This window comes from Camarhynchus parvulus, chromosome 9 (genome assembly GCF_901933205.1).
Source record: "Camarhynchus parvulus chromosome 9, STF_HiC, whole genome shotgun sequence".
Taxonomy (NCBI): Eukaryota; Metazoa; Chordata; class Aves; order Passeriformes; family Thraupidae; genus Camarhynchus; species Camarhynchus parvulus.
In genome coordinates this window covers 21,013,116-21,150,604 of record NC_044579.1, presented here as the reverse complement: position 1 = coordinate 21,150,604, position 137,489 = coordinate 21,013,116, and the positions used below count along the sequence as shown (strand labels likewise).

General features: G+C 53.5%; 6 protein-coding genes across 9 annotated transcripts; 4 read left to right on the top strand and 2 right to left on the bottom strand.

Annotated features, from left to right (window-relative positions):
• Positions 1-9,689: 9,689 nt before the first annotated feature.
• On the bottom strand, positions 9,690-22,177 carry ETV5 (ETS variant transcription factor 5). The gene is given in 14 exon segments (XM_030954676.1): positions 9,690-11,166; positions 11,309-11,410; positions 12,062-12,231; positions 12,594-12,662; positions 13,051-13,110; positions 13,749-14,008; positions 15,493-15,642; positions 15,644-15,748; positions 15,842-15,971; positions 20,764-20,814; positions 20,918-20,965; positions 21,074-21,161; positions 21,341-21,477; positions 22,047-22,177. Coding segments are annotated over 13 exon segments (1,500 nt in total). The 5' UTR covers positions 21,386-21,477; positions 22,047-22,177; the 3' UTR covers positions 9,690-10,944.
• A 1,854-nt stretch (positions 22,178-24,031) lies between these two features.
• Positions 24,032-55,859, bottom strand: LOC115907060 (diacylglycerol kinase beta-like). 2 transcript variants are annotated; one of them, XM_030954690.1, is made up of 25 exons: positions 55,334-55,859; positions 49,269-49,520; positions 46,883-46,959; positions 45,346-45,511; positions 43,845-44,075; positions 42,524-42,694; positions 41,758-41,807; positions 41,125-41,199; positions 40,901-41,020; positions 39,842-39,959; positions 39,471-39,559; positions 39,014-39,130; positions 38,803-38,901; positions 38,360-38,473; positions 38,203-38,276; positions 37,438-37,512; positions 36,780-36,865; positions 35,847-35,936; positions 34,657-34,817; positions 33,275-33,339; positions 32,350-32,440; positions 29,080-29,281; positions 27,386-27,506; positions 27,236-27,296; positions 24,032-26,646 (listed from the first exon to the last, which is right to left on the bottom strand). In XM_030954690.1, the coding sequence occupies exons 2-25, from the start codon at positions 49,333-49,335 to the stop codon at positions 26,548-26,550; spliced, it is 2,619 nt and encodes an 872-aa protein (XP_030810550.1). In that variant the 5' UTR covers positions 49,336-49,520; positions 55,334-55,859; the 3' UTR covers positions 24,032-26,547. The 2 variants fall into 2 exon arrangements, with proteins under 2 accessions (XP_030810550.1, XP_030810551.1); XM_030954691.1 differs by having other exon boundaries at positions 26,548-26,646; positions 45,415-45,511.
• Positions 55,860-72,248: 16,389 nt separating this feature from the next.
• PTTG1IP (PTTG1 interacting protein) lies at positions 72,249-81,714 on the top strand. The gene is made up of 7 exons (XM_030954443.1): positions 72,249-72,353; positions 74,782-74,834; positions 76,118-76,226; positions 78,815-78,920; positions 79,025-79,090; positions 79,453-79,499; positions 80,944-81,714. The coding sequence occupies exons 1-7, from the start codon at positions 72,275-72,277 to the stop codon at positions 80,985-80,987; spliced, it is 504 nt and encodes a 167-aa protein (XP_030810303.1). The 5' UTR covers positions 72,249-72,274; the 3' UTR covers positions 80,988-81,714.
• Positions 81,715-89,753: 8,039 nt separating this feature from the next.
• LOC115907046 (small ubiquitin-related modifier 3-like) lies at positions 89,754-92,264 on the top strand. The gene is made up of 3 exons (XM_030954672.1): positions 89,754-89,987; positions 91,314-91,385; positions 91,691-92,264. Exons 1-3 carry the CDS (start codon positions 89,754-89,756, stop codon positions 91,751-91,753), a joined length of 369 nt encoding a protein of 122 aa, XP_030810532.1. The 3' UTR covers positions 91,754-92,264.
• Positions 92,265-93,173: 909 nt separating this feature from the next.
• UBE2G2 (ubiquitin conjugating enzyme E2 G2) lies at positions 93,174-112,715 on the top strand. 2 transcript variants are annotated; one of them, XM_030954722.1, is made up of 6 exons: positions 93,174-93,267; positions 98,618-98,653; positions 98,740-98,785; positions 104,022-104,140; positions 107,600-107,740; positions 109,541-112,715. In XM_030954722.1, the coding sequence occupies exons 1-6, from the start codon at positions 93,225-93,227 to the stop codon at positions 109,651-109,653; spliced, it is 498 nt and encodes a 165-aa protein (XP_030810582.1). In that variant the 5' UTR covers positions 93,174-93,224; the 3' UTR covers positions 109,654-112,715. The 2 variants fall into 2 exon arrangements, with proteins under 2 accessions (XP_030810582.1, XP_030810581.1); XM_030954721.1 differs by lacking the exon at positions 93,174-93,267 and having other exon boundaries at positions 98,144-98,653.
• A 9,966-nt stretch (positions 112,716-122,681) lies between these two features.
• On the top strand, positions 122,682-137,269 carry TSPEAR (thrombospondin type laminin G domain and EAR repeats). Of its 2 annotated transcripts, XM_030954493.1 has the most exons (12): positions 122,682-122,973; positions 125,784-126,004; positions 126,077-126,315; positions 127,152-127,242; positions 127,664-127,820; positions 128,505-128,636; positions 131,047-131,279; positions 132,508-132,694; positions 135,028-135,257; positions 135,334-135,521; positions 136,051-136,152; positions 136,369-137,269. In XM_030954493.1, the coding sequence occupies exons 1-12, from the start codon at positions 122,856-122,858 to the stop codon at positions 136,520-136,522; spliced, it is 2,052 nt and encodes a 683-aa protein (XP_030810353.1). In that variant the 5' UTR covers positions 122,682-122,855; the 3' UTR covers positions 136,523-137,269. The 2 variants fall into 2 exon arrangements, with proteins under 2 accessions (XP_030810353.1, XP_030810352.1); XM_030954492.1 differs by lacking the exons at positions 136,051-136,152; positions 136,369-137,269 and having other exon boundaries at positions 135,334-135,820.
• The last annotated feature ends 220 nt before the right edge of the window (positions 137,270-137,489 follow it).

The following is a 137,489-nucleotide window of genomic DNA, read 5'->3' as shown; positions in this document are numbered from 1 at the left end:
AACTGGGAGATTGTCTGAAGGAAGCCAGACATGGGCATGGCCCTCCTTGCCCTGTTACCATTGTAGAGCTGAACATTCCCATCCATGGATGGATGGATGGATGGATGGATGGATGTAGAGCTGAACATTCCCATCCATGGATGGATGGATGGATGGATGGATGTAGAGCTGAACATTCCCATCCGGATGGATGGATGGATGGATGGATGGATGGATGGATGGATGGATGGATGGATGGATGGATGGATGGATGGATGGATGTAGAGCTGAACATTCCCATCCATGGATGGATGGATGGATGGATGGATGTAGAGCTGAACATTCCCATCCCATGACCAGAAACCAAGGGAAGAAGGAAGAGTGGGGCAACCAAGAGACTGGACAGGTGATTTGACACCCTAGACCCAGCCTAGGACAGCACAGTTGGCCTCTGCATTTGCAGGATGTGTCACTCTCAGGGTGACTCTGTAGAGGGAGGCTCTTCCTTCCCCAGAGGCTTGGTGACCACAGTGGTGGCTTTGGGACAGGCTAGCACTGGGACAGGAGCTCCTAGGAGATGTGGGTTAGTGCTGGCCTTGGCAGTGCTGGCCTCTCAGTTGCACTCAATGATCTCAGAGGCCTTTTCCCACCTCAATCATTCCATGATTCCATGATTAATCCCATTTTGCATGGCTGACAGCTCCTGGAAGTGGCCATTGCCAGATCATGAGTAGAGCAGGGTTAACCTGGCCCCTTAAAATGTGCAGTTAAGGGGGCAGCTGTGAGAGCCTGGCGTGATGGAGAGCAGTGGCCTCTCCTGGGGAGGCTCCAGTGCTGATTCCCACAGTCTGGAGCTCCAGGAGGTGGGAAAAATCCCAGGGCTGTGTCCCTGCAGAGCTCTCATGCACGTCACCATCTCAAGGGGCCCCTGGGTCGCAGACAGAGGTGTGTATACACAGCACAGACAAATGGGATTTACAGATTTACAGGCACCAGCTTCCTGGCCTTGCTTTCCAGCAGCAGGAGTGTCAAGAGTGCACAGAGAAGACTGAGAAAAACAGCTCTAAAAGGGGAAAAACATTTGCAAATGTACTCCCGGGAGAACATAAGGAGTAGGTTTAGAAAAAACAACCTGACACCTTCATCTCCTCCTTTAGGAACAGTTCAACCTGCTGAAAATACATTATTTGACTCAAAAACAGTCCGGGAACTTAAACATTACCCCTATCCCTGTAGGTCCAGCCTCTCCCAGCCAGCTCTAATGCCCACAGGCAGCAGCATGATGCTGAGGAGACCCACCACACAGTGGGATGGTCCATTTTTTGCTGAAATGTTTGTAATTAAGAGCTCTGGCTCCCTGATGATGTGTGTCCTATAAAGTACTAAAAATAAAGCCATTAAATAAAGGAGACTGTTGCAACTCCTGAAAAACTAAACAAACCAGGAAAAAAAAAAGGCATTTTAGAAGGAAACAGTTTGGAGTGCCTTTCCAGGCCTGGGATGCTGCTTCTGCAGGTACAAACATGGATTTGTGGATGCAGCTGAAGCCATGGAGTAGAGTTATCCACACAAACTCAAACCCTAAATGAAATCTGGTGTTTGTGCCCTTTGGATGGCAGCCACACTGCTTTCCCTGCCAACACCATGCTCCAGAAAGCAAAGTGGATGCAAGAACATGCTTGTGTCCATTTGTGATAATTCCCACTTCAGCTTCCTGCTTTTCTCTGCCACCACTCAGCCAGCACAGCCTCAAGAGCAGCTGCTGATCCTGCAGCTCTGCCCTCTGCCCAGCCTGCTGGGATACTGGGATACTGGGATGTTGGGATGCTGGGATGTTGGGATATTGAGATATTGGGATGCTGGGATATTGGGATATTGGGATGATGGGATGTTGGGATGCTGGGATATTGAGATATTGGGATATTGAGATGTTGGGATATTGGGATGCTGGGATATTGGGATGCTGGGATGTTGGGATATTGAGATATTGGAATACTAGGATATTGGGATGTTGGGATGTTGGGATATTGAGATATTGGAATGCTGGGATATTGGGATGCTGGGATGCTGGGATATTGGGATGCTGGGATGTTGGGATATTGGGATATTGAGATATTGGAATGCTGGGATATTGGGATATTGGGATGCTGGGATGTTGGGATGTTGGGATGTTGGGAGTTTGGGATGTTGGGATGTTGGGATATTGGGATATTGGGGTGCTGGGATGCTGGGATGTTGGGATATTGGGATACTGGGATACTGGGATGTTGGGAGGTTGGGATACTGGGATGCTGGGATGCTGGGATGTTGGGATGTTGGGATATTGGGAGTTTGGGATGTTGGGATGTTGGGATATTGGGATATTGAGGTGCTGGGATGCTGGGATGTTGGGATATTGGGATACTGGGATACTGGGATGTTGGGATACTGAGGATTGGGATTGGAATGGTTTGGATGGGATGTTGGGATATTGGGATGTTGGGAGGTTGGGATACTGGGATGCTGGGATGTTAGGATATTAGGATGCTGGGATATTGGGATATTGAGATGTTGGGATGCTGGGATGCTGGGATATGGGGGTACTAGAATATTAAGGTGTTGGGATACTGGGATGTTGGGATATTGGGATATTGAGATGTTGGAATATTGAGGTATTGGGATGCTGGGATGCTGGCAGTGGTGTTGCAATGGTAGCAGCCACTGTCCCAGGTTGCTCCAAGCCTCACCCAACCTGGCCTTGGACACTTCCATGGATGGGGCAGCCACAGCTTCTCTGGACAACAGTTGTGCCAGAGCCTCACCATCCTCCTAATATCAAATCTAAACCTGCCTTCTAAATGATCCTGTTCCATGCTGTAATCCATGAAATATCTTCTGAAGACTGTGACAGAGAAGACAAGCAAGGATGCCATGCAATATTTCCTCACGAAGGCAACATAACCAGACACATGTGGCTGCTTGAAGGTGGCAGTGCCAGGTGTCAGATGGCAGCATCTCCAGGACTTTGGGAGGAGATGGATTTCCACCTCTACCCAGCTGCCTGTTTCCTGATGCTTGTACATGTTTGTGTTTTGGAGCTCAAAAATATATGTATATATTTGTCTATATTTGTATATATGTCTATATTTGTATCTCCCCCACAAAAGAAAAGGTTTTTCAAAACAGCCACTGTTCAAAAGCTGCAGGGGTTTGGTGGGGATGGATGGATGGATGGATGGATGGATGGATGGATGGATGGAGGGATGGATGGAGGGATGGATGGATGGATGGATGGATGGATGGATGGATGGATGGATGGATGGATGGATGGATGGATGGATGGATGGATGGATGGATGGATGGATGGATGGATGGATGGACAAGGCTACCCTGACTGGCTGATCTGAAGAAGAGATTTATTTTGCAGGAATTGTGCACACAGTGGTAGCTCCCCAAACAAGCTGCTGGCTTGGTACAAAGCATGGCATCACCAAAATGTTACCACACCACACAGAGCTTCACCCAAAAATGGGGTACAAAGGGCTGGTGGTCTGAAGAGGTGGGAATAATGCAGGAGAATAATGCAGGGGAATAATGCAGGTGGGAATAATGCAGGGGAATAATGCAGGAGAATAATGCAGGTGGGAAAAATTCTCTCTCCAGGCTCTGGAGGGAGGCTGGCAAGCCACCAGGTGCAGGTGGGTTGAAACCCAAAGGGAGGAGCAAGCTGTTCCCTGGTGCCATTCAATTTAGAAAAGCGGCCAGGCTGTGTCTGGCAGAGTGACAAAACTCCTTGTTTCATGACTCATTTCAGGAGAACAGCTTTGGTAAGCAATGATTTTGCACTTCTGTGATTTCAGAGGGTGTAAACTAAAAAAAAAAAACAACAACAAAACAAACAAAAAAACCACAATAAAACACACAAAAAACCCAAAAAACAAACCAAACACAAAAAAACCCATGAGTTGAGCCCTAGTGAGAAGAGGTCAGGGGGCTGAGGGCTTAGCTGTGTGCTCTGAGCCAGGAGCGGGGCACACTGCTGCCCCTGTGCCTCGGGGCACGCCAAGCCAGGCAGAAATGGAAGTGCCTCAGCAAAGCCCAGGCTGGCTCCACAGCAGGCTGGCTGTTGTCAGAGCAGGTGGCTGGGAATGCAGGGCAGGAATTGGGGCTGAGGATGTCTCCTCCCCCTCACCTGCTCTGTGAGTCAGCCCGGTGAGCTCATCCCGGGAGGCAGGAGGGGGCTGCCAGCCTGGCTGGGTGGAAACGCCAGGCTGCCCCGGGAGATGCTGACCTACACCTCTGATGCTGCCTTGGAAATGGGAGCCCAAGTTTCACAGTGCTCAGCAGTGCACTGAGCTGGGGGGGAGCCCTTGTGTGGGGTGCCAAGTGGAGGAGTAGCAAATGTCCCTATTTCCAGCCTTCCCTTTCCTGTTCCTTCAGGCACAACAAAATCAGCGAGGCCAAGGCAGCCAGCATGCCTGTGCAGCACTGGCAGTCTTGTTTTATCCTCCTGGAGGGCTATGAGTGAAGCCATGAGACCTCCACAGTAGGGATCTCATGGGCTTTCAGCATCTCTGCAGCAGCAGGATGGGCACACACTACACAAATTTTCCTCCCACCTCCACTGGGAACATCCCCAGTTTCACCACCTCACTTTTTGGTGCCATGACAAGCATCCAGAGGGATCACTGATACCAAAAGAATGAGAGACTGCCATGCAAAGCCCTGGCACTCTAATTAGTTTTCAAAGAAAGATTGTTTTCTTTCCACTTCCATCTTGAAAGCAGAAATTTTGAAACCCAGGAGAGCACCAGTAGCCCACCCACCGGGTTTTTGCTCTTCACTGCTTCCTCCACACGCTGCTTTTCTTTCTCTGCTGTCTCTGAGCAGCCTAGGAGATGAGCAGGAGCTTTGGAAAGGGTAGCTGAGGCTGCAGCCTGGGCTGCTGCTGCCCTCTCCTGGGTCCAAGGTGGCCAAGAAACCAAGAGATGATTTTCTTCTAAAGAGATCCCTGCAAGCCTGGGTTCATGTCACCCTTGGCAGATCCCCTTTCATCCTTGCAGGGAGCAGCACTGGAGGGTGCCAGGCCCAGGGATGCTGCCCAGGCTGGCACAGGGCTGGCCTGGCTGTGCCATTGGGAGGGCTGGTTTGTTATCAGATCCCTCCAGGAATCCCAGCACAATTTGTGGCAGGACAATGGATGGTCAGCTTGGAGTGCAGGGTTGCAGCTGTGCTGACCCAGCGCTGTGGGAGGTTTCTCACCTCATCTGCTGCCTGTTCTGTCCAGGGTGGTTTTATTTAGATTAAACTAAAAAGCCTTCTAAAGAAGAGGCTATGGCGGATTCCTTGTGCTGCAGACAAGTTCCCAGCCCTGCCCCTGAGCTTGGCTCCACTGACAGCTGGAACTGAACCTCATCTTGCACCTTTTGCTCTGCCTCCCCCAGGCTGACCCTGCCCAGGACCCCTCCTGGCCAGAGGGAGGCACCAGCCAGGTGAGCACCCAGCCCTTCAATGCCAGGGGGATCTCCTCCTTCTGCAACCAAGTGGGGGCACCCTCCTTCCAAAATCTGAGCCTCTGGGGTCCTGTTTCTTGCCTCTCCAAAAAGTGGCCAAGAAATCATAGAAAGATGAAGTGATTTGGGTTGAAAGAGACCTTAAAGACCACCTAGTTCCACCCTCCTGCCATGGGCAGGGACACCTCCCTCTGGTAGGTTGCCTGCCTCAGTATTGCAGGTTCCTCGGGTTCTCCAGACAGAAAATCCTGTGTAGGTGACCCGTGGTTGGGAGTAGTCCATGGGCACCTACAGAACACAGGAATAACAGACAGTTACTGCCACAGTTAATGATAAGAGGATGATGGAGCCTCCCCTGAAGCTCTGAGAGCCTTTAATTCAGCAATTGGCTCATGGTTTCAGGAGCTACTTAAAGACTTATTGCAGTGTTAGTGCCTTGTGAGAGGCTGGGAGCTCGGTGTTGCAGGGCTCTGAGGCTCTGGGGTGTTGGTGGAGCCCCAGCTCCCTTCTCAGTGGAGGACAGGAGGAGGTGGGCTCATGGTCTCCCTCTTCCTGCAGCCTGCCAGGAGTGAGAGGCTTGGAGTCACCAACACAGACCCACATCTCCCAGGAAATCCAGCACAAAGGCGAGAGAAGCCCTGGGAAACAAGCTGTGCCTGAAGCCCTCCCTGCCACAGAGTGTCCAGCCCACGGGTATGAACCACATCTGGACACCAAAACCCCTGCAGATGTGCTGCCACCAAACTCCGTGGTGGCCAGGAGCAGCAGCTGGACACCCACGAGGTGGTGCCAGACCAGCGTGAAGGGAGCTGGGTGTCCTGCACACCCCCAGGTGGAAGTTCCTCACTTTTCCTCACTCACCAGCCCAGATCTTGCTTGCCTGATCTTTTTGGTTGTTGTTTTGTTTTGTTTTGGTGTAGTTATTTTTGGTTTTTCTTCCTCTGGGGTTGACTCATATTGAAGTTGGCACCACACATGGAGCCACTCGTGTTGCTCCAGGTGTTCAAGAGCCAAATCAAGAGCCAAATCACCCACTTATTGAAAACATGGAGTGTTTGAAGAGCTGGACAGGAGAGGTGATGTGATGTGACCTCCCTCCCTGGCAGAGCCAGCTGCCAAGCAGAGGCACGAGGCCACCACCATGGGCCCTGGGACATGGGCCAGGGGGCAGCTGTGCCTCCCTGCCCCTGGTGGGCCCTGCAGCACCTTTGGCCTCGAGTTCTGGCCCTGTCAGCCCTGCCAGAAGAACGAGCTGCGTGGGCAGTAATTCTTCCCCAAAATGCTCTTCCAGGCAGCAATGGAAAACTCTGTCATGGGCTATTAAATATGAAGCCCCTGAGCCACAAATCCTGCCCCAGTCGGAAGTGCCAGACTATTTATACACTCCCATGGAAGAGCCAGAGCAGACCCTTGGCTGTCTCTGTTGCTTTTTGAACATTTTCCAGTCCTGCTATATGCTTCCAAGACAGGGAGAGCAGAAATGCGCTCCATGAATTATGGATGTGTAAAGGCTTGTAATGATCCTCTCCCTTTTACAGGCTCCTCTTTTCCAAATGATTTTTAACCTGTGCCTCTTGGACCATCTGCTAACTCCAAACTCTCATTCCAGGGACGGGAGAACTTGGGGCACATCAGAAAAACCGTGAAAAGAAGAAAACAGGAAAAAACACATTTTTTGTTTGGTTTCCATTTTTTGTTTGGTTTCCATTTTTTGTTTTTGTTTAACCATTCAGTACCAGCTGTCATTTTATTGTTTGCTTACCCAGTGTCACAGATTGTTGATGGGCTCTTTACCACAACCACCACACAGAGGTGGAAGCTGTGAGCTGGAGGATTGAACACCAGCACCAAGGCTTTTCCCAGCCTGAATAGATGAATCCTCAGCAAAATGGTTCTTCATTGTTCACCATCTCTTCTTACTCCTCTTCATCCTCCCTGTGGCTGGGAGGAGTGGGAGGAAGGCAGGAGGCAAATGGTGTGGGAATATGGGAGGAGGGGACCAAGGTGGTCAGTCCTGGGGATGGAGCAGGGGTGGCCTGAGCCATTCCTGGTGCTGGGGGCAGTGGTGGCAGCTGCAGCAGTGCTCCCCATCCCATGGCATGTTGGAGCATGCCCTAAGAGGGCACAGCCCTGTGCCTGGAAGCAGCATCTGATGGGGCAGGAGGTGAGAAGCGAACACACATGCTTCCCTCCCTGCTTCCCCTCCATCTCCCCAGCTCCTGGCAAATGCTGGTCCAGCCCCTGCTCTGCTGGGAGCTCCTGCCCCCGTCCCTAGGAGGCTGCAGGCAGGACACTGAGCAGCTCTGGCTTGTCCCTCAGCCTCAGGGTGGGGACAAGTGGGACCAGGGCAGCTCCATCCCCTCTGCACGGAGCGTGAGGGCAGGGAGGGGTGACACACAGCAGGATCAAATGAGGAGCAAATTCTTGGTGTCCTAAGTGATAGAAGCCAGTGAGGTATCAAACCCTTTGGGGCTTGAACCTTTTTGTCCCACACTGAAAATTGGAACAGAAAAACCCCTCTACCCAACCTCTCCCTTTGGTAAGAGCAGCATGAGAGACACCCTTGGGGCCCCAGCCCTGCCCACAGCAAGATTTCCAGGGACAGGATCAGGGTTGTGGTGCGCCGAGATGCTTGATGAAGGCTTTGAAAGGCTTTGCTTTATCTGCTCATCCTCATCCTCATCCTCACCATGCATAATTGGTCCCAGCTCTTTGCCCCCTGGGCCATCTGCCCGCCGGCCGCGCTGCCGGTGCCCCGAGTTCCCCTGGCTCCATCCTGAGCCCCAGGACTCAGCCTGCTGAAATCCCCACTGGACTGGGATTACCAGGCACTGTCTGCTGCTCAGATCACCTGGGTTTTGCACTCTTGGGCAGAGGAGAGAAATTTGTGGAAAATAAGGATGGAATAGGTTGGGAGTGTAAGATGTCTCCCGAGGCCAAACAGCTGATTTAGCTCCTTGAAGGCTCCATGCCAGAGGAATTGGTTTTGCTGGATGTTTTAGAGCCTGCCTTGCCCTGCCTGGGCTGGGAGACCGCCACACTTCCCCATGCAGCTTAATGCTTCAGGCATGATGGAAGAGCAGCTTAAGGAGCCATTAGCACTGTGGCTGGCAGCCAGCAGGGGATGCAGGGGAGCTGGGGTGGCTGTGTAAAAAGCATCATGGCACACAAGGCCCTTTCATCTCTCCACTGCCACATCTAGGGACGGGCTGTGAAAATAAGCTGGAAGAGAAAACGTGTCAGGGTAGCTCCAGCAGCCCCCTGCACAGGATGGGCTGGGAGCCCGTGGACACCCTGGCTCAGTCCAGCTAAAATTGAGGCCAGTGGCACTGGGAGTTCTGGGGTGTTTGAGTTTTTCTCCAGCCTGTCAGGAGAAATACAAACCCTGCAGCTGAATCAAGTCCTCACAGAACAGCCCTTGTCCTCCACCCACCTCCTTCATCTTTCTGCAAACCCTGAATTTTTCCCAGCCTAGAAATGGAGACAATGGGGGAACCACTGCCAGTAGCTTGTGGAGGGGCTGTCCTGAGAGGTCCCCACCAGCTTTAGCCCTGCTTGACAGGTACTCGGGTTTCCAGGGGAGTGGAGGACTCACTGAGAAACCCTGGGAAGAGGAAATATTAAATTGCACCTACTGGGCAGAAGCCACCCCCATTCCAAATGGATCCTCTCATGGGACGTTGCTGTGAAAGCCACGGTACCATCCACACCCAACAGCAACCAATCCAGAACTGGGGAGAGGGCAGGGGGGCTGTGGAGAGAGCAGCCCTGCTGCCTTGGTCCCAGCTCCAGACACACCATGCTGCAGGCCCCAGGGGCTGGGCTGCAGCCTGGACCACTACAGACCCCATGAGCACATCCAGGGGCTCCTCCCAGCCCCGGCAGCATCCCACGGCGCAGGCAAAGCAGGAGCCCAGGCAGTCAGGGAGGAACAGGAAGCAAGATCCTTTATTGTACACAGTACAGAATGTAATGCAGCTTTGCAGGAGATACATAGCCCTGCTTGAATAAAGATATTTCAAATCAGTCCTCAGATTAACTCCTTCTGCACTGCAGACCTGCCACACCGAGCAAATGGTTAAAAACCTGTCCCCCAAGGTGGGGTTCCCAAAACCAAATGCTCCCCATGGGTACAGGCCACTGCAGCCACCATGGGGAGAGCAACCAAGTCACTGTAGAGTTAATCTTCATACTTCCCAAAAAAAAAAAGAATCAGCCAAAAAAAAAAAAACCAAACAAAAAAACCAAAACCAAACAAAAATTCCAACCAAAGCTAACTAAAGAAGAGAAAAAATTCCTATACAGCATTTACAACAAAACATGTAGCCTGGTGCAGGGGAGGCAGGTATGGATATATAAATGGTGGAGGAGTGTTAAGAGGTGCAGCGAGGGGTGGGGGGAGCTGGAGAGAAGTGGGGTAATGAGGAAGGGGGGTGGGGCACCCCCATCCCTGCCCACCTCAGCCTTGCAGCCCAGCTCCGAGGCCATGCCGAGCAGGGGGAGCGTTGCTGAGCCAGTATTGGGATTCAGGCCTGGCTCCCCTGGGAAAGAGGACTGGAGCAGTGAAATGGAGTGGACCAGATCCTTCGGCAGCCATCCCAGGAAGCCACGGGCATCGAGGGCTCCCCCTGCCACCAGGAAAGCCACTGGGGTGTCCCCAGGGGCTCCAGGGACAGCAGCCGAGCTGCAAAAAATAGCTTTGCCTTAAAATACAAAAAATCTACAAAAATCAGTTTAGAAACCTTTAGTATTTTCCTAAAACATCCCAAAAAAAAAGAAAACAACCAAAGAGGAAGTTAGTGTCAGGGTCTCCTCCCCCAAAATGCAACCCATGGCCCATAGCCAGAGCTGGGGAGGATGGAGGGCACGGAGAGGATGCAGGAGGTTCTATGGGAACAACAGGAGGTTATATGGGGAGGGGGCTCAGGAAGAAGGCAGAAGGCTCCTCGGGGTTGGGGTAGGATGCTGCGCACATCAGCCCCGGGGTGCTGGCCCGGGCGGCCCCCCCGCATCCCTCCTCTCTCTCTGTGCAAATCAAAGCCCTTTCCACCACACAAGGCAGCTACGCGGATTGTGCTCGATGCAAAGCAGATTGTCATGACAATTGGCTCGGCAGCCACGCAGCCCAGCCCTGGGGCACGGCCAGAGCCAGGGCCTGGGGAAGAGACTGCAACTTTAGGCTCCCGGCGCCCCAAGACATCACACTGATGCACGGCAGGAGGTGCCAGCCACGGGCAGTCCTGTGCACTAGCCCTTGGAAAGGAAGGGTGGGAATTCGGCGGCGACACACGTGGGGCGTTTTAAATTCCTCGAATTTGTGTGTGCACCCATGCTGTTTTGTCACTGGGGTTTGGTTTTGTGGTTTGTTTTTTTTTTTTTTTCCCCTCTTATGGACAGCCAAAAATATTCTTTAGAAAACCGCGTTTGCCCCAGGTGCATGCGCTAGTGCCAATGGCTCTGCCAGCCGGCCGAGTCAGTAGGCGAAGCCCTCCGCGTAGGGAAGGCTCCCGCAGGGATCCATCTCCAGGAGGAACGCAGGGCTGTCCTCAAAGTGTGTCAGGGGCACCGTCTCCTCCTCTGGCACCGGGCAGTCCGGCTCTGTCTTCAGGAAAGGGCGCTGGTTGTCGGGATAGGCCATGGAAAAGAGGGCGTCGGGGTCACAGACGAATTTATAGACGTACCGCTCGCCAGCAACCTGCAGGGAGGACAAGGGGGTGAGGGGTGCCCTGAGCATTTCTCTGCCCTGGGGGAGCACCACACACCTCACATCGGACCTAATCCCTGTGCTGCTGCACCCTGGGACAGCAGGGGACGGTCACACCCTGCTGTGGCCTCACCTTCTGCATGATGCCCTTCTCGTAGTAGTAGCGCAGGGAGCGGCTGAGCTTGTCGTAGTTCATGGCTGGTCGGTTCTTCTGGATGCCCCAGCGCCGTGCTACCTACGGGGAGAGAGGGGGCAGCCATCAGGGCTCCAGCCAGGGCTGGAACAGGGATCCTCAGAGGGAATCACAACTGAAATGTGGCTAGAGGCTGGTTTGAGGGGGCTGGGGCAGCTGGAGCGAAGGTGTCACTGTGGTCTGGGAGTGGTTCCCTGCCTGCCATGATAAATGCTCCGGCTGTGACCGCACAGCCACCGCCAGATCAGGGGCCAAATCAAAAGTCATTTCATTAGGCAGAGCCTGCCAAAAAAGCTGCTTCAAAATACCACAATTTCCATGCATGGCGCAAGAGATATTATGGGTAATTACCCACAATGCGCAGCTCGGGGCTGCCTACAGCTGCTCTCAATTACTCCCCAAACAGCTCCTTCCTCTGTGTCACCCTCCTGTGGAGCCGTGTGCTTCCAGCTCAGAGCTGCTGCTGGAAACCCAGGGCAAAGGATGGGAGCAGCTTGGGCAGGAGGGAGCTGTGGCAGAGCAGCAGAACTCAGCAAGGCACAGTACAGAGGCAACAGCAGCACGGCTGGTGGCCACTGCCAGCTTTGGGAGCCAGCACGTGCCACGCCAACAGGCAGTGGAAGGTACTAAAGGAAGGATCCACTCCTGCATCCCCACAGGCACTCCCCAGCTCCAGGGCAGGACCTCTCATACCTCCTCAGGCTCGATCAGCTTGAACTCCATGCCCCGGCCGGTCCAGGCGATGAAGTGGGCGTTGGCAGGGTCATCCAGGAGGGTGACCAGGAACTGCCAGAGCTGCAGGGAGCCACGCCGCTGGTAGGGAGGGCCCTCACGGTACAGGGTGGGCTCCTGCTTCACTTTACCTGCTCACACAAAGAGACACCTGGTTAAACAGCCTGGCTCTGGCCCTCTCCCAGGCTGTGTCACCAGCAGGAGATGTGTACAACAGCACGGGTCATCCCTGTGCTGAGACACCCGAGCAGGATCAGGCCATGGGGTGGGAGAGGTGCTGGGGATGGTGCTGCAGGCAGGTAGGTGTCAGTGACAGAGATGGAGCATGGCAGCGATGCCAAGCTGCCACGTGGGATGATGCTCAGCAGCTCTCAAGAGCACCGTGCCAACACTGCTTGGCTTTATAAGCCAGGCACTGCAGATCCCAGCGCCCCCACATCTTCCTCCATGAGCCCCAGTTCCCCTGCAGGCTCCTCTGGGGCTGGACTCTTACCCTCCAGCCTCTCGGGTACCACGCACGTGTCATCAAAATACAATCGTGTGTCCTTTTCATATGAAAATCCTGTGGGGAAAAGACCCTTCGTGAGCATAGGGCCCCTCCACTACCCTGGCTGGACCCCAAAAAACCTGCCTTGGCTGAATCCAGCTCAGGACGCCATCCACAGCCCTGGGAGCTGACCTATTCCCAGTTTCTTCAGTGGCTGAGTGCTGTGCAGCTCTGCCCCCCTCGCTGCTCCCAAACCCTACTGGCAGCTCTGCATTATCCCAGATTCCATGGCACTGCTGTGCCCTCACAGGGGCTGCTGGCTGCTTTTGGGGATGATGCCAGCACATGTGGCTTTCAGGGGCCCCAGGGGCTCTCATGGGTGTTTTCTGGGTGCCCAGGGAGTGCTGCCTGCCACAAGGGAGGGATGGGGGTCATGACAGGGGACATTTGGGGAGTCACTCACCATCATGGCTGTTGGGGAAGACATTCCCCCGTAGGTATGAGGACTGGCAGTTAGGCACTTCTGAGGGGGAAATGAAATTGCATTAGGGCTGTAAACCCTGTGGGTGCCACCATGGATTTGGCAGCATGTTCTTCTACCCCAAGCATGTCCTGCAGTGAGGTTTGGGAACCTTCCCCCCTCCCCACGCTCCCTGCTCTACTACATCCAACCCTCAACACTGGGGAAAAGAAACCCAGTATGATTTGGGATGGCACTGGAATTTAGACTGGAGCAGCTCAAGTTTTCACAGGCCCTACATGAAGGGAGGCACTGCTGCACCTCCCCTACCATCTGCTTGGCTGTGCCACCCTCCACCCCGAGGTTGGGGTATTTTTAGGTCCTAAGGCGATTAGAGGATTTTTCCGTGATGCTGCTAGGGTCCAGCATCCAGCAACCACAGCTGGCCCTCGGCCAGAGCCAAGGGGGGACCCACCAGGCCCTGTGGGGCACCCCAGCCTGGGGCTACAGCCCTAACCACACCACTGGCATCAGGTGAACTCTTCCTGTATGCCCTGGCTTTGGGAAAGGAGGAAAGAAAGGCAAAGCAGTATCCCAGCACCCCAGGAGCTCCAGGGTGACACAGCACCCACCCCCTGAGGCTCAACCCTACCTCTGATGTCACTGAAGCCCCCCCTGGCTGTCCCCTGGCCCACACCCACCTGAGTCAATGCAGTAGTCCCGGGGCTCCTGCTTGATGCCCATGGGGGGCTGGAAGCTGTGCCCGGGGGGGCCGGGCAGGCCAGGGCCGCCGTGCTCGTAGAGAGGGTCGTGGTACTCCTGCTTGAATCCCTGAGGGGGGCGGGGGGCAGCAGGGCCCAGGGGCTCCGACAGCTGCCGGTGGTACAGGGGGCGGCCGTCCCCAGGGACCCCGGCCTGCGGTGGGAAGGGGTGGCAGGGCTCCGACAGCTGCCTCTGAAACCTGGGGGGAAGGACGTGGCATTACTGAGGAGTGGGAGGCAGCTCCCACCCCTAACCAGAGCTGCCTGACAGCTGGGGTGGCTCCTCAGAAGCACAGGCACCACAGGGTGCTGAGAGGCTGTGCCCCGCTAAGCACTGAGAACCCCAAGATGGAACAGCAGCATAACACAGTAAAGCACTCTGGCCTTCTGGAAAGGAATGAGAAAAGCACCAAGAAACCACCCCCCAGCGCTGGTATCTCTGTAAAGCAGTAAAATCAGTGCCCAGCGAGGGGGGCAGGGGCCGGGGATGCTGAGCAGGGGTGGGCGCTTACGCAAAGCCAAATCCACGGCGCAGCTCCAGCCGGCTGCTAATCCGCCCGCGCAGCTGGGATTAAACCTTGAACTCGGCAGCAGGGAGCACTATTCTGGGCTCCGTGATGCTGCCACCGCTGCTCTGAGAGGTGGCAAAGGGTGAGGGACCATCCCGAGGGGGTGCTGCCACATCCCCTCGTCCTCCTCCGGCACCTTGAAAGGTGATCTTGGATCTCCGTGCCGGCTCCTCTCAGCCGGCCCTGCGCCATTTGCCTTTGTAACCCGAGCCCTCCCAGCTGCCGGGCTGGGATTACTCCATTTCCGAGCCATGTCCCTCTGCCCTTCCTGAATGAAACCCAAGCCCCGTGCTGGCACCGTGCTTCCCAAGGGGTCGCAGCCAGCCCCCTGCACAGCCTGAAGGTCACACGGAGCTTTGCTGGGGAGGGATGCTTGCCTGCTTGGATGGGCACATTCACATTCCAAGGGCTTCCCTGGCCCCACTGCACGGCCTTTGCCAGGCTGCACATCTTGTCCCATGCCCACAGGGGTGACAGGGTGGCTGTCACAGCAAAGGACATGCAGAAGCCACAAGCAGAGCACCCACAGGAGCAAACCCAGGGTGAGGGAAGGGACTGGCAGAGCCTCCAGGGAGGTGGGAGTGATGGGGAGTGAAGCCACAGCCTGGAGAGGAAGGAGGGAACAGGGGTGTCCCACCACAGCCCACAAAATCACGGAGATGCCGTGGGGAGCTCTGGACCACCCCCAGCCTGGGGTGCACAGGGGCAGGACAGAGATGGGCACAGCTCCACAGCCCAACAGGGCTCGGGAGGCAGAGCTGCAGCGGGTGGGAATGGGGAGAGCAGAGCCCTGACTCAGGACCAGCACCTGCTGGAACTGGGGAGGATTCAGGAGTCAGCCTCTGCCTCCCCTGCCCTTCCCAAGAGGGAGGCAAAGGCTCTGCCCAATGCTCGGGGACTGGAAGGAGAAAGATAAATGCTTGTGCCTTTGTCCCCGTGCTGCGGTTGCAGCTGATGGGACAAATGTTGTCGGCTGTGGCCCCATGTGGCAAAACTTGCCACTTCCTACTGGGATCTTGTGGCTCTTTCTCCCTTACACTTCGGGACCACTGAACCACCCCAAGAGCGCCCACCAAGCCCCGGAGCACCCCTGCGGCCGCTGGGGGCTGCCTTACCTGTGCTCTGCGGGGAATTGGTTCTCAGACATCATCTTTGGCATGTGGATGGGCGGGTGCGGTGGCCTCGGCACGGTGAAGGGCGGCTGCTGCCGCTGCTCCTGCAGCGCCTGGGGGCCCGGGGTGGCGCCGTGAGCGGCCCCTGGCCCGGGCGGGGCCCGGCGGGGGCAGCGGCGGCCCGGGCTGCGCGGGGGACACCGGCGTGGCGGGCGGCGTTAATGGCTTGAACCCGGCGGGGGGTTTCCTGTCGTAGGCACTGCCAAGGGAAAAGGACCGGGGGATGATGGTGACACCGAGGGACAGCACCCCCCGAGGGCCCTGCGGGCAGCGGAGTGCCCGGGCTACCTACCAGCAGTTGTAGAGGCACTTGTCCCCATAGCCGGCACACAGAGCCTGCTCGTGGCTGCAGGAGGACAGCTCCGAGGACGGGCTGGGCAGCTCCCGCTTGATCTTGGCCGGAGGTGGGGCGTGCAGGACCACTGCAGGGACACCGAGGAGGACACAGGCTCACCCACAGGGGACAGGGCCATGGGAGCATCACCCCTGCAAGCATCAGCTCTGTGCTTGGGAGCAAGGGGCTGAGTGATGCCCCGGGAGCACTCGGCAGCTGAACGGGGGTGATGCGGCGCCCTGGCAGACCCCAGCACCGGCTGAGACGTGAGCCAGGGTGGGCAGAGCTGGGACAGTCACAGCAGCCCGGGACATTGCTCTCAGAAGGGCTACAGGGGCTGTGAGGCAGCTCAACAACAGCCTTAGATCAGACACGAGCTATCACCAGCCCCTCAGCGAGTGCAGCAGGGCCCAGGCACCACAGGCATGGCTGTGACACCGAACAGGGGGTGACAGACTGGAGCTCCAGGGCCTCACAAACACCAACCCAGTCGCCCTCACAGGGGCATACCCACACCATAAACTTGCCCTCAGAGGGCCAGACCCACTCGCAGAGCTTTTAAGTGGAATCCACCTTCCCCCAGCCCAGGTGGTCCAATGGGATCTAGTCCTGGGGTCCCACATTGTATGAGCTCGAGTGACAAACATCCCATTAAACCCAAATCCTCTCCACCCACTCCCAAGCTCGCTTGCTATATATATAATTATAAACTGAGTAATATACGCTTAAGCTAATTAATTTCTAAAAGCAGGCGCCCTAGGAAAGGGAAAGCGCCTCAGAGCTCTGTACCTAAATAGTGCCTCAGAGGAGAGCCAAGACTAATCGGAAGTGGAGTATTAGCTTCATGTGAAGCCTAAACACAGCCCAGCTACACTGGAGAGGAGCAAATAGCTCCAGGACAACTGTTCACAGCTTGCCAGGTAATTAGCTGCTCCCCTAATTTGTCAAAACCTTTAAAAGAGCTGCTGACTCCCCTTTCTACCCATCCCCCCCTCGGAAAGGCCTCAATACAGCTGGTACCAAGGGCATAAACCCCCCCCTCCACCCGAGAAGGATTTGAAACACAAAGCCCAGCGCTGAGCCAGCACAGCCCCCCGCACGCCTTCCACCCCAGCCGGATTTATCCCACTCCTCCTTCCCCCCTCCCCAGCCAGCTTTTGCCACTCTCAGCACTTCCAGCCCTAAAAGGGGGCCGGCAAGGCAGCAGCAAAGCACAGGCACGCCGTGAGCCATGGGAAAGCAAAGGGGAACTGGCTTTGGAAGGGCTCCAGCTGCCTATCGCGGGCATGGCTCTCCCAAACAGGCTCCGTGTTGTTGGAGCGAGTTGTTTTTCCGCCAGCCGTACAATGGGGTCTGGTTATTCATTGAAGGAAAAAAAAAAAAAGCCTCCAGTCCCCGAGCAGGCACCACCCTCCATTCACAAACACTTCGCAGCGCTCCATTCATGTGGCTGAGGGGAAAAAAAAAAAAAAAAAAAAGAAAGGAAAAATTTCCCCAGAGCTTAGCACTGCCATTCAAAAAAAAAGGGAAATGAGCCTTAAGATCCTAACAGAGACCAGCTGTCCAAGCCGGGGCCCTGTGCAACGTTTGGATTCCTTACACAAACACGGCGGGGCCGGCCGGCGCTGCTCAGCACGACGGGCTCCCGTGCCAAGCTCACGGCCAGGCAGGCTCTGCAGGAGCCTGGGGGGCACTGAGGGGCAGATTTTGGGGGAAGGAGCTGGGTTTGGGTCCCCAGCAGCGAGCAGCCAGCTGGGAGGAGCAGCACCCAGCACCCCACACCTCAAAGGAACAGCGGGCGCACAAAGCGCTTTTACCCTTTCCGGTCCTGCCCTGGGCACTGTAATTAAAAGCTAAAAAAAATACAGAAAAATACTCAGAGGGAGCAGCTCAGCTCTAGAGAGGGCTGGAGCAGATGTGTCAGCAGATGCACACCAAGGCTGAGCCACGGCAGCAGTGAGGACACCCGCGGGTGCCTGGCAGCCCCTCTGGGCTGTTTCAGCCTCGGAGGCCGGGCAAGGCACCAGCCACACGTGCCACAGCTGTGCCCAGCCAGGAGGGCAGGCAGGGGAGGCTCAGGCAAACCCTCCCAGTGCCATGCAAGCCGTGGAACTGGAAATGCCCCTAATGCCAACCACCAGATATCTCCCATGGAAAAGGGTGACACCACAGAGCCGCTCAAGGCCTTGAATTCGCAGTGAATCCCTTGATGGGGGACAGGGCAGGTTATTCCCACCCAGCAGCACGACTGGACCTCCATGAAACTAAGCTCAGAGAGCACTGGTTTCCTCTGAATGAGCCAAGGGAAGGCAACCAAGCCACCACTTCCAGCCCAGGGACACTGGCACCCACTCAAGCTGTCACCTGGGAGCCGAGCTCTGTGCCTGCCCCTCCATCCCCCAGCACTACAGGAGACACCCAAGGTCACACCAGGAGAGGAGTCAGAAATAGAAGCCAGGATCCTGCCTTCCTTTGTTTGAACAACTCTTCCTCACAAACAAACCTCCCTCTTTCATTCTGGTGTGTAAGAAACTCCGTGCCCCGCCCGTGGTTATTGCCACGTGCTGCCTGGGCAGGGAGGCCACAGGTACCCTGGGATAAAAATCACTTCTTGTGGTGCTTGATCTCCTCAGCAGGATCCCATCACCTCCCAGGTACTTAAACAATCAGTGGAGACACAACACTGTATGTACACCCTCAGCCACAGGAGCACACTGCTGGTGAACTCACACCATGCCCAGCCAGGGGTGCAGCATGCTGAGCTCTGTGGGGTCACCACAGCCTCCTGGCTCCCATGGGAGCATCCACCACTTCCCTGGGCAACTGAAAGGCCCTGAATCTGGCCCCTTGCCACTCAGTCCAGGGCACTAAGAACAATGCATCCTTCACCTGGAGCAGCCTTGCTCTCCTTGCAGTGGGATTTCCTCCCCAGCACAGCGACCCACTGCCCTCCATATTACTTTGCTCCCAAGCCCCAGCTTTAATACCCTGTCTGCCAGGGATCTTGGCTATGGAATTGGGAATAGAGAGTGGGCATTAACAGAGCTGCAGGCAGCTATGAGAGGTTAGAAGGTGCTCAGAAGGATTCTGAGCATCTCCAAGACTCCACGTGGCACATTCCCCATTGCAGTGGGGTCCAAACTGAGCCTGCTTTGTCCCTTTTTCCTGCTGTGCCAAGGAAGCTTGGCCCTGGGAATGCAAGATGGGGCACAAGGCTGAGGTTTGCTCAGGATAAGAGAGCAGCACTTTCCTCAGGGAAAAGGAGCCATATAGCTGCAGAAACAGAGTCCACAAACATCCATAGGGACTGAATAGGGATCTGCCTTTCCTCAGAAGCCGAGGGATGCTGAACTCCATTGTGGCTGCCAGCCCAGGAAGGCAGCATGTCCCTGCTAGTGAAAGCTGGGTGCAGACCTCAGCCATCCTTCTCTCCCTTTCTGCATGGCACACAGTTCAAAACTGGAGCTTCTCTGCTCTGCAAACTCTCAATAGTGCAGGGATGCAAGAGCTGGGCTTCCCATTCCCCTCTGCCTCAGTCTGAGACCCTGCAGCAGCAAGAGAGACCTTTGCTTTCTCTCCTCAGGCAAGTTAAAGAAGGTTATTGCTGCAGGGAGTCACGCAGGCAGATCTTTCAAGTGACAAAATTGTTTCAGCACCAGCCCCACAGGCTGAGCAGACCAGAACATTTTAAGAGTCCTGACCAAATAAACGCCTTTTTCTTCTTCTCCTTTTTTTTCCTGCATCACCCAGAAAAGTTTGTCTCTCCTGTCTGAGCTCTTCAGGTTACAAGGAAAAAGAGACTGCCAAAAGGCACTGGAAACAGCTTCAGCTTCAAGAGCCACCCTCCCACGCACACTGCAGTTTCTGCTGCTCCGAGCAAGAGCTGCTGGGCTGTGCTGGGGATGTCAACAGACCCTTGTGCTTCTGACTCCGGGCTTGCCTTTTATCTCAGGGGAGACAGGGGAAAAAAAAACACATTTGAAACTTGGGCTGTCTGGACGGGCTCAATGGCAAGCTTCCCACTCCAAAGTAACCAAAGAGCAATAATTAACAGGGTTTGCTGTTGGAGGAGATACCCCGCTGCATGCTGTGACAGAGCTGGAATGAAAAAATCTGTTCTGACTGCGGGCTAAATTTGATTTCCTTCGAGTTCCCTGGCTGCCTGGCTCGGCAGCAAAACCCAGGCACCGACACCAAGCCACTACTTGCGTTTGCCAGGTAACAACTCCAAACATCCTGAATCCGCCCCCGTTCTCCCCCGGAGCTGCGCGAGCCCCACGCGCCATCCCCGGCCCCTGCCCTCGCCACCAACCCCTCTCTGGCAACACAGCACGGCTCAGAACCGACTCTGGCTCTTATGCAATTCACCAGGGACTGCATTTTCACTGGCCTCCTTTTAAAGAGGCTGCCTTGCCAGTGATTAATGCTGCTTAAAGCAGCTCAAGTTTCACCGCTCGCGCTCGCTCCTGCCAACAGCGCCGGGCCAGGACTCGGAAAAGCTCTAGAAACTGCAGAGATTGTGGCTAACCAAGCAGCCCAACACGGGTTATCTCTTCCACTTGAAAAGGAAAAGGAGGGTTTAGGAGGGAATGCACCTCACTGGGAACAAGCATCACGCCTCAGAGGAGCCCAGAGAGCAGTTCAGAGCTATTTCCATGCATCTGGCCACGGTTTTCCCCATTAACAAAAGGCAGGAGGTTGCACGCTGCATCTCGATGAACCCAAAGCACACGTGCTTTCTCCCAAAAGCCCATGATTTCACGTTTCAGCCCCAGGAACAACTGCTTTCCCAAGGAAGCAACTCCAAACCCAGTGCAAATGTTTGCACAGGCACCCAAACGTCTACCCCCAGAGAACAAAACCCCAGAACAATCACTCACAGTTGTCAGACTGGAAATCTGGGACAAACTGTTCGTCATCGGGGACCTGAGCTAAAAAAAACAAACAAAAAAAGTGGGTTTATGGCGTTTTCAGTTCTCAAAAAGATGCTCGCAGAGAGATTTTACATGGCAAAAGGAGGAGGTGAAGACTTGCCTTCAGCTAGCCAGGCCTCTTGGAGCTGGCTGAGATCCTGGAAGAGCTCTGGAACAGAGTGAAAGACTTATGTGCTCCACAGAAGAATACATAAAACTGCCATTATTTGCAGGATTATTTGTAAAACAGCAGTCTCACGGGGCCAGCCCTGCCTACCTTCCGAGTCATGGGCCAGGTCAGTCTCCAAAAATTTCCTTTTCCTATCGGACCCCGGCCGGCCTCGGCCCTCCTCTGTGCAGGACTTCTGCAAGGAACAGGGCGACAGCTGCCCGTGAGGGTGGCAGCCCCCGAGGCCGGGGGTGCCCCCAAGGACGAGGGGGGCACTCCCAAGGATGAGGAGTGGGTGACCCGAGGATGGGGAAGGGGTGTCCCCAAGGTCGGGGAGGAACTTGTCAACGGGGGGATCAGGGTGGGCAAACTTACCCCGGGGCCCATGAAGGGAACCTGCTGGTCGTAGAAGCCGTCCATGGTGCGGGCAAAGCGGGCAGTGCCCCCGGCCCGCTCAGCATCGACGCCGGCCCGGGAAGGGGGGTCCCGCCCGGGCTCCGGCAGGTGCGCGGCTGGGGGGTGGAGGGGACGGGGAGGGGTCACACCGTGGCCCCTGCCACCCCCGGGGCTGGCTCGGTGCCGCCACGCCTCCCCGGGGAGCCGGCCCGCTCCTGTCGTGGCGGGTCGCAGCCCCCCGGCTCGTGATGTCACCTAATTTCTATAGAAACGGCCGTGACATCACGCGCCGTGGGAGCGGGAGGAGGCAGCGGGGAGGGCCGCGCTTGGCTTGGCTTCGCCTCCCTTCCCTTCCCTTCCCTTCCCTTCCCTTCCCTTCCCTTCCCTTCCCTTCCCTTCCCTTCCCTTCCCTTCCCTTCCCTTCCCTTCCCTTCCCTTCCCTTCCCTTCCCTTCCCCCGCCCCTCACCGCAGCCGGGCTCGTTCCCACGCCACCCCGCGCGCCCCATTCATAAACTCCGCCCCCCCTCCCCTCCCCGCGCTTCTCCCCCGAGCGCGCGCTCGAGCGCCCGCTGGCGCGCGCCCCCCGCCATTCACACCGCGCGGCCCGCGCCATTCATAAACACCGCCCCCGCCCCGGGCCCGGGCCCCGGCCGCGCTGCGCCCCGCCGCCAGGCCCACACCTACCCGGCCGGGGCGCCGCAGCCTCAGCGGCGGCGGGACGAGGCGGGAGCGGGGCCGGGGATGGAGCGGCGCCTCTCGGAGCCCGGGCACCGCGCTGCCGCTCTGCGCCGGCCCGCAGCTCCCGAGCCAGCGGCCTCCGCCGCGCCCCGCCCCGCGCCGCTTGTTTACCCTCCGCGCCGGCCAATGGCGTGCCGCCGCCCTGCCGCCCGCGCCATCTGATTGGCTGCGGGGCCGCCCCGCGCCCGCCCGCGCGCTGCTCCGCCGAGCACCATTGAGAACGGCTGAGTGGGCGGGGGTGGAGGCGACCAATGGGCGAGCGGGTATTTGCCTGGCTCCGCCCCGAACGTTTTTCATTCATAAAAAAATAGAAGGGGGAAAAGACTGACGGGTGGGGCCGGGGCCGCGCAGGATTTAAAGGGGCCGCGGCCCTTTGCAGCAGCGGGGATGGGGGTTCAACGGGCGGCCTGGGGGAGGGAGAACTGGGGGAGGATAACCCCAGGTTCGGGTCCAGGGTGGCGAGGAGAGAAGGAGCGGGTCCGTGCACAACGTGCCCCAGAAGCTGGCACACAGCAAGGCACGCAGATGGCACGGAGCTCAGGCCTCACAGGCCGTGGGGTCCCCTCTGCTTTCTTGGGTTGTGGTTTCACACAAACAAGGCAGCGTCCCTGCGAGCCCAGGGCTAAGCCAAGCCTGAGTACTGATTTTGACAGCCTTGCCCTGCAGCCACGGTTGCCTCTAAAATGGGGCATGGGAAAAATAGTTCCCACCTGCAAGGGCTTTGGAGCCACGGATCCCTCCAAGCAGATCCATGGACACACACTCTTGAAGGACACCAAACGTCCCAGAGGTTTGGGAATGAATTTAGGACACAATGGAGCTGCTGGCTGCCTGCCAGGGCCCCCACTGCAGCATTTCCCTGCTAAGTGCCTCAGTTTCCCCACCTGTAAGAAGGGGGGGAGACCTGCCGTGGGGAGCTGGCAGTGGCTGCTCAGGGACAGGATAAATGGGCTGTGGGGAGGCCTCACATTGCTGTGGAGGGAGACTAGGAAGTTATTGCTGGAGAGGGCAAAAACAAGGTGTTTGGTTACACGGTGCACATCTCAGCTTGGGAAGGAGAGGAACCTTCTGCTCGGATCCTGGGAAGCTGCCCAGCGATTCGGAAGCCTGTCAGTACAGAGATGTCCTGGCCAGCTTGAAATGCTCAGCTCATGGGCTTGTCAGTGTCCTGGGCGAGCTGCCCAGGTGTCTTTGGGCTGCTGGAAGGAGCTGCTCTGGGGATGCTGGGTCACTCATGAGCTCCCAGAGTCCCCCAGGGCCACCTCCACCCCTCGGGATCAGGGCAGGTAGCTCATGTGCCAGCGTGTCCTGGCTGGAATGATGGGGGGGCTGCTTGGGGCAGGAAGCACAGAGGGCACGGGGTGTCCTTGCTGCTCAGAGCCCGTTCCTGGGGGCTCTGCAGGCTCTCACTTCCCCTCTGCACAGAGGCAAGCGATGAAATCACTGCAGGTAAAATTAGCAAGTGACACATGGGAGGGCAGGTGGCAAAACCCAGGCTGGGGAGCACGGGGGGCAGTGGGGATGAGGGGGTCCCTGCAGAGCTGGGGGTACAACAGGGAGCCCAGGGCAGCTGCAGATCTGGGGGCTGCTCAGCACCCCGGGGACACGCAGAGGTGACAGCCATGGGACAGGCGGGTGGGAGCTCACAGGAAGAGCTGAAACCCCTGGAGAGCCAGGGCTGCCAGGGGGGGGATGGTGACCGGTGCCTGCTAAATTTAGCCCCCACTGATGAAAAAAAAAAAAAAGACATTTTTTTTTGCAGGCTCCAAATTTAGCTGGATGCAGCTCACGCTGAGCACCACTCCATCGCTGCTGCACTGCCTGCACCCCTTCAGCCCCGGCTGCCTGCAGTGGGCACCGTCTCTGTGAGTTCCCAGAGGGCCACACCTGGCCAGGAATGACCCCCATGCAGGCCAGGAGCAGCTGAGGAGTTCATGATCATCTTTATTGGAGGCAAGGCCACAGCACCCGGGGCCACACGGCAGGACGCGCGACGGACACCACTCCACGCACCACCACGGGACACACACACACACACACACACACAGGGACTGGGCTGAGCCCCTGGGGCTCCAGCTGGGGCTCCCCAGTGCCCAGGGGCTCCTCTGGGGGTTTGGTTCCACCCCACGCCCTTGGGAGCTGGGCTGAACTGGGAGGCACTGGGGAACGGGGGGGTGAAGGCCTCGGGTGCCCCCCAGCTGCAATGGCTTCATCCTCCCTGCACCAGGGACAGCTGGGATGGAGCCCAGCCCCTGCGGGTCCTGCTGGGCTCGGGACCTTGGCACCACCAGGGTGAGGAGGTGGGGGCTGGCAGGCCTGCTGGGCCATGCCTTTGGCAGTGTGGGAGCAGATGGAGCCCCTGGGGCAGGGATCACCTCCCTGGCCACCGTTGGAGCCTGGCAGAGCGCTGCTGCTGGTGTGTCACTGTGCCACGGCCCAGAGGGGTGGCCCTGGGCTCCCTGTGCCCTGCAGGACGTGGCTGGGTGCTCAGCCCTGGGTTCCAGGCCAAGGGAGCAGGGACAGGCTCAGTGCCCTCCTGCTGCCCCAGCTCTGCCACCACAGACACAGCAAAGCTCAGCAGAGCCCCCAGTGCTGCTCTTTGCCCAGAGCCCAGCAAACTGTGACGGGGGCAAGGGGCAGGGAAACCACAGCTGAGTGCCCCTGCACTGCTGATTCCTCACCTGGGATGAAACCCTGCCCTGAGGGCAGGGAAACAGAACCAAACCTGCTGACCTTGTGTGCTGCCATCCCCCCAGACTGTCACCCTCCTGCTGGCAGAGCTCTGGAGGTGGCTGAGGTGGTTTTGTCACCCTCCCCAAGTGTGGGGCTGTGAGGCACTGCTGCCCTTGGCAAGGGGCTGGGGGATGGAGGCAGCTGGGCTTTGTCTGGCCTTGCTCCATCTGCTTTCACCTGGAAACTCCTAAACAGCTGCCCTGGGGGACAGGGAGGAGGAGGAGGAGGAGAAGAAGGAGAAGGAGAAGAAGGAGAAGAGGGAGAAGAAGGAGAAGAAGGACGAGAAGGAGAAGGAGGTGGAGAAGAAGATGGAGAAGAAGGAGAACAACAGTGGATTGATGCACTGTGGTGACACTGCCTGTGCACAGGTCACCAGCAGGTCCCTCCCAGCCACTCTGGAGCAGTGCTGGCAGCACCCTCTGCCAGGACAATGCTGCTGAAGGGGGACCTGCAGCATCAGCAGGGGCTGAGTGGGCACTGGGAGGACAGGGGGGCTTGTCCCAGCCCTGGAGCAGGGACAGAGTGGGGACAAGCAGGAGTTTTCCTGCTCCCAGCAGTGCAGGAGCCTCCACCAGCCCAAGGGAGCAGGTTTAACTCAGGATGTGGCTGCATCCTGCATGCAGGCCCACTGCTGGAGGCACTGGGTGACTGCTGGCCCCTTCCCATGGGCAGCCTTGCCAGCTCCTGGCCCCTGGGAGTGCATTCAGACCACCACAAACTCCTTGCATCCATCTGCTTTTTGGTCCCTGGAGAGAAACTGCATCCCCTGCTCTGTCCATGCAGGGGTGATGCCACCAAAACCTGCATGTGCACCCCCAGCTGCCACCATCTGTGAGGCTTCTTGGGTTTGGAGAGGGCTGTGGGGAGAGCTGGCCCTACAGAAAGGGAGCTGCAAGCACCTGCCCCACTGCCTGCAGCCCAGGGGCAGCACCAGCCTGGCAGAGCACACTGGGACATGTGTAAAAGGTGCTGGGGACACCTTCAAGGGAGAAGAGTTTCTGGTCTCCAGCCCCCAGGACAGGCTGGCAGGATTTAGGAGAGAGGAAAAGTCCAGCAGAGAAGGAGGTGCTGTCTGTGTCCAATCTGGGCTCCTATAGAGGTGACCCCCAGAGTCCCTTTTTTGTCCAAAGTTTGCTAAATAAATACATAAATATAAACACAAAGCCCAGAGCTGGGGCTGCTTCCCCCAGAATTCCCTTTTTTTTGCCATTTCCCTGTAAAAACACAATCTCCTGCCATCCAGCCCAGGCTTGTCCCTGTGCACTGTCTGTCCCCAGCCTGTCCCACTGGGCTGGCAGCAATGGTTCTTGCATCTCTCTCAGCCTGAGATGGCTCCTCTGGGCTAAAGAAATAAATAATTCCTCCCATTGCATGGACTGGGGGACAAAGCCACTGCACTGAGACATCAAGTGGTCTTCAGGAGGAGGATAAATAAATAAATGGAGCTCAGTGCTGCCTCAGGAGCACATTCACTGGCAGCTTGGCTGGAGGGAATTTAAATAAAGGGGGAAAAAAAATAAAATCCCAGTCCTAGTGCTGCTCCAGCAAATGTGCTCACTGCTCCAGCCTGCCTTCTCCCCCTTCTTCCATCCCAGCTCGAGAGGATGCTCCTGGTGGTCAGGAAGGAGCCCACAAGACCTTCCCAGGATAAATAATTCCCAGGTGGGATGCTGGGATGCTGAGTGCTCCAGGCTGTGGATCCTTGGGTTAGGCTTTAATCCCGAGTTCGGTTCCTCCTCTTCAGGAAGAAGAAGCTGCTCTTCTGGGGGGGCCCCAGCAGCATGGGCACCTGGCTTTTGTGGGTAATTTTCACCTGAAAAGAAGTAGAAAAACCCAGCTCAGTAAGAGGGTCCTGAGCCCTCCCAGGCACCCTCCAGCCCCAGGAGCCTCGGGAGTGACCCCATGAAGGTGGGAGCAGCTCAGCACCGGGGTGAAGAGCTCTGGAATCACATCCAGGTCCTGCTGGGATGGGAAGAGGAAGAGGAGAAATGGTAGGGGACTCTGCTGCAGCTCCCTAGGGAGGAATGCTGCTGTGCCCATCCAGCAGGGAATGGGAGTGACATGAGTGCAGGGCACGGAGTCACAGCTCAGCTCTGGGGCCACCCACCCACCAGCAGCAGCACCAGGCTCCCTCCAAACCCAGCACCAGGCCTCCCTCCAAACCCAGCACCAGCCTCCCTCCAAACCCAGCACCAGGCTCACTCCAAACCCAGCACCAGGCTCCCTCCAAACCCTGCAGCTTTGCCAGGAGGAGCCAAGGCTGTCCCAGCCTGCTGAGCTGCCACCCCTGCCGCCCATCCCACACCCTGCCAGGCCTTGTTGTCCATCCCCATGTCCTACCAGCCCCTTTGTGCCCCATCCCCACCCCCTGGCAGCCCCGCTGCCCCTCGCTGGGCACTCACGGTGCAGGACGGCTGCATCCAGGGCTCCCCATCCACCTGCATGGGCAGCAGCTTGGACGTCCTGCAAGGCACAAAGAAGGGAAGTTGGTGACATAGGGGTCAGGTTTCGGTGACACGGGTGTCAGGTTTCGCTGAGAAGGGGACAAATACCTGATGATGACGGAGGAGCACTGGGCCAGCCTCTTCCCCGCGCTCTTCAGCCCCGTGTAGATCTGCCCCATTTCCATGGCGCCTTCCAGCCCCACCACCTCCAGGAGATGATCGCTGAGGTCTGCAGGACAGAGGGGTCTGAGCTGCCCCCCCATCCCCAGGAATCCCCCTCCTCCTGCCCTCACTGGAAACCTCAGCGTGTCCTGGTGGCACTGAGGGGATTTATCCTGATGGCCTCTGTGTCCTGAGACCACCACGCTGGGTGTTTCCAGCACCGGGCAATGCTGCCGGCCAAAATCTTTGGAGAAAAAGTCTGGAACAGCACCAGGGCCTGCGTGGTGCCAGCCCAGACCCCCAGCAGCCTTGCACTGTTTGTTTGCAGTGGATGAAAGGATGGCACCCCTTGCCTGGCTGCCCTGGGGAGCTGCAGCATTCCCTGGGGGATGGGATGGGGTGGGGTGGGATGGGATGGGATGGGATGGGATGGGATGGGATGGATGGGATGGGGTGGATGGGATGGATGGGGTGGGATGGATGGGATGGGATGGATGGGGTGGGATGGGATGGGATGGGGTGGGATGGATGGGATGGGGTGGGATGGGATGGGGTGGGATGGGATGGGATGGGATGGATGGGGTGGGATGGGATGGGATGGGATGGGATGGGATGGGGTGGGAATGGATGGGATGGGGATGGGATGGGGTGGGATGGGATGGGGTGGGATGGGATGGGGTGGGATGGGATGGGATGGGGTGGGATGGGATGGGATGGGATGGGATGGGGTAGGATGGGATGGGATGGGATGGATGGGGTGGGATGGGATGGGGTGGGATGGATGGGATGCATGGGGTAGGATGGGGTGGGATAGGATCAATGGGATGGATGGGATGGGATGAGGTAGGATCAATGAAACCAGCACATGTGACAGAATGTCTGGTCAAATCCCAGGGGATGACCTCTTCTCAGCTCCTCTGGGCCACCAGCAGGGACACCTGGCCATGGGCACAGCTCTGCCTCAGGGTCCCCTTTCACACCCACCCCTGCGAGCCCTGAGGAATCCTCTGAGCCTCCCACACCCTTTACCCACCCAGCAGTGGGGATGTCCCCAGCCCTGCTGTCCCCTGCAGCCCCTTGGGCACTGCCTTGCCCTGTATCCCACTCCCTGCTGCCACTGGCTCAGGCAGCAGGGCACAGTGGCAGCCAGGGATGTGACACTGCTGTTCTGGGGGGCTGATTCCACCCCAGCCCCAGGCTGTGGGAACTGCTGGGTGGAAAACCCAGGCACTTTGTGGATTTTGCTGCTTTGTACCCCTCTACTCCCCACTGTCAGCACTTTGGGCTGTCCCTGCCCATGGGGGTGGCTCTGGTGGCCTCAGAAATGGCCGGGAGGTGGATTCAGCATGGGTCCTGCTGCTCCCAAACCCCACACCCAGGCTGGCAGTGCTTCTGGAGCCTGGCAAGGTGCTGACAAGAGCCCTTGGTGCCAGCTCTGCTGCTGGGCTCCAGCTCTCCCTCTGCCATACAGTGGAGTCACCCCAAAAGACACAGAGCTGACCCCAAAAGACACAGAGCTGACCCCAAAAGACACAGAGCTGATCAAACCCCTCCAGTGCTGCTGCTGCTCCAGAGCTGGTGGCTGGTGCTGCCCAGTGCCCCTGTGCTGCCCCCACCCTCCCCTGGTGCCCCCCACTCACCCTGCACACAGAATTTCAGCTCCTTGGCGTCGGTGACCACCGTGCCTGGCACCTTCTCTGGCCCCTTCTTGCCCAGCCTGCTGTAGCCACGCTGCTTCTTGGTCTCTCCCCAGAGGTTGGAGCCCCCGTACATGCTGGGGATGTTGAGCACAGCAATGCCCTCCAGGGATGTGGTGCTCAGGTCCAGCAGGGTCCCATCACACTGCCAGGCACACGGGGGGTGTCAGGGGGGAGCTGTGCCCACCACAGGGAGCCCCCTCCTCTCCCTGCCATGGGAATGTGGCTCCCTGAGCACTGAATGACACTGGCAGCTCCAGAGTGGAGATGCAAAGACCTCCCTCACTTTTTCCTAGAGTTATTGCCCTGGACACCCCTTGTGCTGCTCTCCCCTCTGCTTCCACAGGAGTTTCACCACAGGTCCAAAATGGCAGTGTAAAAAAGGAAATTCCTGGGGGAGCACATAAAACCTTGGCTGGACTCGGTGCTATGACCCAAAATGGGAGGCAACACCACCCTGTCACAGACATCTTTTATGGAAAATCCTTTTTCCTCCTGAGAAGTTGAGAGGCCTCAGGAACAAAATGTAACCAATGGTTATCTGCTGCTGTGGAATGCAACAGGTGCATCTGTGATTGGCCCATGTGGTTGTTTCTAATTAATGGCCAATCACAGTCAGCTGGCTCAGACAGAGAGCCACAAGCCTTTGTTATCATTTCTTTTTTTTCTATTCTTAGCCAGCTTTCTGATGAAATCCTTTCTTCTATTCTTTTAGTATAGTTTTAATATAATATACATCATAAAATAATAAATCAAGCCTTCTGAAACATGGAGTCAGATCCTCGTCTCTTCCCTCATCCTCAGACCCCTGTGAGCACGGTCACACCACCCTGACCCTAAAGCAGCTTCCACCCAAGGAGCTCCAGCACCCCGCCTTCCCCCTCTCCTCATCCAAACTGACTCCAAAGGGCTGGAAAATTTGGCTGCTCAAAACGTAGCTCACACCAGTTTGTCTTCAAGAGCCATTTGGAAAAGAGAAATAAGGCTGGAAGGAAATTAGGGGAAGGTGTCAGAGGGAAAAATGTCAGGTTTTGGAGAGCAAAGCACAGCACAGCACACAACTGGCAACCCAGGCTTTGCTGTCATGCAGCAGGGATGAAAATTCCCTGTGAAAGTTAAAATATCCATTGCCTGCAGCTTTCCCACAGAACTGAAAGCACCAGCCATGGAAATGCATTTCTTAACTTCAGCTCTTGTCACGCTCCACAGACATGGATCCCCTTCCTAAACACCTCTGGTGAAAGCAGCCACTTTTCCATCCAGCTTGAATTTCCGTAAAGCATTCCTGTTTTCCTTGAGGCATCTGCTCTTCACCTGCCACTCCGTGCCTCAGCAAATCCCAGCACAGCTTTTTCCTCGCAGTTTGGTGATGCAAAGGCACCCCTGCCCTCACTGCTTGTGCTGAGAGGAACGAAATGGGCTGATAAGCTGCTCCAGTCCTGGGTGTTTTCCTTGAGCAAAGGTCTAGAGCTGATTTTTCACACCCCTTTGGCCAAAGCTGAGGACTCCAACCCCGTGTGTGAGGAGCTGGGTGCTCACACCTCCATGTGTCAGATCTTCCCCTGGTGCTGCAGGATCTTATTTTTAGAAAAGCAAAAAAAGCAAAAAAAAAAGCAGGAATCTTCTGGTTTGGGAGGGAAGAGCTGTCTCTCCAAGGCTTGGAAAGGATGTTAATCCCTGAGTTCTCAATACAATGTAATGATTGTGATTTGTAGGGAGAGAAAAAACCTCAATGCTCTGAGCAGGGGCTAGCAATGGGATGGGATGGGGTGGGATGGATAGGGTGGGGGGGTGGAGTGGGGTGGGGATGGATGGATGGATGGATGGATGGATGGATGGATGGATGGATGGATGGATGGATGGGATGGATGGATGGATGGGATGGGATGGATGGGATGGGATGGGATGGGATGGGATGGGATGGGATGGATGGGGGATGGGATGGATGGGATGGATGGGATGGGATGGATGGATGGGATGGGATGGATGGGATGGGATGGATGGGATGGGATGGGATGGGATGGGATGGGATGGGATGGATGGGATGTGGGATGGATGGGATGGATGGGGTGGGATGGGAGCTGTCTGCCAGGAGTGCAGGATGCTGGGATGCTGCAGCAGGAGCCTGTTCCTGCCCAGAGCTGCGGGCAGGAGTGATTCTGGATTCTCCCTGCAGAGCCCTCCCTGCTCCTGCTCCTGCCAGCGAGCCACAATGGGCCCTTTGAGCTGGGGCAGCTGACGGCAGCGAGGCTGGAAGGAGAAATTTGCAGCTGGGGGAAAAAGCAAATTCATTTCCAGGAGTTGTAGGGGGAAGGAGTGCCAATTTCCAAAACAAAACTGCTATTTCTCTGCGAGGCTGACAGTTGCCTGGGAGCTGGAGGGAGGACAGGCGGCTGCTTTCAACTCCAAACGCTGTGGGATTAACCCTCTCCTGCCCGTGGGCTCGGCTGCTGGGCATGCACACTCGGTGGGGAGCACCCCAAGAAGGAACAGGGGGCACCCCGTGCCCATCTCCAGCAGCACTCAGCTCCACAAACACGGATTTTATCCACCCTGGGACAGTGCAGCATGGATGGGGAAGGGGTGAGATGGTTGTGATGCTGCTCCTGCCCCTTCCCACAAGTTTCCAAGGGTGCAGCTACCCACCCCAGGCTTTGGGAAGGGAACAAACTCCCTGTATAGAAAGAGGCATCCACATCCCTCTGCCCATGGGCACGCTCTGCAGGGCCAGCTCTGCTCTGTGCCCACCACCAGCACCCTGCACCCACCATCTCCTGCAGGTGCTATTTTCTCCCCTCACCCTCCAGCCTAAGTTATAAAAGGGTGGATTATCCAGAGATAAGGAGAGATGGAAGTTTACAGCCCAAATCCCCAGCACAGAGAAGTGACAGCACTCTTAGCAACCACGGGCCCTCCTCCCAGCTCTAATTAAAGGCTGTTTCCATGTCATCCAATGAGGGCTGGGAGCAGCGCAGAATTTACAGGGAGAATGTTCCAGGCATGCTCTCAAATACAGCTGGAAGTGGGGGATACAGGATTATTCTGCTGCCCACAGCTGGCTGGCTTTGCAGCAAGGGCTGTGTGGTGGAATAAGGGGTCCTGCCCTGTCCTTCTGCCACAGTGAGGGGTCAAAGAGCTGAGGGATCCATGGGCAACGGCTCCAAAAAGCCTTTGTGCCATGGCTAGAGCCAGGGACCATGCCAGGAAACCCACCTCAACCTCAACATGGTCATGGAGCTTCTTGCAGGTGGCTGCAAAGGTCTCTGAGGTCCCAAACTCGAAGTACCACAGCTTGTTCTTCATCCTGGGGCACAGAGACATGTCAGGATCCCACCTGGAAGCAGCATCTTACCCCAGCCAGCAGCAGGAGGGGCTGCCAGAGACTGAATGGAGCTGCTGTGATGGGGACATGAGCCATGGATGAGGACACAAGCCATGCTGGAGAGGGATGCTGGCCCTAGGGAGGCGTGTGCTGCACCAGGCTGGGTCTGGGGCTGTCACAGGGTGCCTCTGACACCCATCAGAGGGGGCGAGAACAGGGGTGTGGGTGCTCCCTGGGCATGGGATGAGCTGTCAGAGCACAGGGCACCCTATGGAGGGGATGTCCCACACCCCAGCACCCCACAGAGCAGCCCCTGACCATGGCTCACTCCCTGATCAGCTGCTGAGCCAGGCTTGGAGGGGCAGCTGGGAGACCTGTAACCCAGAAGGAGCTGAATTTGAGGGCAGAGCCAGACATTTTGGTCCACTGAGGCATTTCTAAACCTGGCATGGGGATCACCAGCCACAGCTGCTGCTGCCACCACCCCATTTCCTGAGCACAGCAGGAACGAGCTGCGACCTGCTGCCTGCCCTGCCCTCCCTGCCCGGCCTGCTCCTGCCTGTCCTGGCATTCCACACGGATTATAAAGCATGAATGAGCCTAACTGGGGGTGTGGCTGAGTTTCAGCAGCCTGCCACACCGCACAGGGCTTGAAGGAGCATCCCAAACCCCCACCTAGCCTGGTGCCTGCCCCCTCAGGCTGGACAAACACCAAACCCTCCTGGCATGGTGCATGGGGTGCTGGGACCCCCCTGCAGTGTCAGGGGGTCCCCTCACACCCCCCCAGCTCTCAGGGGGCCCTTGGGGAGCCCTCACCTGCTGTTGAATTTCTCGGGGTGCTTTTCTCTCATGATGTGGAAGCGGTGGGCGATGGAGGCGTCCTGTGGGGAGCACAGAGACATCAGAGGCACAGAACCAGAGCCAGAACCCACTCCCTGTGCCCCCTGGGCGTGAGCCAGGGCAGGGCTGCTCAGCTCTTCATGCTGGTCCCTGTGGCACAATGACATGGTGTCACTGAAGATGACATTGATGGCCCAAGGTGATGGAGGGACCCCCAGCCAAAGCTTGTTAGCTGGGACATAATTAGTGCACTTGGCCTCCTTCCCTCAGCACTGCATGCAGGGGATGATGAGAGGGGAGGAAAGGTGCAGTGGGGCTCAGGGGACAGCCCAAGGCCCTGCATGCACCCTGCCAGCTCCCCTGGCAGGATGGCAGCTGCCCTGAAACTCATCCCAACCTCTCCTTGTGCACAGTGGGGTGTTTAAGCCCTGTCACCAAATGCCATTAGCAGGAGCCAGTGTGAGCCCAGGAGCACCCTGCACTGCTGCAGGTGAGTGACCCCTGCCATGGTGGCAGCCCTGGCACAGGACAAAAGTGCTGCAAGCCCCTGGGAAGAGAAGGGCTTTCCCCAAAACACTCCTGCTCTCAGCACTGACCCCCATGGCACAGGGCTGTCACCCTCCCCAGGCTCCCCAACCTCTCTAGGTCAGGAAAATGTGGGGGAACACAGGTCCAAACACCAAAGCAGGGCTTTGCTGATGTCTTGGCAGGTGAGGTGTCCTTGTCTTTGGCACCCCAAACTCCCCTGAACCCTCTTGAAGCTCCTTTCACACGAATTCTTACAACATTCCTGCTGGGAAGACAGAGATCCCACGCCTGCTTATGTGTCTTGGTGCTGCCTTTACAAATGACAATAAAGCCAGAATAAAAACCCCAAACCAGGATGTCATGGACATATTTTCTGAAAAATCCTTTCATTAGGATCTTTTCTCCTGAGAAGCTGGGAAGCTTCAGCTTCTCCATGTTTTGCTGCTTTGGAATGTGATTTGGAGAATTGGTTACCCAGCATGTGAAATTGTTTTTACTTGATGACCAATGACAGCCACCTGTGTCGAGGCTGTGAGCAGTCACAAGATTTTATTATCATTCTTCTCTTTATTATTATTCTTCTCTTTTCTAGCCTTGTGATGAAATACTTTCTTCTATTCTTTTAGTAGAGTTTTAGTATATAATTTTCTTTTAATATAATATATATCATAAAATAATAAATCATCCTTCTGAAACATGGAATCAAAATTCTCATCTCTTCCCATGTCAGGGCTGCCTGCAAATTCAACCCCAGGAGATGGAGGGAGGTTGGGAGAGTGAGCAAGGAGGAACAGGGAGGGAGAAACCAACTCCTGCCCCATGGAACTCACCACCCCAATGGAGAAGTAGTTGTTGATGATGGAGGATGGGACAGGATCCCCGTTGGCCTCCCTGTCAGTGGGAATGATGTCGATGTGCCAGCGGTCCAGCATCACCTCTGTGCTGTGCTCTATGTCCTTCAGCACCTTCATCAGGTTGCCTCCTTCATAGCCTGGAAGGAAAAGAGGATGAAGGAGGATGAAGGGGAGCACAGCCATGTCACAGGCAGGTGCCAGGCACTTGGGGGTGCTGCTATGGCACATTCTTGCAGCAGAGACTGCGGCTCATGGCAGGGCTCTCCAAATGGAAAAGCTTGGGCAGGACCCAGCTGTTGGGGAAGATGAAACAGGAAAGCCTTATAAATATGATTGCCTGGCAAAAGATTTTGAGAATATGGAAATTATAAGCAAGATTGAAATGAAAGCAAGCTTTGAGATCCCTTAGTTATTGAACAATTGGAAAACAATGGTGTGGCCATCTGAAGGTAATCCCCTTTTGATGGAACAATTTCCTCTGCTTGCAGGCAGGCCTGAGGGTCAGAGCAGACCCTGCCAGCTTGGCAGAAGGGGCCCAAAGAGGAGTTTTTAGGGTTTAAAATGTAACATAGTATGGTAATGTAGTGATTCTTATAGGCTGTATGTAAATGCTATAGGATTTGTATCTTGTACTAGATTGGTTAGTGAGAATTAGAATATTCAACACAGAAGAAGATTTATGGTATTGTAATGGGAACCTTGCCTCGCTCTCTTACCCTTTTACTCCCTACACTCTTACCCTCTTACCCTCTCATCCTCTCTGCCCCTCTCTTCTCTCAGGCCTGCTCTGAGCTGTGGCTGGCAGCTCCCAGCAGGGCCCTGCACCCAGGCCCTGTGCAATAAACCCCAAATCCCAGCAGGGCTCTGCACCCAGGCCCTTTGCAATAAACCCCAAATCCCAGCAGGGCCCTGCACCCAGGCCCTTTGCAATAAACCCCAAGTTCCTGACCTGGCTGCAGAGATCTCTCATCTCCGTCCATCCTGACTGTGCTAGCCCCGACGCTCCTACACCCAGCTATGGAGGGTTCAGAAAGCAGCAGCTGCTCTTTTTGGAAGGAGTTAGAGGCACCAGGCTACGATGCAGCTCTGAACCTCATCCCAGGAGCCCAGGAGCCCTCCCTCCCCTGGGGATGGCCCCGCTGAATGCTCCCAAGGGCTGTGCTCACCTCCTCCCCAGCGCAGGCACCGAGCGAGGTCATTGCCCGTGCCCAGGGGCAGCACGGCCACCGGCGGGTGCTTCACCAGGTTTGCCTTATCTGCAGGGCAAGGGAGAAGAGAAAAGAGAGGGTTGGGGCTGGCAAAGCTCATTCCCTGCCCCTCCCCATGTGCCTCCTCAGCCAGCAGCCTGGAATGATGCTGCTGGCAGGATCACTGTGAAAAATGTGTATTTTATGATTGGCTTTTTGCAAATATTAAAATGAATGTTATATGTGTTGTGTTAGAAAGTTATGCTGTATTAATTCTCTTAAGTAGTGTGGTAAATATAGTTTTAGGTTATAACATAATGTGAAAATAGAAACTATGCTATGTAGGATACTTCTTTCTAAAGAAAGGACTTGCACTGAGATAGCAGCCACAGGACACCTACATCTTTCAGAGAAAGAGAATTTATTGCTTCATTATCAAGAGAAACGAACTTCTTCCTGCCTCACTCAGCCCTGAAGACACGGTCAGGATTCAGAGGAAGAAGTTGACACTGACCAGACAGAATCCTGTGTTTGAATGGAATTTATGCATCATGTATGAGGTGTATGAATATGCAACAGGTTATTGTTTTTAAGGGTTAATCCTCTGTTAACATGGGTCCTTTTTGGGGTTATGCTGCCCAGAAAAAGGTACCCGGACTATCTGTAACTCTTTGTTTCTATTGTCTCATATTGTCCTAACCCAAATTGTCCAAATTATTATTACTCTAATTATATTACTATTTTTAAAACCATTTTATTACTATCAAACTTTTAAAATTTTAAAAACGAGTGATTGGCATTATTCACAATCCCCACCCCACTTTCCCTGGGGGAATATGGGGAATCTGTGGCACACCACCAAGGATGCAGGTGGATGATGCTCAGCAGGAAACACAGCTGTGCCTGGCTCACCTATGCAGTCCAGGATCCATCCCACGGTGCCATCCCCTCCACAGGCCAGCACACGGAAATCTGGGGTGTCCCGAAAGAAGTTCAGCCTGGGGAAAGCCAGGAGAGACAAGGGGTGATGTGGGAGAGGGGGCAGAGGATTGAGAGAAATAGCAGATTTGTCTTTCCAAACAAGCTGTGGGTCTGCTGGGAGATAAAACTAGCTAAAAGAAGCAACAGGAAGGATTCCACTGATTGATGAATGGAAAAAGATATTTGCTTTTACAAATAAACTGTAGGTTTGCTGATAAACGAAATTAGACATTGAGAGATGAAAGAAACAATGGGGAAGGAAAAAAACCCTAAATTCCAAGAGAATTAAAAATGAAAAGGGAGGGTTATACATTAGAGGGGAATTTTTGGAACCAGGTGTATTGGGGAGTCTGTACCTCTCAAGTACCTCAGCCAATGGAGAAAGAGAGAAGGGAGATGTGGCTGGGAAATTGGGATAAAAAGGAGGCTGCGTCCTCCAAAAATTTGAGAGATCCCAGGGGAATGCCCCATGGCCTCTCCCTTTATTGGAATAAAGCCAGAAAGGACTCATCTGTCTCCTTTTTGGACATAAACCTCTGGTGTTTGTGGATGAATTTTCCTAACAGGATCCCCTGCAGCAGCTCCTTACCCTGGCGTGGGCCCGCCACGGTCCAGGTTGTACACTTGGCGTGGGTTGAGCAGGTAGTGAAATTTCCGGAGCACCCTGGCAGGAGAGAGACGTCAGGGATGTAATATATGTTATAAAATAATCTGTAACACATGTTATAAAATAATTAGTGCTAAAGGAAATTAAAAACCACAGCATTTTGTGTACTAAAAACCAGTGGCGGGCAACAAGCAGTAATAAGCTAAGTGATAAGGATAGAAATTCAAACAGCAGGAGGACACTGTCTCCAGGGATGGATATTTTAAGGGATTTTTTTTGTCTGACAAGACCCCAGCAGGAGGCATTTGATAGGCATCATCAGAGGTTTATCCCAGAAAGTTTTCACCTGACAGGATTCCAGCAATTATCCACCGGGAAATACGGTAGTGAGAAAGAAAAACTACACTAATATGCTAAAATATGCTAAAGAGAAGCCCCTTCCCGAGCCCAAAAGACTGTATAAAATGAAAAATGACATTTTTCATTTAGAAAAATGACATTAGAAATGATATATGGACACCCACGGGGATTTGGTGCAATAGAAGCCAAATCCTGGGTTTCCCCGATTCTCATTGCCTGGCTCAGAGTCGAAATTGCTTGTGGCTTTTTCCAAATGTATCTTTTTATTATTTAATAAACCTCCTTAATTATTAAATTGGAATATTCATTTCTAACACCATGAAGGTGATTCCCACACCAGGAGGGATGCCCAGCAGCCCTGCTGCTCCCAGGCAGGAGCCCACCTACCGCTCCCCTTGCCTTCCTCCACTCTTGGGGTTCACAAACACGAGCAGCGGGTGCGTCCCGGGCTGAGGGCTGATCTGGGGGGCAGAAAAGGCACCTGTGAATTCCTTAACCGTGCAGTTTTCAGTGGCACAGCTCACCTGCAGCCCCTGGAACCCACCTGCAGCCCTTGGCCATCCACTGTGGTGGAGTTGAACTTGAAGGCCTGGCTGTCCTCGGGGCTGGTGCTGGCAGGGGAGTCGCTCTCGGAGCGCCGGCAGTGGGACTGCCTGTCCTTTGGGGAACCCAAGGAGGTGTGGGTGCCCACCCTGCCCACGAGGCAGTGCCAGCAGCCAGGGCAGGCACAGCAGCCTCAGCAGGGCCCTGCTGGGTCCCCATCACTGGCAGAGAGGAGGGGGACACTCACCGGGACAAGGGGGACACTCACCGGGACAAGGCGGGGAATTCACCAGGACAAGGGGGGAATTTACCGGGACAAAGGGGGAGAATTTACCAGGACAAGGAGGGGAATTTACCAGGACAAAGGGGGAGAATTTACCAGGACAAGGAGGGGAATTTATCAGGACAAGGAGGGGAATTTACCAGGACAAGGGGGGCACTTACCAGGACGACTGGGCAGATGTAGGATGGCAGCAAGATGTGGTCCCGCAGCGGGCCCCCATCACACTCTGGCTTCACATGGGAGGCACACTTGTTGTGGAGCTGCAGGGGTGGGAGGAATGGATGTGGAGCAGAGGACACCTGCCCTGCCCTGAGCAGGAGCCCAGAGCTGGCCATGCAGGCACTGAGGGTGTGCCCAGCCCTGGGTACTCACCGTGATCTGGCACCAGACACAGTGCAGGCCAGTGATGCCCTGGTAGCACTTGATGCTCTTGTGACATCTGTCACACTTGGCAGGCGAGTTGCCCTCGATCCAGGTGTGCTGCATCACCTGCAAGGCACAGGGACACTGTGGCACAGCACCCACTGACCCACAGGCACCTCCCTCCTGCTAAGGGTGTCCATCAGGATTTTGGGAGCTTGTCCTGCAGGATGCTGCTGATCCAATCCTGCCCCTTTGCAGAGCCACAGCAAATCTTGGAGCTGGGAGTGGTGTGGGTGCCTGGGGACTGGGGATGGGGTGCATCCTGCAAGGCTCTGGATGCTGGGAATGCCCATGAGCTGCTGCCCAGGATATGAGGGGCAAACCCAGGGGAAGAAGCTGTGGGGAAGCAGAGCAGGAGACCAGGATACCCAGTGGCTCAGAAATGCACCTACTGCTGCCTACTCACAGTTGTGTTTTTCTTGGATTTAACGTAGGTGCTGATGCAGGAAGCAATGTCTTTGGACACACACCTCTCATGGACTGTGTACTTGCAGACTGATGAGAGACAAAAATCATAAAGCCACAGAATCATTTAGGTTTGAAATCATTTCATTTTCAGTCCAGCTGTTACCCCAACACCGCCAGGGCACCACTACCCCAGGTACCATGAGCAAGGTGGTCAGCATCCCTCCCCAGCGTGGCAGCTGACCCCTCCCCACTCAGCTGCAGCACCCACGGGGCTCAGCACTAGCAGGGACCAGTCCTCCCTGCCCAGGGCAGCACTGGCTGTGGCAGGAGCCAGCAGTCTGGGATTGCAACCTTCTGACAAGGACTCACAGGAGCAGCAGAGGCCCTGCTTGCGCACCCCCAGCAGCATGGTGCGGCAGAAGTTGCAGTAGGCAGGTTTCTTGAAGTGCTTCAGCCTCCAGGCGTGCTGCCCATCATCCTTCACGTTCTGCAGGGCAGGGGAGTGGAGAGTGGAGGTCACACCCCTGCTGCCAAGAGTCCCAGCACCCTCAGCCCATCATTTTTATCAGCTTTTCCTCCCCGGAAAACCCCCATGGTGTTTTTGGGAGTTTGCTCCTGGCAGGATCATGGGCTCCCCCTGTTCCCTTCTCTCTTGGCGTTGCCCAGAGCATCCCTGCCACTGCATCCCCCTGGGCAAGTCCAGCTCCAGCTCCCACAGATCCCTGGCACAGCCCAGCCACTGGGAAGATCTTGGCAGCTGGCAGGAAGGTGATTTCACATTTGGGACCAGTGCCACCATGGGGTGACAAAAGCACAAACCCCTTCATCTGGGGCCAGGCATGAGTGCTTTGCAGGAGCCTGTTAAAATCCCCTGCTTTCTTGATTTTTTCTGCCAGAAAGCCTGTCCCCCACCCCACCTCTCCAGGGGAACCGTGGGCACCATGAGCAAAACCTTCTTTCCCTGCAAATTATTACCTGATGGCCAGGGATGTACTTGAAAGAAATGAAGGCCAAAAGGATGAAAAAACAAGACAGAGAAATAAAGGGGGTTCCAACAACCCCACCTTTGCTCTTTAAGCCTCACTCTGCAAGGGGAGATGTCATTTTAGTATCTAAAATGCAGGAGGGATGCTCCTGGCAGTGGGGCCCTTCCTCAGGGGCTGGCAGGGGCAAGGGGCAGCTGTGACTGTGACCTTCTCATCTTAGGTTTTGATTAAATGCTCACCCAACTGGGGTGCACTGCCATAGCAAGGAGCAAGCCCAGCCTGCTTGGGCACAGCTGCTCAAAAATGAACTTGGAAAGATTTGGGGGTGAAGGGGGCAGGGTGGGGGTGTCAGCAGGGGCCAGTGTGGGGCTGTGTGGTGCTGTATGAGTGCATGGCTGGTTTCTGGGGGTAGGCTGGACCAGCTGTCCTCAGGGACACTCACTGTCTCCATGCCCAGCAGGACCAGCAAGGGGATGGTGGTCATGCCACCCCGGATCCACTCCTCCAGGGTCACAGTGCCATCGTGGTTGTAGTCTATCTCCTCCATCATGGCCTTCAGGATCTGCAGGGGGGCACAAAATGTGGTGTGTGGGACAGTGAGGCCACCCAGGGCTCTGGCTGAGAGCCCCTGGAGCTGCCCCTGGAGCCTCCAGCCCCAGCACTCACAGGCTTCAGCTCGGTGGAGTCCCACTCTAGGTACTCAGCCACGTGCACCATCTGGTTGATGATACGATCCAGCTCCTAAACTCACACACAGAAAACAGAGCCCAGGGTTAGGGATGGCTCCAGGCATCAGCAGAGTGCCCAGCCCCAGGCCCCCAAGGTCTACATCCCCACATGCCCACACAGGAGGGGCAGCAACACCCCAGTCCTCAATGGACGCTCCTTTTTTCAGGGCTTTCTGCCCTGCAAGAAAATCTGCGATGGGTTTTCCTTGGGAAGAACTATTCTGATAAACCAGATTTTATTTGCAGCAGGTTTCACAGGCAATACCCAAAGAAAAAAGAAAAAAAACATCATAGGAGAAGGAGCTGTGCATGATTTTTTTTCTTCCCTGAAACACCATGACCTGATGCAGTGCTACAACTCTCAGTGGGTGGATTTTTCCCAGCTCCTGCTGGATGCAGCAGAGCTGCCATGTCATCCCCAGCTCTGCAGCCCAGCTGCTGCTTTCCTCCTCCCTCCCCACATCCCTGCCCCTTTGTGGGCCCCTCAGCAGGGCAGGGGACACCCCAGCAGTGCCCTGCAGGTTCCCAGCCCCTGAGCAGCCCCTGCTCTGTGTCCCAAGGGAAGGCTCACCGAGCTGTCCAGGAGCCCATTTCCATCGGTGTCGTAGAGGCGAAACATAACTGGGGGAGGAGAGAAGATGCTGATTATTAGAGCCCAGCCCCAGGGCACCCAGGCTGCCCCAGACACCCTGTTCCAAGCTGCTGGAGCTTCAGGGTGGGAGCAGCGCTGTGCTGGCTCAGCCAGGCTGAGATGGGACCCCAGGGCTGTGGAGGAGAATCGAGGCCCCTTGGGCAGACACTGTGCTCAGCACACCCTGCATGTCCCTGCCCCAGGTGGCTGCTGGCACCCCCTGGCAGGGCCACTCATCCCACAGCCTGCCTTGGGATGCCCATTGGTATCTCCAGGAGGTGCCAGCAGGGAGAAATGGAACTGTATTCATAAAATCACAGAATCATTTAGGTCAGCAGAGCCATCTAAGATCATCAAGTCCAACCATTAACCAGCACTAAGATAGAAATGTGCCACATCTCCATGGCTTTGAAATACCTCCAGGGATGGTGACTTCACCACTGCCCTGGACAGCCTGGTTCAGTCATTTTGGAGAAGAAATTTTCTTGAATATCCAATGTGAACCTCCCCAGTGTAGCTTGTGGCCATTCCTTCTCGTCCTGCCACTGGATTTGTCCATGCAAACTTCCACACAAGTAGTAAAGACACAAGCAGGAGCAGAAGGGGATGCTGAGGGTTTTTCCCAAGTGGACAGGAGCAGCCAGACCCCCCTGCAGGTGACACCCTGAGCCCCTGGTCCCCCTCCCTAGCCCAGGGTGACACTTACACTCCAGCTTGTCCTCTGCTCGTCCCCTCTCCAGCAGGGACAGGTAGCAGACAATGTCCTTCAGGTGCACCACCTGGGCCACGGGGGTGGGAGGAGGAGGAGGGGTGGCCTTCAGGGAGCTGGAGCCTTTCCTCAGGCTGAAGGGCAGCCTCTTCTCCACGCTCCTCGTGCCTGCGGGCAGGGACACACACAGGGATGACATTGGAGCAGGAATTGTCACCAGGCAGGACATGGGAACTCTGTGGGAGGGACCCATTCAGAGCGGGACTGAGTGACACCACAGGGACAGGGCTGGGACACAGAGGGGACACGGGATGGGCATGAAAAGGGCACTTGGGGCTGGGTGCTATTGCAGGCCTGGGGGGACACAAAGCAGATTTGGGGCTGGTGCCATCACAGGCTCAGGGCTGGGCAGTGCCACTCAGTCCTTGGGGTGCAGACTCCTGTGGCATTCACATTCTCTGAAATAATCTCTTTTTCTCCTGGGAAGCCGAGAAGCCTCAGAGAAAAGGAAAACAATTCTGATCTCATTTGCTTCTCCTGTGTTTTGCTGCTTTGGAATGTGTTTGGAGATTGGTTACCCACAGGTGATTGTTCCATTGGATTCTGCTGTGGGTTGTTTTCACTCTTTGGCCAATCAGGGCCAAGCTGTGTCAGGAGTCTGGAGAGACTTGCGAGTTTTCATTATTATCTTTTTAGCATTCTGTAAATACCCTTTCTGTATTCTCTAGTATAGTACAGTATAGCATTCTTTAATATATTTTAGTATAATAAAATAATAAATTAGCCTTGTGAGAACATGGAGTCAGATTCATCATTCCTTCCTCCTGGTCACAGGTGTCCCTGCTAATACAGCAGACTGCCACACCTCCATCACTGCAGCCAAGGGCAGGATGGGCAGCTGGAGCCCATGGAAACGTGTCCTGATGGGAACAAGCATCCAGCCAGAGGGAGGGAGAGGCTCAGTGGGCAGCAAGGCAGCTTGCCAGGGTGCCAGGACAGCCCACGCTCACTGGTGCCCGTGCCAAGAGCAGGAGGGATGCTCCTGGCACAGGGGCCCTTCCTTGGGGGCTGGCAGGGGCTGGGGCAAGGGGCAGCTGTGACTCACTGCCCCATCTCCCCCTCCCTACAAGGTGCTAATTAAGACATCACTGACTGCAGCTCTGCGGCATGGGATCTGTAGCTTAAGTTTGCCAGGATGCCAGGAACCCAGTGAGTTTGGGAGGTCACTGCCACCACACTGGGGACTTGACCAGAAGCTGGGGAGGGCTTGTCACTTGTCACTGCCCCAGTGTCCCCGTGGAGCCCCAGCCAAGCTCACCTGGTGACTGAGGGTTGAGCAGAGACACGGAGGAGATCTTGGAAGAGCCCGAGGAGTTGTGAGCAGAGGTGGTGCCAGTGGTGGATTTCTGGGAGGATGATCTGGACCAGCTGGGGGAGGCATTGGGGATGGATGCCAGGGTGAGGGATGCTGGCTGGGGCTCAGCTGTGCTGCCCTTGGGCTCTGGAGTGTGTCGTCCCAGAGCACTTCGAAGGGTTTTCCCATTGATCCCTGCAAGCAGACATGCCCAAGGGCAGTGTGACACCAGGCTGTCCATGTCCCTTCCTCCAGGAACTGGTGCTGGGTGCTCAGCCTGAGTCCTCTCTGCTAGCCCCAGGGCTCTCTGAGGGGCAGCACAGGCAGCCTCTCACCCTCCTGCCCCTCCTGCCTGGCCCAGCAGTGCTCACATCCCCGGGTGATGGACACCGCAGTGCTCCGAGCAGGCAGGCAGGATGTGCTCCTCCATCACCAGCCAGAGCTGGGGATGTGCTCCCTTTCCCTTTGCAATTTATAGTCCTTTCAGCAGATGTCTCCACCAGCCAGGAATGCACCCGGGCAGACCGGGTGCCTGGCACACACAGCCTGCTCTGGGTGCAGGGTGGCTGCTGGCACCTGTGACACAGGCACAGGCCACCTCAGCCTGCACAGAGATGCTGACAGAGGGACTTGGGCTCTCAATGTCATTTCCTCTGCACATTCTCCATTGCATCCTGGAGAAATCCCTCCCTGCAGCAGCTTTGGCAACCCATCTGACAGATGGGGTTGTCTAGATATATCTATATGCCACAGGAAAAAAAAAATTAATCTCTGTTCTCAAAACCCCTCAACTCCAAAAAATAAATTAAAAAAAAAAACTAGTGTCCCAAAAAATAAAAAACTGTTACTTTTTTAAAACTAAGCAAAACATCCTTTAAAAGAAAAACCCTAAAAGCAGCCCTAGTCCATGTACAGTAGTAAAACCACTAAACATAAAAAAAAGTCACAATAACAAATATTCTCCAAACAGTGCCACGTGTAATATAAAACCACAGAAAATTTCAACTGTGTTTCCTAGAAATGCCTATAGTACAAAAAAACCTCCTCTCTTATTAATAAACTAAAAGTCAATTATCTAAAAAGTAGTAATGAACTGTAAGTCGATTATCTAAAAAGTAGTAATGAACTGAGAGTGAATGATCTAAAACTTAGTGACTAAATTAAAAATCCAAAGTTTTGTCTCACTGTGTTATGTTAAAAATGAGAAAGAATGAAAAAAAAAATGTTTTTAGAAAGTTTTCATTCTAAGTTCTATGTGTTCATACTGTAAATTAATAAAGTTCTTTCCTTTATTCCCAAGCCAAAGCCTGCTTTGCTCTATTTCTATCACATCTCACAGCAAACATTAAATATATTTTCATAAAGGCACTGCCATTACATTGGCACCTTGAGGTGCCAGCCCCAAGCTGCATTCCTGCGGCAGTGTGGTGCCCCAGTGCCCAGCTGGGTGGCAGGGCTGGCTCACCCAGGGCGCTGGGCTGGGACACTCCAGGGCTCTGCTGCTGGCTCTCGGGGGAGGCTGGGCAGATCTTACGCTTGAAGGAAGTGAAGAGGTGCTGGCAGAGCTCCTCAGGCACGTCAGCCTCCAGGTAGGTCTTCATGAAGAGGCAGAAGCCCTCGTAGTCGATGGGCTGGGGAGCAGACAGAGGAGGAGGAGGAGGATGGAGGTGGCCCAGGGCACCACGAGGGGCTGCATGGCCTGGGCTCCCCTCACTGGGCACAGCAGCTGCAGAGCCCTCCCCAAAACTGCTGGGTTCCCAAATCCCCGTGGTTGGAGTAACCTGAAGGGACCCAGAGGCAGCAGGGCCAGCAATGCCCAGGCCAGTGTGGCTGAGCCAGGTGACAGCAGGAGCTGGGGGAGTGGTGTCACAGACATCTTTATGAAAAATCCTTTCCTTAGAATGTTTTCTCCTGAGAAGCTGAGAGGCCTCAGGAACAAAATGTAAACAATGATTCTCTGCTGCTGTGGAATGCAACAGGTGCATCTGTGACTGGTCTCATGTGGTTGTTTCTAATTAATGACCAATCACAGTCCAGCTGGCACGGAGACAGAGTCTGAGCTGCCTTTGTTATCATTCTTTTCTATTCTTAGCTAGCCTTCTGAGGAAACCTTTTCTTCTATTCTTTTAGTATAGTTTTAACGTAATATATAGCACAAAATAATCAGCCTTCTGAAACATGGAGTCAGATCCTCGTCTCTTCCCTCACCCTCAGACCTCTGTGAACACCGTCACAGAGTGGCAGGAAAGGGCAGAGCAGTGGAACTTTCCAGCCCAGCCCCATGGCGACTGTCCTTCTCCTGAGGGTTCTGTGCCCCCTCCTTCCCTGCTGGGCAGTGCCATTGTGTGAGGGTGATGATTTCTCAATGGTTTTTGTAGCCCTAGCTGGAATGGGGGTCCTGTGGTGCCCTGGAATAACAAGGTACCTTTGTGCCCCTCCTTGCATGCTCAGCCCACTGATTTTTCTCATTTTGCCTTGATTGCAGTGATTACAGCCCCACAGGGCACAAGGTACCTTTATGCCCCTCCTTGCATGCTCAGCCCACTGATTTTTCTCATTTTGCCTTGACTGCAGTGATTACAGCCCCACGGAAGGCTCTGTCCTGCTGGCACACCTACAGGTCCCTCTGAAAGCACCGCTTGGAAAAAATAATCCCAACCTTCTTTGGAGGAGAGCAAGAGGGCACAGAGCTGTCCCATCCCATGCTGGACAAGCCATTTGCTTTGAAGGGGAGAGCAAATCCCTCCCAGACTCTGCCTGGCAAGGCAATGCCCCAAAAACCTCTCAGCAGGGTGGGTGGGGTGGGGTGGCCATGCAGCGGGCACAGTCTAGGGATGGCTGGGGAATCGAGTCCTGGGAGCAAAACCACGGGGAGATCTGGGGGCCAGCAGCCAGCCCTGCCTTCTGCTGGCTGCTCCCAGCTGGGGGAGCTGGTCTGGGGGAGCTGCCGGGGCTGGGGGTGCCAGCAGCACGGGGGGACAGCGGCGGGCACGGGGCCGTACCTGTTCGGGGTTGTACCTCGAGAGGACACCGTCCCCGTGGAACTCCTCCAGAACATCCTTCAGCTTCTTGCTGGAGTCTGGGGGGACAAAAGCACCTTGCTGAGCATGGCCCCTCTGGGCTGCCCCTGCCACCCACCAGCAGGGTGCTGCAGAGGGGTTTATGTGCTGGATGTGCAATTTCTGGATCCTTCCATGCCTGGAAGAGGCCGGCCATGCCCTGCTTCCCCTTCCACCTTCAAGGGCAGGGCAGATATGGAAAGCTGGGAGCTTTACATACACAGAGAACTTCCTCCTGCCATTATGAAAATAAACACAGACCCAGAACAAAGCAAGGAAGGTGTGGACACTGCAATCCCAGCTGCTCTGGTGTGCTCAGCACACCCTGCATGTCCCTGTCCCAGGGCGGGTGGCTGCTGGCACCCCCTGGCAGGGCCACTCATCCCACAGCCTGCCTTGGGATGCCCATTGGTATCTCCAGGAGAGAGAAACAGAACTTTATTCACAGAATCACAGAATCATTCAGGTTGGAAAAGCCCTCTAAGAGCATCAAGTCCAACCATTAACCAGCACAAAGACAGAAATGTCCCACATCTCCATGGCTTTGAAATACCTCCAGGGATGGTGACTTCACCACTGCCCTGGACAGCCTGGTTCAGTGCTTGACTTCTCTTTTGGGGAAGAAATTTTCCTGAATATCCAATGTGAACCTCCCCTAGTGTAGCTTGTGGCCATTCCTCCTTGTCCTGCCACTGGATTTGTCCATGCAAACTTCCACACAAGTGGTAAACAAACCCTGGCTGAGTGTCCTTAAGGCTGGAGTGTCTGGAGGGACATTCATCATTTCAAAATAGGGAAAAAAGGGGAAAGCAGGAAAAAAAGATCAATGTGAGTGAACACTCAGCCCTTATCTTCACACACATCCCTGGGCATGTGCAATTAAAAGGTTCTCAGACACACCAGCCCTGTTAATTACTGGGAAATCCTCTCTGCACGTGGGGGCTGTGCTGGCTCTGATCCCCCTATCCCTCTGCTGGGGACAGAACCTGGCACTGGCCCACAGCTCTCTGGGATGTCTGGGGCACTCAAGGAGAGGGATCCTGGCCCTCCTCAGAGACCCCAAATCCCATTCCCCAGCCCAGTGCTGAGCCATCCTACAGGGGAGAAGGCAGCTGGCCCTGCTGCAGCCTTGCTGGCCACACTTTGGTTAATGAAACTGAAAGAGGCCATCAGCGTTCTGAGGCCAGCGTTGCAGAGGGTGTTCCATGGTCTGGGACTCAGGAAAGCAAAGCCCATCATCCTCCAGAGAGGCAGAATGAGGTGCAGAGAGGGATACTGCACACACACCTCTGCCTGCAGCCCTGCCTGAGTCTCTGGCTGGGGGGGAAGGAGCATCACTTGGAAAAAATAATCCCAACCTTCTTTAGAGGAGAGCAAGAGGGCACAGAGCTGTCCCACCCCAGGCTGGACAAGTCATTTGCTTTTAGGGGCAGAGCAAATCCTCCCCAGATTCTGCCTGGCAAGGCAATGCCCCAAAAAGCTCCCAGCAGGGTGGGGTGGGGTGGCCATGAGGAACTTGTCCCCAGCCCCTTTTGCTGTACAGCATCCCCAAGGACAGCCTCAGAGAGCTCACCATGTCCCCTTTGGCTCTCAGTCACCTCCCAGCCAGCCTGCTCACCCCAGGGTGATGACAATTCTGCAAAGCAGCACCCTTGTGATTTCACACCCTTCTCCCTTCACCCTGTGGTTTTCCTGCCCTACCCTGCCCTGCTCTCAGCACCTTCACGAGCTGCACCGCTTCTCCATCCTCTGCTGCAAAAAGCACGCCCACACGCCAGCTCTGGGGCAGGCAGGGCCTGGTTTTGGACCTCAAGGACCTGGTTTTGGACCTCAAGGACCTGGTTTTGGACCTCTGGCCTCCACCCAGGCTCTGTCTGCAGCTTCCCCCAGCTCCAGGACCCCTTTGGTGCTGCTGCACATCTCTTTCCTCAGCAGGAGCCGCAGCAGAGCGTTGCTCTGCAAAAGCACTAAGGAAAATTACTGCAGAGGGCTGGCAGCCCAAAGCACGCTGTGGAGCAGCTCTGGTGTGTTTGGGAAAAGCCAGGCTGCTTTTCCTGCTTGGCATTTCACTCTGCTGAGAACGTGGGAGCCGCCGCCTTCAGACGGACTGAGCCCAGCTCACGTGTGCAGCCCCCAGAGCCCAGCTCCATCCTCCCAGCCAGGCTGGCACAGGGACCCCAGCCAGCCAGGGTGAGGGTCAGGGGCTCCATAAATACCTAAGGAATCACCTAGTTGTCCAGGAGGGCACTGAGGAAAGGTAGGACACCAGCCCAGCACAGATCAGCAGCACTTTTCAGCTCATCCCACCCTCTCGCCCCAGGGTACTCACAGTCTGTGTACTGCTGGAGCTGGGCAAACTCCGTGGGGCTGAGCGAGATCCACGTGCCATCACTCATCTTTGGGCAGCAGGGACACTGCAGGGGCCACCAGCCACTGCCTCTGTGCCAGCCTCAGTGCCACAGGTCCCAGCAGAGCTCGGTCACATCGGCAGGGCGAGGGGCAGGGCTGGCTCTGGCGCTGCTGCCATCATCCTGCTGAGCCTGGGAGAAGCCAGCCCAGAGCTTCAGGGCACCTGGTCAGCCTGGAGGGGACACACAGAGAGGAGGGGTCAGCAGGAGGCAGAGACAGGGTCCTGCTGTCCCTGGGGCCAGCCATCTTCAGTAGTGGGTGCTTGGAAATGGGGGGCCAGGGGGCTTTGCCCCACTGCAGGTGTGGGGGATCTGAACTCCAGGGAACGGGGAGCAGAGAGTGTGAGCTGCAGGGAAATGGGGGTGAGCACAAGGAGGAGCTCAGGACACCTCACTGGCGAGCATTCTCAGGTGTCCTCTGCCACACAGCCAGCCCTGTGCCACCCCACAGCCACAGCTCTCATGGCCAGAGGATGTGGCTGACAGAGGCCAAGCAAATTCCTCGGGCAAGGAAAGGAACTTGTCACCTCCAGCACTTCCCAGGGGAACCCAGCAAGGGGAGCAGAAGGAAGGGCACGATTATTTAAAGAGGATGCAAAAACTGGAAGCAGGGAATACAAACTTCCAGCGTGCTCCTGCACCTTTGAAGCTGGTGTTTCCTTCCAGAGAATCATTGTAAATGAAAATCTACAGTGCCACAGAAAAACCCTGAGCAAAGGGCTCTCTCCAGCCCACCCATTTATAGGCTTCACAATTTTTTAGTCTTTTTAATTTAACCAAATTGGTCATCAGGCACAGGGCAGCATTTGGAGGAGGTGGTTGCTCTCCAAGGAGTTTGATCTCCATTTTAGGGGTGTTTCCCTGTTAAATGTTGGCTCCCAGTTTCCACCAGCCTAAGCTGACAGACTGGAGAAAGCAGAGCAAGGATGAGCTGGGAAAGATCCCAGGATTTGGGATGATGCTTGGGGAGCACCAACATCCCCCAGCTGGCTGCACCTTTCCATTCACAGAAAAACACCTTTGATTAAGAGGAACAAGTGATTCTGGGGAGCCCTCAGGTCCCACATGCCACACCAGCCCCACAGAGAGTCCCCTAGGGACATTCACATGTGGGGGTGCACCAGGAGCAGCCACTTCACCCCCATCCTCAGGACTTTGCCCACATTTCTGCCCTAATGCTCTTCTGGCTCTACATTCAGCTGCTGAAAATGCTCCAGGGCAGGAGATGGTCCCAGGGGCAAAGCCTGGCGTTGGCAGAGGAGGGAGCAAACCCTCTCTGGGGCTGTGGGGAGGATGGTGCCCCCTGAGGGCTGCCTGCATGGCTGCCAAGGGCTTTTCCAGCTGCACACAGAGAGGAGCCCACTCTGGCCACACATTTGCCAGAGTTCGGTGGCACAACCCTCCTTAGTCCTGTCCAGTCCTTTCCTCCCAGGAGGACAAAGTCACTGGGTTTTTGTTCCACCCCTCCACGGCCTGGGACTTCTTGGCTGCCCCTGAGGCTGCCTGGAGGGCTCTGGGGAGCCCTCAAGGGGCTGCTCCTGCCCAGGGGCTGAGCAAGGGCTGTCCCAGGACAGGGGGCAGTGCCCTCACTGCTCTGCCCTGGGGCTTTCCTGCTGGGGTGACATCAATCCTGGGGACAATCTCACCTTCCCGCCCTCACTGGGGCTTTCCTGGTGGGATAACATCAATCCTGGGGACAATCTCACCTTCCCACCCTCACTGGGGCATTCCTGGTGGGATAACATCAGTCCTGGGGACAATCTCACCTTCCCACCTGCACTGGGGCCCTGCAGCCCCATGGCAACTCCCCTGTGACTATCCCAGCTCGTCCTGGCAGCCCTGTGCCACCAGCTGGGGACAGGCTGGACACAGCAGTGCTATGGCTAGGGAAAAACAACCCAATGTCTTTGGTTTTGTGGGGATCTTCATCTTGCTGCAAGCACAAGCAAGAAGATGGTGTTTGCTCCTGTGCTGGATGATGGGTTTGTCCCAAAGCACCTCTGAGGCTGGTCCAGGAGAGCTCAGCCTGTAAGAAATGCCCAGGAACACACACAGACTCCATGTTTCCTGGCACACAAGCTGTTTGATTTGATCAGAACCTCTTTTTTTATCCTAAACTTACCCAAGGAGAGGCTGAGAGTGCAGAAGAAAAAGCAAGTGGGGGGGACCTGGCTGGCTCCAGCTCCCTGGAAGAGTTTGGGGGCACTGAGGGCAGCAAAAACATCCCTGGCTTCTTTTACTGGGGGGTGATGGGGTAGCACAAAGCTCCAGAAGGAAAGCAAAGCAGAGCTAATTGGGCCATCCCAAGGGGCTTTCCCCCAGCAATTGCTGGAATAACAAATGCCACTGGTGGCACGTCAGCCTCGGGTTTCAGGAAGGGCAGGAAAAAGCCTCCTCAGGAATCCAGCTGCTCCTCGTTTGGCCGCCCTCTGAATTGTCAGCGGCAAATTATGTTCTATTAAATCAAATTTGCCTCTCTCTAAAAATAGCTCCCTACTAGTGTTACAAATAACACCGGATTACCCTGCCTGGAGGCACTCACGGTGCCCTGGCTCAGAATGGGGGAGGATGGACAGGACAGGGGGCCTCCCAAACCTCCCTGGGGGCATGAGCAGGGCTGGAGCTCTTGGGGAGCTGCTGGAACATCCTGGCAGCTGCAGGGATGGAAGAGGAGCTGCTGGGAGCAGGGATGGCGCAGCTCTGTGGGAGCCAGGACGCAGCCATGTAGGGCCTGAAATGCATCAGCAAGGGAAATGAAATGCCAGGCTGGAGTGAGCCATGGCCAGCCCACGATGGTGACTGGAGCCTGGACACCAGGCAGGACCACAGCCCATGTCCCTAAGAAAGGGCTGTCCCTGGGCACCATTCAGGGATGGGGAATCCCAGCAGCAGCAGTGGGATGGCAGAGGAGCTGATTTCCCAGCCACACATCCCTGTCTGGATGTTCACCAGCCCCAGGTGCTGCTGTGGATGGAGGACCCAGCTCCTCATCCCACAGCACAGAGCTCTGGGGTCACTGTGGCATTGGGAGCCTTGTCCCACTGCCACCCACCTGGTCCCCAGGGCCACAGCTACTGATGGGTGTCGGAGCGTCGGGGGATGGAGACGAGAGATCTCTGCAGCCAGGTCAGGAACTTGGGGTTTATTGCAAAGGGCCTGGGTGCAGGGCCCTGCTGGGATTTGGGGTTTATTGCAAAGGGCCTGGGTGCAGGGCCCTGCTGGGATTTGGGGTTTATTGCAAGGGCCTGGGTGCAGGGCCCTGCTGGGATTTGGGGTTTATTGCAAAGGGCCTGGGTGCAGGGCCCTGCTGGGATTTGGGGTTTATTGCACAGGGCCTGGGTGCAGGGCCCTGCTGGGATTTGGGGTTTATTGCACAGGGCCTGGGTGCAGGGCCCTGCTGGGAGCTGCCAGGCACAGCTCAGAGCAGGGCGAGAGAAGAGAGGGGTAGAGAGGATGAGAGGGTGAGAGAGTAAAAGGGTAAGAGAGTAAAAAGGGCAAGAGCTAAGAGAGCAAAGTTCTCGTTATAATACAAGAAATCATCTTTTGTGTTGAATATTCTGATTCTCACTAACTAATCTAGTATAAGATACAAATCCTATAGCATTTCCATACAGCCTATAAGAATCATTACATTACCACACTGTGTTACATTTTAAACCCTAAAAACTCCTCTTTGGGCCCCTTCTGCCAAGCTGGCAGGGTCTGCTCTGACCCTTGGGCCTGTCTGCAAGCAGAGGGTGTTGTTCCATCAAAAGGGGATTACCTTCAGCCAGCCACACCATTGTTTTCCAGTTGTTCAGTAACTGAGGTATCTCAAAGCTTGCTTTCATTTCAATCTCACTTATAGTTTCTATATTCTCAAAATCTTTTGCCAGGCAATCATATTTATAAGGCTTTCCTGTTTCATCTTCCCCGACCATGGGGACCCAGCTCTGCCCATGCTGGGGCACAGCACCACAGACAATGGGCTGGGCTGGCTCCCAGGGGCTGGCAGAGCCTCCAGCCTCCCATCAGCTCCACAGGAAATGTGTGGATGGGGCTGCAGCACCTGCCCCACAGGAGATTCCAGCTCCAGATGCCCTTTGGGAAGGAAACCAGGGGCTCCTCGAGCTGCAGGAGGTGGCACCACTCCTGCTGAGCTCACACACACGTGCAGAGGCTCCCTGGCAGCAGTGGGATACAGCAGGGAATGATGCTGGGCTCGTCCCCGCTTCCCTGCCCGGGCTTGCAGAAGCCACAGTCACGTGCCACATCTCCTGGGGCTCAAGCGTGGCAGGTCCCTGCAGGAATGGCATTTTCCAGGCCTCCCCCACCATCTTTTGGAAAGATCAGCCTATTTTTGTGTTGGACGGGGAGAGGCCCCTGAGGCGGTGGGTGGAGTATAAATCCCTCCTGTCCCACTGCAGCAAACAAACCCCAACCAAGTCACGCTCAAACTATTTTCTGCAGCCACAGGAGAAGGCACTTTCCTGCATTTTGCCAGCCCAGGAGGACACTCAGGATCGGGTTTTTTTCTCCAAACCTGTTGCTGTCTACACGTTCCCCTGACCCTTTGAGCAACACCTACACAGAGCAAGGCATGCTATCCAGGTGCCTCACACCAGCTTTGCTTTGGAGACTGAGCACCCTCAGGGCACCAGGATGATAAAAGGCGCTGGCAGGGGTGCCCAGAGCATCCAGGCCCCAGTGACACAGGAAGGTGGGTGGCTGCAGCCAGCCCTCCAGCCCCAGGGCTGGGCTGTGGCTGTACCAACTCCCAGCTGGGTGCTGGCAGAGCTTGTCTCAACCTTGTGGCAGCACAGCCTCCCTGGGATCTCCCCCACCACCAGGGCCAGGACAGCTCAGCTCATCCCCCAGAGACACCAACAACTTCCTGACTTACTACTGCTGGATTTTTAGAGAATGATTTTGCTGGCTGAGTTCAGAGCAGACTGGATGTGAGCTTGGATACCTCTGGAGCAAAAAGACCCTTCCCCTTGGACCTGCAGGTCCCACTCAAACCAGACCTTGTCTCATGGAAAAGCCCTTTCCCACACCAGACAGGGCAGCAAATGCTGGGCCTGCAGCGTTTGGAAGGGCTGGGATCCACCCCAGGATCCCACCTCCATCACCTTGCAGATGTAAGCCCAGCACTTCAGGACACCTCCAAACCCGTCAGACAGACGCCCTGGCTCTCTCTCCCTGCAGGAATCCCGTGGCCATGAGTCCCGTGGGTTATAACCACACCTTGTGCAGGATAATGCTGCTTCCTGGTAGCTTGGAAAGGCATTCTCCCCTTTCATCCCCCACCACAACCTGCAGAACGAGTCACGTCCAGCCCCCTTCCACGGGCCAGCCACACCAGCACCGCCTCAGCCCTCCCAAAGTCCTCCAAAGCCAACGGCCCCGGCAATTTCTACTTAACAAGAAAGACACTAACGAGCTTTTCCAGCCTGGCAACACACAGGAGCAGCTGGATTGGGCTGTTCTTCTGCCCAGCCAAAGCACGGGTGCTTTTATAGCCAGGCTGAGAACCAACACACGCTGAGACACCAGTGACGGTGGTGTAGGGCGGTGTAGGGTGGTGCAGGGGGGTTTAGGGGGCTGTAGGGTGGTGTAGGGTGGTGCAGGGGGGTGTAACCCCCTGGGCTGCTTTAGGGGCTGGTTGCCATCCTCCTCTCCCTGTGGACAAGGGTACGCTGCCCCCTCTGCACCTTTCGGGAAGCTTTCCTTAGGAGCGGAAGCACACGTCAGGGAATCCCGATTCCCCATCCCCAGCACCGCCCCGCTCCCGAAACCGCTGGGGAAGGGGTCGGGGCTGGCCCGGGGGAGGGTCGCGGACTCCGAGGGCAGCACACGGGGACCAACGTGCGCTGCCGAGCCGCTCCCGCGCGGGCAGGGGGATCCCGAGCGGACCCGGGGGATTACCCACGACTGAAAGGGGGGAGCCCACAGGATCGCCGCCTCCCCCGCCCAGCCCCGCGTCCCCCCGCCGCTGTCCCCTTACTTGGCGGCAGCAGCGCGGTGCCATCGGCGGGACCGGCCGGGGCGCTCCGGCGGCGGCTCCGGGGCTGGCGGTACCGGGAGAGCTGCTCAGCCCGGCGGTTCCGGGGCTGGCGGTACCGGGAGAGCTGCTCAGCCCGGCGGCTCCGGGGCTGGCGGTACCGGGCAGAACTGCTCAGCCCGGCTGTTCCGGGGCTGGCGGTACCGGGAGAGCTGCTCAGCCCGGCGGTTCCGGGTTTGGCGGTACCGGGCAGAACTGCTCAGCCCGGCGGCTCCGGGGCTGGCGATGCCCTGGAGGGTGGCTCAGCCCGGTGGTTCCGGACAGAGCTGCTCAGCCCGGCGGTTCCGGACAGAGCTGCTCAGCCCGGCGGTTCCGGGGCTGGCGGTGTCTGGCAGCGCTGCTCAGCCCGGCGCTCCCGCCGCGGGGCGGGGATGGGGATGGGGATGCGAACGGGCCCGGCCCGCCCCGCTCCGCTCCGCTCCGCCCGCCTCCTCCGGCACCGGGCGGCCGGGCCGGGAGGGAGAGGAAGACGAGGAGGAGGATGATGATGAGGAGGAGGAGTTGGAGGGAAGAGCCCGGCGGCCCCGACCGCGCCTCCGCCCCTCGGCGGGCCCGGGGCAGCGCCCGGAGCAGCGGGGCGGGAGCAGCCGGTGCGGGGGCGGCGGGAGACAGACGGGTTTGCACCATAGAGCTCATTTGTGATGGATCCCCACCTCCCCACGGCGGCAGGGCTTTCCCCGCTTCTCGATGACCCCGCAGCCCTGACGCTCCCCGTGCCTGTCCCCATCCCCATCCCCAGCCCATCTTTGTCCCCATCCCCTCACACGTCCCCATCTTCATTCTCGTTCATGCCCCATCCCTGTCCCCATCCATATCTTCATCCCATCCTTGTCCCCATCCCCGTCCCTGTCCCCGTTTCACTCTTCCTCGTGCCTTCCCTCCCCCTACACCTCGGTCTCTCAAACAGTTTCACCCATGGCAAAGGTTGCTCTTTCCTCAGGAACAGAACAAACCGCCGAAAACAAACAAACAAAAAATGCCAAAACAGATAAAAAGCATTTTTATTTTCTTTCCATGACGCGTCTGCCTGCCTGCTTGGGAGTGACACTATTTCAGGCATGTCTATTATTTATGTTTCGCTATATTTATATTAATTAGAGACGTGATCCGTGCACGTAGCTCTCCAACTTCAAAAAAAAAAAAAAGCAGGAGAAGGAGACTGACAGCTGGGACTGAACTTTCTTGAGAGAAACAGGAGCAGGTTCCACAGCCACAGCTGTTCACTGTGCCAATCCTAGGTGATGTTCCTGCTCTACGTGGGGATCTCTCCAGCCCCACCTTCCCTCCCTCTCTTCTGGCTGGGACCCCAGAGAGTTGAGCTGGGGCTCTTGGCTGGGATGCCGAGAATGATGGAGTCCCCAGAGCCACACCAGTTTTAGGGGAGACAGGATCATGGAATCATTTAGGTGGGAAAAGACCTCTGAGTCCAACCTTTAACTTTTGATGGTGGCACTGTCATCCGTGCCTGGGAAAGAGCAGCATCCCTTCAAAGAGCTAACTGGTCCCTGATGGTGGGCTGTGCCAGAGCACAGAGAAATCTCACATTCCAGAGCAGGAGAAAGGAGCCTGAGCTCCCTGCTCCCATCCATGGCAGCCATTTCCCTCAGAAGCTGCAACCTGTGTCAGCCCTGAGCCAGAGCAGGTGGCATCTCCTCTCCCCTGAGTGTCCCAGCCCTGTCCTCATGCTCTCTGGCTTACCTCTCCATGCCAGGGATTGGGGACCAGGATGAGGATGGAGAAGTGGGGCCTCAGGGCACAGTGCAGGGCTGGCGTGGGATGCAGGGAAAGCCCAGACACCATGGGGGAGGCAGGGTAGGAAATGAATAATAAATGACTTTTATCATTATCAACCGTTGCATGGAGGCAGCAGTTTGTCAAACACACGGGTGAGAGGAGGAGGAGGATGAGGATGAAGCAGTCACCTGGCCAGGCACCCATTGTTGGTCTCTGGGCTGGGCAGGAAGAGACCTGGCCAGGGCTGGTGAAATTCCTCCTGCAAGGGCTCAGCTGGTAGACACAGAGCCCTTTTCCCAAAAGAAAACTCACAGCAGATGATGCCTTTCCCAGCTCAGGGCTGATCCCAGCCCTCACAGGAACAACACACTCAGGGTGCATTATTACCTCCTGCCATCATTTCCAGCCAGCAGCAGTCTCCCAGGGCTTTCCAGACAGCCAGGAGCTCTCACAGCTTTTCCAGCCATTGGAATGGCCCTGCAGGAGTGGGGAATGGATATTTTTTCCAGGCAGTGTGGCCAGCTCAATCATGAGAAGCTGCTGGCCCAGTGAGATGCTGGACTCCTCTGCTCTGCTTTGACTTTGCTAATGCTCTGCCAGGGCTATTGGTGAAACCCTCAGCACTCCCAGATGAGAGAGTTTCATTCTTTCCCTGCATCCAAGTAAGTATCCCTTCCAGGGATTAATTAGTAAATTAAAAGGGTAGAAAAACCAAATTATTATGGTTAGGCACAAGCCCCAGTGATGATGTGTCTGTGTCCTGACACACTCCCAGTCCCTAAAAGGGCTGAAGCAGCAGATTCACCCCCTAGATTGATTCCCTTTGTGGGACTCTGGGGTCAGATTTGGGAGGAGGAGACCCACTCAACATTGATCTCTGAGTCTGAGAGCCCTGACCATGCTGCACACCTGAGGGAGGAGCAGGATGTCTTTGCTGGGGCCAGGGGGGCAGGCAGGAGCTGTGAGGATGAGGATGAGGAGGAGCAGGATCCCTTTGCTGGGGTGGCAGTGCCCAGGGGCGCTGGCAGGAGCTGTGAGGATGAGGATGAGGAGGATCCCTTTGCTGGATCCCTTTGCTGGGGTGGCAGTGCCCACGGGCCAGGGGGCTGGCAGGAGCTGTGAAGCCTCTGAGCTCTGCCTCTGCACATGCAGGAGGAAAAGCCCAGTTTGGAGAAGCAGGAAGGACAAGGTGCCAGAATGGGGATGCCACCCCGGGCATTTGTGATGCCTCCCTGGTCCCTGCCAGTTTCCCAATATTGTCTCTGCTCTGCCAGTGGCTCCCTGGGATGCCCCACCTCCCACCAAACACCCCCAGGTGTGTCTGCAGGTGCCCCTTGGCACAACACCTCTGCCAAGGCCAGTGCCTCAAGGGCAGGTCTGTGCAAGCCTCATTCCCCAGATTAAGGCATTTGATGGGTTAATGAGAGCTGCAGCCCTGTTTTCTATCCCTGTCCAAAAAAGCCATTACATTTTGCCTGGCAAAAAATTGTTCTTCTTAAACCTGAGTCACTTATGATTCCTTGTTCTGAAATCGTGCTCAGTGATTCCTTCTCTTTCACTGGCAGAGCCCAAACCCAGCAGGGACCAGCAGGGAAGGGGCTGAACCTTCCCTGACCACCTTGGGCACACTCAGGGCACTGCCCTGCAAAGGATGGGCGCTGATCCAGCCTTATTTTGGGGGCACTCATAGGCAAGAAGATGCTTTTTTTTCAGTATGACAAGAAAAGGAGAGGTTAAAAATCTCTTTTCATCACCTGGGCAGATTTGGGAGATTTTTATCAGCTCTCTTCTTGGTTTAACTCTGGTTAATTTTCTCTTGAAATGTTGGCCCAAGGCAATGCCAAGGCTGGCTGCTGACTCAGTTGTAGCACTGCTTCCCCTCCTGGGCTCTGTGACGTAGGAGAGAAGGAATCCCAAGCAATTATAACTTGATTATTTTACTGAACGTGTGATTACAAATGGGAACTGCAGAGCAATGAGCACTGCAGTCAAGATAAAATTAAAATGAGCCCAGGCTCCCCCAGTCCCAGCTCTTGCTCCAAAGACAAACAGCTGCTTGGGAAGCACTTCACAGCCCAGTTATTTCTCAGTGGCCACAGGAAAGGTGATAAAACCCCCATAAAGCCAGAAGAAATTTCCAGGATGATTATTTTTTCTACAGTTCTGCTCAGCACAGATCTGCTCCCTGGGAGAAGGATGAGCTCATGGGTGGTTGCCAGTGTTATATTAAGTCTCAGTGAGCCTGGAGAGAGGTAGATTAGGTTGGAAATTAGAAAACACTGCAGGGATGGGATGTCCCCTGGGAGGGACCTGACTGAAGAGCCAGGAGATGCCAACGTGGCCAAATTGGCTCTTTCCCAGCTGCCAGCCATGGTGATCTGGGTCTCCCTGGGCACTGTGCTGGCATCCTGCAGGCAGTGAGAGGAGCCAGAGGCGGGGCAGGGCACTCACTTGCTCTTTCACCACTGTGGATATTCCCAAAGAACTTGGTGTCACCCCAGCAAGGCTTTTCCCAAGCCTTGGGGTGCTGAGCATCACACAGGGAACAACAACTTGGCTGCCAGCTGACTCCATCCCTGCCCCTGCACCCAAAGAACAGCCTGCATGGGTGACTTCTAGGCAGAATGGCTTTCTGGAGGGTGAAATAATTCTGGTTTGGGAAACCATGGGGCTGACAGGAAGCAAGAGAGAGTTGCAGCAGCACAGTCAGAAGGAACATCCATAGCAGTGCCAGCAGCAGCTCTCCAGGGCTCCGTGGCTCATGCCCAAGCCCAGCTCCAATTGCAGAACCAGCCTGCTGTCAGGGAAAGATGGTGTGAGTCAGGGATTTTGGCAAAGCAGCATCTTCCTGAGGCTGGAGGAGGACTCTGAGCTGAGAGCATGGAGCCTTGAGAGCCATGGCTGCCTCTGAGCCCAGGGACTCAGCACAGGCTGGGGACACCCAGCAGGGAGACTGAGAGTGGTCAGAGCACCCATGGGTACTTTCAATTTCACCCCTGCCCCATTTCCCCTCGAGTGACCTAGAGCTGGTAGAAGGTGACCACAGAATTATGGAATTGCTGAATGGCTGGGGCTTGAAGAGACCTAAAAGGTCATCCAGTTCCAACATCTCATCCCCACAGGGGGAGACACCTTCTGTCACAGACATCTTTTATGAAAAATCCTTTCCTTAGGATTTTTCCTCCTGAGATGCTGAGAGGCCTCAGGAACAAAATGTAAACAATGATTATCTGCTGCTGTGGAATGCAACAGGTGGATCTTTAATTGGCCCATGTTAGTTGTTTCTAATTAATGGCCAATCACAGTCAGCTGGCTCGGACTCTCTGTCCAAGCCACAAGCCTTTGTTATCATTCTTTCTTTTTCTATTCTTAGCCAGCCTTCTGATGAAATCCTTTCTTCTATTATTTTAGTATAGTTTTAATAAAATATATATCATAAAATAATACATCAAGCCTTCTGAAACACGGAGTCAGATCCTCATCTCTTCCCCCATCCTCAGACCCCTGTGAACACGGTCACAACCCTCCACTAGACCAGGTTGCTCCAAGCCCCATCCAAACTGGCCTGAAACACTTCCAGGGAGGGGGCATCCATATCTTCTCTTGGCAATCTGTGCCAGGGCCTCACCATCCTCACAGGGAAGAATTATTTCCCCAAATCCAGTCTAGCCCTGCCCTCTGCCAGTGTACAGCCATTCTGCCTTGTCCTATCACCTTGCCCTGTCCTTGTCCAAAGTCCCTATCCAGCTCTCTTGGAGACCCTTTAGGTACTGAAAAGGTTCCCCTGGAGCCTTCTCTTCCTCAGACTGAACAATCTTCACAATTTCCTTATAGGAGAGGGATTCCATCCCTCCAAACAACTCTGTGGCTTCTTCTAGACTTGAGATGGCCACAGTGGCAATGCAGCAGCTCAGAACATGATAATGTCACAGCATCACAACACCAGAACCCAGAGCACCTAGTGAAAAAAAAAATCCCAAATATAACAGAATATATGGAAAACCTCCTCTTGTAAGAGATCTGATGTACCATCTGCAACCTCAAGCACCAGTGCTGGGGGTGACACCTCACTGCACACCCATGGGTGCAGCTGGGTGCCTCCATGGTGGAGAAGGGAGGTGGGAGGAGGAGGGCAAGGGAAGAGCATGGAGCAAATTCAGAGTGCAGGAATCCACGCAACGGAGAGCCCCAGCTCTGTGTCCTCAGGGCAGGTGTGGGAGCAGAGGGATCTGCCTCCAGTCTCAGTCTCTGGCTGCTGCCTGGCTCGCAGATTGTGAGGAGAAGAGCAGGGGAGGAAGCACAGGAGCTGTCAGATGTTGTTAGTGCTGTGACACCTCTTAATAAGGCCCATCTGTCTGGAAGGCAGCAGATCCAGCAGGATTTCTGCAGACCTGATTGGGAGTGCTAGTGCCAGGGTTTTACAATCAGCACTAATAAACAGGCTGGGGCAGCATTTGGCACCATGAGCTCCAACACCCCAGCGTGAGAGCGAGGAAATCAGGATTGCAACAAAAATCATCACTGCAGCACAGAGCTCCTGGGAAACTCCTGGCATCTTTTGGGATGTGTTGATCCAGCTGTGGATCACTTCTGGGGATGTACAGATACCCCTCTCACCTGGGAATGTGCACGTGGATCCTGCATCCTTAATCAAAAGAATGAACAGGTTTTCCAGCAGCCTTTATCAGAATCTCCATCCTGTCTTGTCCTTGTCCCAAGAGACACAAGCAGCTGGATGAAACAATAACTGTGAGAAGGAAATCCCTGCCTGGGGAAAGAAGGATAGTGGGGAGACTGTAGGGATAGAATCTGCTGTGACAAACCCCTGTGTCATCTCAGGGCAGCACGTGTCACTGGGCAGAGGGCACTCCTAGTGCAGGAGGGCACCACACAGAGGAGCAGCTGGGCCTGGAGGTGTGGAACAGCAGCAGAAAAAGCCCATGTGATTTGGGAAATGCCACGTTCAGGCATGATGAAAGGGTAGAGCTGAGTCAAGTGGCTATCGATGAATCACCGGGCTGCAGGGAACACGTTGGTGGGTGTTGCAAAGCTCTGCAAAGCTTGGCTCAGCTGCAGCAGACATTTGGGCAGGCAGGAACGTGCTCTGCTGCCTTTTCCCAGGATTTTCCTACCAGGGCTGGGGATACCTTGTGGGATCAAGGGGTACCAAACACCACAGTGTCCATGGGGGTCCCCAAAGCAGGGGAAGGTGTCGCTATAAACACGAGCTCACACTCCCCTGCTCTCAAGGTGAAGAAAAAGGGAAGTTTATTTTCTGACTTTATAATTTATAGATTTCTGAAAGGGACTGTGGATTGGAGGGTGAAAGTGCCACCTCTCCAATGACACTGGGCAAACCAACAGTCCATCAAATTTCTCTTCTGCCATAAAAGAATGCAAAACAATGAGTTATTTACAGAAAGTGTGTGAGAAAATTTGCTACGAGAATGTAAACATCAGAAGGCTTAGAAAATCTTAAAAAATCAGAGCGACAGGAAGGGACCTGTAGATGGGTGCCTTGGGAAGGAGCATGTGGTCCCAGCATGGCATGTTGGTGTGAACTGAGCTTTGCCATGACTGGCCTGCCCAGGGAATGTTTGATGCCACCTCCAGCTCCTGAGCTCTGCAGAGCTCTCTCACATGATTTGGCCTCTCTTGAGTGAGCAAAATTAAACTAATTTTACTAGAAAATCTATTATGTTGAGCAGTGGAGCGCCAGGCTGCAGGGGACAGTGAGTGTCCCCACTGCTGGGGACAGGGGAGTCCCCAAATCAAAGGTGCTGATCCTGTCCATCCCCACAGACCCTTCCCTGTAGGAGCAAGGGGGGTAGGATGGTCGGGGCGGACGGAGATGAGAGATCTCTGAAGCCAGGTCTTGGAACTTGGGGTTTATTGCAAAGGGCCTGGGTGCAGGGCCCTGCTGGGATTTGGGGTTTATTGCAAAGGGCCTGGGTGCAGGGCCCTGCTGGGATTTGGGGTTTATTGCAAAGGGCCTGGGTGCAGGGCCCTGCTGGGAGCTGCCAGCCACAGCTCAGAGCAGGCCTGAGAGAAGGAGAGAGAGGTAAAGAGAGAGAAGGCAAGAGAGTGGTAAAGAGAAAATGAGAGAGCGAGGAACAGTAAAGAGAGTAAAGTTCCTGTTACAATACCATAAATCTTCTTCTGTGTTGAATATTCTGATTCTCACTAACCAGTCTAGTACAAGATACAAATCCTATAGCATTTCCATACAGCCTATAAAAATCATTACATTACCACACTGTATTACATTTTAAACCCTAAAAACTCCTCTTTGGGCCCCTTCTGCCAAGCTGGCAGGGTCTGCTCTGACCCTTGGGCCTGTCTGCAAGCAGAGGGTGTTGTTCCATCAAAAGGGGATTACCTTCAGCCAGCCACACCATTGTTTTCCAGTTGTTCAGTAACTGAGGTATCTCAAAGCTTGCTTTCATTTCAATCTCGTTTATAGTTTCTATATTCTCAAAATCTTTTGCCAGGCAATCATATTTATAAGGCTTTCCTGTTTCATCTTCCCCAACACTTCCCCTTTGTGTTATTCCCACAGGTGGCCCAGCCTGTTGTCCCCACTGAGGGAAAGTCATGGTGCAGGGTTTTAGCTCTGACCCCAGCCCTGGGCACTGTCTGTGAGGGCTGGCTGGAGAGCTCCTCACTGCCAGCGATAAGAATCACTGGAAGTGTACACTTCCCTAAATCCCTTCAACTCCTGGATTCAAATACGGATGTGGGATTTAACTTGGAAGGTTTCTGAAGGAGATATTTTTGTTATACATCATCACGCGTGTCACGAGCCTCAAATATTTGGAAGGGCTGTATAAATAACTGTGTGATCACCTTTTCTCATCTGGCTTCTGCCTCTCCCTATCCCACAGCTGCCACGGAGTGGGAAGTGTGTGTGGCACTCAGAATCTGCAAGTTTACTCTCAGTTACCTTCATGAGAGGTTTCTTGAGCTTTCATGAGGGGTGCTGTCACAAGACTTGTTTAATCTGAAGGAGAGGGGAGGAGAGGAGAAGAGAGGAGAGGAGAGGAGAGGAGAGGACAGGACAGGACAGGACAGGACAGGACAGGACAGGACAGGAGCAAGATTTACAAGGATGCTGCTTCCCCAAACACCTGTCAGACACCTGCAGGTGTCAGGACAAAACTGTTAACACTGAAATACCATCTGGGACAAAACACATACTGGGAACTACACCGTGCACTGGGCAACATTTGTGTCAATCCCAGAAGTCCTGGCATGTGAAATCTCAGAAGAATGGATGGGAATTTTTATTACATTTTCAGTGGAGAGAGGGGCAAAATAAGCCAGAAGCTGTTTCCCACCTTGACAGCTGAACCAGCCAGGGATACCTGGGGATGTGACCTGGCATGTGCCACATCTTCATCCCCATCACCCCAGAGCAGCAGCCAGTAGCAATGCCCCAAGGCCTGCACCCCAAAAATGCCCTCCTGGCCCTGGGGCCTGGGGTAGAGGCACCCTGAGTGATTTTTGACAACAAAAAGATGTTGCTATTAAAAGACTTTCTGGGTCTGTGATGTGAATCCTCAGCCAGACAGCTTATCTTGGGTTCAGCTTAAACCCCTCCATGCCAGGCTGCTGCTGCCGCAGTCACCAGGAGAAGAGAAACGTCTGCCATATGCTGAGGGATTACTGTATAAAACTGAGATGCTTGGCTGCATGCCAAGGCACAGGGTTTCCAAATAGAGTCTGAATCCTGGACAGAAAAGTTCCAACTAAATATAGACATGACAGGCTCAGAGTTGACTTCTTTTTTTTTCTTTCTTTCTTTTTTTTTTTTTTAAATTTGAGTTCACTTAAAATAGCATGTTGAGGGTTTTTTTGTGCCCTGCTGAGGGGGCAGGTAGAGGCATGTTTACAAACACAGTTACAAACCCAAGGCCATGGTGGGATGATGGCAACATCACCCTTCCTCCTGCACATCCTTGAATGGTGCTGAGGGTGGAGCAGATGTAGATGCAGAGCTCTCAGGCTGTTTCCAGCCCTTGGGGCAGGAACCAGGCGAGGTGTCCTCCTCTCACACCCTGCCCAGAAAGATCTGACAGCCTAAAAAACATTGCATGGAGCCCAAAAATTTGGGACACAACAAGTGGGTGGCACCTGTGGAGACTCACTCACACACAGCTGAGCGAGGAGAAGCTTTGCTGGGCACTTGCAGAAGAGCCAGTCCTGCTGCTGGGATGGAAAGCTGGGAAAAACTCAGCAAGGAGATGGTGCTTGCACTTGGAAAAGGCAGCGTGGATTTTCTGAGCTGCCAGCCCTGCTCACACCTCTTGGAGATGTGGGCTGGATTACTCAGCCACAGAACTACTGGCAAGTGAAGGAAAAAAATCCAAGTCCAGCACGAGGATGGAGCAAGGGATCTCAGTGGCTTTGGGATGCAGCTCCTCCCTGTGCAGTAAGTGAAATACTTTTGCAAAAGCCCATAGAAAAAGCAACAAAGCCTAAATATCTGAAATGGGAAGGCAGGTGTTGGATGTGCTCCTCACACCCAGGATGGAGTGCTGGGGAAAAGCATTGGAGAAGGACTGGAGGGAGCTCATCCTCGTGAGCTGGCCACGTGTGCTTGAGGCAGTGGGGTGCTGGAAGCTCTTTAAAGGGTTGGGGGAGAAAACTCCCAGAAAGCTGTAAGTCATTGGCTGTCTAACATCACATATATATAAAATATAGTATGAGAAAATATTGTTAATAGGCTTGATGACAGAAGGGAGGTGAGACAAGCCCCTGCATTCATGTTGGCTTGCACAGTATCCACCAAGGGCTGCCCAGTACCTTTGCATTCCAAGCAGGAATTTATTTAAGGGTCCACAGCTCCCAGGACAGCTGATAGGGATAAAAATTAAGCAGATGTCTGAGACAGGCCTTGAATGAGGGTGGCCCTACAAAACATAGGATGTCTTAGTATCAAATAATCAGTTGCCCAAAAGGAAAAAAAAAAGGTTTAAACTAATATAAAAAGGCAGGAAAGTGGCTGAGGTGGGATCCCACTCCAGCAGAGGAGTTGCCAGGAGGAAGAAGTCTGGCTCTGTAAAATTCCTGTTCCTAAACAATGGTGCTTGGAAGGTCGGTGACATGGGGGAGGTAGGGCTAATAATAACAAATGCCATTAGAGTTATACCTTACATAGAGAAAACTGCACTGGAACTGGCTTTCCAAGAGCCCAGCAAAAAGCTTTTGTTTAATTTATGGGGCTCAGGCTATTTTTAGCTGGCAGATCCTTGGGGTTTTATCTGGGATCGCTGCTCTGAGCCAGCAGCTGGAACATTTTAATTGTTTGCTCTGGATTTAGGGTGGGTTGTTGTTTTGTTTTGGTTTGGTTTTTTTTTTTCCCCTAAAGGGAGAAAGAGGAAAGCAGGCGCTGGGGTCTGACCTTGCTGGTCTTCAGTTTTCCTTCCGAAGTGGGAAGAGCAAGTGGGTCCTGGAGCAGCTCTCTGCCTCCTGGGAGACTTTTTGGGGTGGTGCTGGGGGGTGATCAGCTGGAACCCCTCTCCTCCAGCCCAGCCAGCACCCCACACCCATCCCCAGCCCCTGCCAAAGGCCAGCAGCCAGCAGGTGAGAGGGTGGCAGGGGAACACCGTGTCTCCATCCTCTGGTTGCTATGCAGGTCTAAAAATAGCCTGGGCAGTGCAGCAAGGAGGGAGCATCCCCTTCTTCCAGGAAAGCCAGCAGCGCTCCAGGGCTGCGTGCGGCGGCGCTTTGTTTGTCAGGAAAGCCCTTTGGTATCTGCCTGCAGCGGGGATGTGAGAGGAGCCATCTGCTCGGGGACAGGAGGTGTTTACAGCAGCCCGGGCACAGACGCCCTCTGCAGAGCCTGTCCCTGCTCGGAGCTTGGCCCCGGTGCTGCGGGCAGACGTCTCTGTTTATGAAAACAGCGGCTCCTCCACGCTGGGAGCTCCCGGGACAGCTCAGAAATCCCTGCTGGCTGGTGGCTGCTGAGAGCTGGCATGGTGGGTGACAGCCAGAGCTGGGCTGGTGTCCATGCAGGGCACTGGGAATGCTGCTGGCAGCCTCTCCAGAGCTGTGCCCTGGGGCTGAGCACAGCCAGAGCTGGGGTTACCTGTCCCTGCCATGCAGGGCACTGGGAATGCTGCTGGAGCCTCTCCAGAGCTGTGCCCTGGGGCTGAGCATCCTGGCTGGGCAGGGCTGGAAGGGCTGCAGCCCATGGCAGAACCACTAACTTAGGGGACAGCACAGCTCCAGAGGGTGTTTTGGGGTTCCTGTCCCACTGCCTACGCTCAGGGTGTCGCAGACATATTTTATGAAAAATCCTTTCCTTAGGATTTTTCCCCCTGAGAAGCTGAGAGGCCTCAGGAACAAAATGTAAACATTGATTATCTGCTGCTGTGGAATGCAACAAGTAGATCTTTGATTAGCCCATGTTAGATGTTTCTAATTAATGGCCAATCACAACCCAGCTAGCTCAGACAAAGAGTCCAAGACAGAGCCTTTATTATCATTCTTTGCTATTCTATTCTTAGCTAGCCTTCTGATGAAATCCTTTCTTCTATTCTTTTAGTATAGTTTTAATGTAATATGTATCATAAAATAATAAATCAGCCTTCTGAAACATGGAGTCAGATCCTCATCTCTTCCCTCATCCAAAAACCCCTGTGAACACGGTCACATCAGGGTGCAGGCAGACACCTCTCCTTGTGCTCCTGTGAAGGTGTTGGTGAGTTGATGAGACAGAAAGGAGGCGATTAAAAGCAAAGCAAAACACCTCAGCCTTGAATATGCTCCCAGGAGAGGGCGAAGTACTGCAAGACCCCCATCTGCCTGCACCCTGAGCGTAGGCAGTGGGACAGGTAACCCCAAAACACCCTCTGGAGCTGTGCTGTCCCCTAAGGGCCAGTGGTTCTGCCAAGGGCTGCAGCCCAGCAGCCCCTGCAGCCCTGCCCAGCCCGGGCACAGCTCTGGAGAGGCTCCAGCAGCATTCCCAGTGCCCTGCATGGCAGGGACACCAGCCCAGCCAGAATGCTCAGCCCCAGGGCACAGCTCTGGAGAGGCTGCCAGCAGCATTCCCAGTGCCCTGCATGGACACCAGCCCAGCTCTGGCTGTCACCCACCATGCCAGCTCTCAGCAGCCACCAGCCAGCAGGGATTTCTGAGCTGCCCCAGGAGCTCCCAGCGTGGAGGAGCCACTGTTTTTAACCCTCCCTCTGACCCAAGAGGACGTGGGATTGGCATTAAAGGGAAAACTTTAAGAAGTTTTTCTGAAGAGCAGCAAAAGAAAAGCACAAGTTTTCAACCTTACTTCCTCCCTGCCTTTTTTTTCCTTATTTTTGTCTCCCTACAGAGTAAAACTATTTCATTTGGACCCCGCTGACACAAATAACCCCAGGTTTTGGGCTGAAACATCAGCAATCACCTCTTTCCATTGCTGGCCAGCATGGCAAGCTAATTTTAACCTCCCAAGCTCCCTCCCATCTCCTGGAGGTTGTCCTGCTGCAGCCAGGGAGTGCTAGAAAATAGTGCATCGCCCACTCATCCAGCCTCCTTCAAGGGAAATATTTATATGATGCCAAAGAGAGGGTTTCCATGGCAGTGATGACTCTAGCACTGTCGCCTTGGAAACCACTTGAGGCCATCTTGAAGGGTTTGAAAATCCCCTTCAGAGACAAATAAGGAGAGGGAGAGGAAAGGCCACTGGGATCAGAGTGGTGTTCTGCTCTCCCCTGACTTTCCTTGCCTGCTCCTGCTGCCTGGGTCCCTGCCCATGCCACTGGGATGATTTGTAGTCCAGGTGTCACCTCAGGATAGACCCAGAACAAAGGAATGAAGTGCTTTGCAAACAAATATGGATCAGTTGGTGCTTCCTCCTGCTTCCCAAAGCATCCAGCAGTGACTCTGGTGTCAGGGCACTGCTCAGCCCCAGAGGGGGCTTCAGGGAGACTCCCCAGTGCCAGCAAACACCAGGGTGGTTATTAGTGCCCGCCCAGCTTCAAGCACCAGCTGCTTTCAGAGCAACAAACACACAGGTCCCATGTCTTTGACAGCCCAAGTGCCCATCACACGTGAAGAGCCCCGTGTTTCTCCTGAGGAGCTGCCAAGATGTGAGGCACAGGCACAGCCGGCTGCTGGCAGCAGAGCGCTCGCCTGTGGCGGAGGGAGGAACGAACGCACCTCTGTGTCACACACACACACACACACACACACACACACACACACACACACACACACACACACACACACACACGCACACACACACCCGCACACATCCTCAGCCCCCGCCGCAGCTCCCACTGCCCTGCTGCAGCCGTGCGGGAGCCAGGGGGGGAGGACTGTGGGGATGGACGGAGATGAGAGATCTCTGCAGCCAGGTCTGGGACTTGGGGTTTATTGCAAAGGGCCTGGGTGCAGGGCCCTGCTGGGATTTGGGGTTTATTGCAAAGGGCCTGGGTGCAGGGCCCTGCTGGGATTTGGGGTTTATTGCAAAGGGCCTGGGTGCAGGGCCCTGCTGGGATTTGGGGTTTATTGCAAAGGGCCTGGGTGCAGGGCCCTGCTGGGATTTGGGGTTTATTGCAAAGGGCCTGGGTGCAGGGCCCTGCTGGGATTTGGGGTTTATTGCAAAGGGCCTGGGTGCAGGGCCCTGCTGGGATTTGGGGTTTATTGCAAAGGGCCTGGGTGCAGGGCCCTGCTGGGAGCTGCCAGGCACAGCTCAGAGCAGGTCCCAGAGAAGAGAGGGGCAGAGAGGATGAGAGGGTAAGAGAGTAAGAGTGTAAGAGAGCAGAAAGGGTAAGAGAGTAAAAGGGTAAAAGAGCGAGGCAAGGTTCCCATTACAATACAATAAATCTTCTTCTGTGTTGAATATTCTAATTCTCACTAACCAGTCTAGTACAAGATACAAATCCTATAGCATTTACATAAGCCTATAAAAATCATTACATTACCATACTGTATTACATTTTAAACCCTAAAAACTCCTCTTTGGGCCCCTTCTGCCAAGCTGTAGGGTCTGCTCTGACCCTTGGGCCTCTCTGCAAGCCGAGGGTGTTCTTCCATCAAAAGGGGATTACCTTCAGCCAGACACACCATTGTTTTCCAGTTGTTCAGTAACTGAGGTATCTCAAAGCTTGCTTTCATTTCAATCTCGCTTATAGTTTCTATATTCTCAAAATCTTTTGCCAGGCAATCATATTTATAAGGCTTTCCTGTTTCATCTTCCCCAACATGCCGACCCTCAGCGCCTTTGGCCCCTCATGCTCCCAGCCTGCAGGAGCTCTGTCAGTGGCAGCCAGCCCATCTGGCTCTCAAGGACACCAAGAACACGGCAGGGAGGCCAAAGCTTTCTGAGCAGATGGATGGTGAGCTCCACCATGCAGAGGTGGCCAGTGTCGCTGTTTGTTCAAGATAAAGGATTGCTTTCTTCATTTTGCTGAAAAATATTAGTTCTCTTCATTTTGTTTAGGGCAATCTAAAATATGCTCTTCTTGCTCCCTGAGCTGCCTCCATGCCGAGGTGTCAGTGCCTCTCCAAGCCAGAGCTTTTCCCTGGCACCCACGCTTTGCTCTGCAGAGCTGCTTCCCATCCTCACCTACAGGGACCTTCACAGCACCCCTCACCTGGCCTCCAAAACCCAGCCAGCATTCCCATAGAGAAACACCCTGCAGTGCTCAGTCCCTCAGCCTAAACCCCAGGAGGGTCTGGCCACAGAGCCACGGCCAGGGTAACACATCTCACCATCCCACTGCCTGTGCCAGGCTGCCTGCTCCTGCCTGCACCTCGATGGGGGCATCTGGGGGTGCCAGGGGAGTGCCCAGCTCATGTGAAAATCCTCGTTTATCTTGATGCAGCTTCTCATGTCTTGAATGTTGAAACACATGGGTGTGAGGTCAGGGCTTTGCCCAGGAGGGAGCTCCTAGCACGCTGTGCGTCACAAAACTCATGCCTGGCCAGTGCTGACCCGTGAGCCAGGTTGGGGTGCAAAGCTTAGAATTACAAAGCGTAAATATTTATTCATGGGTGTGAGATGTCCCAGCCAAATCAGGGCACCCAGGTGGGGTTTTTTTATGAGGTTCTTACATCCATCACATGCTCAGGTACAACACAAATTGACTGAGCGCTGACACCCACACTAACAGATCTGCAGCCACAGTAAAACTTGGCAAAGCTGCTCTGTTTCTGCTCATCCATGGATCCAGGTGTCCTTGAGTCCCTCTGGCTGCAGAGACTGAGCTGTGACACCAGACAAGCCTGGGAGGGTCTCAGAGCCTGGGATGCTGTAGTACCTTGGTCATCCCAGGGATAAAAAACAGAGATAAAGCTGTTCTTTATCCCTCAGGGACTGCTGTAAGCCTCCAAAAGCAAAATCCTTCTCTGCAGGGCCGGGCTGTTTGTTTTACTTCACCACGAACAATCCCAAACTCTCCAATAAAACTCCACTACCCCATCACATCACGGTGTGCCATGAGCGCTAATATTTATTTTACCATTAACACACTTCTGTGCTATAAAGATCGATGAACCGGTGCGGGAAGGGATGCGGGACCCTTTGTGGGGGATCTCCCGGGGAGATTAACCGGGGAGCTGGTGGAAAGGCCGGTTCTGTCCCGGCTCCTGCGGGGGTCTGGCCCCCTCCGGCGGGCGGCCGCGGGGCCGGCGGGTCCCGGTAAGGGCCGGCGGGGTCCCGGTAAGGGCAAGGGCCGGTCCCGGTAAACGGCCGGCGAGTCCCGGTAAGGGCCGGCGGGGTCCCGGTAAGGGCAAGGGCCGGCGAGTCCCGGTAAGGGCAAGGGCCGGCGAGTCCCGGTAAACGGCCGGCGGGGTCCTTGTAAACGGCCGGCGGGGTCCTGGTAAGGGTAAGGGCCGGCGGGGTCCCGGTAAGGGTGAGGGCCGGCGGGGTCCCGGTAAGGGTAAGGGCCGGCGGGGTCCCGGTAAGGGCAAGGGCCGGCAGGGTCTCGGTAAGGGTTGGCGGGGTCCCGGTAACGGCCGGCGGGGTCCCGGCAAGGGTAAGGGCCGGTGGGTCCTGGTAAGCTCCGGCAGCCCCGGGGCTCTCTCCGCCCGTGACAGCTGCTCCGCCCGCCGCCCCCGGCCCTCGCCGCCCCGCAGGGCCGCCCCCGGCCCGCCCCCGGCCGGCCCTACATAGCGGCGGGGCCGCCCCCGGTGCCGGCCCGCTCCGCCATGGCCCCGGCGCTCCGGCTGTGCGCGCTGGCCCTGGCCCTGCTGCCCGCCGCTGTCGCTGCTCAGGAGGTAGCCGGAGGTAAGCGTTGACCGCGGCCCCGCTGTGGGGCTGGGGGCGGCCGGCGCTCCTCGCCCAGCACCCCAAAATCCCGGGCGGGCAGCGGCTTTGGAGCCGGTTTCTGTGGGGTGTAGGGGCGGGAAGCAGGCCGGCAGCCGGCGGGGCGGGCGGCCACTGGTCGGGGGCTGTGGGCAGTGAGGGCTGGGAGGGATGGCCGTGTCCCTCGGGGCAGTTCCGCAGGGAGGGATCCCGTGAAGCCTCGTGTGTCCCTTGAAGTCGGGAAAGTTGGGTGGGTGCTGCAAGTGGAGCTTTGTTCGCCGCTGTTCCGGCTTCCACTGCAATGGAACTTCCACGCCCGGGGAGCTGTGGCTGTCCCATCCCTGGAAGTGTCGATGGCCGGGTTGGACGGGGCTGGGAGCAGCCTGGGGTAGTGGAAGGTGTCCCTGCCCATGGTGGGCTCAAAGCCCTTCCTACCCAAACCATTCTGTGATTCCATGATTTAGCGATGCTAACAGCTCAGGTGAGAGAGCTGCTTACCTTCCCTGACAGGGCGCAGCCGGGCTTGTGCTGATGGCCCTGTGGAGGGTGTGGGACAGTGGCTGGGCAGCCTCAGCCCAGGAAGAAGATGGGTGTTGGATATGGCTGGGTGTCCAGCTGCTCCTCCTTAGTGGCTGGGGATGGAGCAGAGCACCCAGAGGTGCTGCACCAGGTGAAGAAGCTGTAACAAAGGGTGGGGATGACTGCCTTCAGGGCGTCCTAAGAAGTCTGCCCCCTCTTCCAAGCCAGGAACTGTTCTCCATCCACTTCATTCCTCCTGTAGCCAGCTGTCAAAAGCATTACCCAGGGGGTTCTAGCACAGCAAGAGCTGCTGTCGTGTCTCTGTCCCTGAGGAGTGCAGTGCTTCCTGTGCCATGCCATGGGAGCTCTCTGGTCACCTGAGATGGGACATTGGGACAAACCAAGTCCTGAAGGGCTGTGGTGTCCTTGAAGCAGCCCATTCCCAAACAGCTGTAATTCACTGCCTTTGACCTAATGACTTGGAGGACGATGTCCCAAGCTAGGGAGAGGGGATATCCTGGGGGAAAGCAAAGCCTGTTTAAAACCACAAGTTCTACTTTTACCCACCACTGGCCTCCTGTGGTGTGGGAGAGTGTTTTGTGACTGCTGGTAAAGAACCATCCTGGAGCAGCAGAGGCATTGCTGTACTTTTCCAGCCTCAGTCGAAGAAATGGGGAAGATGCAGCTTCAGAGTGTTTAAAACCTGCAATCTCAGCCTCTCTGGTGTGTAAACACCCTTATCTGAGCTATGTTAATCAATTGCCCAGTTGTTTGGAAGGCTATACAGAGCATGTGACTGCTGACAGTGGGTCATAGCTGAGGGTTCCTGCCAGCTGGAGGGAGAAAATCCAGCTTTGCTGATTGTGAGAGTGGAAAACAAGCACCTCTGGGATTGATTTTTTCCTGATTACGACACTGCAAAGCAATGATCCTTCAGCCAGCAGTGAGTGGTCAGGCAAATTGAGTTTTCCTTTTAAACCACTGTCAAACAGGCTGCTGCTTAGACTCTTAAGCAGGAGTCAGTTTTAAATGGCTCATTCTTGAGGGCTTGGCAAAGCACCCTTCCTGCAGATCTGGGGAAGCACACCAGTGAATTGCAGGTGAATATCCTGTAGGAAGACATTTTCCAGGAGCACTGCTGGGAGCTGTAGCTCCCAATGGGAGCTGGACTGGGCCAACTTGTCCTGTGTTAAGATTTAGACCTTATCCATTCCCCTGCCCAGCTGGATGCCTTCATCCATGGTGGCTCTGGTCCTGAGAGCCACCTGTGTCTGTAGAACTGGGGTCTGGAAACAGGTGTGGAAACAGGTTCTGAACACGAGCACAGATTTTGGCTGCAGTGCTGCTCCCATTGCCTGGACTGTGTCCTGCTGAAGGAAGAGTTGGATGAACTGGCTGGGGTAGGGTACAGCCCTCATGTGCAGCAGGAGGCCTCCTGCAGGATCTGTAGCTCTGGGTGTCCCTGTGTGCTCCTCAACTTCTCCTGGTAGCAACTTCTGTGTCTTGGTTGGGGCAACTTCTGGGGTTGTTTGCTTGAGCTGCTCCATCATCTGGTGCCACAGGACTGTATCACCCACTCACTGCTTGCCTTCATCCTCACCCAGACTGACTCTAGCTGTGTCCCCTGGCTGCTGTACTGCCATACTACATGCTCAGGCTTTTAGGGAAATAAAACCCAAGAGAGGAACTCACAGTTTAGGGCTTTGTCAGCAGAGCAAGGCAGAACTTGCCTTGCATTTGTGCCTCCCGCTGTGACAGGGAGCACATGCTGAAGCTGGTGGCTCTTGCAGCAGCAGCTCCAGTGGTGGGTAGGAGCAGGCTTGGAGGAACCCAAAGTTTTAAACCACTGAAGCTCTTCCAAGTCCTGAGGTGTCTTTTTTCCTTCCTGCAGATTGTCGCCAGTATACAAACAGGAGCTGTGAAGAATGCCTGAAAAATGTCACTGTGAGTAGCAGCAGTGAGACTCCCAACCTCTCACCACGCCTGAAAAAGTTTCCTTCCTGGAAGCAGGGCTGGTCCCTTGTCCCAGACATGCTGCAAATTCCACCCACCTATGAGGGTGAGAGGGCAATCCCTCTCTGGGAAGGGGTTGCTAGAAACTGGGTGGGTTTTGTTGTGTGCTTTTTGATTAAATTGCTGAGCTGCTTCCTCATGGATGGGCTTGGAGAAGGGATTGAGTGGGCTGGGCTGGCTGGTCAAGTTCCCTTCCAGCAGCTGGGCTGTGGCACTGGGTGGGTGCAGGATGTGTACTGGTGTCCTGCCAGTCCCTGCTGCCTTATCACAGATATCAGCAAACTTGAACCTGAGTCAGATCTTGCAGCTGATGTAGCCAGAACCAGTTTGACCAAACGCTACTGAATGCTGGGCTTGGGGGTTGGAGCCACCAGGAGAGGAGTGTGCAAAGCTGTGCAGATGGTCTGTAGTGGCTGGGTGTGACCGTGTTCACAGGGGTCTGAGGATAAGGGAAGAGACGAGGATCTGACTCCATGTTTCAGAAGGCTTGATTTATTATTTTATGATACATATTATATTAAAACTATACTAAAAGAATAGAAGAAAGGATTTCATCAGAAGGCTAGCTAAGAATAGAAAAAGAAAGAATGAGTATCAAAGGCTTGTGGCTTGGACAGAGAGTCCAAGCCAGCTGACTGTGATTGGCCATTGATTAGAAACAACTAACATGGGCCAATTAAAGATCCACCTGTTGCATTCCACAGCAGCAGATAATCAATGTTTACATTTTGTTCCTGAGGCCTCTCAGCTTCTCAGGAGGAAAAATCCTAAAGAAAAGATTTTTCATAAAAGATGTCTGTAACAGCTGGGCACACCTCTCCTGCTCATCAGCTTTGTGTGTGTGGAGTGCTTTGTCTCAAAGGCTTTCTTCTCATCCCAAAAATAAACGTAAAGGATTTGTGTTGTTAATGGTGGGATTCTTAAGGCTGTCGTGGGCAGGGCCAGCAGTTGGCTCAATGATCTTTATGAGTCCCTTCCAGCTCAGCATAGTCTACAATTCTAAGCCAGGAGAAGGTTTCTCAGCATCTTTACTCTGCACTCCCCTCTCCTGGTGTGATCTGTGCTGACACAGCTCTTACTCCTGAGCACCCTGTTGCTGCTGGGTGATACCTGGTGAGCCAGCAGAGGTGGCCCTGTGCTGTGGCTGCCAAAGCAAAGCGTGGGTCACTGGCAGTGCAGCAGTAACTCTGTGCTGCCTGGTCGCTGTCTCCTAGTGCCTGTGGTGTGCCAGCAGCAGGAGGTGCATGGAGTACCCCGTCAGAAGGATCCTCCCCCCGGCCGACCTGTGTGAGCTCCGCTCTGCTCGCTGGGGAGTCTGCTGGGGTAAGTGCCAGCCTGGGCTGGGGACTGTGGGAGTGCCTGCTGCTGTAGGAGGTTCCCCTGCCTCCCCATCTCTCTGCCAGTGTAGCAATGACAGGCTGAAGGCAGTCAAGGTTCTGCAAACTTGCTGAAGCGTGGGCGGGGAAGCAGAGTATGAGCAGTTCCTGCCTTCTGGCAAGTAGGACCCATGAGGATTTAGCTGCTCCAAAATACATCCCTTCTGCTGTGGTGTGATGGAGGCTCCAGACGTGGCTGGCGCCTGGGAACAGGAGTGGAAGGTTCTCTGTGGGCCTGCGCAGCCCTTGCTGGTGGCTGAATCCCAGAAGATCTGTCCCCTGCAGCTGGCATGTCACTCTGTGCCCTGCTTCTGGCTCTTCACACGGCTGTTGTCCCATGTGGGCTCCTGGAACCAGAAGTGTGGTGACTTCTCTGGGAACCTGTGTGTGCTTCTAGTGTTGAGTGTGCTGTGCTTCTGCTCAGCTCTTACCCACCTGAGGAAAAACCTCTTCTAAAACCACCCCTGCATGTGCAGGTCTCCTCTGGGAGCTTTTTCTGATGGACAGCTGCCTCTTCTCCCTGCTGCTCTGTTTTCTGAAGGATTTCTGGAGAATTTGGTGCCTTGTTTAGACCAAGCTTAGTGCATGTTCATGCTCAGACAGGAGCCAGCTTTTGGGGGCTGGAGCAGAAAGGAAGCAAGCTGGGGGCTGGTTGCTCTTATTCACCCCCTTGATGAGGAGCCTGGAGCTGAATTGCTGTTGCCTGTCATCTTTTGTGCTCGAGGCTGGGCTCTCCTGTCTGCCCACAAGAGTTCAAACTGCTCTTATGCTTGTGGAGAAAGAATCTCCTCTTTGTGAGCCCTGTGGTATGCTTTTCTGAAACTTCTGTAAGGCCTTGAAATACTAGTTTTTGATGTGAGTAGCTTCACAAAAGGTTTCATTATAAAAGATCACATTCCTTGGCTTGCAAAACTTGCTATGAGGAGATTAGTCCTGTGGGAGCTTAGCTCTTATGTGATTCTGCATTTTTGGTGTGTGTGACTTAGCCTCTGTCATCAGCTGGACGAGTGCCTGGTGCTCTGCACAGACCTCTCTGTGTGGGAAGGGGGGAGCTGAGCCCCAGACTCATCCTGAAACCCCAAAAGGGTTTCAGAAGCACTGGCGCTGCTGCAGGCTTTGAAAACCATTTCAGTGGTGAAGTCAGCTGAAGCTGGAGTACCTAAAAGAGGATCTATTTAGAACAGATAAAAGGAAGAAGTCTCTTACAATGAGGCTGATGAGGCACTGGCACAGGCTGCCCAGAGAGATGGTGAATGCCCCATCCCTGGAAACATTCAAGGTCAGAATAGGACTGTGAGCAGCCTGGTCTAGCGAGAGATGTTCCTGCCCATGGCTGGGAGTTGGACTGAATGACCTTCAAAAGTGCTCTGAGCAGGTTCAGGTGCACTGAGATTTCTGTAGCCTGGCTGTTGTGTGCAAAGTGGCTCCTAAACAAATATTTCCCCAGGCACAAGTCTCTGAACAGCCTGAACCACGCTTGGAAGAAACTCCTCTCTGTTGTTGCCTGAAATCCTTGGCATCTAGATGTGTCATTTTTGGCTGGTGTCTCTACTGCCATTACTGCAGGAGCTGAGCAGGATGAGCAGGGACCATGGTGGCTGCTGCCTCACCATATTCCAGCAGGTTTTGTTGTGTGTGTGGGCAAGCAGAGCCCCCCAGCCCTGGGGAGACATGGCAGTCAGCGCAGGAAGCAGGACTTGGCCTTCAGCTGCCTGAGCAGCACTGCTGGCCCCAAGCTGATAAATCCCAACAGCTTTTGTTTCAGTTTATCCCCTTGCCCAAGGACTTCAGACACCTCTAAGTGCTCATCTCATCAGAGATGACTTCTGAGGCTGGCTCCCATGGACAGTAATTCCTCCCTGTCAGACATCCTTCCTTAGCCCTGAAGCCTTTAGTTGTTGGGTTTTTTCCCTTGATGGTTACTTTTTACCTGGATTAGTGATTAAGATAGCTTTGCTCCTGTTTCTGCCAGAGGAGTTTGACCTGAGTGGGTTTGTCCTTGCCTTTCTTCACAGCCAGTAACTGAGCAATCCTGTTAGCAGGGAGATGTGCTCAGCTGGTGTTTATTTGTGAGTACCAACACTTGCTATATCTACAGTGTTATCTACAGCTAACAATGTCCATTTGCTTTCCCAGGTGGTTGCACATCTCCAGCCCAGTTACTGAAGCTGCTGGTGACAGTAGCTGTATGCTCAAGAGAAAATGGCTGTAGGATAAGAGGGAATGGCCTCGAGTTGCACCAGGGGAGGTTTAGGTTGGATAGTAAGAGAAAGATTCTTCACTCAGAGGGTGGTCAGACAGTGGAGCAGACTGCCCAGGGCAGTGGTAGAGTCACCATCCCTGGAAGCATTCAAAAAGCACAGAGCTGTTGCACTTGGGGACATGGTTTACTGGAAGACCTGGCAGTGCTGGGGGAACAGTTGGACTTGATGATCTTTGAGTGCTTTCCCAACATTAATGATCCTGTGATCCTATATTGTAATTCTAGGCAGCTGTGTCTGTGTGTGCTAAACACATTTTTGTCAAATCCTTCAGTGAACTTTGAAGCCCTGATCATTGCAATGTCCGTGGTGGGAGGAACACTTCTGATCATGTTGGGGGTCTGCTGCTGCTGCTGCTGTTGCAAGAAAAAGAGCAAAAAGCAAGTACTGGGGGGGTCCCCTGACTGTGGAGTAGCTCAGATGCAGCCATGTGCTGCTGCAGAACTGAGTGCTGAGTGCACTGAGGGGTTTTTCTGTCTACCAGGCCAGACAAGGATGATGAGAGAGCAGCCAGGGAACGGGAGAAGAGGCGGGTGCGGCAGGAGGAGAGGTGAGTTTGTACCACAGGTCCTGAGGCTGCAGAATGATTTGGCTCCTGTCTGCGCCATCAAATGTCATGCCAGGAGGCACATGGGGCTCAACACATGCAGTCAGTGGCTGCTTCAGCCCTAGCTCACACACAAGCCTCATTAGGAGTGTCATGCTGGGGTGACTCGTGGATGTAGCATCACAAGCGTTGTGTATGCAGCTCCCTGAGGGCTGCTCTGGTGGTCCCCAGAGCCTCCCTGAGGTGGGAGGCTGAGCAAACCTGCCAGCCTGGAGCTCCCTTGTTTGGGAATAAACAAGGAGCTCTGGCTCTTTTTGTTCCCTTTTGTATCAGCAGTCACTGACTCATGGCTTTTCTGTTTGCAGGAGAGCAGAGATGAAATCACGGCATGATGAAATCCGAAGAAAATACGGTACAGTGCTGACATGAGTGATTCAAACTAAGCTTTAGATGAAGCAGCCTCTATAGCTGTAGCTGTGCTCCTTGCCATGGTCACAGCTGTAGATGAGACCTGGCCAGCAGGGAAAGCATGGTCCCTGCTTCTCTTGGCTCAGAGTAAGTGTAGAGATGCTGGGTCATGGTGTGTGAGCCCACACAGGGGCTATTTTCCCTGGGCAGGGAAGAGGAAGTGTATAATGTTCCCCAGGATGTGTCCTCCAAGCTTACCATGTGGGAGAAGCTGATTGAGTTTCACTGGAGGGGAGAAGCAGAAGCTGGCAGACAGAGCATCATCATAATGCTGTTACCCTGCAGGCACAGCTGCCTGTGGTGAGCCAGCAGCCTGGGGTGTGGGGCCAGGTAGGAATCAGAATGCCCACAGCTGCAGGAGCACAGAGCAGGCACCAATCCCACCCCAATCCCTCTGGTCCTCTGTGCCAGCAGTGGTGTCTCAGTGCCCTGGGGATGGGAGTGCACAGCCTCCCTCCTGGGGCTGGACTGTCCCTCAGGTGAGTCTCACAGACCTGGCCAGGTTTGGATCTAGCTGAGGGGAACATCAGCTTGGAAGGAAGCAGGGAACAGCTCTGTGCAGGGGACCTGCCCACTGGGGCTGCCAGGGGCTCTGCCAGTGTCTGGCTGTGGGGCAGTTGGGCTCATGCTTGCTGCACTTGGTGGTCTCTGGCTTTGGGGGAGCTGTAGGGAAAACTAGAGACCTTTTCTCTGCCTGCAGCAGGTCCAGGTTAGGCAGGAGATCCCAGGGCTTCTGGATGGGTTGGCTCCTTTGGGGAAGAAAGAGCAGGCAAAGCTGTGCCTGAGGGAGCTCTTGGCATGGGAAGCATCTGCCTGTGGAAGAGCTGTGCTTTGGGCCTGTCTTGCTGCAGCCTGACCCCAGAGTTTGCAGTCTTGTCCTTTGTGGCTGTTCTTCAGAGGTGTTGAGCTGGGAAAGCAGCAAACAGCATGGCATGTGGCTTGTTGCTAACCCAAAAGCCAGCCCCATACCCTGCCTTGCTGCTTCCCAGTCTCGATGCAGGAGCAGGGAAGCAAGTCTAAGAACAGTTTTAATTTAATTTGGGTCTGGGCTCTCTGCTTGCAAGTCCAGTCTGACAGAAGGGTGTGTAGAGGGAGCACTCTGGAACATTAAGCAGGCTGCTTTACCTGGACTGTACATGGATTGCTTGGGAGAGGAGTTTGCCATCGGGTCAAGCTTCTCAATGGATGTCTCCTCTTGTGCAGAAAGGGAGAGTGAAGCAGTGCTGACTGTGGGCACTGCTCAAGTAGGTGCAGGTGTTTTGGGAGAACTGCAGCTGGGAGGCTTGAGGAGGCTTAAATGACAAAGAGTTGTTTCCCAGGACTGATTTTCTTGCTGGCTGTGACCACTGTGGGAGCTGCTGTCTGAACAAATCTCTCCTCTCTTCTAGGCCTGTTCAAGGAAGAGAACCCTTATGCAAAATTTGAGAATTAGCATCTCCAGACACACCCACCCACCCACCCCTGGTGAACAGTGCCTTCTGCAGAGCCAAAGGTCTCCAGGCTTCCCCCCACCACCATGGTGCCACTTCCACTGCCACAGAAGATGACCCAAATCTTGCTGACACCATTGTCCCCACTCCAGGTGCTTGGTCTGGCCAGAGCTTTGCTCTTGCCCTGCTGGTGCAAGAAGCCATGGTGGCAATACTGGAGGATGGAGCATTTCTTCTCACTCACGCCAGGGTGGTTGTGGTGTCCAAAGCAATGCACAGAACAGTCCTTGTCCCAGCCAAGGGCAAAAGCAGTGTCACACCTCACCCTCACTCCTGCCTCACCAAGAACACTTCATGCACACAGAGCTAGGCTCTTCTGCTCTGCTCCCCCTTTTTTTTTTCTTCTAGTATATGCAAAAGCCAGCAAGTTTCCTGACATAAGGGTCAGCAGGAGGCTTTGGCTGTCACTCCAGGTGCCTGCACTTATGCCAGCACATTAGCAGTCCTCTCAAAGAGCACAAGTTTCTGGTGATCTGGTGCTTCCAGGAGGAAGGTCTTATGTGCACCTTCTCACTTGCAACTAATCTGGGAAAATGCCCCAACTTTCCTACCTCTCTGTGCCTTTCTAGAAAGGTGGTCTTGGGCTCAATGGCCACATCTGTTAGCAATACTGTAAGTTTCAAGTGCATTTACAATTTGCTGACTGTATATTAAACTGATTCAATTACGGTTCTGGTCTGAAAGAGTTTAATTCTGCTTCCACAGCAGGCACAGGTTGGGAGTAGTGGCAGATGGAGTTGTCACTGTTATGTGGCTCTGACTCATTGGGGGTAGCTGGGGGAGGCAGAAGCAAGGCTGCCTTGGGCTCTTGCTGGGCTTGAAAGGAGGAGTCAGTTCCCAGAGATGTTCAGGTGTTAGGAAGAGCTGGGGATGGAAGCAAGGCTGCTCTCCAAGGAAGGAGCTGGGTGCTCTGGCAAGAGTTTGGCCTTTTGTCCCCTGGCATCTCTAGGAGAGAGCCCCTGTGTATGTGGGGGAGCCTGGGGGCTCAGCCTGCAGCCCCAGCAGTGTAAGGGAAGGAGGATGGAGCTGCCTGCTCTGGAGCCTGCCCAGGGCTGGCCCTGCAGCACCCACAGCCCGTGTGAGGCTGGGCAGGACAGGGAGAGTCTGGGCTGAGGAAAGCTGCCCGTGGTCTCCTGCTGTGGAGGGGACTCCCATGGGCTGGGGTAAAACTCTCCCTGTGCAGGGCTGGGCTTGTGGAGCTCAGCACGGCTGCTCCAGCTGAGCTGGGAGCTGAAGGAGCCCTGGCTGGGGTAAAACTCTCCCTATGCATGTTTGTGGAGCTCAGCACGGCTGCTCCAGCTGAGCTGGGAGCTGAAGGAGCCCTGGCTGGGATAAAACTCTCCCTGTGCATGTTTGTGGAGCTCAGCAGAGCTGTTCCAGCTGAGCTGGGAGCTGAAGGGCCGGGAGCCCTGGCTGCTGCCAGCACGCCCCAAGGGCAGGACTTGCAGGTGACTTTTGATCCAGATTGTCCCTGGTCACTGCCAGAAGAGGCTGGGGTGGGAGGAACAAAGGGACTGGCCCAGCCAGGCTCTCTGGTGGCTGCTCTCCCACCCTGTGTCCGGGCTGTGCTCGGCGCTGCCCGGCAGGAGCCGGGGGCAGTGCTGGGAGCAGCATGTCCGGTGCCCTTGGCAGGGAGGTGATGATCCAAAGAGATCCCCGTTTGGCTGGATCCCCTTGGGCATGGAGGATGGACCGTGGAGCCCAGTAAAGAGAAGGAAAAGTGCTGATAGGGGTCCTGGTTGTGCTGGCGCAAAGGGCCTGTGGTGCCTCTGCCAACCAAAGGTACAGGGAAAGCTGTGAGGAGTTTAAGAGGCGGCAACGTCCAGGGACAGCTGGTGCTAAAGCCTTTTGAGTTGCCTTTCCCCTTCTGAGCTGCATCAGGCTCCAGTCCCCCTCCTGCCCTGGAACTGGGACCAGTAAATTCATTTTGGGTTCCCTGAGTGCTCCCACTGGCCCTGCTCCCAGCACTAAGGAGACCCCTGCAAGCAAGTTCCTCTTCCTGAAACCCCACCTGTGACTGGCTCTGTCTTCCTCTGCTGAGCCAGGGCAGCAGAGAGACCTGCTGGGAGCCAGGGTGGATGGTGGGTGGAATGTGGCCATGCCCTGGGGACAAGCAGAGGCCAAGCCATGCTGCCAGGACAGCACCCAGTGTCCCTGGACAGCGGCACTGTGTCCTCTGCTCTCATCCTGAGCTTGTCCTGGGCTCCAGCATCCTCATCCCAGGGGCTGCCTCCCATAGCCTGGCATGGAGCTACTCCTGATGTTTCTAATTCCTCCTGTGAAGGTTGCTGTGTGCAGGGATCGTGTGGATGAGGCATTGAAAAGCTGGTGAACCCTTTGGCTTGGTTGGGCCATGGTGAGGAAGTGAAGCTGTGTCCTTGAGTGGCTGAGGTGACTGCTCAGGTCTGGGAAGAAGCATCTGCAGTGTAACTGAGAGTGGAGCCTGGCAGCTAAAAAGACATTTCATGAGGATTAACTGGTCCTTTGCAAGGCTGCCACAATGGAAATCTGTCCTGACTGGGATGAGGAAGCAGATAGTGATGGGGACACCACAGCTGGAGTGGGACAGTGCCCCACACCTGCAGTGGGTACTAGGAGGATGCACAAGGGAACTTGGAAAGAAGGGGTTAATGAGATCTAACAGGGAGCTTGGCTTTGAGCCCAAGGAGAGTTCTACAGTCCTGCACATAAAGGCCACAAAAAGCTGGCACTAGGCCAATTCCAGCCATGTGATGGGAAAGGTGGGACAAACAGCCAACACTCTGAGAGGTGAAACCCCAGGGACAGACTGAGCTGTGACCACAGGCTGCCCAGCTGCAGGTGGATAACTGTGCTGGGGTGGCCTGCTGTCATCACAGCCTCTTCCATTTCATCCATAGCAGGGCTCTGGTGGCAGCAGACCACTCAGGTCAAATTCCTCTGGTGGAAACAGGGCCCTGGAGGTGCCTGGTGCTGGAGAGTCTCTGCCAAACAACCTCAGTCTCTTTGCAAAGGGCACAAAATGATTCCAAGAGGTGGTGTCAGTGTGTAGTGCTACAATGGTATTTTCAGGAAAATACCAGGTATATTTCAGGAAAAGTGGTGGAAGAGGCAAAAGATTCAACAGATCCTATGCTGTTTTCCAGAGAAGCTGTATTTCAAGGGGAAAATGCTCACTGGGGCTGATAAATGATCAGCCAGACATTTCTCATGAGTTTGGAGAAAGCAGGAGGCTTGGCGGAAGCAGAACTTTGCAAATAAGCTCTGCCCTGTGAGGAAGTGATTTTAATTGGTTTTTAAGTCGAGGGTGTTGATCAGCAGCATGAAGCTGAGATAGAGGCTGATCATCAGCAATGTAGCCCAGGCATCAATACTGGGACTGCTCCTCTTCCTTCTTGATAGTGGCCTGAATTACGGCGCCCAGGGCACCCTCAGCAAGTTTGCTGAATTTCCTACAGTGGGAGGAGCTGCTGAGACACCAGAAGGTGACTCTGCACCCACAAGGACCTCAACAGGCTGGAGAAATGGGCTGATGGAACCTCCTGAAGTTCAACCAAGGGCTGAGCAGAGGCCTCCTCCTGGGGAGGTGCAGCCCCAGACCCCAGCACATGGCATGGAAGCCAGCAGGGACCGCCTGGAAGGGATCTGGGCAAACACTGAGGTGTGCAGCCCACTGCCAGGTGGGCTGTGTGCCACAGGATCTGTCTCTGCGGATGGGGGAGCTCCTGGGTGTGTCCCTCAGAGCCCTGTGATGTCAGGCCATGTCACTCATGGTCATTGTGACACCACCTGCGTAACTATAACCACCAGCGTTGGGTAGTGCCAGCGCACTCAGGCTGTGACCCACAGCAGCTGAGGAGCCTCTGTGCTACCAGCGTGTGAGCATCTTCTGTGTGCTGTCAGTGACCGAGGAACCTGAGTGCTGCCAGTGACTGAGGAGCCTCCAAGTCCTGCCAGTGAGTGAGGAACCTCCCAGTCTGCCAGGGACTGAGGAGGAACCTCCAAGTGCTGCCAGTGACCGAGGAACCTCTGAGTTACTCCAGTGACCGAGGAGCCTTCGAGTTACTCCAGTGACCAAGGAACCTTCGAGTTACTCCAGTGACCGAGGAACCTTCGAGTTACTCCAGTGAGTGAGGAGCCTCTGAGTTACTCCAGTGAGTGAGGAGCCTCTGAGTCCTGCTAGTGACTGAGGAACCTCCAAGTTACTCCAGTGACCAAGGAGCCTCTGAGTTACTCCAGTGACTGAGGAGCCTTCGAGTTACTCCAGTGACCAAGGAGCCTCTGAGTCCTGCTAGTGACTGAGGAGCCTTCGAGTCCTGCCAGTGACTGAGGAACCTCCGAGTTACTCCAGTGACCAAGGAGCCTTCGAGTTACTCCAGTGAGTGAAGAGCCTTCTAATTACTCCAGTGAGTGAGGAGCTTCTGAGTCCTTCCAGTGACCAAGGAAGCTCCAAGTTACTCCAGTGAGTGAGGAGCCTCTGAGTCCTTCCAGTGACCGAGGAACCTCTGAATTACTCCAGAGTGAAGACAACCATCTGAGTCCTTGCCAGCAAGTGAAGAGGAACCTCCAAGTCCTTCCAGTGACTGAGGAACCTCGGAGTGCTGCCAGTGACTGAGGAGCCTCTGAGTCCCACGAGAGGTTGAGGAACCTCCGAGTGCCCCAGGTGGAAGCCAAGCCCTCGAGTCCTGCCAGCGGCTGAGAGCAGTCAAGTCCGTGAGCAGCAATGGCGGAGGTCAGGGAGGAGCCAGCAGCGCGCCGAGCCGTCCGGGTGTGCCGCATCTGCGTGGATTTCCTGCAGAGCCCCGCTGCTGCCGTGGAGCCCTGCGGACACGTGTTCTGCCACGCCTGCATCCAGCCCCAGGCCGCCCCCGACGCCGCCGCCACCTGCCCGACCTGCCAAGGGCCCATCGGGGGCATCCGCCTGCTGCAGGGGCAGGAGAGCCGGGCCGGGCTGGCCCCGCGCCGCCCCCGCCGCCGCCTCCATCCCTTCGTGGTGCGCTGGCGCCAGCGGCAGCAGCAGGAGGCGCAGGAGGATGCGGCTCCTGGAGGCGGCCGGCGCCGAAGACTGGCTGATGGGGACAGGGCCCCGAGCCCTGTGCCTCGCCAGCGTCCCCGGAGAGAGCTGGATGACCTGCGAAGAAATGGGCTGGGACAGCGGCCACCAAGGGGAAATGAAGCGATGGCCGCAGGGGACAACCAGCACCGCCCCCCAGTGATCTGATTTGATGTGGATCCCCCACGGCCCGTCTGAACTGAAAACCAGGATGATGAGAAGGGCCTCGTCTAGTTTCTTCTGCCCGTTTGCACATTACTTCAAGATTAGGAGAGTGGGAGCTGTGGGAGGGAAAGCATATAATTGTAGAAACTCGGGGATAGAGTAGGATATTGACATTAGGATATTAGGATGTTAGGATATTAGGATGTTCGGATATTAGGATGTTAGGATGTTTGTTAGGATGTTAGGATGTTCGTTAGGATGTTCGCTGTGAAATAAACTTTTTTTATTCAATTTGAAGTGTTAAAAAGCAGGCATTCTTTATCAGCGCTGGACACACAGAAGTGTATCTCCTTTAATCTGATGTGTGTGGTGAAAGTTCACAACAGGGTATTTATTCCATCCTGATCATACATATTCATTACAATGTACCTCCTAGCTCATACACAAACACCACTTCCCTAGGACTAATTTGCATGCGTTCGCCTTTTACTGGAAGTCCTTTTTTGGTTCTGGAGGTCATCTAAAGGGGGGTTTGGTGGTCATATTCACTGAATGCTTCAATATTACTCAATATACCTTTTTTGAACTTTTTCTTTCAGCATGCACTATTGTTTTTTGCTATGTAACTTGCAAAATACCCCTCTGTAGTCCCCTATCTTTTTCTCCACTGGCTCCAGCTACATTTATCTTCCTTTATGCATACCTTTAATCTTTTTTGCTAGTTAGCCTTAAAGCTCTATTCAGCACTTTCAGGGGAACTGAAAATTTCTAGTCTCTCTGTTATTTATCAGGTCCCCCCTTTTCTTGAGACTCTTTTAGGCAAGTCCCAATACTTCATTTTCCATCCCAAAGTACAGCAACAACTGTAACAGTTAATACAAACACACACAATGATTAGGGTGAGTGCCACGAATGCATAACAAGGCAAACAAACATTAATAAGGCAAACAAACAGCAATAACTACGGCAGCAGCCCCAAACAGAAGCACAAACCCAGTGTCAGCCCCGCTCGGCCGCGGGCACTTTCCCCTGCGCTGCAGTTCCGGGCACCGCCGGCAGGGGCGCTGCTGGCTCCCGGCGGGCAGGGCAGGGCGGGTGCGGTGATTCCCCCGCGCCTGCAGGGGGCGCTCCGCTGCCAGCTCGGGGACCACGCGGTAATTAATGGTGGCTTGACCGAGACGGGGAGGGATGGAAGAACGGCTTGCTTTACAATCCCGGGTGATAAACGAGATGTATCAAACTCCACAGCTGCAGCGGGTACCACGGGGCATCTCGGCAGGCAGGGAACGAAGAGCTATAGTGCAGGGAATGCTCGGAGCAGTGCCCAAGAAGTGGCGGGGGCAGGGAAAGGTGGGCTCGGGATCCCGGGGTTTTATGGTGAAAAGCCTTTGTTTTAGTGAGGTAGGGTGTTAATAGGGTCCCAATGCAACAGCAGAGCTACACTCACGGTAGAAGAAAGGCAGCAGAAGGCAGAAGCCCGCAGTGGTGATGAGTTCCCCCACAGCAACCGCAGCCTCTCTCCCCTCCGAATATCGAGGGCACGACAGAGGCTGGATCCAACGCCTTTTTCCCAGTCCAAATCTCGAGGTATCTCTGCCCTCCACGGGAAGCCTCAGGTAAAGAGAAATTAGCCAGCCTTCTTCTGAGCTGACAACTTCTTTCGTCTCTCTTAAGTACCCAGTCTTTACTGTATCCTAGCAACATGTATTGGGGAAAACTCCTTAAGAGAAAAACAAAAAACTCCAGCTCCTAAGACCCCATCAGGGGCCGTTCCTGCTTGCTTCTGTGCCGCTTTGCTCGTGTCTGAAGGGGCACAGCCGGGAAAGGGAACGGAAAAGGGAAAATCCTTTAAGACTCTGAGCATATTCTGAAGGGACCGGTATCTGCTTTCTTCAGGGCCAGGGTGAGGACAGAGGCTGAGATGGAGGTTTGGGGCAGAACCTCCTCCTCTCTCCTGGCCCCACAACACCCCTGGGGCTGGAGGAGGCAGGCTTGGCCACTGGCTCAAGGGCCCTGCTTGAGAAGTGGACTCAGCCGGGATGGATCTCGTATTTAGGGGTTTTCCTCTGAAGAAGCCCAGAGCCCTTTCTGCCCCTCCGTGCAGGGGCAGCTCCCTCAGGACCAAACTCCCGCCCTGCTCTCACCCGGCCCTGTGTAGTGAACGAGTAAAAAGTAAGGAATGTTTTTCTTCATTGCTTCTTGGAAGATTCAAGTTTGAAAATTTAAGTTTTGCTCTGCCTCTAGCAAAACGTTCCGTTCCTGCTTTATTTTGGAAAATGAACCCTTGTTTGAAGTCACGAAGAGAGCTTGTAGTTGATAAATCAGGCGACCAAGCAAAGCTTGATATATGAGAAAAGCAAGCAATAAACTTTTTGATATGTCAGGCAAACTTCGGCTGAATTCCAATGACCAGCTTTAAGGGAGCAAACAGCACGGGCGTGCTGTTGATTTGAGGTGGACATGACATTGCCACTCTCAAAACCCTCTATAAGCGAGTGCCACAGAAGCTGCAGCGGCTAAATCTACAAAGTGTGGGAGTCTTTGCTGTCTGCTCGTGCCCTCCCTCAGTGCTGGTCCAGCTGCCCAGCTCTGCTCCTCCACTGGCAGCTGTTGGATGGAATTCAGCAGCGAAGAAAGACCCATCACACTCTGTGAGGCAGGGCCGGACCCACGGTGGTGGTAACACCTTCCCCCTGCTTCACGTAATTATTCTTGGCTATCCCCCTTTTCTATCTTCTTTCTTTTCTCTTTTATGAAAAAAAATAAAGGTCAAAATATCGCTTTGGATCCCAACATTTAACCTCATTCCTGTTTTAAATCTCGCTTTCGGGTATGTTTTGAATCTAATTCTTTCGTCAATTGTGGATCGAGGCAAACTTGCCTCTCCTCCCCTTAAGGGGGATCCGAACACCTCAGCACCGGTCTGGGCTGGACTGGAGACATTGGGTGCTTTGATGGAAGGCTTCTCGCCCCGTTTTCCCTCACACAGGAGCTGCCCCGGGAATGTGCGGTCCCAGGGATGTCTTGGGGGTGTCCAGGGGCTGCTTAGGGGTATCCCGGGGGTGTCCGGGGCAGTTCGGGTGTCTCAGGGGTGTCCAGGGGCTGTTTCGGCTTGTCCCAGGTACTCCCCTCACGCCGCTCCCCGCTCCGGAGCACAGCGCCCCCTTGCGCCTCAGCGGGGACGCGCCTGCACGCGGCCCCGCCACGCCCCTTGGCCGTTGGCCGCGCCCCCATCGCGACCCCCCTGCTGCCCCCCCGCCATGTTGGAGGAGAAGCCCCCGGTGAGGCGGGGAGAGGAGCGGCTGGAAGGGAGGAGCCGGCGGGACGGGAGGAGCTGGCAGGAGGGGAGTAGCCGGCAGGAGGGGAGGAGCGGGCAGCCGGGAGGGAACGAGGAGCGGCCGCCCCTCCTCGTCCTGGGGTTGCGGTTGTGGTGCGGCTCCGCCTCGCCCGCGGCGCGAGGCCGCTGAGGTGACCCAGCCGGGGGCAGCAGGGGCGGCTGAGGTGCCGCGGGATGTGGCGGGGGCTGTCCGGGCCGAGCGGGGCTCTGAGCCCGCCGAGGTGCTCTGGGCGCGGGCGCGAGTCCTGCGGAGTTTTCCGTCCGGGGCTCAGGCCGCGGAAAACGGTCAGGACGAAAACGGAGTGCATCGACCTGAAAGTTGCCGAGCAGGACGGCTCCGTGGTGCGGTTCAGAATCAAACGGCACACTCCGCTGGGCAAGCTCATGAAGGCGTACTGCTGCCGACAGGTAGGCGAGGGCACGGCCCCGGGCTTCCATGGGGACTCCCACCGACCCAAAGGGCTCCGACACCCCTAGGAAGCATCCCCGTGCTGGTGGAACCCTCGCTGCTTCTCTGCCCGGATCGTGGAACATGCTTGTGGGCAGGCTGAGGGTGCCCAGGTGTGTGGGAGAATGAGGAGCTGGGATGCTGGCAGCTTCTCGGTGAATGGAAGCTGCCTCTTCCTCCTCAGGTGCTCCCTAATGTCCTGTGACAGAGTTACAAAAATTCCTCCAGTTCCGATGCTGACTCTGGGACAATTCACTAACCCTCAGTCCTGTCACCTCCAAAAACTTCATCAACTTTGAGTGTATTTTCTATTTGGAAAGCAGCACAAAATAAATTCTTCTATGCCACAGCTTCTTCATGGGTTGTTTCCTTCTCCCGTCCTGTGTCTCCTGCTGCCTATTGCACAGTTGTGACCCGTGTTCCACAGGTGTCACAGGCTGTTCGTCGGTGCCATCCTGAACTGAACAGAAGGATGAATTCCCACAGCTCAGTTCCTGAGCCTGGAGCTCCAAATTTTACACAGAGCAAAGGGAGGGCATGTGAATGGCTTTGGAAACTGAGTAGATTTTGTTTCCCTTGTCTGTTACTTGCAGGATCCTTTCTTTCCTTATTCAGACTTTACACTCTGCCCTGCTCTGTGCCTGCTGCACCCTGAAACATCTCTGGGTTTTTGGAGAGGTACAGGAGTTTTAGCAATCCTGTGTGTGACAGAAGTGTGAATCACATGGATTTTAGAGGGCAGAGCAAGGTCCTCAATCCCTGATGCAGAGACTAAAGACTTCCTCATGTTATTAAAGACTGTCAGAATAGGATTCAGTAGTGTGGTAACTCAGGTTTTAAGGGCAACGTAAAGTTACCAGCATTTGACCTTCCTCAATGTAGACAGCCAAACAAATATGCTCAGTTTCCTAGTGGTTAAATCTTAATGAGAGAATCACAGAATGGTTTGGGGTTAGAAGGGAATTTAAAGCCCATCCAGTCCCACCCCTGCCATGGGTAGGGACACCTTCCACTAGCCCAGTTTGCTCCAAGCCCCATCCAACCAGGCCTTGGACACTTCCAGGGGTGGGGCAGCCACAGCTGCTCTGGGCACCCTGTGCCAAGGCCCCACCACCCTCACAGGGAAGAATTTCTTCCCAATACCTAATCTAAATCTATCTTGTGTCATCCCCCTTGTCTTTTGAGTGTTAATTTTGTTACCATGTGTCCTGACATTAAATCCATGAACACTTAGTTTGCATTCAGAAATCAAGTGTGGTTTCTCATCTATAACTTTGAACTTGCAGGGCTTGTCAATGAGGCACATTATGTTCCTGTTTGATGGACAGCCCATTAAAGAAGCAGACACACCTGCACAGGTATGAAAAACACTCTTACTGCAAATTGCTACACAGATATTCGGGTGTCTGAGTGGTGATCAAAGAGGCTTGAAATCAGAATGATCCTGAAATAGTTGCTGTGAGTTTAGCATGTTCCAACAAATTTGTGCAGGGTGACTGATGGAAAGTGTTTCATGTCTTAGTTAATTAAAGTTATTCCTGCAGTGCTGATTAGGAGCAGAGAGCCATGTGCTTTTGTCACCACAGGTTTTTCAAGCTTTCTGTATTTCTTATAATTTCTGTATTTTTAAAATGTTGAAATAATCCCTGTGTTACTCCCACAGCTGGAGATGGAACACGATGACACGATCGAAGTGTACCAGCAGCAGACAGGAGGAGGGTGCTAAGACACAGCATCTTTTGGAGAACAGTTTGAGGATTCTCATCACACCCCACTTTCTCATCTCTCCTTGGATTTGCTGTTTTATTAGGGAACAGATGAACATGCCAATCACACAGGGTTCTTTGAAACTTCACAGGATATTTACCAAAGTTGCTTGTTGTCCTTGACATTCTGAGTGCACAAGTCAAAATAGTATCTGCAGGGATTGAGCTGTGTGTGAATTTCACCATTTAAAATTCAGATTAAGTAATATGTGTTGTCTCTCTGTTGTTAGCCTTTTTTAAAATATGTTGTTTGTATTCTCTTTCTTCTTTCTTTAAACTTGTGGCCTGAGCATTCATCCATGTGTTGGGACACTGAGTGCTCTTTCCTGTCTCTGGTTGGTCTTGTCCCTTTGTTTTAACTCAAACTATATAAATAGTTCAATGTATTTTCATGCCAAGTGTGAGTGTAAAAGTTTCATTTTAAGATGTGCCCAAGAGAAGGAACACAGATACAGGTTTCAAGTTTTTAGCTCGTGTTACAAATTCAGTCAGCCCCTTGGGCAGCATCCTGCCCTTGACTGGGGCTAGAACACAATACAATGCTTAGGACAGAGTTTAAATACTTCTGGTTTACATGTGTTTTTTCATATTATGATAAAGTAGGCCAAAATAGACATTTTTAGTGCAGAAATTTGTTGTGCAAGGTGATAAAAATCCTATCACTGAAATTCCAGCTGTTTGCTGAGGGCTGGGCAGCATCTGTCCCTTTGCCCTGCTCCCTTAACTTTGAGTCTTTCTCTCTGGGCACTGGAAGTCTGTGGCCTCAGGTTTCTTTTTAATATCTCTTTTTGGTATATAAACTTGGTAAATGAGAGGGGGGAAATGCCTTTTAATGTCACCAAACTGTGCAGAAGAGCTAATAAGTGAGGAGAGGCATTTAGGTGTCTTCAAAATAATAATAATAAACGGCTGTCCTGCCCCTCCAGCCTTGCAGAGGTTTAATTATTTGCGTGGTGGTTTGGGCTCCGTGAAGCCCGTTCCAGAGGAATTTTAACTCAGGCCGTCCTGCTGCTCCATGGAATCATCCCCAGCCTTTTCTCTTTCTATTTGTTCACGTTAGCTCGCTGAAATTTGGCTGGAAAGGCTCCTGTTCCCCTCTCCAGGGTGGCGGTAGCTGGGGTGGGATATCGCGGATCCCCTCCGGGACTCGGGCCGGGCTCTCCGCTCTCTGTGCAGGAAAGGCCCTGTGGGGGCTGCTCCGGCTAATCCGCCCCACACTACTCCCGCTCCATGGGACATTTTGCGGATTCTCCTGCATCCTCCCTGTCATTTCCCACAGGGAACTCCCGAGGTTTTCCTGCTCCGCCTGCTATCGGCGGGAGGACCGGCCGCTACCATAGAGGCGATCGGGCGGATAGAGCGCCGCCCTCCGCCCCGCCCCGCCGGCGGCCGCTCCGGCCGCGCACCCGGAAGCGGCGGCGGGGCCGCGCCATGGCGGGGACGGCGCTGAAGCGGCTCATGGCCGAGTACAAGCGTGAGTGGCGCTCCCTGGGCCCCTGGCGCTGCCTTCACAAAGGGGAGCGCTCCCAAAGCCCGGGAGGGCCCGCGGGCCGGGCGGGGCCGGGACGGCCGCTGGGCAGGCCGGGCCGCGGGCCTCGCCGTGCCCTGGGTCCTCTCTGCCTCCGTACAGAGCTCCCGGGGCGGGCTGAGGGTCACGGGCGGGCACGGGGCACTGCCCGCTCTGAGGGGGCTGTGGGAACGGCGTCCTGTCCCCTCTCCCGCCAGGACACCGAGGGGACAGCTCGGTGTGCGGGTGACACCTCTGGGATTCCGCGGCTCCAGGATCTTAGTCAGGGGGAGGCTGGGAACCCTGGGCAATTGGCCAGTTATTTTGGTGTTTTTCCCTGTTCAATTTTCCAGATGGAACAGATACAGGTATGGAAATCTCTGTTGCAGAGCTCTGTTATTACAACAAAGGTAATTCGAGGTGTTTGTCGGGGCAGATCCTTCTGGTTGTGGCTACCCCATCCCTGGAAGTGTCCAGGGCCAGGTGGGACAGGGCTTGGGGCAGGCTGGGCTGGTGGAAGGTGTCCCTGCCCATGGCAGGGGTGAAATGAGATGGAGACTTCAAGGTCCCTTCCAACTTGAATGATTCTGTAATTCTGTGAAGTCCTTAATGGAAGCCAAGTGGTTAGTAAAGGGATTTAAATTTTAATTTAGTAGTGAAAGACATAGACTTGTTTGTTTAAAAACCACTGTGGGATGTGGCTGCAGGGGGTGGCTGCAGTGATGCTGACCACAGGGACCAGAGGCCAGACCTCTGGGAATCCCAGAGCTTCTGGGATGGCTCATCTGCACCCTGATGGGTTTGAGGCATGCCTTTTGTTGGCAAGAAATACTTGTTTGTGTACCTAGGTGCTTTTGGGCTTTAATGCTCTGGCTTTTATTTACAGCAAGGAAGTAGAATGGAGAAATGTTTGGTGAGGCTGGAGGGAGCAGGGCTGTAAGAACAGACTCTGTGCTCCAGGGAAGGTCACTTCCTGTGCTCTGTCCAGGGGCAGGGACTTGTTTCTGTCATCATTCAGTGGAATGATGTGTGAGAGACAGTATTTGTAGACACACATTCCTGCCAGCTCTGTGCCTGTTCTCAGGCTGCTCTGAGCTCTCTGAGCTGAGCTGTCACACAGGGTTTGGGCAGCCAGGTCTCCCCACCCAGCTGGGGCTGGTGAGTGGCTGAAGTTTGTGCTGACAGTGTGTGCCCTAGAAATCTGCATTTTCCTGTTGTAATCCAGAGGCAGTGACCTGACAAACAACCACAGAAAGTCTTGGCACTGCTTCTGTCCTCTCGTATCAATGCCCTAAGTCTCAAAAAAGCATCTATGATCCTTTGTTGTTTAGGAGCACAGAGGTCTTACTGGAGTGTCTTGTATGAACAAAATCTTTAGGAAAAATGATACTAAATGATCTCAGAAAGATTTTGACTTAATACCACAGGCAGGCAGGAGGTGAATCTTCTCTGCCTAGTTTCCCAGGGTAACAGTAGTCATGAACAGAGATAATGTTTTGTCTGTGATCTGCATTTACAAGCACTTTCCCATGCCCAATAAAACACAGTGTTGTATAAAATGAATGTAACTGGCAGTGGCTAGTGCACAGTGCTTTCTGGAAACCTGAGCTGCAGGAGTGCAGTAAAACAGACATCTGGGTGTCTGTGGATTCCCCTCTGCTGCATGTTTGTTATTTTCCTTTAGCACAAACCCCAGAATCAAGCCTGATTTACAACCTTTCCCTCGTGTCTCTGTAAAGATTGGCAGTTAATTGTAGCTCTGCAGAATCTCTTAGCCCTGTAGAGATTTCCAGCTAAAGTTATCATGAAAAATAAAACTAGCTCCTGGTTGGAGGTAGTTCTGCTGCCTCTTTCTGCAGAGAAGGAGCAAGTCCTGCCTTGGGACAGGGCTGGAGTCTGAGGTTCAGCTCAGTGTGACATTTCTCCCTCCTGATGATGTGTGTTGCCTGGGTGAATGTGGGCCTGGGAATGGTTTTCAGTGACCCTCTCCTGCCTGCTCACCTTGGGTGAAATCTTGTGTGTGTTATCTACAAAGTTATGGACACATCTTTTTTCTTTACTTTCCCTCTTCTCCTCTATCTCTTCCCTTTAGTTACTTCTAGTTGTGACAGTGTGGCACTCAGTGCCCTGCTGCTGGGTGTATTTTCCTTACCAGACTTCTAATTCTTTCCATTTTTTCCATTTTTTGTCTTTCATCTCTTTATCTGTGCACGCCCACACTCTGTTTAAGTCTTAATTTAAAGATTAATCGTTTCCTTCTGTGAAAAATTCTTGACATTGTGGGGAGTTTCTACCTGTTGGAGCCCAGATATATTACTGCATTTTGGGAGAGGCTGTGGAATTGCACTGGTTTTCTTTCCTTTTGAAGAAGGAGGGGAAGCTGTGGACATCCAGATGACACAGATTTGGTTTCTTGTCCTCATTTAGATCTTTGCATGTTTGACTTTTTGCTTTCTCAGATTTACTATCTACTCTGCCAGAACTAGTTTGGCTAAAGCTTTGAAAAAAAAATCAGATATAAAAAAGGGCATGATTTTTATTAGAGTGTGTGCCTGTTGTTAATTCTAGATGTATAATAGTATTAAAGCCTGACCTAAGTCTCTCAGGAGCTTATATTTGTGAGAGTTAAAAGATGGAAGCTTTATTTTTCTGTGTTTACTGTTTCTTGAAGTAAAGAAACGGTATCAGATCTTGAAAATGTCTTGTGCTGGTTGAAATTTCAAGTGTAAAATGGGTCACTCTGGAAGAATTAAATCTCTAGAGACCTGAGAACTGCAGTGCCTGATTGTATGCACTGGATTTCCTTCCTGTTTGTGTACCTGCCTGTTTGTAACAGGCAGCAGGGCAGTGGATTGTAGAGCCAACAGGTTTCTTTGGAAGTGCTGTCAGGTTGAAAATAAAAGATTTATGTTAATTGTGAGATTTGGGAAGTCACAGAAATAATAAACTTTCTGAACCTGGCAGGGCTTCAGTGGGTACCTCCCATCCTTAGTGCCTGGGGAGAGTTGTGTGGAGCCAGAAGAAAACTGACTGCTCTTCTCAGTACAGATGCTGTCAGATACTGATGTGAGCACATACCCATAATATTTCCTGAGTCCTGGGCTTTTAATCCCCTTGCAGATTTTAGGAAACATTCTGTTAAACTTCTCTTTTAAGGATGATCTCAGTCTCATCAGTGCTTAACCAAGATGTGTTTTCAGTTCTCCTGAGAACCATCTCCAAGGTGGAATTGGCTGATAATGACTCCACAAAGAGCAGTGAAATGAAAAGGAAGGGGCTGGTTGTGTGTGCAGAAACCTGCCCTGAATTCCTGATAGAAGCATCACACTTGTCTGCTGTCAGCTCTGTTTTAAACTCACAAGATCTGGCTCTGCTCCCAGGGAACAAATAAAAAGTTGCACCTGGGGAGGTTTAGATTGGCTATTATGGAAAATTTCTGCACTGAGTGGGACTCTTTGGCCTCGCTGCTCTGTCAGAGTCACTCTGCATGTGATCAGAGCACTGGTTTTGGCCTTTCACTGCTTTCTGCTGCTCACTTACAAATAACTGGACACCTCCCTGACATTCCATTGGAGTGACCCTGCTTTGGAGACTCTGGTGAGCTGTAGCAGCTGATGCTGTGTCAGCTCCTAGTGCTTCATGTTCATCTGGGCTCTCAGTTTCCTTTTGAACAGCTCTGGGGAAGTCACAGGGTAGGATGTCACCATTCCCATGGAGACCTTTCTCAGTGATCATGTGCAGCCACTCAAAATCAAAGCTCCTGTGCCCCTGAGTGCCCAGATATTGCTTTACCTGATCCTTGAGGATGGAAACCTTTCTCTGAGGGGGGAGCTGAGCAAGGAAGTGGAGACTGGAACCTCTGTCCTCATGAAGACCCTTTGCTCTGTGGCCTTTGGCTGTTTATTCCCATTGCCCCTGTTCTCCTTGGAGTGCTGTATGACACAATTCCATGTGGCTGCCCACCTCAGGGACTACTGCCAGCTTTTCCAGGGAAACATCAGAAGGATTTTCTTCTTAGAGAGAACCACAAGATGGAGCAAAATGATTCCAGGAGCTCCTGTGTTTGACATCTCCCTCTTTCTGTCTAAAAACATCAACAAGAAAAGCTATTGGAGACCCACTGTGAAGCTGGAAAAACCTGCCAGGGAATGCCAGGACGTGTGGAAAACAGCTGGGCTGACTTTCAGTCTGCTGCTGGGCTTTGGAACTTCAGAGAGGGCTGTGCCAAGGTTAAGGGCACTCAGAGGAAACTGAAGATCTCTCCTGGCAATGCATCTCAGCATCTTCTTTGAATGCTGCACTAAAGGAGCTGTTGTAAGACAGAAATCTGTTCTGTGCAGCACTCCCCATAAAGCTTTCACCTACAGCCTGAACAGAAATTGGGTCAAGTGTCTCTGGCTGTGTTCTGTGTGTTACTGAGGTGCTCCAGAGGCCATTGATGAGGCAGCACTGCTGGATAAGCAGCTGGGAGTGTCACCTCCTGCCACCAGCTCCAGCAGCTGCCCCATGGCTCACTCAGAGCCCTGGGGTTGATGCTGAGCCCCTAGGAACTGGTTGCCTGTTTGTGGCTGAGCTGTGCCTCAGCTGCTGCTGCCTCCCTGCAGAACATCAGAACCTAGAAACTGATGGTCAGTCCACTAGATAGAGAAAATCTGGTTGTTATTTTATCAGCACATGGTGTACTGGCCTTCAGGCGCTTGAGGTAAGGGGCTGATGCTGAAGATTGTTTCGTGAATTTGGAATTGTGTCAGTTTTCTAGAGAAAGTGAGGATTGATGGATCCAAACTTGCTGTGCAGCCATGGCTGTTTTATTGATGCTGATTTTTTTTTAACTCACATTTTCCAGGCCGTGCAGGAGGTTGGATTGAATTCTCATGTGTCTGTTTCTCCTGTTTTTGTGTCGTTCTGGGTTTTGCACTGAGGTGCATCAAACCTGAATGGTGCAGAGAGGTTACAGGAATACAAACTTCAGGCTGTTGTGGTATCCAGCAGATACCACAGAGGTGCAAGAATAGAGTGTTTCCCAGGCTTTGTGAATTGTTTTTGTCTCCCTTCTCAGGTTTAATTTATTGCCTCTGTGAAGAGAGAGGACTTGATGATCCCAGAGGTCTTTTCCAACCTAAACAATTCTGTGATTCCAAGGCTAGTTCTAGGAGCCTGAAAAACCCCAAAGTGCCAAATAATTTTGTTTAGAAGACTGTGCTGCATTAAGCAATGGTGGTGGGGCCCTTGTGCTAAGCCATGGCCACTCACACACCTCCTGAAATGCTTGGGCTCACAAATCACCTCAATCTTCCTTGTGTTTCTGTTTTTGCAGAGCTGACCCTGAACCCACCAGAAGGGATTGTGGCAGGTGAGGAGCTGAGCAGGGTTTGTGCCCTCTGGAGCTGTGACCTTGTGTTCAGGTAGCTCTGAGCATTGTTCTGTTCTCTTTCACAGGTCCCATGAATGAAGAGAACTTCTTTGAATGGGAAGCCCTGATCATGTGAGTTAAATTCTGTTTGGTGTCTGAAATCAGCAGTTGCTGTGATGAGCTTCTAGGAGAGCAGGAATGTACAAAAGGATTGTCAGTTCTGTAAGACATCAGCATTGGCCAGTCTTGGGCTGGAAATTCCTCTGATCCAAGCAGGGATTTAAATTTGGACTTTAAACAGAGGGACAGAGGCAGCATTGGTGATGTGTACAAACTTGTTATGATAACTTCTTGTACAGGTGTCATAATAACAAGCTCACAAATTTGTCAGGAATCCTAATTTGGGCTCCCTTGGATATATTTTGCATTTACAAACACTGTAAGAAACAAACAGTTGCTTGTAGATCACACATACCTGTTGGAACATTGCCTAACTGCAAGTGCAGGACAAGTCTTGAGTGGAGTAAAATACACAAATTATTAGTGACAGGAGAAAAAAAAAATCAATGTCTAAAATTAATTTATTTACTATTTTTTTATTGAAATATTGAAAGATTCTGATCAGAAAAAGTATTGAAATTAAAGTAAAAATTCTTTTGAAGTTCTTTACCCTTCATGAATCAGTTGGTGTTGTCAAGAGTTGGATGCAGTGGTTTTGTGTAGAAAAAGACTCACTCTTCTGTTGGTGAATAGCTCTGATCCTGACCTGCTGTGTTTTGGGGCTGATGAAAACTCCTTTACAAAGCTGTGTTCTCTCTCTTCCACTCCCCAGCTGATGGGTGTGGTTGTTGGTAGCAAAATTTGCCATAAAAAGACAAAATCCTTTTGCCCAGCATCTTACAGGGTGTCTTCTCTCTTTCTTGTGCTCCTACTCCTGCTGTACCTTCTTTGGGAACTTTGAGTACATGGAATAACTGGTGATTTTTACAAAATAAAGTTCTAAAATGCTAGAAGAGAGGGAAAAAGACGTTTGTCACTCACATCTGACAATTTATGCAAATGCTGCACAATTAAAAGATGAAGAAGCTCCAGACCACTGAGTCCACCTTGAAGCTGGTGATGTGTTGTTAGGGTGGATCCTGGCCCTGTATTTCAGGATTCCTTTGGTAAGAATTGGTGATTTCCTTTCCTTCAGCCAGGGCTGGGTTGTCCCAGAGGGCTCTGGGGACAGCAGGCAGTGGCTGTGACCCTGCTCTCTCTGTGCCTGCTGTGATCTGGGCAGGTTTTCCCTACAACCACCACTGCTGACTGGGGAGATTCTCAGCTGCTGTGGGTGGCAGAGCTTTCCTAGCTGGGTTTGCTTGGAATGTGTTGTCTAGGGATGAAAACCAAGATTTCTGTCTCTTGGGCTCAGGGGTGCAACCAATCCAAAAGCTGAGTTCCCTATTCCACACAAAGTGCCTGTGTGGGTGATGCTGCTGCATGGCTCTGAGTTATTTTAGACCTTGCTGAGTGGAGGTTTGGATTACCACTGCTTGTTTTGCTCATTGATGGCAAGAGTTGGCAAATGCCTCTGCTTATGTGCAGTGATTTCTCCTGGGATAACAGGTTGTGCTTCCTGGTAGCTCAGTTCCCTGAAAAGAAACACTTAGCATGGAAATTGGTTGTTCTGTTGCCTGACATCAGAGATTTTGGCTGCAGGGTCTTGGGCTTTCTGTGAGAGGCATAGTCAGCACATCTGCTTTGTAATGGGCCAGATTTCAGGTCAGACAGCTGTGATTGCTGGCAGTGTGGAAATCCCAGAGGGTTTAATGCACTTCTTGGAACATGGAAGGAAATTCCTGCTTATTGGTGCTTCCTCCTAGCAGAGCTGCTGTGGCTGAGTAGAGATTTCCTGAGGGACGCTCAGCAGTACTTCTGAATTGCCTAGAAAATACCTTTTCTGATGTTTCCTGTCACATCCTTAAAGAGCAGAGGAGCTGCTCTGCAGACTTGAAAGCCCTTTAAAGTGCTGAGTGTTGAGCTTCAGGTCTTTGTCAGCGTAAAATGAGAGGCGGAGGTGCTTTAATTTTGGTTTCTGCATTGTGTGTGTGTCATAATAAAGTTATATTTTAAGATCTGCTCAATTTTGAAGGTGTGATACAATAGAAACATGTTTACCCCAAACACATTTGGTTACTTTCATCTCTTTACAAATCTTGTTAGTAGCAGTGTTTACAATGCCTTTGGAAAGTAAATTACATGACTTGTTTGTATTTGTCTGTGGTGGTCTCCCTCCAGTGTTGTGTAATCTCAGATGTGCTGTGTGAGATTCAGGGAATGAGGCATGCAGATGAGAAAACAGGAGTAAAGCTGCCTTCAGATTTTTAGACAGATGAAGTGCAAATGGTAAGAAACATAATTGTGAAAAGAGCAGAATACTTTCTTTCCTTCACCCAATTTCTATAAAGCTAGAGCTTTATATAATGGCACATAACTTTAAAAAAAAAAGAGACCTAAGAGAAAAAAGACATCTCTCATTTATCCATTCAAAGGTAGGCTGGGTAATGTTACATAGATTGATGTAAGAGCTTGACTTGGAGATAAAACATTGCATTTTTAAATCATGGAAATAATCATTAGTTGTATCTCCAGTGTTCTTGTCTGCAGCAGCAGTGCTGGAAGAATGTGAAATACATAAATGTTAAGACCATAGTAAAATAAAGGAGAGAACAAATCTTACACTCCTAGAATTAATGTGATGGGCACAGAACTGATAATACCCATGTGAAAACCTTTCTGAAGACCAGAGGTGGGGAGCATTGTTGAAAGCCAGGTCTTTGCAACATCATTTCAGGAGACTTTGCCTTATGTTGCTCAATTCCCTGGTGCTGCATGAGGCCCTCCAGGCTGTGTTGTGTTCATGGATTTAACATTTCAAGGCCAAGTCTTGCCCTCTTTGGCTGGCAGGTACAAGTGTGTGTTGCTATTAAAGTTTATCCCCAAAAGACACAAAAGCATGCAATGGTTAAGAACTTTATTAGCCTAAAGATTGCTTGAAAACTAAACAGCATAAATTGAAGTCAACTTATCACAAAGCTGTTTAGAAAGGTAATTAGATCTATAATTAGGCTTATGACTTTTGTTTCCATTCCCCTTTTGGGCATCTGATGATTGTGGCGTTTGGTGTTTTTCCAGCATCTTTTCACAAATAAGCCATTTGCAAATGTATGTGAAGCTGTGATTATAGAATTAGAATCACAGAATCGTTAAGACATCAAATCCAACCATTCCCCAAGCCCTGACAAATCCACCACTAAACCGTGTCCCCAAGTGCCACATTCACATGGTTTTTGAATGCTGTCAGGGATGGTGACTCCACCACTGCCCTGGGCAGCCTGAACAACCCTTTGAGGGAAGAAATTTTTCCCAATATCCGACCTAAACCTCTCCTCTTGCAACTTGAGGCTGTTTCTTCTTGATTTGTCTCTTGTCTTCTGAGACAGAACCTGACTCCCACCTGGCTGCACCCTCCTGTCAGGCATTTGTAGAAGGTCCCTCCTGAGGAGCCTTTTCTCCAAACTCCCATTAGCTGCCCTCCTCAAGGTACTTCCCTCTCCAATTTGGAAGATACCCACCACTCTTTTCTCTGCTCCTGGAGGGCAGAGCTTCTCATTTTCATGCTTTGCCTTCTTGTCAGCTTTGAAATAACTGCAGAGCAGGGGGTGATTGCAGCAGCTGCCATGCTCTTACCTCCCTGGCCCTGCCAATGTCCTTTGTGAGCTAAAAGTGATGCTGTCAAGTTCAAATGCTGAGTGTTTTGTAGCTGCAAATGCTGTCTTGGATTAACTTTAATAATTTCTTTGAAGTTGATCCTGGCAGCGCTGAGTGGCTAAAACAAAAGCATTTTGCTCACATAATGCAGGGCCTAAAATGGAGTATGTTGGGTTGAGTGTATTTGACAGAAGAGCCCTTAAGGCTGTGGGTTTGCTCTCAAAACAGAACATAGACACCCACCAGCTTTTCAATGCCTGTATGTACATACTCTCAGAAGTTCAACAATAAGCCTTTAAAATGCAGCTGGAATTAAAATGGTCAGGAAAAAATGCATTCAGTTTACTCTCAGATGTGAATTGAATCCTGACTAAATTTAGGGAAAAAGCCAGAAAGGGAACAAAGTGGTTGAGACAGTTTAGCTTTCATTCTTGCAGAATGTTGGTGCATTTCTCTTACCTTACCTGCCAGTGTCAATATTCATGTTTAAATCACATAGTTCTTATGTTTATCTGCCAGCCAAGTCTTTTGAATCCCCAAGTTTGAGACAGTAAGTCTTCCAGTGCTTTAGGATTTGCTGCTCTCCAACTTTAATGTTCGTTCTGGCATGGAGAATGTGGACTGGATGGAGGAGGCATGAATATATTCCTAACCCTTATTTCCCAGACAGTGGAACCTTTGTTGGAACAGCCTTTTACTAAATACATGAGGTTTCCTTGGCAACAATTTTTGGTGCTGAAGCTTTTTCCGTCATCTTTCCAATCAAGGGAAATCATATTTGTGTTACAACTTCCAGATGGTTCATCAAGTTTGAGTAAATCATGGCTAATGATTTATTACTTGTTTTTTGCTCACAAATAACTTGGTTTTTGCTCACTTTCCACAAGTGTTTTATGTAGGCAGGGTAAAATAGTTGTCTTTATGTTCTCAACTCTGCTGCACTTTGAACTAGATTCTGAACACAATAAGGAAATGTTTCTACAAGAGCCCTGATGAAGCCATTTGTTCTCCACCTGCACTGGAGGGAGGGCAGACTCAATAGCTGAAGTCTGCAAAGACACATTGTTGTCCTGCATCTCTTCTGGCAATTATGGCCTCTGAGCTGTGTTTTTATTTTTACAAACCTTTGCTGTGCTTTCTGCATCAGACAGTGATAAGTGTTTGTGTGGTTGTGCTAGATACTGGCGGTTGGGATCTCTGTGGCATTTATAAATTAATTTTGAGCTCCAGCATTTGACATCTCTGTCTTGCAGAGCGTAACAGTATCTTCAAAGGCACAGGAGTCCCACACCTGCCTCTGCTTTCGCTTGACGTGCAGACACTCAAATCCTGGAACATGCCTTGGAGCCAGATACTCCAATTATATCCAGACACACCCTGCTAATTAAACAGTGTTGTGACCTTCCTAGTAATTTAGCATGCAAGCTTTGATTTCCCCCTTGCCTCCCAAGCCTCATATTTGGATTTAAGTTTATGAGGTGTGGGGTAAGAGCACCTTAACTCTTTGTTTCCTGGAGAAGATGATGTAACCCATGCCTCAAACATCTCATTAGACAAGAATTTGGCTGAAAGAGCTGTTTAAAACTTTGGTGCATAACATTTTATCTGTTTCTAGGGGTCCTGAAGACACCTGTTTTGAGTATGGGGTTTTCCCTGCTATCCTGAGTTTCCCGCTGGATTACCCGCTGAGCCCTCCCAAGATGAGGTTCACCTGTGAGATGTTCCATCCCAACAGTGAGTCTGATGCAGCAGGATGCACAGGGGGGTGGGTTGCTTGTGCAGCTTAAAAAGAAATTTTTGCAGCAGGAGATCTGGCATCCTTCCCAAGGGTGGTTCTCTCTCTTCCCAACCTTGAGCAGGCAGCACGAGCATTCAGCTGCCCAACAGTTTTGCTCTGTCTTAGGCTCCTTTTATCTTTATCCCATTATTCCTCATAAAAAATTTGCTCATCCAGAAAGGATTCCAGCAAATTCCATGCCTTTAAATCTTCTGTACAGGATGTGAGACTTAGTGAATTAATGCAGGCTCTTTCCAGACACAGAATCATAGAGTATGCTGAGTTTGGAAGGACCCATCAGGATCATGGTGCTCAACCCCTGGCCCTATGCAGGAAACCCCAAGAATCCCACCACGTGCCCGAGAGCCTTGTCCCAACACACCATGAACTCACTCTTGCTCTACGGCTTGTATTTAGGTATTTTGGTGTTATTTTAATGACTGAAAAGTTGTTCATGGGTGCAGCTTTATTAGTCAGCATGGCTTTTGCCCCATGAAATCACAGGTTTAACATTTCTGAGGGGATCTCTCTGAAGTACAGTGCTCTGTCCGAGCAGACAACACATTTACAGGTGTTTAATATTAAGACTTTCCTGGCCTTTGCTCTGTGATACTGATTGAGTTAGAGACCTTTTCCAGCCTTAGTGAATCTGTGATGGTGACAATATTATCTGAAGACTCTTCAGTGGGAGTAATTGCAGTGACAAGAAATACAGTTAACAAGTTTGAGCCCTGGACATGAAAAAACCTTAAGTTTTCTTTAAAAACCCTTAGGGTTCCTTAAGGAAAAGGCAAATGCTGTTCTCCTGCCTAGTGCTGCCTCTTCAGCTGACATTCTTGCACTTGGAAAACACAGGTCATAATCTCAGCTGGCAGTCCATTTATTTCACCCTACATACAAGGAATTTTGCAATTTCTTGAAGTTTCTCTGTTATTCCTTTCTGGAAGCACCACCTGTGCAGGTTCTTACCCATTTAATCCACATCTTTGTTCTCCTGTGGAGGACACACCTGCATGTCACAGCATAGAACTGTGTGGACATGCCCAAGGCGTTGTGGCATCACCTCTGGAGCTCTGATGTCACCACAGGGCACTTTGGCACTTGGAGGCAGTGTGGCCATGTCAGCACCTTGCTCCAGCTGGACTAATTTACCCAAACTTCTTGTCAGGACTGGTCTCCCTGAGCAAATCCTTGTCCCTGCAGCTCCAGCTGTGGCCTTGGCTTGAGGTTCACTGCTTGCAGCTGTGTTGTGTGCAGCACTGCCAGGAGGAGTGGGGTGTGGAGAAGCACAAATTGCCTGACTCCTGTGTTAAAGAGTGGCTTTACACATGGGTGTTTCTTCCATGGGATAATTGGAACACGCTGGATGGTCAGCTCAGCTCTTTAAAGCCCTGTGTCTCTGAGTCTTCTTAATCTGAAGCTGAGATCACCTGAAGCAGACACTTGAATCTTCTCAGCTGGGGTTGTGGTGGGCTGCTTCTACCCAGAAAGGGGTGGCTGGGCTGTGCTTTTTCTGTTTATTTCTCCCCCTGTGAGAAATCACAGGGAAAATGTTTAAAAAGTCTGCTGTGTCTCCTCATCTTTGCAGTTTATCTTATGTCAAGGGGGAATGGGGATACCACAGAACTGTTTTCTGTTATATTAAAATGTCCTTGGATACTCTGGCAAAAGTAACTAAGTAGTGATGAATGGCATAGCTTGCATTGGCACTGAGCATCCCTGTGGGGAGATCACAGGATCATGGGTGCTTTGGGAAGGATTGCTGGAAGAGACATTAAAACCCATCCTGTTCTACCTCCTGCCATGGGCAGGACACCTTCCACTATCCCAGGTTGCTCCAAGCCCTTTCCAGCCTGGCCTTGGACACTTGCAGGGATCCAGGGGCAGCCACAGCGTTTCTGGGCACCCTGTGCCTCACCACCCTCACAGGGAGCAATTCCTTCCCAATATCCCATTAACCCTGCCCTCTGGCAGTGTGCAGCCATTGCCCCTTGTCCCCAGTCCCTCTCCAGCTCTCCTGGAGCCCCTTTAGGCACTGGAAGGGGCTCTGGAGTCTCCTGGAGCTTTCTCTTTCCCAGGCTGAGCACTCCCAGCCTGTTCCTGGGGCATCTCTCTGTGGCTTCCTTTGGACTCGTTCCAACAGCTCCACGTCCTCAGGTTGGGGCCCCACAGCTGGACAGGGGTGGGTCTCACCTGAGCAGAGGCAGAGGAGATCCATACATCTTCCTGCAATCAGCCTTTGATGTCCTGACTGTGCTGCTGTGTTCCAGCTGTTTTAAATGAGGCACTGCGCAGGAACAGGAGTGAAATCCCTTCTGCCAGTGGGTTCCTGGCTTGCAGGAAGTGCTGATTCAGCACCTGCCCTGCTGTTTGCCCCTCTTCCAGCTATGGTTAGAGCAGCTCCAGTCCCCAGCCTGGGGCTGCAGGAAGGACTGTAAATAAATGTGCTCCACAGTACTTACATGCTTGGGCATAGCTGTGGGTGAATGGAAGGAGCTGGAAATGAGCACAGCTGCTTCCAGCAGTCATTCCCACTTTTTGTTTTGTCTTGCTTTCCTGGCAATGGCACCAGCTTGGTCACCCAAGGAATAGAATCCCTGAAATTATTGCATTAAAATTGTCATTCCTCAGGAGCCTGCCATGCAGGAGAATTAGGCCATGTTGGTCGAGCAGTGGTTTTTTTTTTGAGTTGCCTCTTCAGCCTTTGTTTGGTTTCATTACCAAGTCAGTGGAGTCCAGTCTCTGTGAAGACAACTTGTACTGTTACTTTTGCTAAAGGTGGGAGGGGAAGCACCTGGATCCTTAATTCATAGGTTTCCTTCTTTCCAGGTGCTTTAATGCAGCTGAGCTTTAAGCAAAAAAAAAAAAAAAAAGTAGTGGGAATTCTTCTGATTGCACTTCAGTAATGTTCAAAAAAAGATCAGTTCTACTGTTCATAATATATTTAACATAACACTTTGTTTTTTCTCATGTTTATAATATATACAACATAACACTTTTCCCTCCTTTGTGCAATCCTTTTCATGGTCACAGTCCAGTGGAGGACTCTGATGTGCATTCAGTGCATTCATTTCCATTTAAATGGGACTGGTTACCTGCTTGGAGCTGTGTCTGTGCAGGAATTCTTGCCTTATTCCACCAGGCTGCATCATTCTTTTTTTCCATGGAGCCTTTCACTGGTTATTAAAAGACACAAATGCTCCCAGCAGGCACTTTGGGAAGGAGTTGCTTAAAGAAGATTTGCCCTGAGGTTTTGTTTTTCACATTTTGTGTCCTCTTGCTTATAGAGGAAATTTAAACCTGGATTTAGTTTTAATCATAGAAGAGCTAAGCCTTAAGGCTGCTCTATGTCCAAGAGATGGAGATGCTGATCATTTCCACTAAGTAACAAGCAATCCTGTGTGCTTTTTGTGCAGTTTACCCAGATGGGAGAGTGTGCATCTCCATCCTTCACGCTCCTGGGGATGACCCCATGGGCTACGAGAGCAGCGCGGAGCGGTGGAGCCCCGTGCAGAGCGTGGAGAAGATCCTCTTGTCTGTTGTCAGCATGCTGGCAGGTGAGCACTGCTGTCCTGGCAGCCCTTCCTGAGTGCAGCCTCTTGCTTTTTGCCTTGTTCACTGAGCAAAGCACATGGAAAGCTGCTCAGCAGCAGCCACAGTTCTTAAAGCCTTGGGATTTGTTTATTTATTTGTGAACCTCTGAGAAGGGCTGGAAAAAATGCAACTGAATTAGTAAGGGGGGTTACTGCAAGGCTTTCCTTCCAGGTTGGTAGCACCTGGGACAGTAGAGATGGGTCAGGTGGTCCCAGAGGCTCAGCTGGACAAAGCCCTCTCTGTATTTGCTGTGCTGTTCTTTATGTTTAAAGCTGTGGATTACAGCCTGTGTTGGGTTTGGCTTTGGCAGCTGAAGGGTTACCAGACCAAACCAGTACAGTAAACTGGAGTCCATGGCCTCTGGTTCAGAAGCCAGCACACTCTGTTTCTCTTTGTGGTTCCTAGCCTGGGAACGTGCCCCACTCTGCTGTCTCTGGTTCAGAGGAAGGCTTCTTGAGGAGAGACCCGGGGTGAAAAACTTTTTGTGGAGCCTTTCAGATGTTTTTTCCTAAATCTAACAAGGGCTGTGGATCAGCTCTGTCATGTACAGCTCTCTGAAAAATTTGCCATTTTCTAGAAGTGAACAGAGCCACTGAACTGCCTGAAGAGGGCAGAGCCATGTCCCTTAGAACTGGTTTTGAAGGATAAATGGATTTAGAAGCTGCAAAGTTGACCAAAGAGCAAGCAACAGATTCCTGCAAGGGGCTATTTTAGCTTTGGAATAGTATCCTGGAGTTGGGAAGCTGTGCAGACAAACAGTACCCACGGGATTCCCATTGCTTCCAAGAGCTTGGTTTGTGGTGCAGCCTCACCTGGACTGGGAAGGGTGCGAGCCACCTGGTCTCCTTCTTTGCCTCTGCATCCTGTTTTCCCATGGCTTTTGGAGAAATTAGGCTAAAACACCAGTGGTCAGCTTCTTTCAGGGCACTGGAGACCTCTGAGCCCTGGCTGTGCAGGTAGTGTAAGCCCAGGTTCACCAGGCTGGGGGATCTGCACATCTGCTGGCTTCTAAGGTGCACCATGTGGAGAAGGATGGAACCAGATACTGCCATGAACTGGGCTGGGGTGGGTGTGACTGCTGTGTCAAGGGAGGTGAGCAGAGTGTGGCAGTGCCTTCTGGAGCCCCAGGACACTGTCCTGCTGCCCACAGACCTTGTAAATCCTGGGTTCCAGCTCACCTCCATAAAAAACAGGGAGCCCCTGAGACTTCAGCACTCCATGTGCTTCATAAAGCATTCTGAAATCATCTGAATCAACATGAAAGATGTTGCAGAAGTGAAAGCATATTCTATGGGTTTCCTTGGATTGTTTTGTTGGTTTTTAATAGACCAAACCATCCCAACAAGGGACAGCCTGTTTGGGTGGCCTGCTTGGAGGCGCTTTGTGTCTGGGAAGCTGGAGAACAAGAAAAAACTGTTCTGCTGGGAGAAACACACGTTTTTAAAAGCCCTTGACAGTACTGGGGGTGCCACATTGTGTTGGCCATGTGCATGGTGGGGCTCCACTGCTGAAAGCACAAACAAAAGAAAGTCCTGCTCCTGTGCCACTTGTTTCTTGCCTAAACCCAAACTTGTTGTGATATCCTTTCTCTTGTGGTCAGTTAAATCAGAGCCTTCTGGGAATGCAGGAGCTGTCACTGGATTTGCTGTAGTGATGTTTCTGCAGTCTCAAGGAGGAGAAGTGTTTCAAAGCCCTGGGGAAGTGACATTGCTGAAGAAGCAAGAGGCTCCATTGCCCACCTACCTTTGTCTTTCTTGTTTCAGAGCCAAATGATGAAAGTGGAGCCAATGTAGACGCCTCCAAGATGTGGCGGGAAGACAGAGAACAATTTAACAAAATTGCCAAGCAGATTGTGCAGAAGTCACTTGGACTTTAAGCTCACAGAGAGACTGAAGTGTTTTGTATTTCTCTCCACCTGGAAATGAGCAGTGCTCAGTGCTGGTACCAAAAAGGAAAACTTTGTAAAACTATTGGCCTAGTTCTTATAATTCATTATTTATTTGCCATCTCTTTTCTTCCACTGCTCCAGAGAAGCCTCTAGTTCACTCACTAAATCGTGTGGAAAAGGGATTTAATAGTAGAGAAAAATACAGAGACAATGCTGTTTCAAAGGCTGCTTGTTTCTACCTTCCTTTGTGCTGTGGAAAGCCTGGAGATTTGGCAATCTGCAGCCCTCCCTCACCCATCTGCTGTTGGAGAGCAGTGCTGGTTTGGATCATCTGCTGGCAGAATTAGTTGTGTTTTTATAGGTAGCATTGCATCTGGAGCAGCAGTAGACAGGAATTACTCTATCCACTCTGTACTTGTTAGGTTAAGGGCAGCAGTTGCAGTCAGAGTGCAAGAGTATATTTGAAGAGTATAGTTAGCAGGAGAGGCTGTAAAGCAGGGCTGTAGTCAAGGTGTGTTAGCAAAGAAAGGAACTTTAGGGAGTGAGCTGTGAGGGCTGGCTGGGGGTCTGGAATGGCCTGGTGTTCCCATGTACCACTGTGAGTTTGTACTGAGCTTTTGAGTCACTGTTGGCTTGGCAGAAATCCCAAGAGCTGCTTTATTAGTCCTGGAGGACACTCAGTTGTAAACCTCACACTCAGAGGCACAAGGTGTGAAGGCTGCATTGTGCAAGGTCACCTGGGTGAGCTAGGTCGTTGGCAGCTGGAAAATCCAGTGAGGATGTTTTTGCTGTGCTGGGCATGTTCACAGCTCTGCAAGAATATCAGCTCGCTCTGGTGACATGTGAGTGTTGAGAGGATTTGGCACTGCTTTGCCATCACACCTGTCACCCATTTTCAGGTGAATGAGCCAAGGTGAGCATGATGGACTTAAAAAAATGACCTGTGACACTCTACACTGAGTGCTGTTGTGTATTAAACAGGAGCCAGAGAGGATGGGCCGTTTGCTCAGTGATGGCACTAGGTGTGCTTTGGACATTTGCAGTGTTGGAGCCAGTGTGCAGGGTGCAGGAAATACCAGCTGGTCAGTTCCTAAAACAGCTGAGGAGCCTCTGCTGACCTTTCTGCTTTGCAAGCCAATCTCATGTGTAAGTCCAAATTTCTCCAATTTACTACAAGCAATAACATGCCCATTGATAGCACATGGAATCCAATTTTGTTGGCAGCTTTAAATGGGCTAAATTTGACAAGGGCTGGTTTTTTGTTTTATTTTTTAAATGTGAAAAAGTGTGATGTGGAAGGAGTCACACCATGAAGAAAGCTTTACAGAGGTGATCGTGTGCATGTGTGCAGTACAACTGCTCAGCATTTCTGTCTTGCTGTCTGTGCTGCAAATCACACTTTGCCATTGTTGGGCACCTCTGGAGAGCTGTATTGCTACAACCTGCTGATTTTACCTCCTTGTAGAAATAATTGTGGCTTTGATGTCAGGGTGGAAGTGGGACTGGACATAGGTTGGGAGCAGAGATGATGAAATAGTGTTGTACCTAACTAGTATTTCAAGGCATACAGGAAAATGTAGCACTTTATGCAAACTGGGAGTGTTTTCTGGAGTAGAGGGAAGATTGTTCCTGGGAGTACTGCAGCCACCTTTGGGAACAACCCTGGAGAGCTGCAGGAGCCACTGCAGAAACACAGACAAGGCAAAAGTGGGGTTTGCTTAAGTGCTGAGTGTTTTTTTTTTCATGTGTGCTTGCTCATTATCTTGATTTTATGGTGGGATTTAGTCTGTATACTGAAAATAAAGTGCTTATATTTTCTCCTTTTAAAATGTATTGCAGTGGGTGTTGTGTATGAGTAACCACACAGCCAAGAGACCTGCTCCAAAGGGGTGGAAGGGTTCATTCTAACCCAGCTAAAACATGGCATACTTTAGCAGTGAAAGAGCTGACATGATTGCATGGACTTTCCAGGCAAATGTCTTGTCTCTAGTGCTGGCAGTGGCTGGGTAATTAAAAGAAAACAATAAAAATCTGACAGTGGGCAGATGTGGAGTATTTTATGTCATTATATCCATGTGTCTGGCCTAGGAAGTTCTTGTGAACATACAACAGGTGAATTCATTCAGAAAGTGCTGGTATCAGCACTTGGATTTGAGGAGGACACGTAGATCACAGAATCACTGAATGGTTTGGATGGGAACAGACCCTAAAGACCATCTAGTTCCAGCCCCCTGCCACAAACAGGGATAATTTCTACTCAAGCAGGTTTCTCAGATGCCCAGTTCCTTTTCAGAGTCCCCACAGTCCTCAAATCTTTGTTCAAAAGCAGAAAACCGTTATTTTTAAGTGACTGGCATGCAGTGGGCTTGCTGATGGGCATTTGAAGCCACCCAGTGACCATATCTACCTCTCAGTCTTAAAGGTGACAAAATGTGGGCAGAAGTTCACCTCAGAGCCCTGAAACTTGGTGTTGAGGTGAGAACTGTCCTACCTGGTGGCTGTTTACTCAGCTGAAGGCAGAGGGTGAGCATTTGTGCTTTTCAAAAGAAATTTGTTGCTCATTGTTATAATTTAGGAAGGAATTCCTCCCTGTGAAGGAAGTGAGGCCCTGGCACAGGCTGGAAATGTCCAAGGCCAGAGCTTAGAGCAACCTGGGCTAGTGGAAAGTGTCCCTGCCCATGGCAGGGGATGGAATGGGATGAGCTTTAAGGTCCCTTCCAACCCACACCATTCTGGAACTCTATGGAAGGTTTAAAGGTTGGATTCCCTATTTGCCAAAAAACCTTAAAACTTCATTATTCTGCAACAAACTGAATCCTTGCATAAAGCAGGAGGCTTCAGCTCCTGCAGGTGGGGAACACCTGAAGGTTAAAGCTTGTAAAGCTGCTGTGTAGCTCCTGGGATAGACTTCCCTGAAAGACTTAATTGTGTCCCTGAATGAGCACTCATGTTGGCAGGATGTGCAGTAGTGGCCAGTAGCAATGTTTTTCTGGGCAGTTGTCTTTTTTCAGCCTGAAACACTTACTATAAAACATGTTCCTCGGGGAGTGTCAGAGCTCTACAGGTGTTATGCATGTAGGTAAAGTATTAAAGATTTTTTTTTAAAAATCCTTTTCTCTGGATTGTATTTGCTTTTAGGCTTTTATATTAAAAAAAGAATCCTAACCAAACCCTCCAACAAAGCTATAAAAATGCAAGCAACATCCTCTGTCAATGCTTTGTGTATACACACATCCACACACGCTCACTGTTGTTTTTCCTTGGCACAGGGGCTGTGTCAGAACACACACAGTGGGCTGTGAGACATCCATTAACTGGGTTGGTGTGCCTTTGAAAGTGTGAGAGGCGTTGGAGCCACATGAAACGGCTGCAGCTCGGGGGCAGAGCCAGCCTTGGGCTCCCTGCCAGCTTTTTTTTTGCCTTTCTGGGGTGATACCTCGAATGGAAGGTGCTGCTCTGCCCTGGGATGGAGGCAACAGGGAAGCTCTGTGCCAGGTGTCTTCCTGGTGAGGATGCTCTGTGTGTTTTACCCCTGTGAGGATGGAAAGGAGAAGCAGCAGAGATCTGAAATGTCCCTTCCCAGTGCCAGCCGTGCTGCTGATACTGGGATTGTCTTGGATGTGGCATTGCAAGGGCTCCTGATGTCCCCTCTCCTGCTGCCAGGTGCCACCTGATGTCTTGGGCATCAAAGTGTTGTGCCAGGCTCCCTGGTGCTGCAGGGATGAAACCATCAGTGAGGAGGGAGGTGTTGAAGCCACCTGACATTTGGTGGTCCTGCTTGGTGCTCTCTTGGCCCCACAGGAATGTGGGATGGGCTGGGATGTCCTTGTGAGAGAGGTGAGGCCCTGGCACAGGCTGGAAATGTCCAAGGCCAGGGCTTGGAGCAACCTGGGCTAGTGGAAAGTGTCCCTGCCCATGGCAAGGAATGGAATGGGATGAGCTTTAAGGTCCCTTCCAACCCACACCATTCTGGAACTCTATGGAAGGTTTAAAGGTTAGATTCCCTGCTTCTATTTGCCAAAAAGAACTAAAACTTTATTATTCTGCAGCAAACTGAATCCTTGCATAAAGCAGGAGGGTTCAGCTCCCACAGTGGAGCTGTGTGGGCTCCTGCTGTGGCCAGCTGAGAAGGTCTCATGGCACAGACACCTTCCAATCCTGGTGATCTTCCTGCCTCTCCCAGCCTGCTGCCATGGCTCTTCTCCCTGGGCAGGTGGTGTTAGAACCCCAGGAGAACCAGCCAGGTGGCTTTGGGAGGTGGCTCACAGCCCTGAGAGGGCACTGGGCAGTAGGTGAGGTGTTGGGGTGTGTTGATAGATAACGAATGGCAGTGCCACGGCCCGTGGGTTGTTACAGGGGAGCTGCTGGAGGGAGCAGTGTGTGTGTGGGAGCTCTCAGGAGGGATTTGGGAGCAGGTCTGTCTGGTCATGTCCCTGCCAAGTCCTGGCCTGAGTCCCCTTCCTCTGTGCTCCATCCTGAGGGGAAGATGAGGCTGGGGCTCTGTCACAGCTCTGGCCAGAGCTGAGTGTCCCTGGCTGAAGGGATGGCCAGGCATTGGAAAATGCAGGTCCACCAATATGGGGAGAGAATGATGCATCTGACTCCATGTTCTCAGAAGGCTAATTTATTACTTTATTATACTACATTATAGTATAATATACTATATTACAGAACACAGAAGGAAGAGAAGAAACTGTGGCTCGGAGAAGAAACTGTGGCTGCTCCATCCCTGCAAGTGTCCAAGGCCAGGTTGGATGGGGCTTGGAACAGCCTGGGATAGTGGAAGGTGTCCCTGCCCATGGCAAGGGTGGAACTGGATGAGCTTTAAGGTGTAATACACTATACTAAAGAATACAGAAAGGATACTTACTGAATGCTAAAGGATAATAATGAAAACTCGTGACTCTCTCCAGAGTCCTGACACAGCTTGACACTGATTGGCCAATGAGTGAAAACAACTCACTGTAGAATCCAATGGAACAATCACCTGTGGGTAAACAATCTCCAAACACATTCCAAAGGTGCAAAACACAGGAGAAGCAAATGAGATAAGAATTGTTCTCCTTTTCTCTGAGGCCTCTCTCTGCCTTTCAGCTTCCCAGGAGAAAAGCCCTGCGCGAAGGAATTTTTTCAGAGAATGTGAATGCCACAGCCAGGAAGGGCTGTCCTGGGCCAGAGCTCACTGAGGAGGGAAGGCAAACGCCCCTGCTGCAGCCAGGGGTGGGTTCAAAGCAGAGAAATGCAGGATGCAACACGCAGGGGGTGGGGGGCACCCACGCACTGGGTGCAGGACCCAGCATGGGGAGGTTCTCCACCCACAGCTGGGATGGAAGTTTGGGCCCCAAACAGTTCTCCCCATGCCAAAATAATTTGGCAGATTGAACCCAATTGGGCTGGCATGTTGAATGAATCTGGGTTTCTTCGCTAAGTCTGCCTGGGATGGGCTCACACAGACTCCTCTCCTGGTGTGGTGCTTCAACAGGATCCCTGTCTTGAGGGATCTTCGGGTCAGATCCCTGAGATCTGATCAGACTGGATCCCTCCAAGCTTGGTCAGCAGGTCAGGTGCTGGGGGATCTCCCTCTGTGAGACAGGTGTGTTAGAGGCATGGCCAGGTCTCCAAGCTGAAAATGAGCAACAGAGCTCATCCCCAGGGGTAGCTTGCTTCCCCTTGCCATTCATCCTTCTGGGAGCTAGGAAATGGTGAAATATGGAGTGGGTTAGATCAGGTGAACTTGTTCTGAAGCAAAAACCTCTGGAGTTGGAGATTCTTCCTTGGTATCTAACAGGCTTGCTGTGAGGGTGGCTCCAGAGGGGCCTTGCTCAGCCAGAGCTTGGCTTTTCTCGCCAGTTCTTGCAATGGAGGAGGAGGGCAGACAGGCAGGCTGGAGTCCAGGTGTTTTCAAGCTCACTTTGTCTGGAGAGGCAGTTATAAGTTGAGCTTTGTCTTTGGCCAGATCCTGGTTTGATATGGGATCTTCTCCTTGGAACCATGGCCTTGGTGGGAGGCCTGGGGTTTGTGGGCTGTGGGAAGCTCCTAAGGCTCTGTATGAAGAGTGGCTTTACAAAAACATCCGTATTATTAGAGAAGCCATTTGTCCAAAGTGTCCCCATCCAGCTTCACTTAGCATTTGAATCTTTCAGCATCTGTCCCTGGAACACCCAGTCAGTGACCAGGGGGCATTTGCTTTATTTTATCCATCCATCACCATCCTACAAGACCTGTAGGTTGAATTCTCTCTCACATGATAGATGAATGCCTTCTTTGCTCAGAGAAGAAACTGAAGTTTCCTGGAAGTGTCCAAGGCCAGGTTGGATGGGGCTTGGATAGTGGAAGGTATCCCTGCCTGTGGCAGGGTCTGGGACTGGATGAGCTTTAAGGTCCCTTCCAACCAAAACCATTCTACCTTTCTTCTGTAGATGCTTCTATTCCCCCTGGGAGACCCAAGGAAGTGATTAGGGTGATCTACTTCACTTTGGGAAGTGATCAGGGTGGTTTCTTGCACTTGGAGAAGTGATCAGAGTGATGATCTCCTTCACTTTGAAAAGTGATCAGGGTGATGATCTTTACTTGGAGAAGTGATTAGGGTGATTCTTCTTCACTTGGAGAAGTGATCGGATGATTCTTCTTCACTTGGAGAAGTGATCAGAGTGATGATCTTCACTTTGAAAAGTGATCAGGGTGATCTCCTTCACTTGGAGAAGTGATCGGGTGATTCTTCTTCACTTGGAGAAGTGATCAGGGTGATGATCTCCTTCCCTTTGAGAAGTGATCAGGTGATTCTCCTTCCCTTTGAGAAGTGATCAGGATGATGATCTCCTTCCCTTGGAGAAGTGATCAGGATGGTCTCCTTCACTTTGAGCCCGTGCTGAGCTCACCCCTTCCCCACCACAGGCACTGTTCCTTGGCTGGTTACAGGAATCTGGGTGTCATCACAGAATCATTTATTTGGAAAAGACCTCTGAGATCACAAACCATCAACCCAGCACTGCCATATTCCCACGCCTGAGCATCTCAGGAATGCCCAGCGCTGCTGTGGAGCAGGAGAGGAGCTGTGGTGGGTGGATAACCCTGCTGACAGAGCTGTCTGTGTGCTGGTGAGAGCTCGGAGGGTTGGTGGCAGAGGAACCCCATCCCCAGAGCGCAGGGGGCCGCGGTGCCGCAGCCGGCGAGACTGGGCAGCAGCATCGCGCTGGAAGAGCTGCCCTGAAGAAAGTCATGGAAAACAATAGGAATTGTTCTCTGCCTTTGTTCGCTTTCCTTGCCGGATGTCGGAGGAGATGGAGCCGGCGGGCGGGCAGAGCAGAGCGAGCGTGGCACCAGCAGCCCGCCTGCCCCGCCGCCTGCCGCTCCTCCTGAGCCCGGATTGCTGCTCCTCGGGGAATTAAATGTGAAAAATGCCAAGCGCTTGTTTTTAAAATTTTTTAAAGTTTAATAATAATAAAATAGTTATAAAATAGTAATATAATTTGAGAAATAATAATTTGGACAATTTGGATTAGGACAATATGAATGCAACAGAAACAAAGTGTTATGGATGTCAGGGTACCTTTTTCTGGGCAGCATAAGTCCAAAAAAGGACCCATGTTAACAGAGGATTAACCCTTAAAAACAATAACCTGTTGCATATTCATACATCTCATACATGATGCATAAATTCCATTCAAACACAGGATTCTGTCTGGTCAGTGTCAACTTCTTCCTCTGAATCCGGACAGCACTTCAGGGCAGAAGTTTTTTTCTTCAGATAAGAAAGCAATAAATTCTCTTTCTCTGAAAGATTTAGGTGTCCTGTGGCTGCTATCTGATGCAAGTACCTCATTCCTTTCTTAAAAAAAAATAAATATCCCACATACATAGTTCCTATTTTAACTACAAAAGTTACCTTTTAACTACAAAGCTACATTTACCATACTATTAACATGTTAATACAGCACTACTAATCAATACAACAAAATACATAGAGTAAATATCTGCATAGAGCCATATAATATGCACATTTCACATTAAAGTTTGACATTGTCATGTGTGTGAGAGATAAAATTGGCCAGTGATTCTCTGTGTCTGGGGCAGGAGGTTTTCTTATGGCTGTGGGTGCTAAAGCTGCTGTTTGCTCAGGGACCTCAGGCTGTGATCTCAGCCCAGATTTGCTGCCAGCACTGGGGATTGTGGTGCCCACACTCTCCCGGGGCAGGCAGTCTGAGGTGGATTTGTGGCACAGAAGTTGCTGACCGGTCCCTAACCTGGCAGCCATGGGATCATTTCAGCACTGTGCTTCCCATTTTCCATCCCTGCCAGCCCTCAGTGGGCCCAAGCACGTGGGGAAAATCCCTGGGTTTCCTTGCTGTGGCTCCTTGTGCTGCTGACAGCCACCTGCCTGCTGAGAGCTGGTGCTGTGGTCACTGCCCAGATCAAAGGGCTGCAGACAGAGGCAGGGGAGGGTTTCCCCCTGCCCTGCCAAGGGAGATTCCCCATGCCAGAGCCAGCCCTGGGGCTCAGGTGTTACTCCAAGGCAGCCTACAGAGAGATCACAGCATCAGAATCCCTGAGTGGTTTGTGTTGGGAGCAATATGAAAGCTCATCTCACTCCAATCCACCTTCCACCACCCCAGGTTGCTCCAATCCCCAGCCAGCCTGGCCTTGAACATTTTCAGGGATGGAGAGCCCTCATAATCTGTGGGCAACAGTCAGCACAGAGCACTTGGCATGGGGTTTGCTTGGCCAAGCTGGCAGCTCCCCACTCAGAGCCCCTGGGTGTGCATGCTCAGCCCGGTGAGCTGCTGATCCTCATGCAGGAAAGAAAGCTCAGGTGTTTCCAAAACCCAGCTGCTCTGCACAACCCCAGGTGTTGGGACAAGAGTCGTTGCTGAAGGAGATTAAAGCACAGTCTGTGAGCCTGGAACATGAGTGTTGCCTCCGTCCCCTTGGCCTCTGGATTGCTGTTTATTCCCTTTGCAGAGAGACCTCAGCTGAGCTCCAAGCCAAGCAGAATTTTCCCATTGCAAGTGGAGCAGGGGGTTCAGGCAGAGCTCTTGGATCTCCTGCACCACCACCCAGTGACCTGTTGGCCCCTGTCCTGCTCTTTTGCCTCTGAGATCTACAGAAAATCCCCAGAGCACTGTTCCCACCGTCAGCATGCTCACGTTTGCCTGGGTTGGATGCTGTCCATCCAAAGTGGTGAGTCTGGGGATCCTGCAGCTGTGGGGAGGTGGCTCAGCCTCTTCAACAGGTTTAGGCACACTGGGGTAGGGTGACAAAAATTAAAACAACTACATCAACAAGGGACAGGCAATAGTGAAGAGCTGTTGGTCACATGCAGGGCGAAATGAGGGGAGATGCAGCTGTGGGGGCTGCACAGCCCCATCTGAAACAGCTCTGGTGTGGGAGCGTGGTCTCAAAGCATGGTCTCAAAGCCTGTCTTCCCTTGTACTGGTGAAAGTTAAGTGTCTGCTTTCTGCAGCCCTTTCAGAGCCTGCCAGCTCAGCTGCCATGTGTCCTCCAAATGCAGGGCAGGATGCTCAGCTTCCTCCTGGCTGCCTGGACAGGCACATGGGCTGCAACCCATGGCCAGAGCAGGCTGGGGGCTCCCAGCTCCTTCCTTCCCCAGGGCTGGCAGTGGGTGTGGGGCCAGGGAGCGCTCTGAGACACGATGCTGGTGGCTGGCAGGGATTGCTCCTGAAGGCAGCTCCGTGCTGGGAAGCTGGCAGCAGGACTTGCTGCGTTGGGGCGGCTTTGTGCTTTTTTTTTTTTTTTTTTGGTGGTTTTCCTAAAAACGGTGCCTTTTGCAATCCTCCCAGTCTTTCACAAAACTTTTCCTGGCAGAACCTCTCCAAAACTTCTGGGAATTCAGCTTTAAAAGGCGTTGGGGTTAAAGACATTTGCGCTTCTGTACAACGCTGACAGGTTTCCTGGGGTGGGGATCTCTTGCCGGAACTGCTTTAGGGTGGTGGGTTGGACTCAGGGAGCTCAAGTTGCTCCAGGGAAGATTTTCAGCCTGGGAGAAAGGGCAGAGGTGACAAGGGAGGAGCCTTGGAAGCAGTTGAGGATGGAGGCCTCATCCCACCATGCTGGGGAAGGTGTTCCAGTTGTTGAAGCCAAAGTGTGGTTTGGAGAACTGTGATCTGAAACTCTGAGCACAATTCCCCCCATCCCCTTCATAACTGATCCCAAAGGGATCAGACCTCATCCCACCATGCTGGGGAAGGTGTTCCAGTTGTTGAAGCCAAACTGTGGTTTGGGGAACTGCGATCTGGGATGAAACTCTGAGAACAATTCCCCCCATCCCCTTCAAAACTGATCCCAAAGGGCTGATGTCCACCCTGCTGCTCACACAGGTGAGACCAACTCCACGTGCTCATCACTGACTTCCAGCTCTCTCCACATGGATGTGAGTGTGGCAGGCTCTGCTGGCCCTGCTGGTGCAGTTAGCATTGTAGACAGAATTTGGGGACACCATGGGATGGGCATTTGTCCATCAGTTACTTATGGGGTCCCTCAAAGCCTTGTCCTTGCTGATGCCTGCGCTGCGTTTCAGGGAAAAATACTTGACGGACTTAGAGGTCTTTTCCAACCTAAAGGATCCTCTGATTATATACAGATGTCAGGAATAAAGACTGAAATGAATAAGGCATGAAGCCCTGAAACACGGCTTTGTGTCTGCAAATAATAAGGAATGAGTTACAGCCTTGGAAGAGCAGGAACGTTCCCCCGTGCGCAGGGTCCAGCCGGCCCCTGGCGTCAGCGAGGTGCCCTCCTCACACTGTCCCCTGCAGGAAAGCTCTGCTTGCAGTGGATTGCCTGCAGATGGCTTTCTCAACCTTTCCTAACCCAGGGAGGGCCAAACCTTTCTGGTGAAAATCCAAGGATCATTTTGTTCTGTGGAGCCACCACATGGTTTTATTTACGCCCCATGCGAATTAGGCAAACGTCTCGCTGTTTGTCTCTTTTATTTCATCCCCTCGTGCTTGTTTCTGCACACAGGAATGTGTGCCTGTGTGCTTAGGAGCTGTTTTGCAGACCACTTCCTACTGTCCTGGGGACACGGAGCAGGTCCTGGACCCAATGTGACAGCAGGGAGTGATGTGTCCCTGTCCTTACTTCACATCACAGCTTGGTTCCCCAGGCAGGGAGCAAAGCACCAGGCCCTGGCCAAGCCACTCCACCATCTCCTGCCACACCAGCATCCCAGCCCAGCGAGGGGCAAAACCCTTCAGGACCTTCCATGTCCCTGTCCTCACCTGGAGACTGTTCATTAACGTGGCTGAACAGCAGCCTGAGCCCACCACGTCCTCTGTGCTCATCACTGGGGGGCTTCAGTCCCTCCACCTCTGGTCTGGAAGCCCACAGGTCTCCCTGTGTCTCACAGCGTGTCCTTGGCTCTGAGGATGTCCCCACTGACTGTTTTTTTTGGCCAAGAAAGCACTGAAAGGTGCTGCATCCCCTTTGGAAAAGCAATGTAGTCAGAATCTCCGCCAGGACTTCCCCAGCTCCCTGGACCCTTGCAGAGTCTCAGCAGGAGCCTTCCCCAAATCCGTCCCTTGCTCAGGGCAGTTCTGCCAGCTCCCAAAGCCACGCTTAACTTGACACATGTGTGCAGCCCTGGGAAATGTGGTGGCTCTGATTCTTGCTTGTGATGCTTTCCCCAGCTCCAACCTGACAGGAGCCTGCCCTCCAGTGCACACCTCTCTGCCAGACATGCTTGGACCACCAATCTCCATCCTGGAGATGGCCTGGGGCTCCAGTGAGGTGACTGCTCCCAGTCCCAGCCCTGGTGAGTGCCCTCAGGGCTGTGAGGAGTATCAGGAAGGGACTGTGCCTGTCAGGGGAGATGGGATGGTTTGTCCTCCTGCGTGCCTTGTGTTCACCTCCAGCAGCTGTCATTCAGGGTCCCCAGCTGTCATTTGGAACTCCCAGGAGCCATTTGGAACTCCCAGGGGACATTCAGGACCTCCACCTATGTTTTGGGGCCCCCAGGTTTGGTTATGGCTGTGCCACTGGACACAGCATGAGCATGAGGATGAGGAGACAGCAGTTTCATCTCTTGCAGAGAGGTCAAGCTCTGTTTAAGCACAATCCTGGTAGGACCCAAATTTGGGGGATGCCCAAAGGGAGGCTGTTAGGAGGGGGGAGCTCCGTGCAGCCCTGCTAGGGCTGTTGGACAGACACACAGCCATCTCCAGCCTCTGAGACAGAGGCACCAACGTTCTTGTGCTTCGTGGGGCTCGGCACAGCTCCTGTTGGGCTGTGGGACCGAGGTGTGGGCATGGTGCTGCACTCTTCAGTCCCAGCACTTTGGGGTGAGGACAGACTGACAGCAAACACGGCTGTGGGTCCAGCCCTGGCTCTTCCTCGCTGACAAAACCCCCAGTTTGCAACACAATTTTTGGCATTTGGTCCCCGCCAAAAATCCGCTTTCCATTCCAGCGCTCGCCTCGCAGGAAGGCTGTGGGGATGGGGGGGGTGGGAGCCTGTTTCAATTGTTTGGGGAATGGAAGAGACTGGTTCTGTGGCTGGTGGAGCCCAGCAGAGCTCTCTGTGTGCAGGGAGCTTTCCCACTGCTGATGCTTCCCTTGCTGCAGCAGAACCTGGAGGGTTTCTGGGTCGGTGGCACTTTGGTGGCAGGGGATGGAGCCTTGCCTGGGGCATGGGGTGTGCATCACCTGCCTGGGACAATTCTGAGGGAAAAATACCCAGTTTTTGGGATCTCTCCACGGTGGAGTGGTCCAAAGGGGTCAGATGTTCGCTTATCCAATACAAGCTGCAAACCAATGCATTTAGGGGCAGGAGGGTTCCCACCCGGTTCTCTCCAGGCAGGTGCGAATCTCTCACCTACTCCCATGTGAGCCCAGAAAAATGAATCACCAAAAATGAAAGGAAGCAAAGAAAGCAAGCAAAAAAAAAAGATTACAAAATCCCTCCCCAAAGCCGCCTTCCAGAGGGTTGGGCAAAAGATAAAAGCTCTCGGAGGAGCCGGGACTCCTCCTCTCCCACCACCGACCTCTCATTTAAATGTCCGTGCGCAGGCTGCAGCCGGCACTGCCTCGCCGGCCGTGCCCCGGGGGCGATGCCCGGGCAGGGCACGGGCACGGAGCGGGGCTGCAGCGGCCGGGGGTGACACGGGGGCGACACGGGGGTCCCGCCTGCCAGAGCCGCCGGGGCAGGCGGAGCGGACACAGGGGGGGTCCCGGTGCATGGACCCCCCCGGGCAGGCCCCGATGTCGGCGCCACTGCTGCTCTGGGTGGTTCTGCTGCGCTGGGCCAGCGGCGGGGGCTTCATCCGGGCGGGCAGGACCTGGCAGCACTGCACAGGTAGGAGCCGAGCGCGGGGGATGCTGCGCCGGCAACAGGTGGGCTCACCTGCCGGGACCGGGCTGCTCCAGGGCTGGGGCGCTCTGATCTGGGGGGCAAAGCCCAGGAGGTGTGCTCTGATCTGGGGGACAAAGCCCAGGAGGTGAGCTCTGTTCTGGGGGGCAAAGCCCAGGAGGTGAGCTCTGATCTGGGGGGCAAAGCCCCGAAAGTGAGCTCTGATTTGGGGACAAAGCCCAGGAGGTGAGCTCTGATTTGGGGACAAAGCCCAGAAGGTGTGCTCTGATTTGGGGGACAAAGCCCCGAAAGTGAGCTCTGATTTGGGGGCAAAGCCGCAGGGGGACAAAGCCCGAAGGTGAGCTCTGATTTGGGGACAGGCCAAGTGAGCTCTGATTTGGGGACAAAGCCCAGGAGGTGAGCTCTGATTTGGGGGGCCGAGCCCAGGAGGTGAGCTCTGTTCTGGGGGACAAAGCCCCGAAGGTGAGCTCTGATTTGGGGCACAAAGCCCAGGACATGTGCTCTGATTTGGGGGACATAGCCCCGGGTGCTCCGTGCCCGCTGAATGCACCGAGTGACAGCGGCGCCTCAGGGGCTGCGTGCCAGCGCCCATGGATGGGGGCAGGCTGTGGGGTCATTGCTGTGCCTGCAGCCCCCGCAGGGCCGGCGGGGAACATCCAGCCCTCTGGGAGCTGTGGGGAGAGCTGTGCCTGTCCCCGCTGCACAGGCGTTGTCCCGGGTTCTGCTGGAGCGGAGGCAGAGGGGAGGGGAAGGGCTGGAAAAAGCCATGAAGTCCCCCAGGAAAGTCCCTCCTGCCCGGACTCTTCTGTGCTCTGACAGGCACAATCCCCACCCTCGTTCCCGTCCCGCCGTCCCCGGGGTCATTCCCAGGACGGTCCCGGTGCCCCGGCTCTGCCGTCCCCTCCCCACGCCTGTGCTGGGTGGGCAGAGCTCGCTGAGCTCCGTTTTTGGGGCTGCTTAGGGCTTGTCCCAGTTTGATGGCAAATTGTATTTGCTTTTTGTTCCAGCCCAGGTGATGTGAGAAGAAAAACAGGGAGGGATTGGAGAGTTTCTGCCTCCTCCCCGAGGGGTTCCAGTCTCTCTGGGAATGTCCCTGCTGTCCCCAAGCAGCCTCGGCCGGGGGGATCCCGCGGGTGCCGAGGCCTCAGCATCATCCTGGGGACCCCAGCACGAGGCCCCCGGAACCCCCTGTGCTGCCCAAGCTGGGCTGGAGCAGCCCAGCTGCCCTGCCAGCCCTAGCAGGGATGGATGTGGGAGGCAGAGCTTTGGATTTAGGGATTTGGGTTTGGTCTTAGGCCCCTCCCTGGCCCACAACCTCCAGCCCCAGCTGAGCTCTCTCTCCCCCAGCTCATCCTCAGCATCTCAGGGGCAACTGGGGGCTCCTAAACCCCTCTGCAAATCCAAGCCCGAGTTCAGCTTGTACTTTTTGCTGGGAAAAACAGGAACTGGCTGTCGCCTGAGTGATGCATTTCTGAAATAAGCTGTTCCAGTTAAACCCCCCCTCCACCGGGACTTTGCTTTAGGAACAGCTTAAACCAGCAGTGGGGCAGGCAGGGGGCACACAGAGCTGCCAGGCTGGGGAGGACCTCACCCATCTCCCTGCTCTGGTCTGGATGGAGCCACAAGAGCAGATTCCTCCTGGCTCTGCCCACCTGGAGCGGGGCTGGTGTTGGCCAGGCGTGCCGGGAGGAAGCGCTTCCCTTCTGCAGCTGGTTTGGATTCAGACACGCAGCCCAGCCTTGCTCGCAGCTCCCTCCTTCCCAGCCCTCCTGCTGTGCCCCAGCAGCCCGGATTTATTAGTACAAATTGGAGCTAAAAGCCAGGTCTCAGCGGGGTGGGACCGAATCAGGGATGTTTAGTGCAGCCAAGAGCTGCTTCATCTCTCGGGCACCATCTCCCTCCTCTGCCAGAAAACCATTCCAAAATAAAACCAGGAGGGTCCAAAGCCAGGAGAAGTCCCCAGAGCTGCTCCAGCCCTGCCTGTGGCATGATGTTGGAGCTGGCATTGTTCCGTGGGGTGGCACTTTCTGGTGCTGTTGTGCTGTGTGCTCTCACCGGGGCGATGCCCTGGGGCTGGGCACGGCGTTCTCTTCTCTGGGGAGAGGGTAATTATTTATAATGAGTGGTTTTGGTGCCTGCTGGGAGAGTGCGGGTGTGCAATGAGGGCTGGGCTGGGAGAGCCCGAACGGCACCGGAGGGGTGGAGCTGTCCCCACTGCCCTGAGAGCAGCTCTGGAAGCAGCTGAGGATGGAGGCCTCATCCTGCCATGCTGGGGAAGGTGCTTCAGTTGTTGAACCCAGTGTGGTTTGGGGAACTGCAATCTGGGGATGTCACCCTGAGGACAATTCCCCCCATCCCCTTCATAACCGATCCCAAAGGGCTGATGTCCACCTCATCCCACCATGCTGGGGAAGGAGTTCCAGTTGTTGAACCCAGTGTGGTTTGGGGAACTGCGATCTGGGGATGTCACCCTGAGGACAATTCCCCCCATCCCCCTTCATAACCGATCCCAAAGGGGTCAGACCGCATCCCTGCCTGCTGCTGCCGGGGGATGCCGAGGGGGTGCCTGGCTGGCAGGTCCCTGCTCGGTGTCAGCACTCAGAGCTGCGTCAGTGAGCAGGTTCTGCACTCCCGCTGCTCCCGCGGTTGCGATGGAGATGCCAGCCTTGTGTCTGGACGGCAAATCTCGCCTCTGGCCCTGGAGCCGGGGCTCGGGGCAGGCCCCAGGCAAGGGCTGGCACGCCGGGTACCCCATCCCACGGCGGGATAACCCCCTGGGCTGTCTCTCGGCACAGACCTGCGCCCGCTGGACGTGCTGTCGGAGGCGGTGCCGGCCGGGGGGCTGGCCCGGGGCATGCGGGTCCTGCAGGCGCAGGGGCTGCGAGGATTGCAGCTCTCGGCATCGCGGCCCCGAGCGCTGGCCTTCCCCGCCTCGAGGCTCTTCATCCACTGCGACCGCTTCCCCGAGGAGTTCTCCATCATCGTCACGCTGCGGGCGCTGCGCCGCCCCGCCAAGGTGAGCGCGGGCACGGCTGGGCACGGCTCGGCTCGGCACGGCCCCGCAGGTGCCAGCCCGTGCCTCCCGCAGAGGAACGAGTACATCTTCACGCTGATGGTGGAGGAGAGCCCCGGCGTGCTGGTGGGGCTGCGCTACGCCCCCGACAAGCTGCACTTCCTCTTCTGGAGCCCGGAGCGCGCCGGGGGATGGCAGAGCCGCGTCACCTTCCCCAACGTGTCCCTCTCCGACAGCCGGTGGCACACGCTCGTCCTGGCCGTCTCCGGACAGTCCTTCTCCTTGACGGTGGATTGCAGCGTCCCCAAGGATGTGTAGGTTGGGGGCAGCGCTGGGGGGTTCGGCAGGGTGGGCAGGGCGATGTTCTTCCACCAGTTGTGGGTTTTTTTTGGGTCTGGATTGAAGATTTGAGACAGTAATTCGTGTTCAGACTCAGGTGTTTATTATTTCTGATCAGTAAAACAGTCTCACTGCTGTGAGTTGGGCAGCTTTTCATTAGAGGGCACAAAATAGCCAATCTCTTGTTACAAGGTCTTTTAAGACTAAACTGTCCAATTAAGAACTAAACTATTAAGAACCCCAAGGATGTGTAGGCTGTGTTCAGTAATTCGTGTTCAGACTCAAGTTTATTATTATTATTTATTGTTTATTATCAGTAAAACAGTCTCACTACTGTGAGTTGGGCAACTTTTCATTAGAAGGCACAAAATGGCCAACGATCTCTTGGTACAAGGTCTTTTAAGACTAAACTGTCCAATTAAGAGCTAAACTATCCAATTAAGGACCCCAAGGATGTGTAGGTTGGGGGCTCAGCAGGGTGATGTTCTTCCACTGTGGGGGTGCCAGTTGTGGGTTTTTCTGGGTCTGGATTGAAGACTTGAGACAGTAATTCGTGTTCAGACTCAGGTTTATTATTATTATTTTTTATTTCTTATCAGTAAAACAGTCTTACTACTGTGAGTTTGGCAGCTTTTCATAGAAGACACAAAATAGCCAACAATCTCTTGTTACAAGGTCTTTTAAGGCTAAACTATGCAATTAAGAACTGACACCTAGATTATTTTCCCTTTTAACCCACATGTCCCCTGGCCACCAGCAGATGCTTTGAAATTGTTCTCTTCTGTGAAACCTCTCCTCTGCCCATCCCCAGGGTGGTGGAGACCCCATTTCCAGCCTCGCTGTCGGTGAGGAGAGCCAGCTTCTACCTGGGCAACAGGAGGAGGAGGAAAGGCGTGTTCACGGTACGTGCCCCTGTGAGGGCTGGCCCAGGGTGCCCAGGAGGGCTCGGGGCTGCTTGTGGCTGGCTCTGGGATGCCCACAGCCCACTTTTCTCAGTCCCCGAGGCTGGCAGGGCTGGGGCCACGGCACAGGAGGCAGAGTCCCTCCTGTGGGTCTCTCCTGTGGGTCTCTCCCATGAGGAGGCACTGCAAGGCAGCTGCTCCAAGCCCCGTGCCAGTGCTCCCCTTAGTCCAGCTGTTAGATTGCCCCAGCTGTGCATCTGGGATCTGACAGATGTGCACGAATCCCGTGGGCACTTCTGCGTGCCAGGAGGGAGGGCAACAAGCAGAAGTCAGGCAGGAAATCCAAGGCACGGATTACCTGCAGTTCCCATTCTGTGATCCGTGGGACTTGGTCTCCATCCCTGCGCTCCCACTTTCCCAGGGCTTGCTGAGACAGCTTGTCCTGCTGCCAGGAGCTGATGCCACCCCCAGGATGTGCCACGGCTTGAACTTCAAAGTAGCAGCGCTGTCTGTCCCCAGTGTGCTGCAGGATGTCCCTGCGAAGGCAGTGAGCAACGAGGTGCTCAAATACCCCTACGGTCAGTGCCCCGAGGCAGGCTCTGCTGGCCTCCCCCACCTCTGGGGGGAAGGGGCTGGGAATGAAGCAGGAGCAGAGGGGAGGAGGGTGTTCCTGTTCCCAGCACTCCCAGTGTGTGTGTTGGGATCCCTGTCCAAAATCTCCCTGAACAGACAGGGTGGCCCTGCCTGGCTCCCTGGGCTCGTGTCAGTGGCCCCACACAAACTGTCCCAGTCTGTGCCTTCCCAGGTCTGTGCTGGGATTCCATTTTCCCCGCTGCCTGACACCCATCATGGGGATGAGAGCAGGATGTTTGCCCCTCCTGCCCCTGTGCTCCTGCACTGTGTGCACTGAGAGGCTCCTGCCTGGCTCCTCTCCTGTAGGGGGATAGAACAGAAGTAGATGAAGGTAGTATAGAAAGTAATCATACCCCCTAAAGAGTTGCAGCTGAGCCAATTATTAAGGATTAGGAGCAGGCCTGATGTTAACAGGCCACAGCTGTAGCCAATAAGAAGAGTGTTATAAAAGAGTGGGTTGGTTGGTTGAGGGGACTGGAGTCAGTTGGCTGCTGTGAGGACAAGAAGAGTCAGTGCTTAGAGGAGCTGCCTATGAGAAACATCAAGGAGGTACAAAACTCCAGCAATATGGAACCCATGTAATGACAATAGAACTCTTGCAATATGATGACAACACTCTCTGTGCCCAGAGACTGACATGAAGGTGACCCTGGGGGCCCGGCCCCGCTGCTCCAAGCAGGAGAAGGCTCAGTTCTGGTTCAACGCCTCCCGGCGAGGGCTCTACCTCTGCAACGGCAGCACCTGGCTCTCCATGCTGGAAGGTACCCAGGGGAGGCTCTGGGGGAGGGAAGGAGACCCTTGCAGCAGAGCAGGAGCTGAGCTTTGCTATTGCAAATCAAAGGTGGCTCTGACAAAGGGGAGAGAGAATGATGCATCTGACTCCATCACCAGAAGGCTAAAGAATTACTTTACTGTACTATACTATGTACAGGTCATCTAAACTGAATCTGTATGCACTCACTCTTGCTCACCACTGCTCACACTGCACTCATCTCTGGTTCTCTCCTGACTGTCCTGTGACAGTGTGACACACACACACACACTTGGCCCTGATAGGCCAAGGGAACAAAACATCCTCACTTTGAGTAAACAATTTCCATACTGCATTCTACTTTGGCACAACACAGGCACAGCAAGCGAGATAAGAATTGTGTTTTCCTTCTTCTCTGCTTGTCTTGCAGCTTCTCTCTGTTCAGAGGGTGTGTGAATAGCACAGTTTGCCCTCCAGACCCCTTTGGGACGGGAATCAGCAGCAGTGAGGGGCTGGGGTGTGCCCCTGTGTCTGCTCTGCTTGGCCAGGCTTTGCTTTGCTCATGGTGCCCATGATGCTTCCAGGGCACCTCTGGATTCAAGTGTCTCTGTACTTCTCCGTGTTATCCTGGGAATTTTCTGGGCAGGATGAGCTCCTGACCTGCCTGAGCAGGACAGCCCACCCCACAGAGAGCCATGCTCAGGGTGTTGGGGTGCTGCCCCAGTGCTGAAGCATTTGTGGGGTGGATAAGGGGAAACAAAGAGACCCAAAAGCTGCCAGAAATACTGAGGGTGATTGGGAGGGTGACAGACACAGGTCTCAATGTCAGCTGGGCTCTGGTAAGGAAATCAGTGGGAGTACCAGGGTGGCAAAGGCAACCAGAGCCTGGGATGGATGGGTGTTCTTCAATAATACACGGATGTCGTCCACTGGCACTGTCACTCACTCCAGGCTGGCTTCCCAGGACCCCTGGAGGGGACATGGAGGATGGGATAAGTCCCTAACTGAGCTGTCCTTCCCTTCCCTCCTCTCCCAGCGTATTTCTGGGTTTAGATGAGCCATTTGTTCCCCACAGCAGTGACAGGACCCCCTATCCTTCCCTACCTCAGGAAGCCATCAGGATTGGCATGGTGTCCTTGTTTCCAAGGAGAGCTCATGCTGGGGTCTTGCTGACCTGTGCCCCTTGGTGCCACCAACACTGCCCTTTCCAGTGCCCATCTGTCTGCTCTCAGGGCCACTCTGGAGCTTTCTGCTCCAATTTCTGGCATTAATTCTGTCTTAGCCTTCCCTAACCTCTCCTGCTGTCACCTCCTCCTTGTTCTCTTGAGGATAAATGTACCAAAGTGATCAAAATCCGTGCCATGGGGTTCTTCCCTGCTCCCAGGGACACAGCTCTGCTCTCTGCTGGAGAACTGGGCTGGATGGGTTGCAGTCAGCCCCTTCCCACCCCTTGGTTTGGCCCTTCACCCCCAGTGGCACCAGGACCTTCATGTGCCTCACAGAGCTCTGCACAGCAGCAGGTGCCACTGAGCCAGGGTTGCCACGTTTCTCTTCACAGAGAAAAGCAAGGCACAGTTCTTCCCAAGAACATTTCTGGGTTTCACATCCTCTGAACCTCAGAGAAAGAAAAAAACAATTCTTATCTCATTTACTGCTCCTGTGTTGTTCACAAGTGGAATGCATTGTGGAAGATTGTTTACCTGAAGGGAATTGGTGATTAATTGGATTCTGGTGTGAGTGTTTTGATTCACTGACCATTTGAATCCAGGTGTGTGTGTTGGGACTGTGGGCTGACAGTCACCAGATTCTGTGTGGTGGTGTCACAGGGGTCCCAGGACAAGGGAAGAGATAAGAATCTTGACTCCATGTTTCAGAAGGCTTGATTTATTATTTTATGATATATATTAAAACTATACTAAAAGAATAGAAGAAAGGATTTAATCAGAAGCCCTGAAAGGAAAAGGAAATGGAATGATAACAAAATCTTGTAACTGAGCAGACAGTCTGAGACAGCTGGACTGTGATTGGCCATTAATTAGAAACAACCACATGAAACCAATCAAGATGCACCTGTTGCATTCCACAGCAGCAGTTAATTATTGTTTTTTCTTTTCCTCTGAGGCCTCTCAACTTCTCAGGAGAAAAAATCCTGGCAAAAGGATTTTTCAGAAAATATCATGGCTACAATTCTGGGCAGTTGAGTGCTTGGTAGATGCAGTTTAGTTGTATGTAATGTAGTATAGAATAATATAGTATAATAAAGTAATTAATTAGCCTTCTGATGTCAATGGAGTCGTCCTCACCATTCCTCTCGTTTGCTGGGGGCAAAAATACCCATGCTAAGCTCCCCTCGTGGGGCTCCTCTCCAGCTGAAAACCACCTGGTTTTAACCTCATCCCTCTTTTTTTGTGGGCTGCCAGTCCAACCCAGGCTGGACTACGTGGAGGAGCACCAGAAGCTGGTGACCAACTCGGAGACCATGGGCGTTGAGGTGTTCAGCATCCCCAGGCTGGGGCTGTTTGCAGCCACGGCCAACCGGCTGACACCCCCGGGCTCAGCCATCTACAGGTGGACTGATGGCAAGTTTGTGCACTACCAGAACATCCCCACACACCAGGCCCAGTCCTGGAAGTATTTCACCATTGGGAAGAAGGTGAGCTTGCCAGGAAGGTGCCCCCATGTTTCAGTATAAAAATTGAAGGTATAAAGTATAAACTGCAGGTGCCCAACACTGGATTCTCTGAAGCCTGGAGTCTTGGGCATGGTTTAGAGAATATAGGTGGCTGCATCTCAGAGATCTGCCTGTGATCTTAAAGAGCCATCAGGGCCTGCAGTTCCCTCTTGAGACCCACCGAGTCCAACCTGATGCATTTTTAAACTCTCTTGCTTTTAAATTATTCCAGGAATTCAGAGCTACCTCTCCTCCCCTGGGCAATCAATCTGCCTTGGATCTTGAGCAGAGGATTTGCCTGGCTCCTCTCCCTGGGAAGCTGCTTTGCACTTTGGGGGAGCCCAGGAAAGCCATCTGCTGAGAGCCAGCTCCGTGCAGGGCCCCCAGGGAGGCTGGGATTGTTCCCCCTCTGTTGTGACCCATTCTGGCTTTGTCCCCAGGGTGTTTCTCTTCCCACTGAAGCTGTTTCTGGAGATGCCCCAAAGGGGCTCCCTGGACTGGTGCAGAGCTGGGACTCACCTTTTGTGGGGAGACAGGGGGACAGCCCAGCACAGCCCTGTCCTTAGGAGGGGCTGAACAAAGCCCTGGTCCTGTACAGGCCAGGAGGCAGCAGACACCCCCACTGACTCTTTCCTCTGTGCCTCTTTGTGGCCCAAACTGGGGCATAATCTCTGCACCATGTCCTCCCATCTGAAGGACACTGGGGTGGCACAGTGTGACAGAGCTTGGATGTGCTCCCTGCCTTGCACTTGGCCATCTCTGCTGCACCACTCTTGTCTCTTACACTTGCACAGGGGTTTCTTGCTCTGGAAGATGTTTTGTCTCGGGGAATTGTTATCTTTATTATCATTGTTATCCCTTTTTTTGTTCTGAACCACCTTTGCTTACAGGGGGGTTTGTCAGCTGAACCTCCCTCCTTCCCCAGCGCATTTCATGTCCAAGCTCCCCATTCCTGGGGCTGGAGGGTGAGTGCAGACAGCCCAGCTCTCCCTCCCCGTGTCTAAGAGCTGCTGGCTGCCAGCTGTGCCCCTGCCAAGCGCAAAGACCCCCACAGGCCACTGGGTCCCTGTCCCCACTTTGTGTTGCTTGGGACAGCTCAAGGACCATCTCATCCCACATCAGCCACCTCCATCCCACCTCCCCCTGCGTTTTCTTGCCCATGCTGCTTTGAGAGGAGTAACCCAAGCCATGCTGGCTTTTCCTTTTGCAGATCTTCCTGGCAGTGGCCAATTTTGAGCAGAATGAGAGGGGCCAGGAGTTCTCGGTGATTTTCAAGTGGAGCCGCAGGAAGGCGAAGTTCCTGGCGTACCAGAGGATCAGCACGCACAGCGCCCGCGACTGGGAGGCCTTTGTCATCCAGGGAGAGGCTTTCCTGGCTGTGGTCAACCACAGAGAAGGTAGCCAGCCCTCCGTGCTCCCTGCAGGGGGGTGGCTGAGCTGAAATGAGGGATGTGGGACTCCAGGTGGCTCTCCAAAATGCAGTTTATTGTGTACAGAATGCAGTTTATTGTGTACAAAATGCAATTTATTGAATACAAAATGCAGTTTATTGTATCCAAGAGTTACAGCTGTCCAGGGCTGTGGGTGACAGATCCTGTGCCTACAGCTGTCAGCTCCAGCTGCAGGGAAGCCTGGAGACCCCTAGTTTATGTTACAATGCATTATAGACTTTGCTGAGCATCTTAATACAGTAGAACCAATCTCTACCTTAACTTTTATCTCTAGCCTATCATAACTACTATAATTACCATGTTCATGTTACTATTCTCCAATCACTCAAAGTTAGTACATTACAGTTTAAGCTAGAAGATGTTTTTCAGTTTTCTGGCAGTGGAAAATTCTGAGACCTTTTTTCTGCTTGCCACATTGGCAGGCTTGTTTGCCTGTGCTCTCTTTCTGCTTGGTAAAAACATCTTGTTTGAGGTGGGTTTATCCTTTGCTCTAAGCCATAAAAACCCCTTCTAACTAACACACCCTTTGCCTCCTTGGTTATCCACTAGGACTGGCTCAGCAATTCTTTTCTTCTATATCAAAACTTGCTTTCATCTCTATTCTTTCTTCAGACTGCCCATTCAAAAATCTTTCTGCTAAGCACCCATATCTGTGAGACTTTCTTGTCAAACTTTCATCCTTCCCAGCAGTCTGGGAGCCTGAGTGCCCTGCTCAGAGCAGGCTCCCCGTGTGTGCCCAGGAGTGCAGGGGAGATGAGCACTCAGCCTGGGGCCCCCTAGGACACCCAAGGCCTTGGGAGGAGAGAAAAGCTTTTGAGCAAGTGGCTGACACAGTCACCCTCTGGGTTCTGGCTGCAGGGGACAAGGACGGGAGTGGGGATGATGTCTGTGCTGAATCTTTCTGCTTATTTTCATTTTTATCCCCAATACTACATAACCTGGCAGTGCCACAGGTTGAGCCTTTTGTGAAGCCAGATCCTCAGCCTTGTGGGCACACAGGAAACTGAGAGCCAGCTGACCTCCCTCCCTGGAAACCCTGCTGACACGATCCAGCCTCCTTCCCCTGCCCAGGGAGCTGTTCTGGGCTGGGATTGCACCCCTGGCTGACAGCACAGCCCTGGCTCTGCGGGATGCTCCCAGCTGGGTTCAGGTGATGGCCACTGGCTGCTTCCCTGCCACCAGGGCTGGCTCAGGGACCATCAGCGCCTCTGGCACCAGGCTCAGAGCTGGCAGCAGGTTGCTGGGATGGAAAGTCCCCATGTGACCTGCTGGACTCCATCAGGGCCAGGTGGATGAGACCTTCCCTTGTGGCAGCCATGCACATCACACAGGGCTTGAGACCATCATGGCCAAGCCAAACTGGGGATGTTTCCCTTAGAGGGAGCTGGAGGTTCAGTCCCTGAGGAGCTGCCACTCATCCATGTGGCCATTCCCCCTTTTCCTGCAGCCTTTCTTTGCCCAAGTCCCTGTTGCAATGAGGGTTTTGGGTCCCACACAGGCGTGAGGCGGAGATGAGCAGAGCCCAGGAGCTGGATGGAGCTTTAGGGCACGGAGAAGCCCCCAGTGTCAGGAGCTTAGGCATGTAGGCACAGTTTGTGGTGGTTGGGGTGGGGCTGAGCCTCAGTGGGCACAGCTGTGAGCAGCAGGTGAGCAGCACTGACAGCAATGAGCCATGGAGTGCCCAGGGGCACTGACCAACCACCAAAGGGAACAGAGGGCACACAGGTGCAATGCATCAACAGGAGGGGATAAAAGGCTGGGCTAAAGAACAAGAAGGGCAGAGTTTTGCAGCCTTCTGTAGTGGTGTGGTGTTTCTCTGTATGGGCTGAAGCTTTCTGAAATTGTGTGGTGGTACTCTGTGCATTGTGGCCATCTCAACTGTGCCATGTGCTGTGGCACAGGGACACATCCCTGTGGGACAGCCAGCAGAGCTTGTCCACCCTGGGTTGCTGGCATGGAGCCTCTGGAGTGCTGCCTGTGTGGGGACAAAGCCCCTGCCTGTCCCTCCTCTGCCAGGGCTGCCACCAAACTGCTGCTGCTGAGCACCTGGGACAAGCTGTTGGTGTGCTCCATGGGATAGAGGCTCTAGATAGGGATGGAGGGTCTTTAGGTAGGGATGGAGGCTGTAGGATCTCTCTGGCTACTTCTTGGGGAGCAACAGGTCACTTGCAAACATCCTTGAGACCTGCTGGTAAATATTCATGAGCCTGTTTTGGGGTCTTGTTTCCTCCATAAAGCAGGAACTGCTTTCCCTCATGGTGCCCATCTGTCTCCCCCAGGGAACAACCACAATATAGACAGTGTGATATACAGGTGGAACCCCAGGACAGGGCTGTTTGAAACTAACCAGACCATTCCTACCTCTGGAGCCTACGACTGGGAGTTCTTCACCATTGGACCATATTCCTTCCTGGCCGTAGCCAACACGTTCAATGGCACATCCACCAGGATCTACTCACACATCTACATCTGGCTCAGGGGCTCCTTCCAGCTCTTCCAGTCCATCCTGGTAAGGCTTGGCCCCTGCTCCTCTGTGTCTGGACAGGGCAGCCACGTGCAGCTCCTCACGGCCTCCTTCCCCGCAGACATTTGGTGCAGCTGACTGGGAGGTTTTCCACATTGGGGACAGAGTGTTCCTGGCTGTTGCCAACAGCCACAGCTACGACAGCGGGACGCCAGCACCCTCCAACTTCTACGCCATCAACTCCTCCATCTATGAGCTGAACATCACGGCCCAGATGTTTGTTAAATTCCAGGACCTTCTCACCTACAGGTACCTGTGCAAGGATTCGGGGTGCTCCTCGGTCTGTGCCCTTCCTCTGAGCAATCCAAGGGTCTCATGGAATCCCAGAATGGTTTGGGTGGGAAGGGACCTCAAAGCCCATCCAGTCCCACTCCTGCCATGGACAGGGACACCTTCCACTACCCCAGGTGGCTCCAAGCCCTGTCCAGCCTGGCCTTGGGCACTGCCAGGGATCCAGGGGCAGCCACAGCTGCTCTGGGCACCCTGTGCCAGGGCCTCTTGTCTTTCAGTTTAAAACTACACTTGCTGGTCTCCTGGAGGGTTCCTGCAGGCTCCACACTCCCAGGGACTGGCACTGGTGGGGAGGGTGATGGCTGATGGCTCCTTGGCACCAAACCCCAGTGGGAGCTGGGAGAAGGGCCTAGCTTTGGGAATGAGGGTGGATTTCTTTCAGGAACAGCCTTAGGGGAAAGAAGAGCAGGGTTTTCTGTGTGTCCTCAGGGTGTCAGAGGCCACACAGGGGCTGTCCCACCTGTTCCTCTGCTCATTCTCTCCCCAGTGCCCTGGACTGGGAGTTCTTTTCGGTGGGAGACGACTCTTTCCTGGTGGTGGCCAACTCCTTTGATGGCCTCACCTTCTCTGTGAACAGCATCATCTACAGGTACTGCCCAGGGCGGGCTGGGGGCTGCTGCCAGCAGGAACAACCCCAGGCACACCCTGCTGCACCTGCCCGGGAGGGTGGGAAGGATTATTCCCTGTTTTCAGGCAGGGATGGGACATCCCACCCCGAATCACAGCAGGGAGATGGCATCCCCATGGTACCTGCCCTTCCCAGGTGCCCTCCCCACCCCAGGGGCTGACTGCCCTCCCTGTGCAGGTGGCAAGGCTATGAAGGCTTCGTGGCAGCCCACCAGCTGCCCACGGTGGGCTGCAGGGACTGGGAGGCGTTTCACACCGCCGAGGGCTCCTTCCTGCTCTACTCCAGCGCCAAGGAGCCGCTCTCCAAGGTGCTCAAGCTGAAAACCACCTGAGGCAGCCGAGGCACCGCAGCCCATCGGGGCAGATGGACACAGAGCCCGGGAAGGGCTGCAGCATCAGCCGGGCAGGGGCTGCTCTCCTCTGCAGGGACGGAGGAGGAGGAGGGAGCTCCAGGCTCCCTGCAGCCTTGTCCAGGGGCTGTTTCTCCTGGGAAAGCTCTGCCCCCACCATGTCCTAGCCAAGGTTGCTGGAGCCTGGGTGCATCCCCTGGCTTAGCAGGACCATGGTGCCTGGCAATTTCCAGTGCCCAGGAGGGACCCAGAGCTTGCACAAAGCCAGGGAAGGGAGAGCAGAGCAGGAGCTGCTGGGATGGGTGCGTGGCAGAGGGGACTAAACACGTGAGAAATGGTGGGAAAAAGCGTGTCCAGGCTTGGCTCTGCCTGCCTGGGGCTGTGGCGTTCCTGAGGCCATCTGGTGTGGCATTGCAGCCATTCTCATGTCACCTTCGTGCCACTGCCACAGTGCCTGCCCACCTCCCTCTACCGTGGCTGCGTTGGGTGTCCCTCAGCAAGAGTTGTGTGTGTTGTACAGAGCTGTTGGTGTGCTCCAGGGCCAGCGCTGGTCCATGCCTGGGGTTAGGGACCCCTGAGAAAACCTGCTTTGCATTCGGACCCATCCAGCTACCACGGGAGTGGGGAAAAACCCAAACCTGCTTCAGGTGAAACTGTGGCCTCTTTTCTTTCCCTCACCTTTGCTGGGGGGGGACTCTTTTGCTTAACCAGAGCTCTAATAAAGTGTGTGCACCCAGCCTTTCTCCCACGTGGGTAACCCAGCTGCTCTGCATCCCTGCACCCAGCAAATCAGCCCTGAGTGGCCATGGCCAGCCCAGTGAGGATGAGGGGGCCCTGAGCTCAGGAGTGTGCTGGGCTGGGGGTGCCCCTCTGTTCCTCCCATCCAGGACCCCCTGGGTGTCCCAGAGCACCTCTCAGCCTTCCCAGAGCCAGGGTTCCTGCTGAGCTG

Excerpts from the sequence above, each read along its gene's own strand:
- LOC115907060 (XM_030954690.1), bottom strand. The coding sequence starts at position 49,335 with ATGAGTGATGGCACGTGGATCTCGCTCAGCCCCACGGAGTTTGCCCAG. Across the intron at positions 39,560-39,841 it reads GCAGGGCCTCTGCTGCTCCT|TCTGCAAGTACACAGTCCAT; the intron begins GTGAGTCCTTGT and ends GTCTCTCATCAG. Across the intron at positions 27,297-27,385 it reads TGCTCCTCCGTCATCATCAG|GACGTCCAAGCTGCTGCCCA; the intron begins GTATTTGTCCCC and ends TGTGCCTTGCAG.
- PTTG1IP (XM_030954443.1), top strand. The coding sequence starts at position 72,275 with ATGGCCCCGGCGCTCCGGCTGTGCGCGCTGGCCCTGGCCCTGCTGCCC. Across the intron at positions 72,354-74,781 it reads TGCTCAGGAGGTAGCCGGAG|ATTGTCGCCAGTATACAAAC; the intron begins GTAAGCGTTGAC and ends TCCTTCCTGCAG. Across the intron at positions 78,921-79,024 it reads TGCAAGAAAAAGAGCAAAAA|GCCAGACAAGGATGATGAGA; the intron begins GCAAGTACTGGG and ends TCTGTCTACCAG.
- LOC115907046 (XM_030954672.1), top strand. The coding sequence starts at position 89,754 with ATGTGGCGGGGGCTGTCCGGGCCGAGCGGGGCTCTGAGCCCGCCGAGG. Across the intron at positions 89,988-91,313 it reads AGGCGTACTGCTGCCGACAG|GGCTTGTCAATGAGGCACAT; the intron begins GTAGGCGAGGGC and ends TTGAACTTGCAG. Across the intron at positions 91,386-91,690 it reads AAGCAGACACACCTGCACAG|CTGGAGATGGAACACGATGA; the intron begins GTATGAAAAACA and ends TTACTCCCACAG.
- UBE2G2 (XM_030954721.1), top strand. The coding sequence starts at position 98,542 with ATGGCCACTCACACACCTCCTGAAATGCTTGGGCTCACAAATCACCTC. Across the intron at positions 98,654-98,739 it reads ACCAGAAGGGATTGTGGCAG|GTCCCATGAATGAAGAGAAC; the intron begins GTGAGGAGCTGA and ends TCTCTTTCACAG. Across the intron at positions 98,786-104,021 it reads GAATGGGAAGCCCTGATCAT|GGGTCCTGAAGACACCTGTT; the intron begins GTGAGTTAAATT and ends ATCTGTTTCTAG.
- TSPEAR (XM_030954492.1), top strand. The coding sequence starts at position 122,856 with ATGGACCCCCCCGGGCAGGCCCCGATGTCGGCGCCACTGCTGCTCTGG. Across the intron at positions 126,316-127,151 it reads TGCAGCGTCCCCAAGGATGT|GGTGGTGGAGACCCCATTTC; the intron begins GTAGGTTGGGGG and ends GCCCATCCCCAG. Across the intron at positions 128,637-131,046 it reads CTGGCTCTCCATGCTGGAAG|TCCAACCCAGGCTGGACTAC; the intron begins GTACCCAGGGGA and ends GTGGGCTGCCAG.